General features: G+C 43.5%; 2 protein-coding genes and 1 long non-coding RNA gene across 8 annotated transcripts; 1 reads left to right on the top strand and 2 right to left on the bottom strand.

Annotated features, from left to right (window-relative positions):
* Window positions 1-3,602: 3,602 nt before the first annotated feature.
* LYSMD2 (LysM domain containing 2) lies at window positions 3,603-25,938 on the bottom strand. Of its 2 annotated transcripts, none has more exons than XM_066343354.1 (3): window positions 24,288-25,938; window positions 5,550-5,881; window positions 3,603-4,140 (listed from the first exon to the last, which is right to left on the bottom strand). In XM_066343354.1, exons 1-3 carry the CDS (start codon window positions 24,561-24,563, stop codon window positions 4,098-4,100), a joined length of 651 nt encoding a protein of 216 aa, XP_066199451.1. In that variant the 5' UTR covers window positions 24,564-25,938; the 3' UTR covers window positions 3,603-4,097. The 2 variants fall into 2 exon arrangements, with proteins under 2 accessions (XP_066199451.1, XP_066199453.1); XM_066343356.1 differs by lacking the exon at window positions 24,288-25,938 and adding an exon at window positions 24,044-24,172.
* A 6,414-nt stretch (window positions 25,939-32,352) lies between these two features.
* On the top strand, window positions 32,353-96,932 carry TMOD2 (tropomodulin 2). 5 transcript variants are annotated; one of them, XR_010746132.1, is made up of 11 exons: window positions 32,353-32,460; window positions 47,990-48,187; window positions 49,937-50,093; window positions 56,472-56,594; window positions 62,481-62,567; window positions 70,381-70,511; window positions 72,507-72,614; window positions 83,090-83,233; window positions 88,824-88,968; window positions 91,290-96,318; window positions 96,695-96,932. XR_010746132.1 is itself a non-coding variant. In XM_066341773.1 (10 exons), the coding sequence occupies exons 2-10, from the start codon at window positions 48,062-48,064 to the stop codon at window positions 91,322-91,324; spliced, it is 1,056 nt and encodes a 351-aa protein (XP_066197870.1). In that variant the 5' UTR covers window positions 32,353-32,460; window positions 47,993-48,061; the 3' UTR covers window positions 91,325-96,686. The 5 variants fall into 5 exon arrangements, 4 of the variants coding, with proteins under 4 accessions (XP_066197870.1, XP_066197869.1, XP_066197873.1 ...); XM_066341773.1 differs by lacking the exon at window positions 96,695-96,932 and having other exon boundaries at window positions 47,993-48,187; window positions 91,290-96,686; XM_066341772.1 differs by lacking the exon at window positions 96,695-96,932 and having other exon boundaries at window positions 91,290-96,686.
* A 766-nt stretch (window positions 96,933-97,698) lies between these two features.
* On the bottom strand, window positions 97,699-104,897 carry LOC136376010 (uncharacterized). The gene is made up of 3 exons (XR_010746133.1): window positions 104,653-104,897; window positions 104,296-104,372; window positions 97,699-97,815 (listed from the first exon to the last, which is right to left on the bottom strand). It is a non-coding gene; the product is annotated as an uncharacterized lncRNA (long non-coding RNA).
* Window positions 104,898-105,202: the final 305 nt, after the last annotated feature.

Genomic DNA, 105,202 nt, shown 5'->3' with positions numbered 1-105,202 from the left:
TGGACTTGATTCAAGCCAACATTTCTCAACAGTGAGCAAGAGGACCAGACAGCAGGGTAGAAACAGATAAAAACCACTCCCTTCCCTGTGAACTGACACTGGTAGAGAAGCTTCCCTGCAGGAAGAGGACAACCAGCTGGGTGTGCCTTCAAATCCTCTTCCTCAGCCACCACCACAAACAAGCCCTGGAAACACACAGTCACACAAGGTCCTTCTGAAACGTTAGCAGGGAATCTTCCCAAACCAAAGAACGCCTTGAAAATGTGTTATTTCATATAAATTAATTAGATATTTTTCTGACTATTTCAGTTGAAAAATTATAAAAATAATATAACGCTTTGTGTATTAGCTGCCACTACTTTAAATGACCTTCGAATACCTATTTTAAATGCCCCTACTTGGCATTCACTTTTCTGTAAGGACTGGGAACTTACAGGGAAAATGAAAGAGGCTGTTTTTCATGAGTAGGAGACCCCTGCTGCTCCTCACATCCTTCCTAGAGTTGCAAAAATAAATAAAGACCAAGGCCTTATGTGCAAAAAACCTACTCTTAATAAATTCCAGGGCCCTGGCTGGTTGGCTCAGTGGTAGAGCATCGGCCTAGCATATGGAAGTCCTAGGTTCGATTCCCAGCCAGGGCACACAGGAGAAGCGCCCATCTGCTTCACCCTTCCCCCTCTCCTTTCCCTCTATCTCTCTCTCTTCCCTTCCCACAGCCAAGGCTCCATTGGAGCAAAGTTGGCCCAGGTGCTAAGGATGGTAACATGGCCTCATTCCAGGTGCTAGAATGGCTCCAGTTGCAATAAAAAAAAATCCAGAGCAACGCCCCAGATGGGCAGAGCATCGCCCCCTAGTGGGCATGCCAGGTGGATCCTGGTCTGGTGCATGCGAGAGTCTGTCTCTGCCTCCCCACTTCTCACTTCAGAAAAATACTAGATAAATAAGTAAATTTCAGAGAAGCCAGCACTCATTGGTAAGTGGTGGGAAGTAGCTAAAAACACCTTTGCCCAAACTACACTTAGCCAAAACATGATGAATCAGACTTATTTTTGAGTCATCTTTTTTTTTTTTTTAAGATTTTATTAGTAGAGAGGAAAGAGAGAGGGAGGTGGAGCAAGAAGTATCAACTCATATGTAGTTCCTTCACTTTAGTTGTTCATTGATTGCTTGTTGTATGTGCCTTGACCAGGCAAGCCCAGGGTTTTGAACTGGCAACGTCGGCATTCTAGGGCAACACTTTATCCACTGCACCACCACAGGTCAGGCTTAATGAGTCACCTTTGGTAACGTCACTGACTTTACTTCACCTATGCCCTGTAGTCCATATAGGCTGCTTCTACATCAGAGATAAAACACTGGCTGTGACTAAAGCATCTTATCCATTTGTTTTTCTGTAATTTAGCTAAATATTTATGCAGTATTTTTAAAAATAAAAAATTCATTTAGTTAGTTTATTGTAGCTTTCCGAGCATAACATTCATTAGCTCCAACTGATAACCAAGACAAAGAAAGATCATCAGTCTTGTTTTATAAATATGAAAACTGATTCACAAAATAAATAAATAAACAAACATGGATACAGGATACACTCAAACTCATACAGCCAAGAGGTGGTAAAGGTAAAACTGTAACCCAGGTTTATCTCTCAATCCATTCTTCCACAGTGATTCCATGTGCAAGGCAAGGACCAGAGAACTAGTTCAGGACAGTTTCACTGTGGCCATAACAAATTCAAAGTTCTTAACAACTTAAAAAAGGGGAGAGATGTTTTGGCTAAAAATTGCTAAGAGAGACAGGCAAAAATAAAATATACTCAGAAAAATGTTTTTGAGGTTGTGGTCTTCATTTCACCTTCCAGCTTTTGTTATATCTTTTGGATAGTGGTTTTAGATTTATGCCTTTTGGATAACTCTCAAATTTCAGATAATTTTATGTTGAACAGCATGATAACTTTACAACTTTTAAAGTTCCTGAGCCTCTATAGAGGCCTGAGCGTTTTCTTACATACACAGCTGTTTTCCTTCCTTCATTTATTCATTTATTTTAGTTTTCTCCTCTTCCAATTAACTTTCTATCATTCAGGTAATAGGATACAAGAAAACAGCAAAGCATGATCAAGAGGTCACCCTCTATCAAAGATGATAACATGAAGGGAAAAAATGAGAAAAAAACCTCACAAGGCCCTGGCCAGTTGGCTCAGTGGTAGAGCATCAGCCTGGCGTATGGATGTCCCAGTTCCATTCTGGGTCAGGGCACACAGGTTAAGTGCCCATCTGCTTCTCCAATCCTCCCCTCCCCCTTTTCTCTCTCTCTCTCTCTCTCTTTTTCTCTCTCTCTCTTCTCCTCCCCTCCTACAGCCATGGCTCAATAAAACCAAGTTGGCCCTGGGTGCTGAGGATGGCTCCATGGCCTCAGCTTCAGGTGCTAAAAAAATGCCTTTGGTTGCAATGGAGCAAGGGCCCCAGATGGGCAGAGCATCACCCCCTAGTAGGTTTGTCAGGTGGATCCTTCTCAGGACACATGCAGGAGTCTATCTCTGCCTCCCCATCCTCTCACTAAAATCAAAACAAAAAACCCACAAGCAATCACGTACATTATGAACAAACAAGAAATTCAAGACAAGGAGAGACAGCTACTGTTTCCCATTCATGCATCAAGGGTTGGCTATGTGCTGTTCTGGTTCTACAAGCTCTGCTGCATTAACACCCGAGGGCACTTGTTTCCTGCTTAATGGAAGGAATAACTGGAGGATCGAGATGGGAAGAAAAAGATGAGCAAAGAGAAAGAGGGAAAGAAGACAGGAAACAAAGGTCTTCTTTGCCTCTCAGAAAGCAGGCCCCTTTGGAGATGTTGGGGAGGAATAAATATGAGGAATTTTTGTGGAAGCTTAAAGATTTATTTAATCCAGCATTTTAATAGAAATTGAGACCAAAAAATATTTACCGTATTTCCCCATGTATAAGATGCACTCTTTTAAAAAAAATTTGGGGTCTAAAAACTGGGTGCATATTACACAGTGGTTGTAGTATTTTTACTTGCATTTCCCGCTTTTTCGTGCTTGTTGAGTTGTATGAATTTTATGATGAATAAAACTTGAGTTCAATAACTTTATGTAATACATTTTACTTCAAATTTTAGGCCCCAAAATTAAGGTGCATCTTATACGTGGGAGCGTCTTATACATAGGGAAATACAGTAACTATAAATAATATATTGCTTAAGGTTTCCTGCTGTGACCCATACAGATAATAAAAGATGAAACTATGTGAATAAAAACCTAACCTTCAATTCAAATAAGCACAGTGACTTACAAAACACTCTATAAAGTGATTTATCAATGAACTCTAAACTAGGATTCCTCAATGTGTCAGCACATGGTATTGCTTTTTTCTTCTATTGATCGCATTCTATGTTTTCACTATTGCAGTTAACTGCAATTGATCTGCTTTTAGATTATTGAAACTTCTTTCAAAATTGCAATTAAAATAATAAAAACCATACAAGTGAAGGTAAATCTGTCACTTTCAAAAATATAACTTAAAATCAATTTTTTCTCATTTGTTAAAAAAATATTGGAGACTCCAAATATAAAAACATAGTTTATTTTTTCAGGCTTTGGTAGTTTATTTTTACAAAATAGCAGACAAAATTTGGTTCTTTATATTAATACACAATATGTAATACATATCGAAATATATATATCGCACTTAATTATAAACACATAGCAAAATCGGCATCACTTAAACAGCAACCATGTTTTTCACATAATTAGGAATTCTCAAGAGATAAACATTGTTTTTAGTTTGACTCTGTAGTCTTCGTTGCTTCATGTCAGTCAGCTAGTCTAAAAACTACCATCACCTACAAAAGTGATGAGCTTCAGGATACAGTTTTGTTATCATGCCATAATGCCAGAGGGAAAGAAAGCCAGAGGGAAAGAATCACTTCAATGCAACAGCAGTGGGTGGAACTACTTAATTGTGACTTAAAGATGCACACTCTGAGAATCCAAAGGGATGTTTTTGAACCTTCAGTTGTTGGTTTCGTTATGACCCAACCATCTCCTAATCTAGGTGAAGATGATGCCCCCTGATCATCTAACTGTGATAGAGTGAAGCTGCATAGGGATTGTCTTCATCTCTGGAAAGAAAAAAAATAAAAGAAATATAGCATAAACCACTGTTTAAAAACTGTATTCAGAAAACTAACACATATGCTTATACAACTTAATATCCACTTGCCAAAGAAGTGCAGGTATGTGTCAATTTATTGAGCAAAATACAAATAGTTGTTTAAGTCTACCTTACTGACTCCATTTTATTGGTGTCTCAGTTATAGGAAGAAAGAATGGTACTTGCTATATATTCATATTTATGTATATTACATTTAAATAAAACAATGAAATTTATATTAAATTATAAATTATATTATTTATACTGTTTATATTTTTAATATTTCACCTTTTTCTCAAAAGAATTTGAAATGTCTACAACAAAGGGGTACATATAGTAATTTAAATAAAATAGAAATTAAAAAATCAGGACTAAAAACAGCCTGACTGATGGTGGTGCAGTATATAGAACATCATCCTGGGACTCTGAGGTCCCAGGTTCGAGACCCCAAGGTCATTGCCTTAAGTGCAGGCTCACCAGCTTGAGCGTGGGATCATCAAAATGATCCCATGGTCACTAGCTTGAACCCAAAGGTTGCTGGCTTGAGCCCAAGGTCACTGTCTTGAGCAAGGGATCACTGGCTCGGCTGGAGCCCCCTGTCAAGGCACATATGAGAAAGCAATCAATGAACAACCCAAGTGACACAACTAGAAGCTGATGCTTCTCATCTCTTTCCCTTTCTGTCTCTCTCTCTTCCCTCTCACTAAAAAATCAAACAAATAAAAAAAATGAGACTAAGGAGAGAGAAGGATACAAATATATTAACCATAGAAATATTATTGTGGTTGAACCAAGCATCAATTTTAGTTACAACCTTTCTGGTAGTCAAGGCAAAAAAGTAAACACTGTGCCATTCTTGGGATCATAAAGGAAGAAGGAAACTAATTCTATACAAGAAAGGAAGGTTTAAAAAAAAAAAAAAAAGAAAGGAAGGTTTGCCCCAGTACCAAATTAAGTAACAAAGAAGAAAACTCACACTAGATCTTATGTAAGAAACATCTGGGAACAACCAATGGGCAATGTCCTTGACAAATATTATAAGGATCAGTATTTTACAAAGTATTCTCTAGGGCACTGCTTCCTTTGAAGGTGTCAACTAGATGTCTCTACTTGGCTGGTATCTAGAATTGCTAGCTAGGCAGTTACACTATTAAATCAAAGAAGAAAACTTTTTATAATAAATCACAGAGACAAAGCATTACAACATATAAAGCCTTATGCAGAATACAGTGGCTTTGAATAGACTTTATAAAAAATGCCTTTCTGGAAGTAAAATATAGTTTTTTATAGACAAAAAAGGAAAGAAAATTTGGCCAAGTGAAATACATCTTAAGAGTGATTTATTCAGCCTCTGACGTTTCACCAACATATTTTTACCTGGTCTCTTCTTTTAGTTTCTTGGCTGCCTGTGTTGATAACTTAATCTGCAAGTCGAGTCTCTGCAGGAAATCTCTGGCTGACACTTCTTCAGGTGGCACAGGCTGAACCTCAGATGTCTGAGGACTGGTAGGAGACAGGTCTTCTGCCGCCACTACCAGCTCTTCCTCATGAGAAAAATGGCCATCAACAGTTTCATTTTCTGGAGAATCAATTGAATTAAGTCCATTAAACAGCAAAGGCTTCTCTGAGATAACTGGGATGTTCAACGTTTTCTTCAGAAATATACAATCATTGGTAAACAGTTTATTTGCCCTTTTAATCTGCTCCATCTAAAATATAAAAGAGGAAACACAGCATTACATATAAATAAATCCGAAAGTAGGATTTGTTACGCAACACAGAACTAAAAATATTCAGGAGCAAAATGTGTGTGATGCTTTCTCTGGATTTGAGATACTTAATTCAGGTTTTGTCATCTCCCCAGAAACCCCCAGTTATTTCAAGAGATGTGAGGAAATTCTGACTCCCAATTTTAAAAAAAGAAAACTAGTTTTCCCCCTATTACCTTAGTTGCCCTACAAGGCAGCTTTTACCAAGCAGCCTTAAAAAATATAGAATTTTTAGCCCTGGCCGGTTGGCTCAGTGGTAGAGCGTCGGCCTGGCGTGTAGAAGTCCTGGGTTCGATTCCCGGCCAGGGCACATAGGAGAAGCGCCCATTTGCTTCTCCACCCCTCCCTCTCTCCTTCCTCTCTGTCTCTCTCTTCCCCTCCCGCAGCCAAGGCTCCATTGGAGCAAAGATGGCCCCGGGCGCTGGGGATGGCTCCTTGGCCTCTGCCCCAGGCGCTAGAGTGGCTCTGGTCGCGGCAGGGCGACGCCCCCGAGGGGCAGAGCATCGCCCCCTGGTGGGCAGAGCGTTGCCCCCTGGTGGGCGTGCCGGGTGGATCCCGGTCTGTCGGGCACATGCGGGAGTCTGTCTGACTGTCTCCTGGTTTCTAGCTTCAGAAAAGTGCAAAAAAAAAAGAATTTTTAGCACTTATTTAATAAATTCCATCCTTATTTTACCATTTCTATTATTTGATTTTTAAAAATCTTACTAGTGCTGTTATTTTGCTTAGGGAGTGTTTCCTGTGCCTCTTGAATTATATTTGGTAAACCTAATGGATGTAGGAGGTGGTACAGAGATAAGTACGAAGCGATTTTGGAAGAATGGTGTAGGCTGGGGCTGCAGTCATTAAGAAAGGACTCATACAGAAGATGCAGTTCTGATTTTGAGTCTCTTAACTTTAAATGGACCTTGAAGAACTGATAGAAATCAGACAGGCAAGGAAAGGAGGTGGGAAGCACTTCACATACAGTATCTCATTTTTTTTTACCCTGCGGATCCACTTCACAAATAAAAGAAACAAAGTTCATAGAGGTTATGTCCCATGGAGTCATGATACAACTGGCAGATGAAGAAGCTAGAATTTATTACAGGTTTCTATACCCTCAAACTCTTTAATATCCTGTGACTGCCTCCGCAAACCACAGAAATGGGGATAGAAGCTGAGGGGTGAAAGGGGAAATGGAATTTCCCTTTTATAAACACATGATTTAACCTTCATAAAAGCTCTGCAATCTAGATATTAGCCTGTCCTCTTTACAAATGAAACAGAGAGTCAAGAGAGTTAAGTGGCATGTCTAAGACCCCACTGCCAGTAAGTGAACACAGGATTCAAACTATGCTGGTACTGAGCACCTTGTAGAAGTGCCTACTCTTTTGTCCATCCCACCATACTATAAGGCAGTGGTCCCCAACCCCGGGCCATGGACCGGTACCGGTCCACAGAGAAAGAATAAATAACATTATTTCCGTTTTATTTATATTTAAGTCTGAATGATGTTTTATTTTTAAAAAATGACCAGATTCCCTCTGTTACATCCATCTAAGACTCACTCTTGACGCTTGTCTCGGTCATGTGATACATTTATCCATCCCACCCTAAAGGCCAGTCTGTGAAAATATTTTCTGACATTAAACCGGTCCATGGCCCAAAAAAGGTTGGGAACCACTGCTATAAGGTATCTGCAGACTTCTCCACCCAACTAGCCTGGGACTCACACCATGCTAGGCTGTTTACATTCACTTAACCATCTAATTTGTCACCACAACTCTTTCTTGTAAGGTAGGTAACTCAGACAGTTTGGTACAATAGTTACACACATAGACTTGGGAATCTGACAGACTTGGTTTCAACTCCCAGCTCCACCAACAAGAATATATGTGAACATGAGTTTGTCATTTCTTTCATTGAGCCTGTTTCCTCATGTAAAACAGATATCATCTACTCTTCACAGGGTATTTGAAGGATTAAATGAGAATTTATATACATACTTGCAGAGAGGAGATAGGTGATAGATAGATAGATAGATAGATAGATAGATGACAGATTTTAAAAATTTTATTTATTGATTGATTTCAGAGAGAGAGAGAGAGGAAGGGAGAAAGAGAAACATTGATTTGTTGTTCCACTTATTTATGCATCCACTGATTGACTCTTGCATGTGCCCTGATCAGGGATTGAACCGGCAACCTTGATGTATAAGGATGATGCTTTAACCAGCTGAGCTACCGAGCCAGGGAAGATAGTTGGATAAGTAGATAGATAGATAGATAGATAGATAGATAGATAGATAGATAGATAGATAGATAGATGATAGATAGACAGAGATAGAGACAGAATAGAGATAGAGACTCTTTAGCAGAGCGCCTGGCAGTGGATGGTACTTACTCCTCTCCATTCCCAGTGAAGAAATAAAGGCACACAAGAGATGATTGATTGGGCTGTTATGAAGTACCACACCCCAGATTCAGAAAGGCACTGTACCTCATTTCATCGAGTTCACATAGAGACACCCAGTCCAGATGAATTTTGAAGAGTTTTATCAGAGGAGATTTACCAAATATGCCACACGCATATGGCTGACACAGGGCATCAGACCCAAATCGTGCAGTCCCAAAAATAGCTCAGGAGCTGCTTATATACCCTTTGATCACACACGGGCGGGGAAGAGTATGATGTCACGGTACAAGCAGGCAACATTTGTTTAGGGGATACACAGAAACATTAAGACTTTCAAGGTAACACTATTAAGATGTTTACAAATCTTTCAGGGTTCATCTTCCCTCACTAGCCTAGAGGTATTTTACCCTCAAGATTCCAGGAAGAGGGAAGAAATACAATCAATGCAAGGTGGTATGTAAATTCTGCCTCCTACTGAAAGAGAAGAAGTTTCTAGGTTAACCTTTATTTTAGATTTAAAACTGAATGACCCATTCTTCTTGCAAGCCATAAACTTCTATATTCTTTTCCCTCCCCTCCCTAAAGGAGGGACAGGACAGGAAAGCCTAATAGGAAAGCCTTACTTTTCCTCCCAGAATATCAATATCAATTTCCAGCTTTTTGGTACCTTACAACAGGGCCAAGTGCATACGGCCCTTTAAATGCATGAGCCAGAATTTTCATCTGACTCTGAGGTCTATACAACACCAAGATTAAAGTGCATGACTAATGGAAACAAATTACAAAGTTCCTTTAATGCCAAACTGATTGAGTGAAAAAGACAGATTTCTACTTCAAAGAGCCTGAAAAAAAATTAGTTAAATAAATGGATTCTGTTCCTTCTGTTTTTTTACTATAAGCTGAATACACACAAATAGTACATTTATAGCTGCCTTTTTTTCTTTCTTTTTTTTTTTTTACAGAGACAGAGAGAGTAAGAGAGAGGGATAGACAGGGACAGGCAGACAGGAACGGAGAGGTGAGAAGCATCAATCATCAGTTTTTCGTTGCAACACCTTAGTTGTTCATTGAGTGCCTTCTCATATGTACCTTGACCGCGGGCCTTCAGCAGACCGAGTAACCTCTTGCTCAAGCCAGAGACCTTGGGTCCAAGCTGGTGAGCTTTTGCTCAAACCAGATGAGCCCACACTCAAGCTGGCGACGTTGGGGTCTCGAACCTGGGTCCTCGGCATCCCAGTCCAACGCTCTGTCCACTGCGCCACCGCCTGGTCAGGCTGCCTTTTTTTTCTTTTAAAGACATTACATTAAAGTATCTTTTGTAAAGGGTGGGTGGTCTTTTGTGTTCTAGTTTTTAGTTAAAAGTGAGAAGGCAAGAGTGAGAAAGAAAGAAGGAGAATGGGCTGGTGCATTTTAGAGATAAAATTAAAATCTAAAAATCCTAAGTATCTCTGGTCTAGTTTAGGCTTAGATTTGAGAGTTGAATAACTTGAATACTTGATCTACAGCAGGTTTCCGTATAGTCTAATCTGCTTTTAGTATCCCTTGTATTTACCACTTAGTATCCACTTCCTCCATCTCTCTAGCCAATGACACTGACTTCTCCCCTGGCTCCAGGGTGAGCACGTGACTCATTCCTGCCCTTTGGTGCGTCACAGTGCCTTGGCTTTCATGATAGGTCACAGTCCCATCTTCGAACAATTCACAGATGCTGGGTCTAGCAGGGGAAAGCTCCTTTATTTTTTCTGCTAGAAGGAGATGGTCCTAGGGCTGCTAGCAATCATCCTTCTCACCTCCTGGAACCTGACAAGGAGGCCATCTTGGAGGAGAGCAATCAGATCTCTGCATGAAAGCCTGAAGCTAGAATACCCAAGGATCTTTCGGCTCCATTAGCCAATAAATGCCATTTTGTTTTTTGTTTTTTGCTTAGGCCAATTTGAGTTAGGTTTTCTGTCGTTTGCCAATGAAAGAGCCCTCATTCATCCAGTGCCCTTTGAAATGTTTATTAGCAGGGACCTACAATTGCTAATAGTCTGGGAATCATGATGGAAGACAGAAATAGCCAGAAACACCAGGATCTGACCACTGAGGCAGAGCTGGGAATCCGTAAACTGAATTCCTAGGTGGATGGATGGATACAGGTCAGAGGAAAAGGCATAAAAGATGAACCCAGAGAACTAATCAGAAAGGGAGAGTAAGTTATCTGTTGTGTTGATTATTCTCTATACCCACTCTGACCTCCCAAATATCTCTTACTCTTCTTGAGCCTGTTCTGAACCCCAGAAGGCTGACCTTTTCACAGCACTACCCAAGCCCCCTTCTTCTTGGAATTCCAGTTGGTGTTCCAAAGGAAGGCCCCAGCAGAGCAGCCACAACCTGACTCTGGTAGCTGCATCCCTCTGTGGCAGAGTTCCTGCCAGGCAGCCCCTGGTCCATTGGTGTCTGGTACACTGTTCCTCCCTCTGGCCTTCGGACCTAGGGAGAGTATGTCCCTACTGTTGTCAGTCTCAGATGCTTCACCATTCTAAGGTTGGTTTCCTTAACCCTGCTCATGCTTCTGTAAATGTACCCTTATTAAACTCTCTTGGCCACACCCTCTGAGTCCACTATCTGTATTCTGCCTGATACATCCATCATTCACAGCCAAGCAAGGACACAATTACAGGGAGCATAAGAAGATGACCAAGTCAAAGGCTGGGGGGGGGGGGTATGGTCAAGGAGTCCACAGGGATCAAAGGGCAGGGCTCCTCTGGCTCTTGTGCGTGTTTTGTACAATTGATTCACAGATTGAATCGCCTTTTTTTTTTTAAAGAGTAGGGATTTATCCTTTTTTATTTGTGTGACAGAGACAGAGAGTCAGAGAGAGGGACAGATAGGGACAGACAGACAGGAAGGGAGAGAGATGAGAAACATCAATTTTTCATTGGCTCCTTAGTTGTTCATTGATTGCTTTCTCATATGTGACTTGACCTGGGGCTATAGCATAGTGAGTGACCCCTTGCTCAAGGCAGCAACCTTGGGCTCAAGCTGGTGAGCCTTGCTCAAACCAGATGAACCTGCGCTCAAGCTGGCGACCTCGGGGTCTTGAACCTGGGTCCTCCACATCCCAGTCCGATGCTCTATCCATTGCGCCACTGCCTGGTCAGGCAGAATCGCCTCTTTAATCCACAAGCTTCTTTACGTTGGGGACTGCACTGGCATTATCTCAACATTGTCAGCAAGCATTTAAAGTGCATATTGACCTTTATATCTAGATTCTAAAATGACACATGAGATGCCAACATCAAGTACATTAGAGTTATCCAACATAGTGAGCATCAAGGTGGGAACCAATCTAAGGAGGGGCAGTTTTGAGTCTGAAGATGAAAAGGGTAAATGAGTCTTAGAAACACAGGTGCTAGGAACACACGTCCTGGTTTTAAATCCTGGCTTTGCTACTTTCTAACCATTCTCTATGTCTGTTTTCCTTCCTGTAAAGTAAGGATAATAGTACCTCACACACAAAATGATCATTGTGAGGATTAAATAATTTAATTCATATAGGCATTTAGAGCAATGCATGCAGGCCACACAGGAAACACTCAAAAATGTTAGCAACTATTATCATTAAATTTGGTTAAAAGTGAGAAAGCAACAGGTAAGAGCAGATCCTAACATATATTCACCAAATGAGAAAAAAGAAAGTAATAATTTCTCCCAATAAAAAATATTTCTCCCACAAAGTAAAAAAAAAAAATTTTAATTTCATATAAACAAGCCTGGATGAATAAGTGTATGTTGTCACTGCCCTGAGGTGTGACCTTGTTTGTTTTCAAAGGTAATTAATTTGATCTTAACTTGTTCTCCTTTACAAGCAGGGACTTGAACCAACTACATAGGCTCTAAACTCTGTTACCTATAGGAATAAAACCAGCCCTACAAAATGCAGGGGGGGGGGGGGGGGTAATTCCAGCCAGAAAGAATAACTGCAAATGCCCCAGAGCAGGAAAAACTGGTGTGGCTGAAGTGCTGGTGAACAACACACTGCAGGCCATGCAGGGCCGTGGATGCTAAAGTAAGGAATTTGGATTTTATTTTAAAAGTGATGGAAAGCCATTGGATGGTGAAGGAAAGGAGTGACATGATCTGTTCCTAGGTAAGATCACTCCAGCAGCTTTGTGGAAAATGGATCAGCATCAGTGGAAACAAGGAGGCCCAGTTATGGAGGACACGGCAGTAGCACATTTTATACTTTTATCCGAGCTCAGATTGGTCTAATGTCCTGGGAATTTCACCTCACGTAAAACGATGAAAAGTCATTGCGGACGTCCTGGGTTCAATTCCCAGTGAGGGCACACATGAAAATCAACCATCTGCTGTCGGGAGCCGATCCACAACTGCTGGCTGACAAGGTCACAGCAGAAGAAGACCCACAACTGCTGGCTGACAAGGTCACAGCAGAAGAAGACCCACAACTGCTGGCTGACAAGGTCACAGCAGAAGAAGACCCACAACTGCTGGCTGACAAGGTCACAGCAGAAGAAGACCAAAAACTGCTGATTGACAAAGTCACAGCAGAGAAGACCAATGGCTGTGGGGTGACAAAGTCACCACAAAGGATAGGCACAACGATACTCCCCCCTTTTGACTTTTTGAATTAATCTGGCCTTATATCCCCCCTTTTCTGGGTGTGTGCTATTATTTGTGGCACAGGGATAATAGTACCGTGCTTTCCCTGTAGATTCGTAGTGATTTCTTTGGAAATGAGACAGAGGGTGTGAGTTCCACAGAAAAGCCTGCAAGCCCCTTGAACTGGGCTCATAGACATAAGAGGCTGGCTATGATATCCCTCGTAAAGGGTTAAGTTTGTAGGAGAATTCCTTCTTAATCATGTTAAAAAGAAGAGATTGTGACTTGTGAATGGTTAGGAGGCAGTGGCTGTGCACAGAGCACCCTTCGGCCTTCACTTAACATTTTTCTTCCCTAGCCTTTTCATGTGATAAGTAGAGAAACATTCCTTTCTTCTTTGATCTGCAAATAGTGGTATATTCTGAGAATAGAGTCAGAACTTAACTAGTGTTTAAATATAATAAATAAGTAATATTTGATTAGACAGTATCTTAGGTAAGGTATAGTAGGATGGCCCATTGTGTGGCCTAGAATGAGAGCGTAGTCAGCAAGAAAAGAATGTTTTACTAAGAGAATTGTCTTTTGACTAAAGGCAATTGCTAGGCTTTCTCAATGAGATGTTCTCATGAGATTTAAAAATGTAGGGAAATCCATGGAATGTCTTGTGTTGCTGCTGGGCTATCTTGCAAGTGCACTCTGCATATCTTTGGGTGAAAGCTATTCTTGATGTTATGTTAATTTCTTTAGAGGCAAGCCTTTTAGAACTAATACTCTAAAAGCTTTTACTGATGTTGTTATCTCTATTCAAGTTATTTTGTATTTTGAATGATTTGCTACCTGACTTGTGACTCATAGATGTAAATGAACTGTTATCCGGAAACATGAAAACATAGTGAAACAAAAGTAATAATTAACACCATGTGATTGTAACTCAGTGTGTGTGTATAAAAAGGGAGCTATACTAGCATTGAGCAGAGATGCCTGGCAGTAAATGCTAACCAGAGAATAAAGAGAAAGAAAAGAATTCAGCTCTCTCACTCCATTTTCGCCAACGCCGTCTCCTCCTGTGGGACCCCTGGATCCCCCCCGGGGCTGGACCCCGGCAATCTGCTTCTCTTCCCTTTCCTCTCTCCCTTCTCTCTCTCTTCACCACTCTCAGCCAGTGGCTCAGTTGGTCTGAGTGTTGGCCCCAGACGCTGAGGATTAGCTCAGTTGGTCCAAGCAGACTGAGCACTGGCACCAGACAGCAAGGGGGTGTGTGTGTGCCAGGTGGATCCCAGTGAGGGCGCATGCGGGGGAGTCTGTCTCACTATCTCCCCTCCTCTCACTTAAACAAAAATGAAGACAAATCATGACCCAATTCACGGAAAGACCTGGAAACCTCTATAGCTGTCTCACCTGCTCTCTGCTCAACATTCTCTAATACCCAATCAATGCTGAGAATAGAAAGTATGACCTTTTCAAGGTGACACAGAACTAGCCTCTGTTTTCTTGAGGGCAGATGAGTAGGGGTGAGGTCTAGCAATCAAATGCCTTCATTTCTTTCTTTTTTTTTTTTGTATCTTTCTGAAGCTGGAAGCGGGGCGAGACAGTCAGACAGACTCCCACATGCGCCTGACCGGGATCCACCCGGCACACCCACCAGGGGTGATGCTCTGCCCACCAGGGGGCGATGCTCTGCTCCTCCGGGGCATCGCTCTGCCGCGACCAGAGCCACTCCAGCGCCTGGGGCAGAGGCCAAGGAGCCATCCCCAGTGCCCGGGCCATCCCTGCTCCAATGGAGCCTCGGCTGTGGGAGGGGAAGAGAGAGACAGAGAGGAAGGGGGGGGTGGAGAAGCAAATGGGCGCTTCTCCTATGTGCCCTGGCCGGGAATCGAACCCGGGTCCCCCACACGCCAGGCCGACGCTCTACCGCTGAGCCAACTGGCCAGGGCCAAATGCCTTCATTTCAAAACACTTTTCTCATAAGGATTGAATAGCATGACTCAATAAAGTTTACTGTCTGGTCATCAAGAAACAGATTACGGGATAATTGAGAGCTAACAGGATGGTCACAAGATCGGCCATGATGAAATTAGGTAGAATGAGTGCTATCAACTGTCGGGAGCCGATCCACTAGTGCTGGCTAACAAGGTCACAGCAGAAGAAGATCCACAACTGCTGGTTGACAAAGTCACAGCAGAAGAAGACCAATGGCTGCTGGTTAATAAAGTCACCGCAGTGAAGACTAATAGCTGCGGGTTGACAAAGTCACCGCAAAGGAAAGGCACAACGATACTTCCCCCTTTTGACCTTTTTGAATTAATCTGGCCTTATATCCCCCCTTTTTCTGGGTGTGTGCTATCATTTATGGCACAGGGATAATAGTACCGTACTTTCCCTGTAGATTCGTAGTAATATCTTTGGAAATGAGACAGAGGGTGTGAGTTCCACAGAAAAGCCTGTAAGCCCCTTGAACTGGGCTCATAGACATAAGAGGCTGGCTATGATATCCCTCATAAAGGGTTAAGTTGGTAGGAGAACTTCTTATTAATCATGTTAGAAACAATAGATTGTGACTTATGAATAGGTAGGAAACAGTAACTATACACAGAGTACTTTTCAGCCTTCACTTAATTCATCACTTTACCTCCCTGAGCCTTTTCGTGTAGTAGAGTAAAGAAACTTTCCTTTCTTCTTGCATACCTGACCTGCAGGTGGTGGAACACTCTGAGAAAAATAGAGTTAGAACTTAACTAGAGTATGAATATAGTAATAAATAAAATTTGACTAGACAATAGCATCATAGGTAAGGTAGAGTTGTTATTCAGTACTGACCTTTTAGAAGTCTGTACCAACATTGTTATTGCTGTTCAAGTGATTGTATAACTGTACTTTGAATGACTTACCACCTGATTTATAGTTACCTAAAAAATGAAAGCACAGTGATACAAAAACAATGATTGATCAATGTATTCTGAATACCATGTGATTGTAACTTAGTGTGTGTGCATAAAAGAAAGCTAGACCAGCATTTGGCAGAGATGCCTGGCAGTAAATGCTAACCGGAGAATAAAGAGAAAGAAAAGAATTCGGCTCTCTCACTCGATTCATGCCGACGCCGTCTCTTCCTGTGGGACCCCTGGATTCCCCCCGGGGCTGGACCCCGGCAATCAACAACTTAACAACAATTTATTTAAAATGACTCTCCTGTGAATGCATTTGGTAAAGGTGAATTTACTATGGATTTCCCCCACAAAAGGTAGCTTATCAGCAGCTGCTGAGCGTAGCCAAGAACTCTCTCCCCAAAAGCAACTCTGGTAGGCGTCATCAGTCCACCTGCCTAGTGGTGAATGCAACATTCACAATTTCTTTTTCTTCCTGTTGTAAACAGTGATATACATAGGGCCACTTTAAAGTGGAGCTGGGGCTGCCATACCAGAGAAACTGCTGTGCATATCGTATGTCTCAAACCTTAGAATGTTCAAAACAGGGCCAAATAACCTTTGGACTGAGCCTAAAGCAATGTTGTTTCCTAAAACACTGTTTGCAAAGATAACAAGAAAGCAGTTATTATGATTATTATGACTACTGGACTGATGACCACTGGACTAAAAGTCTATAACTTTTTTAGACTAACATCACTATGTTAGATTTTCTGCATCAATAGAATACCTTCCTCCTACTGACATTAGTGTTCCTCTTCCGGTTCTCATAAATAAATACCCACTGCTTCTGTCTCCTAATTGAAACATTATTAGGGCCTAATGTTTCCCAAATAGATATTCTTATTGATCTCACATAAATACATGTCGCCTCTCATTTTGAATGGCCTTTTTGTTTTTAGATTAACACTCTCCATTTCTTAAAAACGACACACCCTTCCAGAGACATTTCAGGATACAGAATAACTAACATTTACATAGATAGCACTGTGTGGCTTGCAGATTATTTTCATTTACATACAACTCTCATTTGATTATCATTTTATAGAAAAGAAAGCAGAGTTAAATATTATAGGATTCTCTCAGGTCATTTTCTAGTAAGTGCTAGGTTCACCAACCCACTGTCTCTTGTTAAATTCTAGGTTTTGGTGGCAACCAGACTCATCCACTGACCTGTGCTAATGGGGAGAAGAATTTATATCTTCTCCATGCTACTGCAGAAGAATACATGGCATTCCATGTACAAGAAACATACAAAAAAGGCAAACCTATATGTTTATTTTTTTTAATTATTTTTATTTTATTTATTCATTTCAGAGAAGAGAGAGAAGGTGGGGAGGAGCAGGAAGCATCAACTCCTGTATGTGCCTTGACCAGGCAAGCCCAGGGTTTCAAACCGGTGACCTCAGCGTTCCAGGTCAAGGCTTTATCCACTGCACCACCACAGGTCAGGCAAACCTACATGTTTAGAAAGTAGATTCATGATTGCCTGGGCTGAAGAAGAAAACAGGGAGTAAGGCCAATAGGCACAGGGATCTTTTCAGGGTGATGGAACTGGTGTAAAAATGGATTCTGGTGATGGTTGCACAACTCTGTAAATTTACTAAAAGTCCTTGAATTGCACATGCAAGATGAGTGAATTTTGTGCTATGTAAATTATTCCTCAATAAGGCTGTTTTTTTTTTAAAAGAATACAAGAGAATCTATTAAAACCCCAAAGTCCCAAAAGCTGCTTTACCATGCCTTTCACTACAAGTGGCACTATTCATTTATGGTTCTCTTTCTTTTGACCAGCAAGGATCAACAATTTCTAACAGCAGCAGGGGCTAAAGTTATAAACAGGAAAGATTTACATACATTTACATTTCTAACTCCCAACACTGTTCCTTCTAAAATGACCATCATTTCACCTTTTCTCAGCGTGGTGATTTCTGTTAGAGGAAGTGTTAAGAAATGACTGGGCGTAGCAGCTCATTGGAGGAGAAAGAGAAGACTGCTAATAAAATGAGACAGGAAGTGACTGAGGGCATTGAAGTAATAAGGCCTCTGGAGAGGGCAAAGGACTGGCAACTTGCCAGGGGAAAGCCAAGAGACGAAGAAAATGTTTATGCAAATAATAGGTCCATCCCCTCACTACCTCCTACCCACTTTCAGTTTCTTTACTGTTCTGGGAATGTTTTTTCCAGAGTTTCCAAACAGTTCAGCGGCTGTATGAAGCTGGTTACTTCCCTCCAGAGGCTTGCCTCCAACTAAGAGTAGGATCACTGCAAAGCCATAGGTAAGCCCAGGTTAGGTAAGGGGACTTCATGTCTCAGTAGAGATAAGCACAGCCAGGGAAATTCCAGCCCAAGCAAGTTCATGTCTGAGGTCTGAACTTTAATAGTTTCTCAACTCAGTCCAAAGAGTTTCAGTTTCCCAGACCCACTTTCTCAAATGCCTCTTACTCTGATAAAGATGCTCAATTCTAAATCCACATATAATTCAAGATAAAGACCCAGTGCTCGGGGGCAGGGGAGGAAAGAGGCACCAAGTGCCTCCTGTCTGCAGGGTAGGGAGCTGGCCTCACATCAGACTTTACAGTTCAAGTCAAGCAGGCTGCACCCCTTCACGCAACATGCACTCTGGTCCCTATCTTTAAGCATTTGCTCAACTCCAGGGCCTAGTGACTTCATACCAGTCAGGCTTTCCTGTAAATTAAATCCACACGTACGAGGAAGGCCCACCATGTGCCAGACTTAGGCTAGACTGAATATAGAAATAAACCACACAAGCAACCTAGCTTCTCAAGTAGCTCTAGGCTGAGAGAAAGTAATCACTGATAAACTCACTATGATTGAAAAGAGGACAGCATGTATTATCTTGTAGCTTCAGCAGCTGGCACAAGGCCTCAGACAAACCAGGCCCCACAAAAACTGGTTAAAAAAATAATGAATGTCAGTCATTAGTAACTATGAATGACTTTAAGAGGGACGGTGGAAAGAAACGTAAAGATATTTTCTAAGTCACTGGCAGAAGAACTAGTGTCTATCAGGAGTCATACCTGGCCAGCTTATTAAACGTCCACAGTTTTCTTTCCTACAAAGAAGTCTCCTGGATCCCTTGGCCCATCTCTGAAGCAGAGATGCTCAAATGAAACAGTAAACAGAAAAGCAGAAAATGTATAGCAACAAATCACCTAGAATCCAACCATTTCCACCACTTCGTTCCCTACTGCTTTGGTCCACACTACTATGCTCTCACCCACATTACTGCAAAGCCTCCATCCTATCTGGTCTCCCTGCCTTGGCACTTACCGCCCCCACCTCTGCTACCCTCACCCCAACTGTTACCCCACATCCAGGCTATTCTCAAAGAAGCAGCCAGACTGATCCTCTTAATTAAGGTGACAAACTTTTTTGCAATGAAAAGGAAGACAAAAATAAATAGAAGAAAACGATATCGTAAATAAAAGAAACATTTTATTCATTGTAACAATAATACACTATAATATGATAAATGCATAATAAAAACATTTGTAATATTTTATATTGTAATTATGCTTACATGTCTATTAATTTTTAATAATAATTGTAAGAAAAAAGTACTCATTTAGATACAAATACATCACTTCACACGCAATGGGTCGACTCTGCATCTATCAAATACGGACATTCACAGATTAGTCTTCCAATATCAGAAAGGAGGACATGTAGGAGGACACTTTTCGAGGGAGGATGGAACTTACAAAAGAAGGACTGTCTTCCCTAAAGTAGGACGATTGGTCACCTTATTTTAATGCATAAGTTAGATCATGTCACTCTTCTGCTCAAACTTTTCTGATGCTTCTCAACACTTTCAGAGAAAAAGCCAAAGTTCTTACAATTGCCTTCAAGGTCCTAAGCGATCTGGTCCAAACATACCCTGTTGCATTCTGAGCACCAGCCATACTAATCCTGAAACTCATCAATTATATTCCCACCTCAGGGCCTTTGCACTACTCGCTGTTCCTTCTGCCTGGAGTGTTCTTCACAGATATCTGTGTGGCTTCCTCCTTCACCTCCTTCTCAAGTGAGGTCTGCCATGGCATTTTATTATTTTTATTTTATCTTATTTATTATTTTATTTTATATTTTATTTTGACAGGAGAGAGAGAAAGGAGGGAGAAGTGGAAAGCCTCAACTCATAATGGTTGCTTCTTGTAAGTGTCTCACAGGGCAAGACCTGGGCTTCGAACCAGTGACCCCAGCACTCCCAGTCAAAGCCCCATCCACTGCACCACCACAGGCTAGGCACGGCCATACTATTTTAAATTGCAGCCAGCAGCCACCTCCACCAGCCCTTCCAGTCTCCTTTCTCTGCTTAATATTTTTTTCTTTTCTTTTCTTTTCTTTTTTGCTTATTAATATCTGAAATATAACATATGTTGTTTACTTACTGTCTCCACTGACTAAAATATAAGCTCCATGAGGGCATGGGTTTTTATTTATTCACTAATGTATCCCCAGAAACATAGAAACTGGAAAAAAAAAGAAAAAGAAAAATTAGATAAGTGATAAATACTGTCAGGAAAATGGAGCAGGAAGGGATGGAGGGTTGCAATCTGACAGAGTAGTCAGAAAGATCTCATGGAGGAGCCATTTAAGCAAAGATTTGAAGGCAACGAGGGAGGAAGTTGCACAGCCAAGACCAGCTACAAGATTTATAGGGTCCAGTGAAAAGTGAAAGTATGGGGCTCTTGTTCATAAATTATTAAACATTTCAAGATGTTAACAGCAGAGCATTTAACCAAGTACAGGGCTCTTGGAAGCATGGGGCCTCTCTGACTGCACAGGTCACACGCCCATGAACGGGGCCCTGCATGCAGCTCTCAGAAAAAGAGTATTCTAGATAGATGGAACAGCAAATGCAAAGGCCCCAAAAAGGGACCGTCCTTCGCAAAAAAAAGCAAACAGGCCACGCATATAAAACATGATGCCTGGGTCCTTTTTCTGGATATTTTGACCCAGTATGTTCATGGTCAACTAGAAGCCTTTCTTTTTAGTCTGTCCCAGGGCATTTTCCTTCCCAGGCAAGTTTGAGGAACACACCTGTTTTCACATCTCGGATGTACATTGCTAGCCACTGAGTTCTACTTCAGAGAACCAGTTTCCAAGTTTTTTCCCTAATAACCCAGGATTGGCAACCACATCTCCATCTTCGCTTCATGTCAGAGGCTCTGTTCTGAGAACCTCTTTAAAAAAAAATTATTTATTGATTTTAGTGAGAGTGGAAGGGAGGGAGAGAACGAGAGAGAAGAACATCAATCTGTTCCTGTATGGGCCCTGACCAGGGATTGAACCGGCAACCTCTGCACTTTGGGACAATGCTCTAACCAACTGAACTATCCAGCCAGGGCAGGGAACCTTCTTATACTGAAAATACTAGGCTTTTACCAGTCTCCCCCATGGAGGGACTGAGGTCCTGCTTGGGCTCCCAGCTGGGTGGCTGGGGAGCTGTCATTGGCAGACAGGCTTCCCAGAGAGTTCTTGCTCTACTGAGTAAGATCGTGGAGCTGTGCTCTGCTCTTGCCAGACATGAAATGTTCAAATCAAATGTTTGCCTAGGATCACTATTTTGTATGTGTGTCGGGAGGGGGGGGGAGGGCTTACTCTTAAATTCCAGGAGCAATGCCTTGGGTCTCTAAATCTCCAACACCTTACCACCTACTTCTTTACAATAGTTTGAATATACAGTATTGATGATCTTGGTGGTCAATATTAGAAACTTACTCAAATTCTTTCTGCTCAGTGAAAGATGAAAACTTTACTGCTTTTTTAGCATCCACCTAAAATCTCAATTTACAATGAGTAAATCCATTTAATATCTACTGATATTAATTAAAGAATATCACTTTTTCACTATAAATTTTTTATTTAATTAATTGTGTTTACATAGATTCTAGGGTCACCCCGAATGCATCCCCCTCCCCCCTATTCCCTTCAACATCTCCTTGCCCTCCTCCCTACTGCGCCCTCCCCCCTTCCCTTCAGGTTTATCCCATCCTATCATCCCCTTTCCCTCTGTCCTCTTTTCCTCTGGTCCCTTTGATCCCTACTCTGTCTCAATTCCGTTCCTCAGTTCTCATTATTCCTTGGATTCCTCAAATGAGTGAGGTAATATGATATTTTTCTTTCTCTGCCTGGCTTATTTCACTCAACATAATAGTTTCCAGGTCCCTTCATATTGTTGCAAAAGGTAATATTTCCTTCTTTTTCATAGCCCCATAGTATTCCATTGTATATATGTACCACTGCTTTTTAGTCCAAAAGAATATCACTTTACTGTTACAGTATTATCCCTTTCGCTGGTTCTACATAATCAGTGGATGAGTCTCTAAAAATTTAATCAACTATATAGTTCAGGGCCCAACGTAAATGATATATATGTCATAAACCAGTAGTGTTCAAACAAGAGTGAGTTTCTTCCCAGAAAACATTTGGCAATGTGTGGATGGGGGTGGGGGACTACCAGCATCTATAGGCAGAGGTCAGAGATGCTGCTAAACATCCTACAATGCATGGAACAGCCCCTTACCCCCAACAACATAAAATAGTTATAAATACAGTCTGTAATATCAATAGTGCTGGAGTTGAGAAACCCTGTAACAGACTATTTGTGGCTATAGATTATAATCCTCAATTCATTATACTTGAGCTTAACATTTTAAAATCAAGTCTTTATAAAACTAATGAAAAATCTGATTTATACTTTAACAGAAAGGGGTAATAGGGTTATGAACAACAAGAAATATATTAACAAAAAGCATAAGTTAGAAAGCATTTGATCTAAGGTGGAGACCTGCAGTGAGCAGATGTTTAGAAGCTCTAAGTAACTCAAGTGAAACCATGGAGGAAGGTGGGTGGCAGAGAGATTGATGTGGGTAGTGACCAGAAAAATATCACTTTTCTGGATATCGTAAATTCCTAGGTGCAGTCATCCTGGCCTAATAGGTAAGACCGTAGGTACCAGACAGAAAAGACGATCCTTCTTCAGTCACTGAGATGTTAAGAGAGACCTTGATAAGACTAGGATAAAAATATGTATGGAAATCAGAAGTAATACCCAGAGAAAAGCAAATGCTTTAGCACTGTGCGGATTCAAGCTAGTCTCAGTGAATAAGCATACTTGGAACATCCTTACCTCTCATCCAGCATCTCATCTGTAAAGAGGAGATTAATTGCACCTATCTCAAGGCTTATTATGAAAATCAAATTGAGTAAGAACAAGATGGGACAGGACAAATGCAATGCCTGGCACACAGCAGGCATTCAGCAGAAGATAGTTACTCTTATTTGCCAACTCTGCTTTCCTCTGGCTTTGACCCAAACCAGGCCCCATTAATGCACATTAGAATAATAGTTTTAAGTTCACATTTAGAAACTCCCAAGAGGGTACAATGGGACTATGAAAATTTTAGTACACACAGGCAGAGCAGGATCCCTGCTCTCAAAATGTTTAAATGATGGAAGGACCTGCTAGGTAAACACATACCAGCTTGAATGTGCAAAAGCGAGTACTCAGTTTCTGTACTTCAGTGAAAGGCCAGAAAGAGTTTCACTTTAAGAGAAAGATATAGGTAAGATGTAAGATCACCTTTCTTCCCATCACTGACTAAAGTGCTTCAGGAAAGAACATTGAAAACTGATACAGAACTCAAATGCAAAAAGGCCATCACATAGCTCAGAGTTAATTATAAGTAATTTTAATGAAACAATATGTTCCCTCAGGTTTCCATGTTCTTCCCAGAAGTGTAATGGAATATGCCCAAGACACACACACTTATAAATTTATAATAAACACAGCTCTCCAGCTCACCTAGACCACAGGTCTTGGCTGCTGCTTAGCGACAGGTGTCACATTCACAGTTGCCGGGGGTGTAATTTCACTTCTAAATAAAGAAGTATAATCGATAAAACCAGGGCATCCTGCGGGAACAACTACCGTTCGTGACTCATCACAGTGCTTGTTTACACCAGAAAACAAAATTCTTTGCCCAAGTCCACAGGACAGTTCAGCTTTACGTAACTAACTATATAAGCGGTGGTATAAATGAAACTAGAAATCAGGTGACCCTGGTTGACGGTGATGCCAAAGCGCCGGTCCTCTTTGGCCCTCCTCACGCGACAGATCTGGTCCGAGTTTGAGAACCCGATGCACCTACCTGGGGAGGGAGCCTTGGCGGCCCGCCCCTCTGGCTACAGGGCCAGCTTTGGGAACCATTGCTGCTGCCGGCAGCGCGCACAGGGCCAGCGCTTGGGGCCGAGCCTTCGGGGGACAGATGGCAGCCTCCTCGACCCCCACTACTCGTATGCCCCGCCCCGAGCCTGTCTTCCTCCTCCTCTCCCTCACCCTCCCTCCTCCCGCGGCTCCCGCACCACCATCGCTGCAGCCGGCGCGGTGCTCACCGTGACTCCGTACTTGAGCGCGATGCCCTGCAGCGTGTCGCCCGCGCGGACCCGGTGCTCCACTAGGCGCTCCACGACGCCGGCGCCCAGCGGCGCCCGCACGCTGGCGGTGCTGCCGTACGAGCGGGTCTTGGTGCGGGCCAGACTCAGCGACAGCTCGGCCTCCTCCGGCTCGGAGCCCGTGCCCGATCGCGGCGGCGACAAGGGGGCCGAGGGTCGGGGCGCGCGGGGGCCGCCTTCCCGGAGCAGAGCCAGCGCGGGCGAGGAATCCGCCATGGGTCCTGCGGAGGCCGCCGGGTCGGGAAGCGGGCCAAGAGGGCGGTGCCTCCGCCTCTGCCGCGGCCGCCCCTGCTTCCTCTTCACTGAGGCTGCGGATGGCGGTGCTGTGGGGGCGGCGGGCTGGATGCGGCGGCGGGAAGATGCAGGCCTGGCATGGCGGGCACCCCCCCCCCCCCCGCGTCCCGCCTCCCCTCGGCGCACCTGCGGGGGGAAGGGTGAAACCAGCTCCCGCAGCGCCCTGCCGACTGCTGCGCTCCACCCTTCCCGCCGGGCCTCGGGAGGCCCTGCGGTGCGAAGAAACCGAGCTCAGAGCGGCCAATCCTTAGGTGTCCTCGGCCCCAGCTGGAACCTGCGCCAGGCCGCCTGAGCCTGGTTAGAGCCCTGCCCTGACCAGAGCAAAGAACCCAAGCTTTGCTCTGCCCCCTTCATTGATTCCCCAGCAGGCGCTAGCTTTCTCAGATCTCAGGCTCTCTCCATGCCAACGTTACTTCCCTCTCCCCACTCGATTACCTGGTGACCTCTAAGTATATTTCAGAAAACCTTAACACCATTAAACAAATATCCTCTCCATGCCCATGTCAACAACCTGGACGGTCCGGTCCTTTCAACATTACACCAGGAGGAGAGTGCTTCTAAGACCTCCAGTTGTTTGGGTTTCACCTGTCTTTGCACACCAGTACCAATTTTAGTCCTGGGCTGCCTTCAAGTCTGACTAGGTAGTGTCTATTTTACCGGCTCAGTGCTTAAAATTTACTATCTGCACACATTTTTTTTTCATCGGTTTGGTTTCCTCTTTAATACTGAAATCACAACTTCCCCAAAGTATTATCATCAAATCTACCAATGACCTCTTATCTGTATCCTTCATCTTAAACACACTCTCCTCAATATTCTGGCACGCGATAGTATTCCACACAGAGGCAGGTTAGGAGACTGGAAGTTTGTTTCATTGGCTGAAGTCTCCTTGTGTTCCAGTGCTGGACAGAGACAAATGCCCTAGAACTCAGGAGACAGAGTAAATGATGGGAAAGGAGCAAGTCGTCCCCACATCACCCTACCAAGCAAAAGTTCTTCAGTGGCTCCCTGTGGTCAGAATTAACATAATTCTCAGTGGCATTCAAGCTATTCTTTACATTTTTATTTTCCATGCTTTGGTTATCACCAACCTACAGGTCATCCTGTACACTCCATATGCTCCTGCCAAACACACATGGACTTGCCCCTCTTTCTATCTTCATGCCTTGCATTTGCTATACCCTCCACCTCTAATGCTATTATTCCAATGTTCTCTGTGTACATTTTTTTTTTTAATTAAGGCTTATCCCAAATGATACATTCGTCATGAAAGTTTCCGATCCATCTCACCTGTGCCCTTTCCCTACTACTCAATTATGGTTTTTCCATTGAATCCCAAGGTGGTTTGTACCTCTTGTTTAGCATTTAACTTGTGTTTTGTGTCATATACTTGTCTTATCGCCTCTATAATGCTCCTGGAAGGTGTAACTAGATCTTAGTCATCTTTTTAGCTCAGCAGTGTCTAGCTTAAAGTCTTGAATTAAGCTTCAAAACTAGTTGACTTGAGGTGTAGTAAAAAGATCATGAAAACTAAATTAGCAAGGATCTTCCATACAACTCTCGGGTGGTACTCAGGGAGCCCATCCCAGGACCTAAGAGAACCCCAGAGTTTCAATATATAGATTAGATAAGGTAATACTTCAAGAAAATAGAAGAAATTGCCTTAAGAGATTATAAATTAGTAGTGAGATAGCATATAACATGTCTTCCACTAAGGAAAAGTTTACTGAAGAACTTGGATTTTTTTTGTTTGTTTATTTGTTTGTTTTACAGAGACAGAGAGAGAGTCAGAGAGAGGGATAGACAGGGACAGACAGACAGGAACGGAGAGGTGAGAAGCATCAATCATCAGTTTTTCATTGTGACACCTTAGTTGTTCATTGATTGCTTTCTCATATGTGCCTTGACCACGAGCCTTCAGCAGACCGAGTAACCCCTTGCTTGAGCCAGCAACCTTGGGTCCAAGCTGGTGAGCTTTTGCTCAAACCAGATGAGCCCGTGCTCAAGCTGGCAACCTTGGGGTCTTGAACCTGGGTCCTCAGCATCCCAGTCCAACGCTCTATTCACTGCGCCACCGCCTGGTCAGGCGAACTTTGATGTTTTTATTTGAAGATTAATGAACTTATTTATATGCTGTGTCATTAGGTATTCTTTGGAAAGTGTTTCATGATCAATTAATTGGATAATGTCCAACAGTGGGGCAAAGGTATAATAGCCTTTGCAGCTATTATTATAAGGTATTTTCAGATTGAAGAACAATGCAGACAACTCCATAAAATATAATAGAATTTATTTGTACAATATATTTATTATATACAAGAATGTAGGGTTATAGCAGACAGACCCAGCATTTCTGTACAATTTATTCTCCTCTAACAGACCCCTATTACAGTACATTTTTTTAGAAAGGAAAAGAGAGGTGGGGAGAAAGAGAGAGAGAGAGAGAAAGAAAGAAAGAAAAGAAGGAAGGAAAAAAGGAAAGAGAAAGAAAAAAGAGAGAGGAGAAAGTGAGAAGCATCAACTCATAGTAGCTTCACTTTAGTTGTCTATTGATTGCTTTTCATACATGACTTACTTGACTTGACAGGGCACTCAAGATGAGCCAGCAACACCTTGCTCAAGCCAGCGACCCAGGGCTTCAGGACAGCAACCTTTGGGCTCAAGTCAGCGACTTCAGGATCATATTGATGATCCTGTGCCTCAAGCCAGTGACCTCAGGGTTTTGAACCAGAGACCTCAGCATCCCAGGTCAACACTCTATCTACTGTGCCACCAAACAGGCCATATATATAAATATATATATATATATATATATATATATATATATATATATATTTTTTTTTTTTTTTTTTTTTTTTTTTTTTAACAATATAACTCAAGTACTGATGATTGACAAGACAAAGGGACAGAGAATGCAGTATGCACCAGGGGCCATACCTCCTGGTGGTCTTATGATAGAGAATAATTTATAATCAATTCTATCACCAGTTTAATATAATATATTTAGGTTGGTTTTGATGCTATTCTGGCAATTACTAACAAACATATTTATGGCTACATTGTATGGAACACAGATAATCATCAACTAGAAGACTTTTTAGATATGCTTACATAGGACAGTAAGGGTGGTTAAAGATCACAGCATAAGCCAGAACACAAAGATCATAGTATGAGCCAGAACACAAAGACAGAGTTGGTTTTTGTACACAACTGCATCTATACAGTAAAACGTTGCAAGCTTTATTTTCCTTTTGGAGATTCACAATGCATATAAGAATACTGAAGGCTTTAGAAGTCCTACTGTAAAGTAAGCTATTAAATTTTGCTTGACACCTTAATTCCCAAATTCATTTGACCATGGAACCCCTTTTCCCCCCTCAGAATTAGTATAATTAAGGAAATGCTAAATTAAAAGGAAGGGGGAGACAGGCCTAAATAAGAGAACAGGAAAGTGATTTTTGAGAAGTCAGAGATTACCAAAAGACAGAACAGTATGTATCTAAATAAAGTTAAGGGGCAGAAAATGAGCCAAGTAGGAAAAAGTCCAGGTAATGGTCACTTAATTCCTTTAAAGAAATGACCAAGGCCTCTGTAAAAGTGCAGGAAGAAGTTACCACCAAACATGTATAGAGACTCAAAAGCCATCCCATTTCTTTATTAGGCTAATTTCTAAGCTGCCTCTAGTTATTTTCAATTTCTCTAGTCATAATAAATCCTGGGTCATAAAACATACCCAAAACAATTATAAAACATTCTGAAATAAATCCTACACAGTTCTCAGAATTTTCTCCGTAATTCCTTTTTGTGATCTTCACTGGAGTTTTCTCTAAATCTAAGAAAATAATCAGCTTGAACTAATACTTTGTTGATATTTTATAGTTAGAGTTCTTTGTGAGTTGTATCCCCCTAGATACCTAGGCTGTTTCCAAATATCTAGTCTTCCTGTGACTCTTATATTGATTTCTCCCTAATCCAAAAAATAAAAGTTACTATCTACATTTTGTGTCTTATATTGAATTTTTTGTATATTTATTTTTCCTTCTTCAATTTTGGTTTTATGCTGATTGCATTATTGTGACATCATTTAACATGATATAGTGATTCACTTTTAGATGCTTGCTGCCAATTACACTATAAATATGACTTAATTCATGGTTCATCAACATGGTCACCAATGCTGTAGTGCTTACCATATTCTTTGTAGCATACTTGACACAATTTATCTAACTGAATCTGTGTACTGACTCTATATGGTAAGTATAATATTATTATACCCAGTCTAGAGATGAAGAAAATGGGCATAGAGAGGTTAAAGAGACTTGGTCACAGTCAAGCAAGCAGTAAATGTCTGGATTCAAACCCAGGTCTGCCTAATGTTAAAACCCATATCTCCCTCTATTACATAATAATATCCCCATCTTTTGCCTGTGGGTTGTGGTTCTTATTTGTTTTTATCAACTCTGGGAAGCAGTCTTTCAGTCTACCCAAAGAACTTACTTTTACATTTCATCTGTAGCACTTAGGATGCTTTCAGTTTCAAGTAACAGAAAACTCCATCTCAAGTTGACTCAACAATAAGGATATTTATTATCTCACATAACAAGAAATCCAGAAGTAGGGCAGATCAGGGCTGATTGACTTACTGACTCAACAACAACATCACAGACCCAGGTTCATTCTATCTCTTTACTCTGCCATCACCAGTGTGTTGACTTTGTCCTAAGGCTAGATCCCTTGATGGTTCTAGGATGGCTATTACAGTATCAGATGAGACAGCTATATGCAAAAGCATCCAGTGGAGATGGTGGCATATTTCCCTGTATCTCTCTCTCTGCTTAAAAGCAAGAAAACCTTTCCTTGAAGGCCTTCAGCAGGCCTCTCCTCAGTCTCCCAGGCCAGAATGAGGTCACATTCCCACCTCTAATCTCTCACTAGCCAGTCCCCTTGCCCATGATTTAGGAGTATACCTCTGAGATGGTAATAGGGTCACCTTCCCTACTGGGTGAACACTTGTACTGGCTCCTGTGAAGAAGAAGAGGGTGGAATGAATGTTGAGTAGCCAAGCAACTGTATCTACTACATGTTTCTAATGAAGTATGCTACACTTACCATGGTGAAAACAAAAACACTTCTTTATAACTACCACACAGAATTTTTCACTTTCTACCAAGTGACTTTTACTATTGATGTATCAGCTTCCTTATCTGCATGAAGAAAAGACTAGACAAGATCATCTGCAAGGTCCCTTCCAACTCTAGGATGTCTGTTTCAATTTTAAATTTTCACCTTTTTTTAAAGATTTTTTATTTATTCAGAAGGGAAAAGGAAGCAGCTCCCTTATGTGCCTTGACCAGGCAAGCCCAGGTTTTGAACCCGTGACACTCTATCCCCTGCACCATCACCGGTCAGGCTCCATTAAGTTCCAACATTAAAAATACAAAGGTTAGCCCTGGCCGCTTGGCTCAGTGGTTGAACGTCAGCCTGGTGTGTGGAAGTCCCAGGTTCAATTCCCAGCCAGGGCACACAGGAGAAGTGTCCATCTGCTTCTCCACCCTCTCCCCTCTCCTTTCTCTCCATTTCTCTCTTCCCCTCTCACAGCCAAGGCTCCATTGGAGCAAAGTTGGCCCAGGTGCTGAGGATGGCTCCATAGCCTCCACCTCAGGCGCTAGAATGACTACAGTTATAACAGAGCAACGCCCCAGATGGGCAGAGCATCGCCCCCTGGTGGGCTTGCTAGGTGGATCCCGGTCGGGCACATGTGGGAGTCTGTCTCTGCTTCACTGCTTCTCACTTCAGAAAAATTCAAAAAATTTCAAAAAAAATACAAAGGTTAAGTTAAGTGCTCTACCTTCCTTACTCATCCATTAACACCTACTAGCTCTAGCCCTCCTGGTACAAACAGATTGATTAGAAGTTTCTTTTCACAACTTTTTTTCTTTAGTTTGGTATCAACATCCTCCTGGAGCTTACACATGGCTCAGGGACTGTCAGATAGCTCTTTTATCTCTGCTCTGGCTGCCAACTATGACTTTAACTTAAATCATTTTACCCCTGCTTTCTTTCAAAGTCTTTGTCAGAATAATGCTCCATTAATTTCATCACACACCGACATTTTACACTATTAAGTATCTTTGCTATATCAAACCTTTGCTGCTCTTTCTTATGAGGGTGCTTCTTTCAGGAAAACCCAGAGTATCCATGGTGGAAAGAGAAAAGATAGGTTTACTGACCAGCTGGATGACCTTAAATAAGTTATATCACTGCTCTATGCCTCTTAGAACTCTGACTGGAGAAAAATCTTCACTGCATCTCAAAGGTTGTTGCAAAAATTAAGTAAGAACATAAATAGGAAAGTATGTTCATGACTGCAAAGCAATGTTATTATTTTCAAACAAGGAATTTCCTCTGCAGCACTTTTTTTTTGGTCCCATGATTACTGCACAGGTCATGCCAGATTATGATGCTGATTCACCTCCATTTACCCTTTGCCTATTTCAGAGATTACACCAGCAATGCTGCATCCATCCTTTGGTTCATTGTTCTTCCACCACATCACTGAGATGCAAACCCCAATAAAGAGTGAAATGCTGCATTGTAGCTACTTACGAAACTCAACTACCTTAAACTGTCGAGGTAAGTGCTATAAACAAGAGTTACACTATAAGTATACACCAAGGGTTCTAAAAGGAGATCAGACCTAATCAGAAACAGCTTCTGGAAAGTAATCCCATCATCCCATGTATTTTATACTTTTGGTCTTTGTTCCTATGTCACTGCATCCACTTCCATGCTTTAGACAAGACAGTATTTTCTTTATTTTGTAGCTTCCAAGAACCTGGCAGAGAGGACATCTCAGTGCATGTTCAGAGATGAAGTGAACCAGCTAAACAGCTGACAGTCACAAACCCCGTGGGTTTTAACATTTATTTACCCAGCCCAACAAGGCCCAACTATTTTTAGTTTAGCTTTCCAAGTAAAAAGTGTGCCTGGGAAGGTCCTTGTAACTCCAAGGAAGGAATCTTTATGGAGCATGTGCTAAGTGCCAGACATAGGCGCTTTCTCTAATGCACCTAATCCGGGTTTGGTCCTCACAACTCATGCTTTAAGCCTACTTTACAGATGAGGATAATAAGGCTCTCAGAGGCTAAATTGTTCAGCCTCACTTCTAACGAAGCCACTGCATATACGTGGGCTCTCAAACACTGTCGCCCCCAAACTACATCTGCTTGCTTACCTCCCTACCCCCAAGCACACACTCCAGCATGTACTCCTTCCCACGTTTGCGCCCCAGGCACCTGTAAAGCCACTAAGACCTAGGGCAGGCCTGGTCAGTATCTGAGCCTGGTCTGTATATCTGAACTGGATCTTGACAAGACGTCCAGGTAAGGATGGATGCTCACTCACCCAACAGCTCCCCACTGGCTTGAAGAGTCCCTGCCACCCACCCTATTGGTAGCCCTTAGCTTCTCAAAGGAGCCTGCACAGCTTTGCCCCAAGGCTGAGGCTCTCCTCGCCCGCAGCGGTTACGGGGTCGGAAAGGAGATTCTCGGGGAAGACACTTGCAGAGATGGACAGGAGTGGCCGCGGGGACCAGACAGGGGGTCCCGCCTCCGCGCGACCGCGGCGTGCCGCCGGAACTACGCTTCCCAGGCTGCTCCGCTGCCGCCACGCGCCCGGGCGCCGCACCCGCCAGCCGGGAGCCGCCTGTTGATCGCCGTGCTCTCCCGGCCACGGCGCCGCCCCTGCTTGTGGCCCCGCCACCTCGGGGCTGACGGACTGACGGCTCGCACCGCGGGCTCCGGGATGGGTGCACGGACGGGTGAGCGCGCCGGGGGTAGGTGGGGGCCGGCCGGGGCCAGGCGCTGTCTGCAGTCCCGGTTCGCAGCGCGGGGGCGGCTGCGCCCTCCCTGCGGCAGGAGGACACTCCGCGGCGTTGGCGCTCGGCCGGCTGGGCGCGGAGAGCCTGGCGGTCTCGTTTCTCCCCGGTCCGATGGGCTGCGCGGGGCTGCGCGGTCGGGAGGCGCCTGCGGGGTGTGGGTCCCACGCCCTGCGCTGCAGCTCCGCAGCCTCTGCAGCCTCTGCAGCCCCTGCAGCCCCTGCAGCCCGCCCGGCTGCTGCAGTGAGGGTGCGGTCTTCTGTCCTCCCCGGGCTGCGGGGCTGGGTTTTTTCACCCTGGGCTTTGTTCCCCACTTTTCCTCTCTGGTGAACGTTTGACAGGCTCCTGGAGCCTAACTGATGCCTCTCGCTGCATCGATAAAACGAGGGATGGGGAAGGATGGGGAAGGGTAGACTCCAGCTGGCGTCTTTTTCTAAGATCCCCGGAGCTGTCACCCGCAGGGCGTTTATCCTCCCGGAAAGCAGCATTTTGAGAACGCCCTGATGCAGGGCCCTTCTATTTTTACTGGTTAAAGAAATGGTAGTATCTGTTCCCTTGAGTCTTCCTAAATTTTCCCTGTTGACCTGCAGAAATGATTGATTTTTAAGTGCTTTGGTAATATTATTAACAAAAGATTTCTAATGGGAATTTTTAAAGTTTTCAAAGGTGGGAAGACGATGCAGGCAAAATGCAAATTAGCAATGAAATGCCAGGCTTCATCTTGCCCATGAAACCTCGGAATCACGAGGCACTTGGAGTGGAAAGAACATTGGAGCAGGTATTTTTAAGAGAGGCTCCTGTCTGGCTCTACCAGTAAGAAGCTAGGGACTCTGGACAAGTCCCTTCACCTCTCTGAGCCTCTTCCTCCATGTATAATAGGACGTTTGGGTAAATGATTTCTAAATCTCTGTTCTTCTAAGATTCTCATATCAGGGGACTGAAGAGTGCTCTAACACCATTATGAAAAGCCTAATTGTGACCAAACGAGTGGCTTTACCCTAGTGAGGAGGAAAGATTTTTCAGGGTTTAGGCAATATAATTTTTTCCCCCTTCTCTATATACTCTCTTTAGTTTAACCCAATAAATATGTATTACCACTGTTTTAATTTTTGTAGATTACTGTAAATTTGTTGGCAACGTGTTGTGTTTGTTTTTAATTTGCCAAAAGTGAGGGATAAGATCAGCAGGTAAAGGGAGAAGCAAATGGCTCCCCAAGGCTGGGCTGTGGTCAGATTTGGTCAATAAGGGAGGCAGCCCCAGCAAGAAGTACCCAGAGAGTATATACAGAGGAAAAAGAGGGTGGGCACTAATGGGTTTATTTCAATAATAAGTACTACACAGTAGGAGGCATGAGAGAACCAGAAAACCAGTGCAGTGCAAACCCTAACATAACAGATTCAGACAAGGACTCATGCACAGGTACAAAACCTTTGAGTGAAAGATAGTTGGAAAACAGGATTTTTCACATTATTTCAAGAAGTATCTCGCCACAGATTACCTAGGAAAAATGTGTCCTTACAGTGTAGAGATGAGGGGGTTATCGCTTGAGCTTAGTGAGCAGGCTTACCAGTACCTAGAATCAGTCTCCTATCGGGATGCCATAAGGTCATAACTTCACCTATTGAGTGTTCCTGCCAAAAAGACTTGGGGGGGGGGGTATTGTAGATTAGAATACTCAACTGATGTAACAACCAGTTGGGGTGTGTGAACTTTGGATCCTAGATGGGGGGGGGGGGGAGCGATGACATGATTTGGAGACAATTGGGGAAAGTTGACCATGGACTTAATATCATGGAATTACTTTTAAAATCTTAAATGCAGTAGTGCTACTGTGGTTATGTAGGACACTGTCCTCATTCTTTTGAGATGTGGGCATTAGTGGCAAAGTGTCATGACATCTGCAACTTTCAGCTGGTTCAGGAAAAAAAAGTAAAAGAGTGGAGGACTAAGCTCAGAAATCCAGCAAAGTAATGACATTTGGTGAATCAAAGACTATGGCGTACAGGTGCTTATTGTGTTCCTCTTTTACCTTTTTATAGATTGAAACTTTTTAAATAAAAAAAAAAATCAGGGGATATCGATAAATACGGAAATAAAGAGAAAGCATTGTAGAGGACTGTGTGGTTGGAGACAGACAACTGTAATGAGTCTGTGGGGCACTCACAGTGAACCTGTGGCTTTGAGTTCCCAGCATTTAAATCCTACTGGAGGTATGAGTGGGATCACAGAAATTTCCCTTCTTTGATTCATTTTGGCTACTATTAGTTATTTTTTTTAGGACACCCCATCTCCTAACTCTAACTTCAAGTTATTAATAATTCCCAAACCTTAGAAATTCTAGCCCTACCCAAGAACCATCCTGGAAGCACTGTCTCTTTCCTCTCTATGTTCAAGATCTGTGTAAATGTAGGATGTTTCAGGTTGTGGCTCTTTTTTTTTTTTTTTTTTTTTTTTTGGTATTTTTCCAAAGTGAGAAGCAGGGGGACGCAGACAGACAGACTCCTGCATGCGCCCAACTGGGATGCACCCAACTGGGATCTACCCGGCATGCCTACCAGGGGGCGATGCTCGGCCCCTCTGGGGCATTGCCCTGCTGCAATCGGAGCCATTCTAGCGCCTGAGGCGGAAGCCATGGAGCCATCCTCAGAGCCTGGGCCAACTTTGCTCCAGTGGAGCCTTGGCTGCAGGAGGGGAAGAGAGCGAGAGAAAGGAGAAGGGAAGGGTGGAGAAGCAGATGGGCGCTGCTTCTGTGTGCCCTGACCGGGAATCGAACCTGGGACTTCCACATGCCGGGCCAACACTCTACCACTGAGCCAACAGGCCAGGGCAGGTTGTGGCTCTTTTTATTTTGAGGTAGGGAAGAGTTGGAGAAAGAACAGGTCCAGCTTTTTGATAGAACAGAAGTTGTAGGGTAAATCACATACAACCAAATGTTTCCTTATAGACTATAAGTAGTTTGAAAAGGCTCATAGAAAGCAGGTGCAAAAGAGACTTCCTATTTCCAGACCAAGAAAGCAGAAATAAGTCTTAAGAGATTTCACTTAATATTATACACAACGTTTTGCTACAAGGATATTTTTTCTATACGTTAAATATATATATTACTGCTTTCAAGTTTTGGCATCAAGACTACTCCCTGTCTTTCATGTGTGTCACCCGTATTCTGGATTCCCCTAGTGACAGCTGAATACTGTGGGAATGAGAAGATCAGCTTTAGGACCATAGCTAACAGGAGTTCATGAAGTGGGGCACAAGGCTAGCCATACTAAGCCTGAACACAAGAAGTAAGAAGCAATCTGAGGCCCCAGACCTAAGAAAGAAACAGGAGTCCTCTCATCACAGTGGTTGGAGGAATCTAGAGACTAGCAAGCTGGACTGCTGTTCAGCCACTACACACAACAACGACCATCTCTGTTGTGTATAGCTGACAGCCATTCTGTTTGGGCAGTGCCCATTCCATACCAGTTGCTAAATATCTTGCTTATCATCTTACTAATCAGTTGTGAGTCAAGGTGCACACAATACCCGTAAGTCATAACCAAGCATTGGTCAAAACCTGGGATACAGGTACCAGAAAAAGGGACAAGCTAGATGGGTCAAAAACTACATAAGCAGGCAGAACCCAGGAGGGTACGTGAGTCAACAGACAAAAAGTAGGGAGCCCATAGTGCCGGCCAGGAAGTGAAAAGCTCATGACTTCCTAAAGGCAAGATGAAAGGACATGGCTAGCACCTATAAGCAGTTAAAAACTGAAAAGATACAGATACCCAAGTGGAAGGCAAGGAGACAGAAACAGAGACTCCTCAGAAAACAGAGAATAGGCCAAGCAAAGGGATAAGGCAGCAGCAGGAAGTAGAATCTGACAAGAGAATTAGGAAACAGCGGCAGTCTGGGCAGACAGTTAGGCTTCCATGCTAAAGAGCTTCTGCCCCAGCCAGGAAGTTTCTTGGCTACTATTCTGCTCTGGTGGAAACCTATCTCACACTTTTGAAAGCCTACACATGGTGGCTTGCTACTACACCTGGCAACACTGACTCAGGGCACTTATAAGACACTGCCTCTGTATATTCAACAGATCCTGACAAAAAATAACAGAACAAATACCCCAAATAGAAGATTATCCCCAGATCAAGGACAAATGAGGAATGGCTTTGACTGAGGTTTGTATGTGGTAGGCACTTGACCTGTTATGCACGTTATCACATTTAGCATCACTTCTGCCTTCTAAGTACTGGTTTTTTCCCATAGAGGAAGGAAAAGAGGCTTGGAGAGGTTGTCATCAATCATCGATCTGTAGCCTCAGACCCAGGTTGACTCCAGGGCTCATACTTTTAGCTTTCTGTGTTCTGAACCTGGAGGAAGATGATCACTAGTGGGTACATTGTTTTAGAAAGAGACTATTTTCGCCTGACCAGGCGGTGGTGCAGTAGATAGAGCGTCGGACTGGGATCCGGAAGACCCAGGTTTAAGACCCTGAGGTCGCCAGCTTGAGTGCGAACTCATCTGGCTTGAGCAAAAAAAGCTCACCAGCTTGGACCCAAGGTCACTGGCTCCAGCAAGGGGTCACTCGGTCTGCTGAAGGCCCGCGGTCAAAGCACATATGAGAAAGCAATCAATGAACAACTAAGGTGTCGCAACGAGAAACTGATGATTGATGCTTCTCATCTCTCTCCGTTCCTGTCTGTCTGTCCCTATCTATCCCTCTCTCTGACTCTCTCTCTGTCCCTGTTAAAAAAAAAAAAATCAATGAATTCATAAATAAATGTAACAACAAATCCACAAAAAAAAGAGACTATTTTCAAGCACAGTTTGAGCTATGCCAATTTTTGCATTGTAAGATTGGCAAGTTAAAAACCAGCAGTCTCAGATACAGACTCTTCATGTGATAAGATCTATCCCTCATTCCCCTTTCAGTTTGTTCTCTCCAATTTCTTTGTCACATTTTTTTTTTGGTATGAAATTCCTCCTTATTTCAACCTATTTTCTGTCCTTCATCTCCTGCAAGGGCTTTCTAGACTATGGCAGGGGCCATTTGGTTGTCTAAAAAAAGGAAATAGACTTGACTATGCCATCTTCAAATAGGTAGATTCCAGAACACAGGCTGTATGTCTTGTGCATGTTTTTGTCTTTACCCACAGCTAGAAAGGAATTAAAGATATAAGATCAAGTTTTAATGAGGGATGTGTTAATATGCTGACTTAATTCTATTTGTTTGTTTTAGAAAATGTAGATTTGACTTCTGTACAAATTGGCTATTGTAGAAATGAAGATATGTGATAAAGAATAACAACTTCTTGCTCTGGCTAGGTAGCTCAGTTGGTTAGAGCATCATCCTGAAGCACAGAGGTTGCTAGTTCAATGCCCAGTCAAGGCACATACAAGAACAGATGTTTGTTCCTGTCTCTCTCTCCCTACCTTCCTCTCTCACTAAAATCAAACAATTAAAAAAAAAAAAAAACTTCTCATTTGCTGACTACCCTCACTCGAGATTGAATTGTCACCAGTACAGTTGAAGCCCAGATTCCCCTTCTTCAGTCAAAGGCCCTCCTCTCCCCCACTCTCCCCTCCTCTCCCTTCCTCTCCCCTTCTCTCCCCTCTTCTCTCCCCTCCTCTCCCCCACTCTCCCCTCCTCTCCCTTCCTCTCCCCTTCTCTCTCCCCTTCTCTCTCCTTCTCTCCACTTCTCTCCACTTCTCTCCCCTCTTCTCTCCCCTCCTCTCCCCCACTCTCCCCTCCTCTCCCTTCCTCTCCCCTTCTCTCTCCTTCTCTCCCCTTCTCTCCCCTTCTCTCCCCTCCTCTCCCCCACTCTCCCCTACTCTCCCTTCCTCTCCCCTTCTCTCCCCTTCTCTCCTCTTCTCTCCTTTCCCCCACTCTCCCCTCCTCTCCCCCAATCTCCCCTACTCTCCCTTCCTCTCCCCTTCTCTCCCCTTCTCTCCCCTTCTCTCCCCTCTTCTCTCTTCTCTTCTACTATCCCCTCCTCTCCCCCACTATCCCCTACTCTCCCTTCCTCTCCCCTTCTCTCCCCTCTTCTCTCTTCTTCTCCTCTCCTTTCCCCTCTTTTCCCCTCCTCTCCCCTCTTTCCCCCTCCTCTCCCCTCTTTCCCCCTCCTCTCCCCTCTTTTCCCCTCCTCTCCCTTCTTTTCCCCTCCTCTCCCCTCTTTTCCCCTCCTCTCCCCTCTTTTCCCCTCTCCCCTCTTTTCCCCTCCTCTCCCCTCTTTTCCCCTCCTCTCCTCTCTTTTCTTCTCCTCTCCTCTCCTCTCCTATCCTCTCCTCCACTCCCCTCCCTCCCCTCTTCTTCCCTCCTCTCCCCTCTTCCCAACTCACCCGCACTCTTCCCCATTCTCTCCTCCCCTCTCCCAGGGTAGTCTGTCCTTTCCATGAAGAGTCCTTTGTATCTTTCCAAGATAGTCTGTGCTCCAAAGCAATTTGTAGCACTGTTTTGCCCGTTTAAAAAACTTTTCACTGGGTTTTTCTGCATAGCTTTTATTTACTCTTTTGTGAATATTTCTCCCTTCAGCTCAAGCCCCTACCCCTATTTTCTGTGTTCCACCTGGCTAGGTCAGTGTGCGTGCCCACCCGGGCTCCCGACGCCTGACTGGGCCTTGCCTCCTTCCGGGGCTTGTTGAATGCTCCCCATGGGACAGACGCTCTTCCGGAGGTGAGGCTGTGGCAGTGCTTTGCAAACTTTCCACTGTGGCATCACTAACAGGAGGAAAGGACAAATGTGAACCCTTCTGGGGCCTGGGTGGGGCTAAAGCAGGCCAGCCATGAGCCGGAAGCCTGCCACTTGATTTTTAAAAGCTGTGTGAATACTGCATTCTTCTCCATAGTATATCTGTATTTGTTATTAAAAAATAATAATTACTAGTTTTTCCCCAAATCTTCAACTCAAGGTTGTGCTCCAGGAGGATGCACCTTCTATTTCTTTCTTTTTTTTATTATTCATTTTTGAGAGGAGAGAGAGAGAGAGAGAGAGAGAGAGAGAGAGAGAGAGAAAGAAGGAAGGAAGGAAGGAAGGAAGGAAGGAAGGAAGGAAGGAAGGAAGGAAGGAAGGAAAGAAAGAAAGGAAAGAAAGAAAGGAAAGAAAGAAAGAAAGAAAGAAAGAAAGAAAGAAGAAAGAAAGAAAGAAAGAAAGAAAGGAAAGAGAAAGAAAGAAAGAAAGAAAGAAAGAAAGGAAGGAAGAAAGAAAGAAAGAAAGAAAGAAAGAAAGAAAGAAAGAAAGAAAGAAAGAAAGAAAGAAAGAAAGAAAGAAAGAAAGAAAGAAAAGAAAGAAAGAAAGAAAGAAAGAAAGGAGGGAGGAGCAGGAAGCTTCAACTCCCATATGTGCCTTGACCAGGCCAGTGCAGGGTATTGAACCAGCGACCTCAGCATTCCAGGTCGATGCTTTATCCACTGCGGCACCACAGGTCAGGCCCACCTTCTATTTCTTTACCTCCGTCTTTGAGAGCCCCTAGTACATTGGCACGTGCAATTTTTTTTTACCAGGTACTGTTGTTGCATAGTATCATACTATTAACATGTTATTTTAACTGCTTAATTGATGTGTCTCTCACTGCTAAACCATAAGCTCAGTTAGGGCACAGGATGTCATCTGTTTTGTTTACTCCTGTTGTCCCAGCAGTGTCTAGAAAATGTGAGCTTTCAATAGGTATTTGGTGAATGAACATACAAACCTGAGCTAGAGGAGGAGTATAAAGAATTTCTACATTGTCCTTGTCTTCTGAGAGTTTGTGGTATAACTGGGGAGAGAACCATATACGTAACATACATGAAAATATAATGGAAGAGCAAGCAATGAACAGCAAGTTGTTACCATCATAGGCAATTTGAATTGAAGCAGAGCAACTTCTGTGGGCACAAGTGCTGTTAGAAAATTCTGTGACAGAGAGCAGAGGCAGAGGCAGTCAATATAGTACAATGAGCCCTGGACCAGTGGGTCACACTGCCTCTGAGCTCATTTCCTTCATCTGACATTTGTTGCACAATATTTGTTAGATGCCTGCTCTGGTTTAAGAGCCCTGCTGAAAGCCAGGATCATAACAGTAACTAAAATTGATACAGTCCCCACCCACTCTTGCTGAGATTAGCAAAGAAGACGAAGATAAAATAAGCAATTGCAATAAAGTCAAGGAAAGCTCTGTTGGGGGGATGTGTTACAGGGATACAGAGTGACTCAGACCTTGCTTGGGGGTCTAGAGAGCCAGGCCTCTCTGAGGAGCTGAAGCTTACATTGAAACTGGAAGATGAGGAGGAACAGCAGTGAGCAGGAAGAGGAGGGAGGGGTAACTGCTCTGAGCAGAGGGAACAACAGAAGGCATGATCCAGGAATTGGACGTGGTCCAGGAGGCTGCAGCCAGGAGAGGATGGGGGGGATGCAGTGCAGGGTGAGGCTGATGAGGATGACAGAGGCCAGACTGTGGATTTAAACCCGTATCCTCTAGGCAACAGGAAGCCTCTGGAGAATTTTAAGCAACCAGAGCAGAGTTGTTTAAAAAGATCACTTTGGTCATTTGTATGGGGAATGGATTGAAAAGGGGGGAAGAGGGATGAGGGAGTTCAGTAGAGGGAAGTAGGCGGGTTCATAATAGATTTAGGTAAAGGCAGGACTTGGTGGTTGATGGGTCGAGAAGAGATGGGAAGAGAAGGTGTCAAGAATGGCTCCCTGGTTTCTGGGCCAACTTCCTGAAATTGGCAATCCTAGCGGTAGAGAAGCTATTGGAAAGGAAGATGATGAGAGTACTTCTGACATCTGAGGAGCCTGAGGCAGCCAGTAGAGATGGAAGTTTGGCAATTGGAAATATATAAATCTAGCCCTCAGGAACAAAGTTTAGGACAGAGATATGGATCTGGGGATCTTTGGAGTATAGATAATAATTAAAACTTTGGAGGCAATGAGTTCCCCCCAGGGAAAATGTGTAGTGTGGGAAAAGAAGTTGTAAGACAGGACTGTGCCACCTGCCAGTAATTAAGGTGAAGGGAGAGGGATTGTCAAGAGACCAAGATGGAGTGATTAGAGAAGTAGGAGAAAAACTGTCTACGTTGCCGGACTGGCTGATGTTTAAGGCCTCAGTCAGCTCTGACAGTCTGGTCCCACACAGCTGGAATCGGAGTCAGGTCTTAAAAGCAGAGCCCACGGACAAGCCGTGTAAACAAAGGAGGGCATTCCAAGTAATATAACTGTATCAGCCAGGGTCCCAATAAGAAAACAGGACACGCTCAGACTGAATAATTGGAAGGAATTTTAATAAAGGGCTATTTACAAAGATGTAGGGAGGGTTTAAGGAATCCAATACGGCAGAAATCTGGCCCTAGCCACAGAGACCCTCACCACCCCAGGACTGAAGCCAGCATGGGGCGGGCAGCTGTGCAGAGAAGGCTGCCCAGAGAACTGGTGGCCTCTGCCCAGCCTCCCCCTCCTCTCCCCCGGCCCTCCAGTTTCCTGCTAGTTCCTCCTATTGGCCAAACAGAAGCCAGAGAGCAAGAGTAAAGCCATTGATGCAGAGTAACTACATCCTCTTCCTGGGGCACAGAGCAGGATGGGGGTGGGTGTGGAGGGGCAAACAAGATATCTGGAACAATTATGTTGGAAAGTGAAAGTGTATGGATAAGAGAATATACATATTGTTTTCTATTGCTGCTGATAAAAATTCGATGGCTTAATACAACAAAAAATTATTAACTTACAGTTTAGGGGGGTTAGAAGTACAAATCAGGTTTCATTGAGCTAAAATCAATGCATTCCTTTATTTAAAAAAATTTTTTTTTAATTTCCTCATTGATTTGAGAAAGAAAGAGAGAGAATTGTTTTCATTGATTGCTTCTTGCATGTGCCCTGACTGGGGGTTGAACCCGTGACCTCTGGTGCAGGGGTCCAGTGGTCAACACTTACCCACTGAACCACCCGGGCTGGGCCCAATGCACCCCTCTCTGGAGGCCCGCGAGGAGCAGCCACTCTCTGGCCCAGCCAGCACGTTTCTTGGCTTTCTGCCCCTTCATCTTCAGAGCACTTGCATCGCTCTTAACCTCTGCTTCTGTGGGCACATCTTGTTCTCTGACTTCCACTTTTCTCTTTCCTCTTGTAAGAGCCCTTGTGACTGGGTCCACCCAGATAATCCAGGATAATGTCCCTGTTTTAACATTTTTTATTTAGTAATCACACTGGTTACTTTCCATGTAAAGTAGCATTTCCAGGTTCTGGGGATTAGCATGTGGATTTCTTTGGGATGACATTATTCTGCCTACCACAAAGGGTAAATAAACCATTTTTAAAACTTAATTTTAATGGGGTGACGTTAATCAATCAGGGTACATAGGTTCAGAGAAAACATCTCCAGGTTATTTTGACATTTGATTATGTTGCATACCCCTCACCCAAAGTCATATAGTCTTCCGTCAACTTCCTCTGTGCCCCAGGAAGATAAACCATTTTAACTAGATTAGAAGGTCCCCTCGGAAAGTAATGAAAACAGTAAGTGAAGATCTTTGTCCAAATTATGGGAGCTTTGGACACTGGTCTGTCTGAATTTTATTCTATAAACAAAAGGGTGCCATTGGAAGTCTTTCACCTGGGTAGTGGCTTGTTAGCAGTGTTAAGAAAGATGATCTGGCTTGACCAGGTGGTGGCGCAATGGATGGAGCATCAGCCTGGGATGCTGAGGACTTAGGTTCGAGACCTTGAGGTCGCCAGCTGGAGAGAGGGCTCACCAGCTTGAGTGTGGGGTTGCCGGCTTGAGCATGGGATCATGGTCACTGGCTTGAGCCCAAAGGCCGCTGGTTTGAAGTCCAGGGTTGCTGGCTTGAGTCCAAGTTTGCTGGCTTGACTCCAGAGTCACTGGCTTGAGCAAGGGGTCACTCTCCTTGCTGGAGCCCCTCAGTCAAGGCACATATGAGAAAGTAATCAATGAACAAGTAAGGTGCCACAATGAATAATTGATGCTTTTTATATTCCTTCCTGTCAGTTCATTCCTCTCTCTCTTGCTAAAAAAAAAAAAAAGAAAAGAAAAGAAAGAAAAAGAAAAGGTGATCTGATCATGGTGTTCTGGGTGGGTTATAGGGAAGAACAGAAACCTTTCAGGATGCAATTAGAGTAGTCCTTGCCCAGAGGAACAAAAGTCTAAAACAAGAGTGACAGGAAGGGATGATCTGAAAAGTACTGTGCTGTAAGATTCTCCAAGAAGTACTAACCAAGTGGACATGGAACCAAGAGGAGGAGTCTAAGCTTTGGAAGGGACTGAATGGTAGAATAATGCTATGATCTAGAAAATCAGGAGAGCAAATCTGTTTCAAGGGAAGATGAGGAGTCAGGATATAGTGATAGAATCCTAGCATAGAAGTACAAATAGAATCTTGTCAACTCTAAGATACCATCGATTGTAAAACACACGATGTAAATATATATATAATTTTTACTTTATTGAAAGAGCTATTTTAGGCATGCAGATTTCTGAAATCTTTAATGGACAAACAATAAATTACACATATTTAAGGTGTGCAATCTGATAAGTTTTGACATACACACGCATTTGTGAAACTGTCACCACAATCAAGGTAGTGAATATATGCATAACCCTCCAGTTTCCTCATGCCCCTTTGGAGTCCCTCCCTCTGTCTCTCCCTATCTCTCTTCAATCTCTAAGCAACTATTGACTTACTTTCTGTCATATAGATCAGTTTACATTTTCTAGAATTTTAGATAAATGGAGTTATACCATCTACAGGGGGTCTTTGGGTTTGACAGTCTCAACATGCAACATTTCAAGTTTATGACCCTCACTCCCATAAAAACTTTAAAAAGTTGTGATGTGTTTCAGGTTATACAACTAGCATCATACTTATAGACTACGTGGACGAACTAGTTTGGTTGCACATGGTGGAAGAATATGCAGTAGCACGACATATGAGTAAAGGAGTTGGCGTCCCCCAGCACACTTACCTATGCCATTTTTGGCTGTTACTACAATACAGTATACAGTGCAGTATATTTATATCCTTTTCCTTTTTCTATGACTTTGCTGTGTTTTTATGTTCTAGATTATGATTTTACAACTGTGTTAGGATAGTTAAGTGACTTAGGCTAGGGCATGTTTCAACTTAGACCAAAATTTGGGTTACATCACTGTAGTAGGAACGGAACTGTGTCATAACCTGAGGACTCCCTATATATTCTTTTTGTTGTGGCTTCTTTCATTCAGTATAATAATTTTCATTTTTTTTCTTCTTTTCTAAGTGAGATGAGGGGAGATAGACAGATTTCTGCATGTGCCCTGATCAGGATCCACCCAGCAACCCATGTCTGGGGCAATGCTTTGCCCGTCTGGGCCATGCTCACAACTGAGGGCCGATGCGCTCGAACCAGTCGAGCCATGGCTGCGGGAGGAGAAGAGAGAAAGAGAAGTGGGGGGGGGGGGAGTGGAGAAACAGATGGTCGCTTCTCTTGTGTGCCCTGACTGGAAATCAAACCCAGGACATCCACATACCAGGCTGATGCTCTACCGCTGTGTCAACTGGCCAGGGCCAGTATAATTATTTTGGGTTAACCTATGCCATCGTTTGTATCAATAGCTCATTTGTTTTTATTTCTGAGTAGATTTCATTAGGTGGATATACCACAATTTGTTTATCTATCCACCTAATGATGATTCAGGTTGTTTACAGTTTTTGGCAATTAGAAATAAAGCTGCTATGAATACACATAGATTTTAAAAATAACATATCCATGTGCATACATTAAAAGGGAAAATGCAAGTGAAATGAATTGGTTGATATCTTTAAAACTTATTTATTTTCAGATTCCAACTTTTTGAACCATTTTTTGATTCACAGTCATCATGTCTGGTTTTTTTCCACATATTACCTCCTCTTTGCCATCAAGAATGGTAGTTATATAAAAGTCATTGATGTTGGTTCTTAAGCCATTCTGTAATTTATGGAACTGACCTAATCTAGACCTTCCTTTGGGAGTGTTGCTAAATACACCTGAGTCGCCATCTCTCCCACTCCCTCCCTGCTAGGTTTTAAAAGAATCCCTGGAAGTTTTTCCAAATCCATGACATTTATTCTGCTAGCTTTGAAGCTGATGCTTTTGATATTCCTGCATGTGTAGGCAGTGACAAGAACATCTTGACTGCTGCTGCTGCATCAGTGGTTATTGTTGGGCCATCAATTGTAAGACAGATCGCAATTTCAGAATGTTAAATGTGGGAGAATGTGCATCTTAGAATCTATTAGGTAGGGCAGTTTAGCCATTCGTTTTATGGCTAAGAGCCTGGAGATTGAGATCCTTGTCCAGAGTCACACAGGAAATTGGGGCAGCTGGGACCAGAACAAATATGGTCTAGTTGATTTCTCTGACTTTAGTGGGATGGGTCTTGTTTTGTTTTTACTGGAATATAGCAATTGAAGCTAAAAGGTGGACTGATGAAGGGGAAAGTGAGTTACATTATGTATGGAAATGACACAAATATAGAAAACCACAAACTTGACTATGCTGAGTGGTTGAATTAATAAGGACAGGCCCGTTTTTCATTCTTACTGTTTGAATTACCATATTAAAAAGAGGGCTTTCCCAGATCATTTCTCTACTTGAAAAATTTGTAGTGCTTTCTTTTCTCCCAACAGAATAAAACCCACATTCATTGGCAAGGCCTATAGGAAAGGCCCTTTACAGATGTCTTCCTTGTCTTTAGTTCCTTCCCCGCCCCTCTCTGCAAACCCATCTGGAAACCAAGCGTTCACCAACTTATCATGTGCTTTCTTATCTTTGTTCCTCTGTTTATGCTATTTCTTTTTCCCGAGAATGACCCTTCCCCACTCTTGTCTACCTTATGACCTCTCCCATCAAGTCTCAAACTCAGCCTCTTTTTCACAGTATCCCCTCAAACCCTAGACCCCCTTATCCAATAATTATTTCCTTGTGTGTTTTAAACCTACGTTATACATTATATCTGTTCTAACATGTAGCAAGTCCTATTCTATCTGTGTGCCTCACAGAGCTGTGATCTCCTCGGGGAAGAGGTCACACCTTGCTTCTCTTTGTATTCCTGTTTTCTAGAACTCTGCCTGGCAGTTAGTGGGTATACAGCAAATATTAATTGCCTGAATGCAGAATTATTTTTCTAGGGAATACCCATAAAATCCTCTGCGAAAAAGAAGGGATTCAGTAAAAATTTCATTGTGAGTGGAAGTTTGGGGTTGAGGTGGTATAAAAAGATGGGATTCTAAAGAGAATGGACTAGGGGTATAAAGAATTAAGCAAGATGGGCCCTGGCTGGTTGGCTCAGTAGTAGAGCGTCAGCCCAGCGTGTGAAGTCCTGGGTTCAATTCCCAGTCAGGGCTCACAGGAGAGGCGCCCATCTGCTTCTCCACCCCTCCCCTTCTCACTTTTCTCTCTCTCTCTCTCTTCTCCTCCCCTCCTATAGTGATGGCTCGATTAGAGCGAGTTGGCCCCAGGTGCAGAGGATGGCTCCATGGCCTCCACGTCAGGCACTAAAAAATGGCTCTGGTTGCAACGGAGCAAGGGCCCCAGATGAGCAGAGCATCACCTTCTAGTGAGCTTGCCAGGTGGATCCTGGTTAGGGTGCATGAGGGAGTCTGTTTCTGCCTCCCCTCCTCTCACTAAAAATAAAAAATAAAAGAATTAAGCAAGATGGCCCTGGCCAGATAACTCGGTTGGTTGGAGCACTGGCCCAAGGTTGCCGGTTCGATCCTTGATCGGGGCACATACAGGAATGGATCAATATTCCTGTCTCTCTCCCTTCTTCTCTGGCTAAAATAAATAAAAAAATAAAAAATAATAAAAAAAAGAACTAAGCAGGATGACCCAGGAAACAAAAAGAAAATGGGACTAAAAAGAGAATGGGAGAGGAAGAAAGAAGAAAAAAAGAGGAGAAAAGTAGAGAGGGTGATCATGCAGCTAGCATGGGTTACTAGCTAAAGGCGGGGAGTCACTGGACAATGCTTTCTCACATGGACGTTCCAAACTCTCTTTCCTGAATGAACCCAATTTTGTATTCTTCACATCACTCTTTCTCTGAAAAGACTCAAATGTGCTTCTCACAACTGCCTTACAATCAGTGCATTGTGCTGTGCTGTTTTCTGTGAAAAGCTAGAGGAGGCAGAGTAGTACGGTGGGCAGGAACTCACTGCTCTGGGAATCAGAGGGCTTGCACGTCTCAGTTCTGGAGCCTCCAGCAAGGCACTTAGGCACTTTTCATCTCAGCATCTTTATCTGTAAAACGGATTATTAATGTAAGCCCAGGCTTTCTGTCTAGGTTGTTGTAAAGATCTAAGTAAGTAAAATAATATAGATGGAAACACTATGTAAGTGGTCAGGTGGCTCTGCAAATGGAGATAATACTACTTTTTTTGTTGAATTATTCGTCCAGTAGAAAGACTCCACTGCCAGATAGCATAGCCCTGTCTCCTGTTAATAAGCCCTGTTGACAGAAAGGAAATAACAGTGTTTCTTTCTCATTAGTAGTATTCTGAAGACTCAGGAAGCTGGCCCATTGTGAGTGTTCATGCCCATGAGAAAGGCATATGAGAAACCATGGCGCTCCCTTTTCAAAAAGAGTTGGAGAAATACAAGAACATTGATGAAGATGAGCTTCTTGGCAAACTCTCAGAAGAGGAACTGAAACACTTGGAAAATGTTCTTGATGACCTAGATCCCGAGGTTAGTGACCTGGAAGGGAAGTGGCGTGGTTAATGATACTCTGGGATGGTGGCGTGGCGTGGCTCTTAAGCAACAGTACACAAATCCCTCAGCTCCAAATCCAGATTCTGTGTTCTTCCCTGATTGACTCGGAGCCACTTACTGTTACAAATTTATGGAGAACCTCAGTAACCACACCTATAACATGGTATTTCTCAAAAACCAGTTTGATATAAATGGGGAAAACTAGTTTCCATGGTTTGACTAGGGACTAATCTGACTTGGGGGAAAAGAAAGGAAAGAGAGAAAGAGAGCAAATCTTACCGAGTTTCTCTAGAGTCACATAGTCTGCCGGGCACAAAAGCTCCTTAGGTAAATAGTATTATCCCCATTCTATAAATGAGGGGAGGGGGCTGACCAGGAGAAGTAATTTACCTAAGATCTCATACGAGTAAATGTCAGAGATGGCGTTTAAACCAGATGTTTTTGTTTTTGTTTATTGGTTGTTTTTTTTAGTGAGAGACAGAGATAGACAGACAAACAAACAGGAAGGGAGAGAGATGAGAAGCATCAGCTTGTAGTTGTGACACTTTAGTTGTTCTTCGATTGCTTCTCTTATGTGCCTTGACCGGGAGTGGAGGGGCTCATGCCGCCAGTAACCCCTTGCTCAAGCCAGCAACCTTGGGTTTTAAGCCAGCAACCTTGGGCTTCAAGCCAGCGACCATGGGGTCATTTTGATAATGCTGTGCTCAAGCTAGCAACCCTGCTCTCAAGCTGGTGAGCCTTCGCTCAATCCGGCGACCTTGGGGATTTGAACCTGGGTCCTCAGTGTCCCAGGTTGAGGCTCTATCTACTGTGCCACTACCAGCCAGGCAAAACCAGGTTTTTAACTCCAAAGGCAGATCTTTTTATGTTTAGTTGTTTTTTTTAATGAATAAATAAGTTGAAATCTTTGGTGATCCCACAACAATAGGTAGATTAGGATAACTATAACCATAATAAGTACATTTAGATGGAGCTTCTAATATTTTTATGAGCTCTTGGAAAGCTAAGTAGCTTCTTATAGTGTTTGTTTTGCAAGCACTTTCTTCAGCCCTGCTGATGTTATCTTTAACTTAGAATCAGTGGTATCCAAAATAATGATTTTACTGTAAGTAGAAATATCACTAAAAAGTATTTATATGATATTATGATATGCCAGATACTTTGGATCTTGTATTTACTTTTAAAAATATAAGTATTCTGTTTGTATTTTTTAAAACTTAAGAAAGGAATCTCTAAGCTTAGTAAAGCTGGTATCAACATCTACCATAATATTCACTGACCTGCTTGGCTGTTTCCCCAGGAGAGGGGGTAGAAATGAGAGAGTGTAGCCACATCGGCTCCTTTGTAGGATCTCCACATGCCTGCCTGGGAGTACCTTGGGTGCAGATCTGGCCAAACCCAAGTGGGAACCCTGAGGCCGTGAAGGGAGGCTGGCTTTTTGCCATCACATTGTAGAAGGCATCTGCAGAAGACCCAGAGGCTGCTCCGGCCATCTGTATTCTGCCCACGCTCGTTGGGAGCCCTCCTCTCAGCACAGGATCTTAGAGCAAGCAGGGTCTCAGATATGCCAGAGAGCCCACCCTCAGCTCCCACCCACACCCCCACAGTTCTGCACGGGTGTCCTTCTCCATGCTTCTCCCATATACAGCAGGGGGTGGGCCGGAAGGGGAACAAAGTATCATTTGGGCTGACCCTTCCTTCCTGCTCACCCTTCTGTCTTCTCAGAGTGCCTTGCTGCCAGCTGGGTTCCGACAGAAAGACCAGACACAGAAAGCAGCCACCGGCCCGTTTGACCGTGAGCACCTCCTCATGTACCTGGAGAAGGAGGCTTTGGAGCAGAAAGACAGGGAAGACTTTGTGCCCTTCACTGGAGAAAAGAAAGGTAAGGCCCACAGGCAGCATGTCTTGAGACAAATGTATTGTCATGGAAGGTCGAGCAAGCGAACTGACCTGGAAATGGGAAATAACCCCATGAACAGGATTCAGTGTTAAAAAGAATAATGGCTGATGGACACATGTCAGTGTAGACGTAGGTCCAGACCCATAGAATGGACACCACTAAGAGTGAGCTCTAGCCTGACCTGCAGGGACGCAGTAGATAAAGTGTCAGCTTGGAACACTGAGGTCGCTGGTTCGAAACCCTGGGCTTGCCTGGTCAGGGCACATATAGGAGTTGATGCTTTCTGCTCCCCCTCTTCTCTCTCTCTCTCTCTCTCCTCTCTCTAAAAACTGAATAAATAAAATCTAAAAAAAAAAAAGTGAGCTCTAGTGTAAGCTATAAACTTTGGGTGTGATGATGTCAGTGTAGGTTCATTGAGTGTAACACATGTGCCACTCTGCTGGGGGATATCAGTAGAAGGGAAGGTTGTCAGTGTGGGGCCAGGGGGTGTGTGAGGATTCTTGGTACTTTCTTCTGTGAACCTAAAAAGTGCTCCCAAAAAATAAAGCTTATTAACTAAATAAAAAATCATCATAGAGGCAAATTAAATGAATGCTTAGAGTGTGATGGTACTCAAATTAGTTCTATAAGAAACAAACAAACTAAATAAGTAAATAAATAAAAACACACAAGGCCTTGTCTGGTGGCTCAGTGTATAGAGGTCCCAGGTTTGATTCCCAGTCAGGGCACACAAGAAAAACAACCATCTGCTTCTTTCACCCGCCCTCTCCCCCTTCTCTCCCTCTTGCCCTCCCATAGCCAGAGTGTGGCCCTGGGTGCTAAAGATAGCTCAGTTGGTCCGAGCGTATCAGCCTCAGGCACTAAAAATAGCTCAGTTGATTTGAGCATTGGCCCAAGATGGATCCTGGTTGGGGGCACATGTGGGAGTCTGCCTCACTATCTCCCCTCCTCTCACCTGAAAAAAAACACCAAAAACAAACTTTCACTTCCGAAGAAAAAGTTTTGGAAGTGTGAAGTAGAGTTGTACTTGAAAAAGGGTCCCATAGGCATGAGGGGTTTCTCTTAGCCAGGTGCTTTACCCCCTTACAGGAGTCTAAGCCTCGGCCAGACTGTGGCTCTGCTCCTTTAGGTGCTACCATTAGAGGTCAGTGCAGTCATTCATTTATTCATTCTCTGTGCAGAGCCACATGCTGGGTGCTAGGACCCCAGTGGGAATGACCCTGCCTTGCCCTCAAGGAGCTTGTGGTTTACTTAGAGAAACACTGTGATAGACCTGGAAAGGCTCTGAGGAGAAGCTCTGAGCTCTCTCCGTACCAGGAGCCAGCTCAGAAATAAGACAGGAGAACCCTCCTCCTCAGCTCTTGACCCTGAGCTCCTTTGGAGGAAAAAATGGATACCAATTGCCTGTTCAGGTTCTTCAGCTATAGACAGCCCATAAGTACTAATGAAACTATTGATAACCTCATCACAACCACAATCTTTTAAAACACAAGTCATATCTTGTCACTTCCCTGCTAAAAGCCCCAAATCCTTGCTGTGGTCCTCATAGTCCCGGGAGAGTCCCTGCTCGCCTCTCTGCCTGCCTTCCCTCACTGAGCCTCAACCCCAGGACCTTCATTCAGTTCCCCAACCTGCTGAGCTCTTTTCCCACCTCAGGGTCTTCTCGTGGACTCCTCCCTTAGATCCATAGCCCCATTTTTCACTTTCTGCGCCTCAGCTTAGCTCTCCGGGCTTCCAGCTGCCCCGGACCTTGCTGTCTGACACAGACCCCTTCCTTCCGGCATGGCGCTCGTTCCTACTGTCACAGCACTGCGGCGGTGTTTGTCCTTTTGTTTGTTTGCTTTGGGTTTTGTGTGTTTTCCACACTAGATTGAGATCTCCACAGTGGAACAGTGGGACTGTCTCTCTCTCTTTCTGAAGGGAGAGAGAGGGTGAGAGAGGATGAGAAACATCAACTCGTAGTTGCTTTCACTTTAGTTGTACATTGAGCTTCTCGTACGTGCCTTGACCAGGGCTGTGCCAGTGTCCCCTTACTCAAGCTAGTGACCTTGGACTTTTTGTGCCAGCGACCTTTGGGCTCAAGCTAGTGAGTTTTGAAATTGTTTGGACGATTCCCCCTGCTCAAGCTAGTGACCTCACGCTGAAGGGCTCACACTCAGAGCCAGTGACCTCAGGGTTTTTTTGTTTGTTTGTTTGTTTGTTTGTATTTTTCTGAAGCCAGAAATGGGGAGGCAGTCAGACAGACTCCCGCATGCGCCCAACCAGGATCCACCCAGCACGCCCACCAGGGGGCAATGCTCTGCCCATCTGGGGCATCGCTCTGTCACAACCAGAGCCATTCCAGTGCCTGAGGCAGAGGCCACAGAGCCATCCTCAGCGCCCGGGTCAACTTTGCTCCAATGGAGCCCTGGCTGCAGGAGGGGAAGAGAGAGACAGAGAGGAAGGAGAGGAGGAGGGGTGGAGAAGCAGATGGGCGCTTCTCCTGTGTGCCCTGGCCGGGAATCAAACCCGGGACTCCTGCACGCCAGGCCGACGCTTTACCACTGAGCCAACCGGCCAGGGCCGACCTCAGGGTTTTGAACTGATGACCTCAGCATTGCAGCATTGACGCTTTATCCACTGCACCACCACAGGTCAGGCTAAGGCTGTGTCTCTCTTGCATCTTGGCACAGAAACTGACACAGGGGAGGCACTTGACAAATACAAATTCAAATGAATGCCACCTCTGAGCTTCTGCATTATTGGCCATGGTGAGTAGGAACACGGCTCTCCCGCTGGCATGAGTCACTGCAGTGCGGCCTTCAGGCCCCCTCTGAACCATGCACATTCGATGCATCATGCACCAGTGGTAATGTCATTGTGTTAAGAAAGTAAAGTTGAACAGTGACAAGCTGAGCAAATAACTAAGGATTGCCCTAGAAATATAGAGCTCTTTCTATGGCAGCATAGTTGCTATTGGACAAATTTAATTGTGAAAGAAAAAATAAATTGTATCAAATTTTCAATAAAATTTCAGTTAACATCCAGTATTAGGGTAGTGAGAGCAATATAAGAGAAGAGCTGTGGTTTTCCATTCTCAGAGTAGAGGTCTGAGGAGAGGCTGCAGGAAATTCCCTCCCAATCCCGATTAATCTACAGATGGTTCGCGAGGGAGTTAGGAGTGTGGAAGCAGTCTGAGTAAGAGGTGGGGATATGAGAGGGGTGGACAGCATCACGGGTGACTTAGGAGAAGGTTGAGAAGCAACACAGTGGAGAAAAGTGAGCAGAGAGCAAGTTTTCCAAACAGAGCAGAGGGAGCGGGGTGGGCAGTCTGCAGGGCCCCAGGAAGGACCAGTGGGTGGTCTAGAAGTAGTGGGAGGCTATTGTGAGGGCCTCGGGAGAGGAGCCACACAGCTCAGTCCTGAATCCCGTGTGCCCTGGGCCCTCAGCTCCTGGACTGCCTTGAGTTCTCCACTATAGCTGTGTTCACTGGGAACTTGTGATTCAGTCAGACCCCCTCCCCCCCCCCCCCCCCCCGGAAATGAATGTGCAGCAGCAGTTGTCCTGAATGCTGATAGCCATAGGCCACCTCTGCAACTAGTGATTAGACGTGATTAGACGCAGGGGTCCCCAAACTACAGCCCGCTGGCTGCATGCGGCCCCCACCGCACTTCCGGAAGGGGCACCTCTTTCATTGGTGGTCAGTGAGAGGAACATAGTTCCCATTGAAATACTGGTCAGTTTGTTGATTTAAATTTACTTGTTCTTTATTTTAAATATTTTGGGTTTTTTACTTTAAAATAAGATATGTGCAGTGTGCATAGGGATTTGTTCATAGTTTTTTTTATAGTCCAGCCCTCCAACGGTCTGAGGGACAGTGAACTGGCCCCCTGTGTAAAAAGTTTGGGGGCCTCTGGTTTAGAGTAACCTTAAACAGTACCAGACACTAGGAATTTAGAAATCCTATTTTAACCCTGTACCCAAGATCATCCAAGCCAGAAAGAAGGTGCTCCAGGCTGCAGATTCTATGCAAGTTAAGTCTGCAGAGTCTCAGTGTCTGAGATGCTATTGGTTGGTTGATTTCTTTTTTCTTTTCTATCTTCTGGCCTTTCTCTTGTTTTGTTTCCTGGTGTGTTTTCTTTCTGTCTTGGAAATATGATAACTTATATGATGATCAAAGGTAGAGACCTGTGGCCAAGATACCCTAGCCCCTGCCGGGGTCCCCAAACTTTTTTCACAGGGGGCCAGTTCACTGTCCCTCAGACCGTTGGAGGGCCGGACTATAAAAAAACTATGAACAAATCCCTATGCACACTGCACATATCTTATTTTAAAGTAAAAAGAACAAAACGAGAACAAATACAATATTTAAAATAAAGAACAAGTAAATTTAAATCAACAAACTGACCAGTATTTCAATGGGAATTATGGGCCTGCTTTTGGCTAATGAGATGGTCAATGTGCTCCTCTCACTGACCACCAATGAAAGAGGTGCCCCTTCCGGAAGTGTGGCGGGGGCCAGATAAATGGCCTCTGGGGGCCACATGTGGCCCATGGGCCGTAGTTTGGGGACCCCTGCCCTAGCCTGTCCACAAGGAGTGCGGCCTCTTTGAGGTGCCCAGCCTTGCCTGGCCTGTATTTCCTTATCCAGCCATTTGAAGATCTGGTGAGCCATCAGGAAGTATGCAGCCCCTGTTACCAGGCACATCTCTTGGAGGGTTTTCACAAGGGAGAGGTACTGCCTTTGGGTTTGACCTTTCTTTTTCCTGTGGGAGTGGGGAAGGCCAGACTAGCCAAGGACACCTGGAAGGAACTTGGGTCCCAATTGGCTGAAGCTGGAGCCGGCTGTCTGTTCTACCCAAGGTGACAGAGAGGAAAAGGTTTGAAAGGGTGAATCTTGGAGAAACTCTAAAGATCAAAATGGATGAGACCAATTTCAGATATCCTGCCAAGAAGTAAGAGCAGCTCCAAAAAAGAGGGAAACCAAGAGTCAGAGCCAGGAGGAATTGAAAAGAATATGAGTAGGTCTGGGGTATTGCTATGGTGGCCCTGGAGTGTCTTGTGTCACCTTTATAAGCCCGTGTGGGATGGGGGTGTGCTGGCAGGCTGGAAGTTAGGATCAGGAAATGCACCGTCTCCCCAGCAGTGTGATTATTAGTCCTGAGGTTTGGGCGGGTTGGGGTGGGTGTGTTGTGGATATCGGCATATTCAGAAGTGAGTATGGGCAAAATGCGGTTCAACTGACAGGAGGAAGCGGGAGATGGTGGCAGAGAATATGTGTGTAGCACAGATGCCCTACTGCTCAGACCTCCACATCTCTAAGTGTGACAGCCTTGATTTTTTTCTTTTAAATCAGGCTTACTTTGGCATGCTCTAGAGAGGTAGCGGTGTCCCCAGGTCCCTACGAGTAGAGTGGTAGAGTGATCCTAGATATAGCATCTTGCTGGTCTCCAGTCGCAGTTGGTAAGAGGAAAACTGGATTATCACCAGTTTGTCCCTCAGGAATTCCCGGGGCCATTGGATGAATCTGGCCCAAATGTTTGCAGGGTCCAAGACAAGAACACAAATAGAAGCCCATGTACCATTTTTTAAAACAAATATTTGAAAGTTCACAAACTGAAAATATGTTATATGTCCTACAAATATGCCTTAGGCCAATATTCTTGGACTTCTAAGAGTCCACGCAGGGATGTCTATCCTTCACTGCTAGGACCTCAAGCACATATGATTAACGCCTCAGCCTACATATCCAAATTTCATTCGTATGCACCCACAAGCAGCCTCCCCTTGGCCTTGGGGGGTGTACCTCCCAGCAGTGTGGCCTGCTTTCGGGAGGGTGGGTGTGGAGAAGGGATTCCTACAGGCCCTGGAAGCAGGGCTCAAAGAGTCAGGGAATTCCAGGGTCCTAGGTACCTTGGGTGTGGTCTAGCAGGCAGCCTCTGTTCTGGATGGGAATGTCCCTTTGTCTCATGACTCCTCCCTTGGTAGGGCAGAAGCATGGTGTGGGGCGGTGCAGCCAGAAGAGACCAGAGTTGGACGCTTTAAAGTGTGGGGTCCATGGAGAGCCCTCCTTGCCCAGGTCTAAAGGCAGTGCTGCTGATGGATGAGAGGGAGGGAGGGAGAAGCCATTCCTCTCTGTGTTTAAGGACTATAGCCTCCTTAGCTCTGGGTGTTGGGGACTGCAATATTCCTCCTTTGACCTTCCTTCCCTCTGATTGTGGATTATTGATATTGACATCATCCCAGCAATTAAGGGATCCCAGTTGGATGTGTAATGGCTTAATGACTCAGCTCTGTAATAGCCAGAGCTAAGTAAGTGGGTCTGCTTACCTTACAATAAGGCAGCAGCACACAATGCTTTTTTTCTTTTCTGATTTAAAGGGAGAGTCTTTATCCCCAAAGAAAAGCCCATAGAAACTCGTAAGGAAGAGAAAGTGACCCTGGATCCAGAACTGGAAGAAGCTTTGGCCAGTGCCTCCGACACTGAACTCTACGACCTTGCAGGTTAGTAGTCCTCGGCTCTAGCTCATTTCCTCTTGGGCTCTGTGGCCTCCAGGCCATCATGCATGGCAGCAGCTACTGATCTTTATTGTAATTCCTGGTCAACTTCAGCCTTTATGTAGCTGTAGAACTTGATACTTGAATGTTGCTCTTTGAGCAAACATTCTGCTGTATTTCAGCTATAACATGCCCCAATAATGCACATCCTACCAAACTCAAGAGTTTCTGTGAGAAATCAAAGAGCATAAAGATGAAGAAGTGCTCAGAACTTACACGATAAAATAATAGCCCTGAGGCTTTCTAAAGAGCTTTCGCAGTTGGCACTTTATTACCACAGACTTTCCATGAAGTTCTTGCTCTTTCCCAGTTGATGTTCAATTTTGATCCCCACTAAGAGGTTTGTTAAAGCTAACCATGGAACCAAGTAATTTACTGTTCTGTTCACCCAGTGTGGTAAGTGCACGTTCAGCCCAATCTGCTTCCCTTTTCCCTAGTTTTCTTAACAATAGCAACAATGTAATAAATATTGGTATTATTATTTGAATTGGTTATACATGCAGATAGGAAAGCCCAAGCAGTACAAAAGAATGTGTAATGAAAGTAAGTCTCTCACCCTGGTTACCTAAGCCCCCTCCCATTTCTTGTGTGCCTTTGGGAAAGAGTCCATGCAATTACCAGCATATTTGTGTACTAATGGGATGCACTTTCTTCCAAATGGGATGAAAATGTGGATTATTAGGGCCTTTCGGTCATCATGGGAGAGAGCTACTTTAAAAAACAGCCCATGGCCCTGGCCTGTTGGCTCAGTGGTAGAGCATCGGCCTGGCGTGTCCCAGGTTCAATTCCCAGCCAGGGCCCACAGGAGAAGCAACCAGCTGCTTCTCCACTCCTCTACCTTCTTTCTCTCTTCTCCTCCCACAGCCATGGCTTGATTGGTTCAAGTGAGTTGGCCTACGGTTCTGAGGCCAATAGCTCCTTGACCTCTGCCTCAGGTGCTAAGAAATGGCTCATTGGCCTGACGAGGCAGTGGCGCAGTAGATACAGCATTGGACTACCACACAGAGGACCCAGGTTTGAAACCCTGTGGTTGCCGGCTTGAGTGCGGGTCCAAGCACGGGCTCATTCTGGCTTGAGCTCTGGCTCACCAGCTTGAGAGCAGGGTCGCTTGCTTGAAGCCCAACGTTGCTGGCTTGAGCAAGGGGTCACTTGCTTTGCTGTAGCACCCCCCCCACCCCCCGTCAAGGCTCATATGAAAAAGCAATCGATGAACAACCAAGGTGCCGCTACAAAGACTTGATGCTTCTCATCTCTCTCCCTTACCATCTATCTGTCCCTGCCTGTCCCTCTCTCTGTCTCTTTGTCACAAAAAATAAAAAAATGGCTCATTGCTGAGCAATGGAGCATCATCCTCTAGTGGGCTTGCTGGGTGGATCCTGGTCAGGGCGCATGAATGAGTCTGTCTCTCTGCCTCCCCTCCTCTCACTAAAAAATAATAAAATAATAAAAAATTTTTAAAAACAGCCCAAGGCTTTAGCAAGAATTCTCCCATTTTTATTCCATTGGAAGACATTGTTATAATATCCTTCCTCCCAGGAGAACTAGATATGCCATATTCTAACAGCATATTAACCATTCTAGCTACATTTTCATTCCTCTGTGATCCCAGTGGTCAATACTAAGTTTGTATAACTGAACCCCTCTCAGAAGGCACTGCAGCAGTCGAGGCACCTGTGCCACACAGTTAGGAAGGTGTTTAGCAGTGACCAGTTTTCTTAGTGCTGTGGTTGCTGTGGATGGATCATGTTATGGTTACGGTTCCTCTAGAGCAGTGGTCCCCAACCCCTGGGCCGCAGTCCGGTACCGGTCCGTGGGCCATTTGGTACCGGTTGGCAGAGAAAGAATAAGGAACTTACATTATTTCCGTTTTATTTATATTTAAGTCTGAACGATGTTTTATTTTTTTAAAATGACCAGATTTCTTCTGTTACATCTGTCTAAGACTCACTCTTGACGCTTGTCTCGGTCACGGGATACATTTATCCGTCCCACCCTAAAGGCCGGTCCGTGAAAATATTTTCTGACATTAAATCGGTCCGTGGCCTAAAAAAGATTGGGGACCTCTGCTCTAGAGGGTTGCCTCCTGATCTGTACTGACATTGCCCAAAGGGAGAATGCAGGGATGGGCTTTAATTCCCAGGAAGTACCTAAGAAGGAAGAAAGAGATAAATACCCATCGTTTGAAAGGTACTGAAAGGCAGAATCCATGGCTGAACTGAAAACATGAGGCTAGTGTGTTCCAAAAGGAAAATTTATTTTAAAAGCACCTGGGTGCAAGCGGGCTGAGACCAGCAAAGGGTGTCAGCCCCGAGGGAGGGATAGGGCAGGGTTTATATCGGGGTCCCCAAACTACGGCCCCCCGTGGGCCACATGCGGCCCCCTGAGGCCATCTATCCGGCCCCTGCCGCACTTCCAGAAGGAGCACCTCTTTCATTGGTGGTCAGTGAAAGGAGCATAGTTTCCATTGAAATACTGGTCAGTTTGTTGACTTAAATTTACTTGTTCTTTATTTTAAATATTGTATTTCTTCCCATTTTGTTTTTTTACTTTAAAATAAAATATGTGCAGTGTACATAGGGATTTGTTCATAGTTTTTTTTTATAGTCCAGCCCTCCAACAGTCTGAGGAACAGTGAACTGGCCCCCTGTGTAAAAAGTTAGGGGACCCCTGGTTTATATGGATTAGTTAAAGGGCCTTGGGCAAAGGCAGTTGATGTTGCTGCATCTGACTGAACAGTCCCTATCACATCCAGCTGCAAAGGTCTGAGCCAGATTACTGAATAAGAAGTCCTTCTTCCTCCTTCGGGCCTGCATTGTTCTTAAGATGGTGGCTGAGTAGCCATTTTATCTATCAGGTACTAGTTCCTGAAATTCATGCAGCAAAACCAGGGGGATAATCCTAAAAGAAAACTCTCATCCCTGGCCGGTTGGCTCAGCGGTAGAGCGTCGGCCTAGCGTGTGGAGGACCCGGGTTCAATTCCCGGCCAGGGCACACAGGAGAAGCGCCCATTTGCTTCTCCACCCCTCCACCGCGCTTTCCTCTCTGTCTCTCTCTTCCCCTCCCGCAGCCAAGGCTCCATTGGAGCAAAGATGGCCCGGGCCCTGGGGATGGCTCTGTGGCCTCTGCCTCAGGCGCTAGAGTGGCTCTGGTCGCAACATGGCGACGCCCAGGATGGGCAGAGCATCGCCCCCTGGTGGGCAGAGCGTCGCCCCATGGTGGGCGTGCCGGGTGGATCCCGGTCGGGCGCATGTGGGAGTCTGTCTGACTGTCTCTCCCTGTTTCCAGCTTCAGAAAAATGAAAAAAAAAAAAAAAGAAAACTCTCTTGTTCATTGTACATAGTCTCCCTCCTTCAGCAATGTTCCCTCAGCACTCAGAGCGAGCCCCGGTAGGGTGGGTGGAGCATCTTCTCTAGGATGGCTCTCTCTGGAAGATGTGGAGCAGCCCCCAGTGAATGGGCTGCCAGCCCATGTTTGTTTGTTGGAATTTTTTTTGTGTGTGTGACAGAGACAGAGAGAGGGACAGATAGGGACAGACAGGAAGGAGATGAGGAGCATCAATTCCTGTTGTTCATTGATTGTCTTCCAGTATGTGCCCTGACCAGGGGGCTACCGCAGACCAAGTGACCCCTTGCTCGAGCCAGCGACCTTGGGCTCAAGCTGGTGAGCCTTGCTCAAACCAGATGAGCCAGTGCTCAAGATGGCGACCTCGGGGTCTTGAACCCAGGTCCTCCACGTCCCAGTTTGACACTGTCCACTTTGCCACCACCTGGTCAGGCTGCCAGCCCACGTTATTCCAGGGACCAAGAGCAGGAAGACAGATGGTTCCTCAGGGGATCAGCAGTCGACCTCCAAGACAGCACCCTCACCATGGCCATATTTCATGGGGGTCACTGCCATTACACGTTTAGTGGTCAGCTCTGCTGTTCTAGAGATTTGATCCTGTTGGTGCACCTAGCAGCAGTCAGATTGGGGCCAGGCGGTGGGAACTGATCCACTAGCCAGGCTCACAGGAAACAGATAACACAAAAATTAAAACTTGACAATGAGAGCCAAATTTTATTTAGGAGTTATTAGTGAGTATGAGGCCAAAGCAAGATAGGCTTTTTAGATGGTCTCAGTGGTCTGTGCTTATCAAATACAGCATCTTCTCCCCAGACAGTACCAGGAACATAGTGACAACTTCTCATTTATGAGCAAGAATTTATAAAGCACTTAGAACAGTGCCTGATACATGGGAAGTCATTTAATCTTTCTAGTAAAGTATAATTATCCCTACTTTACAAATGGGGAAACTGAGGCTCAGAGGCATTTAGTAACTTCTCCAGTCACACAGGAAGTACATGACAGGGTTCAAACTCAAGCTGACTGCTCCTGGTTGCCCCTCTGAACCCCTAGTCTTGCTAGCTCTGAACATTTGCTCTTTCTTGTGGTGTGCTGGCTGCCTCCCTCCTCTAATGTGCAGATTACAGTACAGCTGACAAGGACCTCAGAGGTGCACCTTTACCACCTGTTAACAGATTAACTGTTCTGGGATAATGTCTCACCTGTATTTTTGTTAGTGAGGGAAGCAGGGTGTGCTGCTGCAGCTTTGGCCTACCTGGTGTTCATTCTGCCCGGTACTGTTTCTCACATTCTATGCTGCCCCCTGGTGCAAATGTCGTGTAATACAGGAGGCTCAAAATCTCAGCATGCTGGTATCTCTTCCATTGCTGGTATCTCTTTTATTTCCCACCCTGGGATGCACAAAGAAAGGACAACTTCTTTTGGTGAGGCTTACATTGAAAGAGATCCATGAGCCTGACCTGTGGTGGCGCAGTGGATAAAGCATCGACCTGGAGATGCTGAGGTCGCCGGTTCGAAACCCCGGGCTTGCCTGGTCAAGGCACATATGGGAGTTGATGCTTCCAGCTCCTCCCCCTTTCTCTCTCTCCCTCTCTCTCTCCTCTCTAAAAATTAATAAATAAAATTAAAAAAAAAAAAAAAGAGACCCATGATCTTTCTGCTCTCTCTTTTTTTTATTCATTTTTAGAGAAGAGAGAGAGAGGGAGAGAGAGGAGAGAGAGACAGAGAGAGAGAGAAGGGGGGAGGAGCTGGAAGCATCAACTCCCATATGTGCCTTGACCAGGCAAGCCCAGGGTTTCGAACCGGTGACCTCAGCATTTCCAGGTTGATGCTTTATCCACTGCGCCACCACAGGTCAGGCCCTCTTTCTGCTCTTTGTCTCTGGAAAAATACATGCCATGATGTTAGATCTTACAATATCCTTAGACTCCGTCCTACCCTCACATTTTACAGATGAGAAAGCTGAAAAGTTTAATCTACTTAACTAGGAGGTCTCAGCAGATTTTCAAGAATTTGGATCCATAACTAGACTATTGTCCTTCAAATCCTAAATGGTGTCACAGGTATAGATGTGGGGAAATCTATGAAGTTTGCTGGTGGTCTTGGAAGGAGGGTGTGTGTGTGTGTGTGTGTGTATGAGCTTATTAAACACAATACATGTACCACATACTGTGCAAGGGAATGGGGGTCTGGAAACTTATATATATATTTTTTATGTTTACTGTATTGATTTTAGAGAGAGAGGAAAGGGCAGGGGGTGGGGGAGAGGCAGGAACATTTATCAGTTCCTGTATGTGCCCTGACCAAGCATCCAACTGGCAGCCTCTGCACTTTGGAATGGTCCTCTAACCAAGTGAACTGTCCGGCCAGGGCTGGAGACTTATCTTTAGGATACAAAGAATTGTTTCTCAAAGAGCAAATTAACAATATGGATATCCTAACATGCCTCCCCAAACTTAATGTTTATTCACTGATTTTCTTTGCTTTCAGCTGTTCTTGGAGTACACAATTTGCTCAATAATCCAAAGTTTGATGAAGAAACACCGAACAGTAAAGGTGGCAAAGGGCCTGTGAGAAGTAAGTTGATGGGGAATCTATGGTTCTGTGAGACTTGGGAGCCTCCCGGTGTTGCTAGGAGGAGAGAGGCCTGGACAGCGCCTCTTAGTGAATCCAGACTTCTGTCTTGAAGGCTTTGAAGGTGGCTTTTGTCCGTTCTCCAAGAATCACTGGGGTAGGAGCAATCAAACTAGAATAGAATAGCTGATAATAGGAGCTCTGTCTGGCCATGTAACTAGTAACAATCAGTTATTTTGTCCAAAAAAAACACTCTCTTGGTAGGTCCCTTCAGTCAGAAGATAAAATTGTTGATAGAAAGGTTGCATGGTCAGCACAGAATGCAAACGGAGTGTCATGTTTCTAAGGAATTTTTGATCCACTGTAGTAACTTAGATAAGTTCCTTTCTCTATTTGAGTGTCTTTTTTTTTTATCTCAATAATGGTTGTATGTCATTAGAATTTGAATTCTCACTTCCCCCAGGCGGCGTGAAAGGCACACTGGACGGGTTTGCTGGCAGAGAGTGCCAGACCACTCTCTTCTAGTCAGCGTTTCCTGGAGAAGTGTCAGTCCATTAGACTTTCACTTACTCTCAGTCACCTTTCAAACACCTTCTATGTGTCGGGGGTGTTCTAGACTTAGGTGCAAAGGTAAAAAATGGTCAGCGACCAGAGGAACTTACTACCTACCTGTGATAGGGACAGACTAGTAATCAGGTGGTTTAGGTACAGTGTGATATAGGTACTGTGAAAATTCACCAAAGATCACAGCTTTTCTGAGATTAATTATATTTTATTCTCATTGATGAAAACTTGAGAGATGCTTTCTAGTCTCAACAGCAAATTTGTGAGTCATTATTTATTTTGCATAATTTACCCAGACAATAGGCAATATTCCTTTTATTTCCTTTCTAGTTTCTTATGCATACAGATGAAAGGCGTTCATCATTGCTAATTTCAATGTCAGAGGGTGACATTCTGACATGTTTGCTATTAAAAGTCTGTGTGCAGGGCCCTGGCCAGTTAGCTCAGTGGTAGAGCGTCGGCCCCGGCGTGTGGAAGTCCTGGGTTCCATTCCCGGCCAGGGCACAAAGGAGAAGTACCCATCTGCTTCTCTACCCTTCCCCCTCTCCTTTCGCTCTATGTCTCTCTTCCTCTACCCCAGCCAAGGCTCCATGGGAGCAAAGGTGACCTGGGTGCTAAGGATGGCTCCATGGCCTCTGCCTCAGGCGCTAGAATGGCTCAGATTGCAATGGAGCAATGCCCCAGATGGGCAGAGCATCGCCCCCTACCAGACTTGCCAGGTGGATCCCAATCAGGCACATGCAGGAGTCTGTCTCTCTGCCTCGCCGCTTCTCACTTCAGAAAAATACAAAAAAAAAAATGTCTGGGTGCATAACCTTCTTGACTTTTGTACATACATACACATACATATCATTAACTTAAAAAAACCCACATCATTTTTTAGAGCAGTTTTAGGTTCACAATAAAATGGAAAGGCATTTACAGGGCTATTTTATATACCCCTGCCTTTCCACATAGATGACCTCCCCCATTATCAATATCCTGCGACAGAGTGGTACATGTGTTACCTACATTGACAGATACATCATTATCACCCAAAGTTCATAGTTTATATTAGAGCTCATTATTTTTTAATTGATTTTTCAGAGAGAGAGAGGAAGGGAGAGAGACAGAGAAAGAAACATCAATTTTCTTTTTCTGCTGATTTATGCATTCATTGATTGATTCTTGTGTGTGCCCTGACCGGGGATCAAACCTGCACCCTCAGCATGTCAGGATGGCACTCTAACTAACAGCTACCCAGCCTGGCCCTAGGGTCCATTCTTGATGGTGTACATGCTGTGGGTTTGGACAGATGTATCATAACATATATCCTTTATTATAGTATCATACAGAGAAGTTGTAGTGCCCTAGAATTCCTCTGTGCTCTGCCTATTCATCTCTGCTCCCTGATAACCCCTGGCAGCCACTGATCTTGTTCTGTCTCCATAGTGTTGCCTTTCCTAGAGTGTCGTATAGTTAGAATCATACAATATATAGCATATTCAGACTTACTAATATGTATTTAAGGTTCCTCTGTGTCTTTTCTTGGCTTGATGGTTCATTTCTTTTTAATGCTTAATAGTATTCCATCATCTGACTGTACCACAGGTTGTTTATTTATTCACCCCGGAGTGCATCTTTGGCAATTATGAACAAGTCTGTTATAAACATTCATGTGCAGGTTTTTGTGTAGCTATAACTTTTCATCTCCTTTGAGTAAGTATCAAGGAGCATGATTGCTGGATCTTATGGTAAGAATATGTTTACTTTTGTAAGAAACCAAGAAACTGTCTTCCAAAGTGGCTGTCTCATTTTGCATTCCCTGAAAGTTGCTGTTGTTCCACATCCTCACCAGCATTTGGTTTTGTCATTGTTCCAGCTTTTGGCCATTCTAATAGGTATGTAGTAAGTAGTGTCTCATTTTAATTTTCATTTCCCTGATGACATCTAATGTGCATCATCTTTTAGTTTGCTTATTTGCCATTTGTATATCTTCTTTGATGAGGTGTCTGCTGAGGTCTTTGGCCTATTTTTTTTTTTTCTTTTCTGAAGCTGGAAACGGGGAGAGACAGTCAGACAGACTCCCGCATGCACCCGACCGGGATCCACCCGGCACGCCCACCAGGGGCGACGCTCTGCCCACCAGGGGGCGATGCTCTGCCCCTCCGGGGCGTCGCTCTGCCGCGACCAGAGCCACTCTAGCGCCTGGGGCAGAGGCCAAGGAGCCATCCCCAGCGCCCGGGCCATCTTTGCTCCAATGGAGCCTTGGCTGCAGGAGGGGAAGAGAGAGACAGAGAGGAAGGAGGGGGGGGTGGAGAAGCAAATGGGCGCTTCTCCTATGTGCCCTGGCTGGGAATCGAACCCGGGTCCCCCGCACGCCAGGCCGATGCTCTACCACTGAGCCAACCGGCCAGGGCCTTTGGCCTATTTTTTAATCAGGTTGTTTTCTTACTGAGTTTTAAGAGTTCTCTGTGTATTTTGGACAACAGTCCTTTAATCTGCTGTGACCTTTGCAAATATTTTCTCCCAGTGTGTAATTCATCTTCTCATTCTCTTGACAGTATCTTCCACAGAGTAGGAACTTTTCATTTTAATGAAGTCCAGCCTATCAGTTCTTTCTTTCATGGATCATACCTTTGGTGTTATACTTAAAAATTCATCAATAAGCCCTGGCCGGTTGGCTCAGTGGTAGAGTGTCGGCCTGGCATGTGGGAGTCCCGGGTTTGATTCCTGGCCAGGGCACACAGGAGACACCCACCTGCTTCTCCACCCCTCCCCCTCTCCTTCCTCTCTGTCTCTCTCTTCCTCTCCAGCAGCTAGGGCTCCACTGGAGCAGAGTTTGCCCGGGCGCTGAGGATGGCTCTGTGACCTCTGCCTCAGGCGCTAGAATGGCTCTGATTACGGCAGAGCAACGCCCCAGATGGGCAGAGCATCGCCCCCTGGTGGGCATGCCGGGTGGACCCCAGTGGGGCGCATGTGGGAGTCTGTCTGGCTGCCTCCCCGTTTCCAACTTCAAAAAGATACAAAAAAAAAATTCATCAACAAATCCAAGGTCGTCTTGGTTTTTGCTTATGTTATCTAAGAGTTTTATAGTTTCACATTTATTTAGTCAGTGATCCATTTTGAGTTTATTTTTGTAAAAGTGTAAGGTTTGCATTTAGATTCTTTTTTTTCTGCACGTGGAAGTCCAGTTCTATCTTTTTTCTATTGTATTGCCTTTACTTCTCTGTCAAAGCTCAGTTGATTATATTTATGTGGGTCTATTTCGGGGCTGTATTCTGTTCCACTGATCTATTTGTATATTCTGTTTTTTCTTTTTCTTTTTTTTTCTTTTTTGAGAGAGAGAAAGCGAGAGAGAAAGACAGGAACACTGAGCTGCTCCTGTATGTGCCCTGACCGGGGAATCAAACTGGCTACCTTTGTACTCTGTAATGACACTCCAACCAACCGAGCTATCCAGCCGGGGCTTATCTGTATATTGTTTCACCAATGCCACACTGTCTGGATTGTAGTAGCTTTATAATAAGTCTTAAAGTTGGGTAGTGTCAGTCCTCCAACTTTGTTCTTCTCTTACAGTATTGTATTGGCAATTCTGGGTATTTTGTTTCTCTATATAAACTTTAGAAGTAGTTTGTGAATATCTACAAAATAACTTGCTGGGATTTTGATTTGGATTACATTGAATCTAGAGGTCAAATTGGTCAAGAATTGACATCTTGACAATATTGTGTCTTTCTGCCTAACTGGTGGTGGCACAGTGGATGGAGCATCGACCTGGGACACTGAGGTCTCAGGTTCGAAACACTGAGGTCACCGGCTTGAATGCAGGGTCACCAGCTTGAATATGGGATCATGTCAATGTGGTTACTGGCTTGAGCCTAAAGGTCACTCGCTTGAGCAAGGGGTCACTGGCTCAACTGGAGCTCCCTGGTCAAGGCATATATGAGAAAGCAATCAATGAACAACTAAAGTGCTGCAACTATGAGTTGATGCTTCTCATCTCCCTCCCTCTCTTTCTCTCTCTCTCTTTTTCTCACTAAAATAATATATATATTTTATACATGTATTTATAACTGTATATGAAATATATGAAATATATAAAAAATATAAATATACATATATAAATATAGATAGATAGGTAGATAATGTCTTCCTATCTATGAACATGGACTATCTCTCTATTCTTCTTTAATTTTTTAAAAAGTTTTATTGTTTTGCCTGACCTGATAACTCAGTTGGTTAGAGCATTGTCCCAGAGCACAGAGGTTGCTGGTTCAATCCCTGGATCAGGGCACCTACAGGAACAGATCTGTCTCTGTCTCTCTCTCTTTCTCTCTTTCTTCCTTCCTCACTCACTGAAATCAGTAAGTAAACATTTTTTTAAAAGTTTTATAGTTTTGGCCCTGGCCGGTTGGCTCAGCGGTAGAGCGTCGGCCTGGCGTGCGGGGGACCCGGGTTCGATTCCCGGCCAGGGCACATAGGAGAAGCGCCCATTTTCTTCTCCACCCCCACCCCCTCCTTCCTCTCTGTCTCTCTCTTCCCCTCCCGCAGCCAAGGCTACACTGGAGCAAAGATGGCCCGGGCGCTGGGGATGGCTCCTTGGCCTCTGCCCCAGGCGCTAGAGTGGCTCTGGTCGCTGCAGAGCGACGCCCCGGAGGGGCAGAGCATCGCCCCCTGGTGGACAGAGCTTCGCCCCTGGTGGGCGTGCCAGGTGGATCCCGGTCGGGCGCATGCGGGAGTCTGTCTGTCTGTCTCTCCCCGTTTCCAGCTTCAGAAAAAGAAAAAAAAAGAAAAATAAAAGTTTTATAGTTTTCCTCATACTCATCTTGTACATATTTTGTCAGGTTTTTACTTAAGTATTTTATTTTTCATTAACATTTTTTTAGTTATGCTTCTCTCACATGTTGGTTTGCCTGATTCTTTTGGTGAATATATAACATCTTATTATGTGATGATGCTATAACTTATTTAACTACTTTTACATTGATGTACATTTTATCATGTTTTATTGTCACTAGTAATTCATCAGTGAACATTCCTGAATGTATATCTTTATGTATGAATGCTGTTTTTTCTGTAAATTAGACTTCTAGATATAGAATTGCTGAGTCATCGAGTTTCCACATTTTTTTTTTTGAGTTTCCACATTTTAAATGTTGATAGGTAATGACAAATTACTCTTCCAAAAAAGCATGCTCTAGTTTACATTTTCAGCAACAATATATGAGGATGCCTTTTCTTCCACATGATTGCCAACTCTGAATGTTATGTTCTTTCATTTTTTTCTATTTTTTGCTAATCAAATGGTATCTCATTTTTTAAAATTTCAGTTTAATTTTTTTTTTTTTTCGTTTTTTTTTTCATTTTTCTGAAGCTGGAAACAGGGAGAGACAGTCAGACAGACTCCCGCATGCGCCTGACCGGGATCCACCCGGCACGCCCACCAGGGGTGATGCTCTGCCCACTAGGGGGCGATGCTCTGCCCATCCTGGGCGTCGCCATGTTGCGACCAGAGCCACTCTAGCGCCTGGGGCAGAGGCCACAGAGCCATCCCCAGCGCCCGGGCCATCTTTGCTCCAATGGAGCCTTGGCTGCGGGAGGGGAAGAGAGAGACAGAGAGGGAAAGCGCGGCGGAGGGGTGGAGAAGCAAATGGGCGCTTCTCCTGTGTGCCCTGGCCGGGAATCGAACCCGGGTCCTCCGCACGCTAGGCCGACGCTCTACCGCTGAGCCAACCGGCCAGGGCCAGTTTAATTATTTTTTACATTGGTTGGGTGACAGAAATTCTTCTGGTAATATTACTTGTTCTCTTTTTTTTACTGCCTTTTTTTTTTTTTTTTTTACAGAGACAGAGAGAGAGTCAGAGAGAGGGATAGACAGGGACAGACAGACAGGAACGGAGAGATGAGAAGCATCAATCATTAGTTTTTCGTTGCGCATTGCAACACCTTAGTTGTTCCTTGATTACTTTCTCATATGTGCCTGGACCGTGGGTCTTCAGCAGACTGAGTAACCCCTTGCTCGAGCCAGCGACCTTGGGTTGAAGCCAGTGAGCTTTTGCTCAAACCAGATGAGCCCGCGCTCAAGCTGGCGAACCTCAGGGTCTCGAACCTGAGTCCTCTGCTTCCCAGTCAGACGTTCTATCCACTGCACCACTGCCTGGTCAGTCTGTTTTTTTTTTTTTTTAATTCAGTGAGATGAGGGGAGGCAGAGACAGACTCCTGCATGCTTCCCGACCGGGATCCACCTGGCAAGCCCACCAGGGGGCGATGCTCTGCCCATCTGGAGCCATTCCTCCATTGCTCCAATTGAGCTTCTCTTTGTACGTGAAGCAGAGGCCATGGTGCCATCCTTAGTACCCATGGCCAACTCGCTCCAGTTGAGCCATAGCTGCAGGAGTGAGGGAGAGAGAGAGAGAGAAAGAAGGAAGGAAGGAAGGAAGGAAGGAAGGAAGGAAGGAAGGAAGGAAGGAAGGAAGGAAGGAAGGAAGGAAAGAAGGAAGGAAGGAAGGAAGGAAGGAAAGAAAGAAGGAAAGAAGGAAAGAAGGAAAGAAGGAAGGAAAGAAAAGAAAGGAAGAAGAGGGAAGAGGCAGAGGGGTGGAGAAGCAGAAGGGTGCTTCTCCTGTGTGCCCTGACTGGTAGTCAAACCTAGGACATCCACACGCCAGGTCGACGCTCTACCACTGAGCCAGCTGGCCAGGGCCTACTTGTTTATTTTTAATTGGGTTGTTTTATTGATTTTTATGAGCTCTGCATATATTGGAATGTTAATTCCTTGTATGTTATATATATGTATATATATATCTTGCAAACATTTTCTGTTAAATGTTTTTGAAAATTCTTTCATTAAAAGATTTCCATTCCTTTGTCTTCCCATGCCTTCCTCAGACCTAAACAACCCACAGTGCAAATCAGAGGAGGGTGGGGTATGGCCAAAAAGCCAGAAAGGTATTAAGGTTTAGGAAATGAAGAGATTCTTCCTTTTTTTTTTTTTAGGTTTGAATTTGCTCTAAGATCTGAAATTTGGGCTTCATGCAGTCAGCCACTGAGACTTCTTCTCATTGTGGTTGAAAACCATCAACCTTTGAAACTGTAACTCAGAGCCATACTGTTCCAATGCTTGCTCAGTTAAGAATAAACTTACTGTTGTTGATAATAGAATACTATTAGAATCAGAACATAAGAAAGAAAGGTGATTTGGGGGGAAATCCTTGCTGATTTTGACAGGAGAGGCCTTACATTTTTTTTTTTTAAATTAATTCTTGTGTCTCAGATGTGGTCAAAGGTGAAAAGGTCAAGCCTATCTTTGAGGAACCACCCAACCCCACGAATGTGGAAGTAAGTCTGCAGCAGATGAAAGCCAATGATCCCGGCCTCCAAGAAGTCAATCTCAACAACATTAAGGTATTTGTTATGATTGTTGCCAGTCACTTGATTTATCATGAGTTTAGAAACTTAATGAAGATGACTGATTACCTCTCTGAAATCTTTTGAGTCACTGATTTTGAGGCAAGATATCCTATTCAAAAGACGTCAGTTTAAATAAAAAAGTAATTTCACCTGACCAGGTAGTGACGCAGTGGGTAGACTGTTGACCTGGGACACTGAGGACCCAGGTTCAAAACCCCAAGGTTGCCGGCTTGAGCATAGGCTCATCTGGCTTGAGTATGGGGTCACTAGCTTGAGTGTGCGATCATAGATGTGACCAGTGGTTGCTGGCTTGAGCCCAAAGGTCACTGGCTTGAAGCCCAAGGTCGCTTGCTTAAAAAAAAAGAGTGATTTCCAGAATTCTTTGAAAACAATAACAGTAGGTATATTAAACACAGAGTACTGGTTTAAATAGCAAATTATTTAAAAACTTATAGGATTAAGAGATGAACAATTATTATTTCACCTAGTTTCTATTTATTTATTTATTTATTTATTTATTATTTTTTTTAGAGAGAGAGGGAGAGATAGGGACAGACAGAGACAGGAAGGGAGAGAGATGAGAAGCATCAACTCATAGTCACAGCACCTTATTTGTTCATTGATTGCTTCTCATATTCCCTGACCGGACCAGGGGGCCTCCAGCTGAGCCAATGACCCTTGCTCAAGCCAGCGACATTGAGCTCAAGCCAGCAACATTGGGCTTCAAACCAGCGACCTTTGGGCTCAAGCCAGCGACCATGGGATCATGTCTATGATCCCACGCTCAAGCCAGCAACCCCATTCAAGCCAGAGCCTTTGGGGTTTCGAACCTGGGTCCTCAGAGTCCCAGGCCAATACCCTTATCTACTGCACCACTACATGGTCAGGTGGAAGCCTCAATTTCTTACTACAAGGTCCTTTTCATAAGGCTGCCTTCGTGTCCTCATATCATGACAGCTGGCATCCCACAAAGTGAGGGATCCAAGAAAAGAAGAACAGGCAGGAAGCCACACTGCGTTTTATGACTTATTCTCTGACGTCACACATTATCATTTCCACTTTGTTTTATTTGGCAATAGGTCATATCTCTTGCAAATTGAGAAGTGTGTGCATGTAGTGTGTGTGTGGGTGTGTGTGTGTGTGTGTGTGTGTGTGTGTAAGAGAGAGAGAGAGAGAGAGAGAAAGCATTGCCTGATATCTGTTTTGTTCATTCTTGTTGGGCCAATTTCTAGTATTTACTACTAACTGACTTTTTAGCAAACAGTATACCAGACTGTTTGCTAAATACTTGAAATTTATGATCTCATTTAATCCTTAGTGGCTCTTAAAGTCTATAGTACTTGTAGGACTCACGTCAACCGCTAGCCGCACCCCATATTGTCTCTCTCCCCAGTGGTCAGTACTGTGCTAAGTACTGTGGAGTAGGGAGTAGATTCATTTTGTCTATTCTGAGGAACTTATAATTAGGAGAAAACCACTAAACAAATAATTAAAACACAATGTGGTAAGCCCCCATTTTTACAGAAATGCAAGTAAGGAAAACGCTGATACTGCCTATGAAAGCCAATAAACAGAGGAAATAATATATAGCTGGGTCTTAAAAGAAGAGTAGGAATTAATTAGAGATAGGATAAAGGAATTTCCAAGGAAAGGCAAAAAGCAAATCCAAAGGTATGGAGGTAAGACCATAATATATTAAAAGAATAGCAAGGCGATGAGTCCAATTAGAATATAGAGAATGAAAGAGAAAAGGGGAATGTGGTATGTGCATCATTTCTTGGTTGGGGTGCATTCCTTTATCAGACACTAACTGTTGCTGTTGGCTAGGGGTGGCTGGGTTGCTGGAGGATGGGGGATAACTGTTTTAGAGGGAATAGCATACAACTAGTCACCTAGATATATACAGTATTTAAAAGCTATGGATCCTTAGCTTGGGGTAAGGGTGCTACTGATTGTCTTGTCAACTTGTCTGTATCTTCCCCATCTTAGAACATTCCAATTCCAACCCTGAAGGAATTTGCAAAGGCTCTGGAGACCAACACCCATGTCAAGAAGTTCAGTCTGGCTGCAACCCGCAGCAATGACCCTGTGGCAATTGTAAGTAGAATTCTTAGAATTATAACATGAAAAGATTAAATTCATGATTAAATTGTTTTATTAATAATTTTTAGATCTGGTAAATTTATTTTCTAGGGGTAATAAAATTAGTTATAAAGAGGCAATGAAACAGAATCCAGTCGCCAAGCACTTTGAATTAGGTAGAATTGTGTTAGCAATACACTTTTAGTAGAAAGAAACAGGATAAGGTTAGGCATTTAGCCAAATAAATTTTGGATTTTTGTTCTGGGTTTAGTACAAATTTTCTGAAACTTTTGCATCTACATTAACATTCTGTCACAATCAGTGGATATTATAAAACCCCAAATCCTACAGGAACTTGGCACATATAAATATATTAAAGTATATTTTATTTTAATCTTGAAAATGGATTAATGTGTTTCAAAAATATTTTAACATCCAAATCTTGAAATGTTTTTTGTTTGACATTATTAACTAGAATATGGAAACAAATTAAAAATCAAAGGTCTGTTCCTTCTATGCATTATTTTCCTGTTCCTATCTATGAATTAGATAATTCAGCTAGATAAGGAAGCCCCTTAACCCAATGAAATACTACTACCATCACCATCATCAGCGTTATTCCTCCTATTAGTAGCTAACATTTCTTGAGCAATTAGTAAATTCCAGCACTGATCTCTCTGCTTTTCACACGTCATCTCACCTAATCCTCACTGTACTACTATGAGGTATGTATTATTATTAGTTCCTACTTTAACAAATGGGCAATCTGAGGCTCAGAGAGGTCAATTAACTTTTCCAAGGTGGCACAGCCAGTAGGCAATAGAGTCAGGATTCACCACCAGGTCTTTCTGGTTCCATAGCCAGCATGCTTAACCAACAAGCTATGCTGTGTTTACACTCAATGCCTCACTATCAGACTTTTGCTAAAATGTATTAGTATTCAAGGATCTGAGAATCATCACCCTGTGGTTCTACAGCATCTAATGCTCAGCCCTTGAATCTAGCTAGAAAAACAAAAGTTTGTATTACTTGGTGTGATTTAAAGTAGCATAGTCTTTTGGAATTTATAAAATACCATTAAAAACAGACAATAAGGCCCTGGCCAGTTGGCTCAGTGGTAGAGCATCGGCCTGGCGTGCAGGAGTCCCGGGTTCGATTCCTGGCCAGGGCACATAGGAGAAGCGCACATCTGCTTCTCCACCCTTCCCCCTCTCCTTCCTCTCTGTCTCTCTTTTCCCCTCCTGCAGCCAAGGCTCCATTGGAGCAGAGTTGGCCCGGGCACTGAGGATGGCTCCATGGCCTCTGCCTCAGGCGCTAGAATGGCTCTGGTTGCAACAGAGCAACGCCCCAGATGGGCAGAGCATCGCCTCCTGGTGGACATGCTGGGTGGATCCTGATCGGGCGCATGTGGGAGTCTGTCTGACTGCCTCCCCGTTTCCAACTACAGAAAATACAAAAAACAAAACAAAACAAAAAACAGACAATAGGAGCCTAACCAGGCAGTGGCATAGTAGATAGAGTGTCCACCTAGAGTGCTGAGGACTCAGGTTCAAAACCCTGAGGTTGCCAGCTTGAGCACAGAGTCTCCTGATTAAGCGTGGGATCATAGACATGACCCTACAGTTGCTTGCTTAAGCCCAAGGTCACTGGCTTGAGTAAGGGGTCACTGGTTTGGCTGGAGTACCTCCCTAGTCTCTGGTCAAAGCACATAGGAGAAAGCAATCAATGAATAGCTACGGTGCTGCAATGAAGAATTGATGCTTCTTATCTCTCTCCCTTCTTCTCTGTCTCTGTCTGTCCCCCACCCTCTATCTCACTAAAAAAAAAAAAATCCCAGACAATATAAAAGTTATGTTGCCCTGGCCGGTTGGCTCAGTGGTAGAGCGTTGACTTGGCATGCAGAAGTCCCGGGTTCAATTCCCGGCCAGGGCACACAGGAGAAGCGCCCATCTGCTTCTCCACCCCTCCCCCTCTCCTTCCTCTCTGTCTCTCTCTTCCCCTCCCGCAGCCGAGACTCCATTGGAGCAAAGATGGCCCGGGCGCTGGGGATGGCTCCTTGGCCTCTGCCCCAGGCGCTAGAGTGTCGCAACAGAGCGACGCCCCAGAGGGGCAGAGCATCGCCCCCTGGTGGGCAGAGCGTTGCCCCTGGTGGGCGTGCCAGGTGGATCCTGGTCGGGCGCATGCAGGAGTCTGTCTGACTGTCTCTCCCCATTTCTAGCTTCAGAAAAATACAAAAAAAAAAAAAAAAGTTATGTTGCTGGTACAGGGCAGATGTTTGAAAGCACTTGTTAGGGATACAAAGCTGAGACTCGGACACAGATAAGTGTGCAATGGTTAGCAGAGGGAGGAGATGTAAGGGAGAGGGGGTTGGGAGAAGGATGTAAAGAGGGACAAATATCAGGTGATGGAAAATGACTTGACTTTAGGTGATGGATATACAACATAACTGACTATTCAAATGATTGAGTGATGTTTGCCTGAAATCTATGTACATTTATTGATCAATGTTACCCTGTTAAAATTAATTTTCTAAATAAAAAAAAGAAAAACTCTTGTTAAATGAATGAATGAATGAGTATACCCTCCAACCTTTCAGCAATAGAGACTATTTCCATGATCACATAAGTACTCATGTAAAAGAGGGACTAAGCTACAGAATTGATGTTTTCACCAGCAATGGTTACATATCTGAATTTGTAAGTTGAAAGCAGTTTTGAATTTGAAACATATCACTAAATTAGAAAAAGAGCACAACTAGATGATTGGTAAGGTAACAATTAAAGGATTCTTATCTGTGTATGATTTTGTATAATATTTGCCTTTTAGTAGAATTGTTTTCAATTAAGCAAAAATATGCACAATGCATTTTGTTTTGTTTTGTTTTGATTTTTCATTTTTCTGAAGCTGGAAACAGGGAGAGACAGTCAGACAGACTCCCGCATGCGCCCGACCGGGATCCACCCGGCACGCCCACCATGGGGCGACGCTCTGCCCACCAGGGGGCGATGCTCTGCCCATCCTGGGCGTCGCCATGTTGCGACCAGAGCCACTCTAGCGCCTGAGGCAGAGGCCACAGAGCCATCCCCAGGGCCCGGGCCATCTTTGCTCCAATGGAGCCTTGGCTGCGGGAGGGGAAGAGAGAGACAGAGAGGAAAGCGCGGTGGAGGGGTGGAGAAGCAAAGGGGCGCTTCTCCTGTGTGCCCTGGCCGGGAATTGAACCCAGGACTCCCGCACGCTAGGCCGACGCTCTACTGCTGAGCCAACCGGCCAGGGTGCACAATGCATTTTGTATGTAAGTGACTAAAAGGATGACTAAAGAAATGATTTGGCCCTGGCCAGTTGGCTCAGTGGTAGAGTGTTGGCCTGGCGTGCGGGAGTCCTGGGTTCGATTCCCGGCCAGGGCACACAGGAGAAGTACCCATCTGCTTCTCCACCCCTCCCCCTCTCCTTCCTCTCTGTCTCTCTCTTCCCCTCCTGCAGCCAGGGCTCCATTGGAGCAGAGTTTGCCCAGGCGCTGAGGATGGCTCTGTGGCTTCTGCCTCAGGCGCTAGAATGGCTCTGATTGCAGCAGAGCGACACCCCAGATGGGCAGAGCATTGCCCCCTGGTGGGCATGCCGGGTGGATCCCGGTTAGGCGCATGCGGGAGTCTGTCTGACTGCCTTCCCATTTCCAACTTCAGAAAAATACAAAAACAACAACAACAACAAAAAATAAATGATTTGTCACTCTCATATATTATTTAGAGTAAGATGGCAGGGATGGGAATAGTTTATAATCTATTGTCAACACTACTAGAAAATAATTTAACCTACTCTAAGTCAAATAGATAACTTTCTAAGTGAAGTAAATAAATTCCAAATATAATAATCTCTTGGATACTCTTTTCAATACAACAACTATGTGTTGAATCAATGTTGCATACTGTGTTGCATACTGTGCAGCAAGCCTACCATCCATTTGTGAGGAAGAATTGCTGTCCCTCATGGTGTGAAGAGAAAAGCCTCTTTTGGCTGTATGCCAGGATGGCCCAGCTCTCACCCGGATGCCCCCAGATGATTCCCCTTTCAGTTATGCCATGGTCAGGAAAAGACTTTTCTGTAAGTTGAAAATTGATTCATTATCCCACAGGCAACAGAGAGCTTCAGACTGTGTTTATGGTTGAATACCTCACTGTTAAGAAGTAAAAATCAGCATTAAAGCAAAAGACCTTCAAGCCACTTTTCTATGTAAACATTCATTGTGAATGTACACAAATTATATGTATGTGAGATTGCTTTAGCCCCATTTTACAGATGAGGCAACTGAGGCTCAGGCAGTTGAGTAACTTACCTAAGATTACACGGCATGTGCTCAAGGCACAAAGTGAATTTAAGTGCTCTATAATCAAGTTTTCTTCACCATGTGCCAAGTACTTACATATAACCACATATATGGAAGTGAATATTAATAGCCTGACCAGGTGATGGTGCAGTGGATAGAGCATTGGACTGAGACACAGAGGACCCAGGTTCGAAACCCCAAGGTCGCTGGCTTGAGCGTGGGCTCATCTGGCTTGAGTGTGGACTCACCAGCTTGAACATAGGGTTGCAGGCTTGTGTGTAGGATCACAGACATGACCCCATGGTTGCTGGCTTGAGTGCAAGGTCGCTGGCTTGAGCAAGGAGTCACTTGCTCTGTTGTAGCCCCCTGCTCAAGGCACATATGAGAAAGCAATCAATGAACAATGAAGGTGCCACAATGAAGACTTGATGATTCTCATCTCTCTCCCTTCCTATCTGTCTGCCCCCATCTCTGTCTCTCTGTCTCTGTCTCTGTCTCTCTCTCTCTCTCTCTCTCTGTCGCTGTCACACACACACAAAAAAACTTGCCATCACTGTAAAGGCCCAAATGCATGTAAAAAAAATGCTTTATTATTAACAACAATGCTCCAGAAAAATCAAGAGTTTAGTATAGCATTGTCCAATAGAAATAAAATGACTGCCATAAGTGTAAGCTACATGTATAATTTAAAATTTTCTAGTAGCCACATTAAAAACAATAAAAAGAAAAAAGAAAAAGCCCTGGCCAGATAGCTCAGTTGGTTGGAGCATCGGCCCAAAGCACAGAGGTTGATGTTTGATCCCTGGTCAGGGCACACACAGGAACAGATCTATGTTCCTGTCTCTCTCTCTCTCTCTCTCTCTCTCTCTCTCTCTCTCTCTCTCCCCTCCTTTCTCTCTCACTAAAATCAATAAATAAAAATATATATTAAAAAAAAACAATAAAAAAATAGATAAACATTTCTTTTTTCTTTTTTTCTTTTTTCTTTTTTTTTTTTTTTTTTTACAGAGACAGAGAGAGAGAGAGGGATAGACAGGGATAGACAGACAGGAATGGAAAGAGATGAGAAGCATCAATCATTAGTTTTTCGATGCGATACCTTAGTTGTTCATTGATTGCTTTCTCATATGTGCCTTGACTGTGGGCCTTCAGCAGACCGAGTAACCCCTTGCTCGAGCCCGCGACCTTGGGTCCAAGCTGGTGAGCTTTGCTCAAACCAGATGAGCCCGCGCTCAAGCTGGCGACCTTGGGGTCTCAAACCTGGGTCCTCTGCATCCCAGTCCGATGCTCTATCCACTGTGCCACCGCCTGGTCAGGCCAACATTTTTTTCTTAAGTGAGAAGCAAGGAGGCAGAGAGACAGACTGTCACATGTGCCCTACCAGGATCCACCTGGCAAGCCCCCTACCGAGCATGCTGTGCCCATGTGGGGCCTTCGCTCTGTTGCTGGGCAACTGAGCTATTTTAGCACCTGAGACAAGGCCTTGGAGCCATCCTCAGCACCCAGGGCCAATTTGCTCCAATGGAACTATGGCTGCAGGAAAAGAAGAGAGAGATAAAGAGAGAAAGGAGAGGGGGAAGGGTCGAGAAGCAGATGGTCGCATCTTCTGTGTGCCCTGACTGGAGTCAAACCTGGGACTTCCACACACTGGGCCGACGTTCTACCGCTGAGCCAAACACCAGGGCCAGAAATAGGTGAACTTAATTTTAATATTACTAATGTATTTTCTGTAAACCAACATATTCAAAATATCATCATTGAAAATATAACGACGTACTTTTACCTTATTGTTTTCCTGTATATCTCTGAAATCCAGCGTGTGTTTTTCATTTACAGCATGTCTCAGGTCTCAGTTCAGATCAGCCATTTTTCAAGGGCTCCATAGCCGCATGTGTCTGGTGGCTACAGACTTAGTGCAGAAAACTGCATTTTCATACAGCACTGGGAAGTACAAAAAGCAAAACCTTCTCTTTAAAAGTGTACTTTTACTCTACGTATGTCTATAACATTGAAGAAATGCAGTCTTTGTTTTACCAATGTTATCATCCCCAGCACATATAATAAATTGCTCAAATATTTGCTGAACTGAAATGAACCTGGGCCTACAGCCCAGGGTTATGTTTGGCTGGGACTCCCCTGTTTTGCTCAGTCTGAGGAAAGTGTTTTCTCAAGTTTAAAAGAAATTGGCAGGGTCTGGCTGCTTGCCAGGAGGTCCTGCAGCTTTCTATAAGGGTGTAATTGCTCTGACATTTTGTTATTCTAATAATGAAAGTAAATCCCAAAGCTGGAAGCCTCCATAAGGTAAGGCCTGATGCATCCCCTTCTGGTGTTCTAATTAAAATGTGTACGTTTAATTCTAATTAAAGACCTAACGCTGAATAAAGGCCTTTAATTTACATGGTATACAATAATGTCAGTACAAATCTTTGAACTTTATTTGTAGTTCAAGCAACTACTTGACTAATACACAGGATTATTCTAGTCTAGTGGTTCTCAACTCAGGGCAGTGTCTGGAGGTATTTTTGGTTGTCATTACCAGGAGGGGTACTGTTGGCCTTTAGTGGGTCTCAGAGACTGCTAAACCTACTACAATACACAAGACAACCCCCCACAATAAAGAGTTCCCTGCCTCAAATGTCAGCAGTGCGGAGCCGGAAAAACCCCAGGTTGGAGGCCTTCTCCTCTTCCTTCTTCCTGCTTTTTCCTCCATAAAAACAATTTAAATAGTATACAGGCATCCCCAAACTATGGCCCGCGGGCCGCATGTGGCCCCCTGAGGCCATTTATCCAGCCCCCCGCCGCACTTCCAGAAGGGGCACCTCTTTCATTGGTGGTCAGTGAGAGGAGCACTGTATGTGGCGGCCCTCCAACCGTCTGAGGGACAGTGAACTGGCCCCTTGTGTAAAAAGTTTGGGGACCCCTGATTCCTTGTTCTATTCCCCAGACCCCAGAGCAATCACTATTACTTTTTCATTCTTCTAGTTGTCTTTATGACTTTAATTAAAGTGTCTGTCAATCCTGGCTGAATATTAGTCACCTGGAGAGCTTTTCAACAATGCAGCTGTCCAGGTCACCGGATTCTGATTTAATTCATCTGGGTGGGGCCCAAGCATTGGTATGGCTTTTAAGGCTTCTGGGTCATTCTAATATGCAAAGTAGAAACACAATAATATACATACACTTTTATTTTTTTATATTTTATTTATTTGTTTGTTTGTTTGTCTTAGGTAAGAGGAGGGGAGATAGTGAGGCAGATTCCAGCATGTGCCTGGACCAGGATCCACAGGGCAACCCCATCTGCCAATGCTAGAGTACCGAGCTACAGTATTTTTAGTGCCTGAGGCTGATGCACTCCAACAGGAGCTATCTTCAGTGCCCATGGCCATGCTGGAATCAAACGAGCCACTGGCTGTGAGAGCGGAAGAGGGAGAGAAGGGGGAGAGGGAGAGGGGGAGAAGCAGATGGTCGCTTCTCCTGTGTGCCCTATCCAGGAATTGAACCTGGAACATCCATATGCTGGGCCAACACTCAATCCAGTGAGCCACTGTCTAGGCCCACATTTTTATTTTTTAATATTTATTTTATTGATTTTAGAGAGAGAAAGGGAGAGAGCAGAAGAGAGACAGGAACATCTGTTCCTGTTTGTACCTTGACTGGAGGTTGAACTGGCAACCTCTGTGCTTCGGGACAATGCTAACCAACCAAGCTATCCAGCCAGGGCACATTTTTATTTTTAAATGGAGATAATTTTTGATCCTCCATTATAATAGATGAGAGCATTTCTGAACTTACTCTGCCTTCCATCCTTCCTTCCTCTTCTGTCACCAAACTGTAGTTATTCTATTATTTTCACATGTTTGAACTTTATACATTCTGTGTCCTTATGTTTTATGTTATGTATATAAATTGACTCCAAAAGTTAAAACTTAGCACTAGCATTTACAATTATCAGGATATATAAATACATGTCTGTTCCCAAGGGCCTTGAAATTGAGTGACTAATGTTTATCTGATTCTTCTTTCCATGTAACTTATTTTTTCGTGCTGGAAAGTTTGAGGACTCTCTTCTCTTGGAGTTCTGAAGTTTCACTTGTACATATGTGCCCACTTATGATCCTTTTCATTCATTCCTCTGAGCCTCAGTGGGTTATTTCCCATAAAGACTTATAGCTTTCTTCAACTCCAGGAAATTTTTTCTTATTATTTTACAGTTTCTTCCTTTTTCTTTTTTGTTGTTGTCCTTATCCAACTGAATGAATGCTGACCTCTTAACATTTCTTTTTACAGAGAGAGAGACAGAAAGAGGGACAGATAGGGACAGACAGACAGGAAAGGAGAGAGATGAGAAGCATCATGTCTTTGTTGTGGCACCTTAGTTGTTCATTGATTACTTTCTCATCTGTGCCTTGACCAGGGAACTACAGCAGAGCGAGTGACTCCTTGCTCAAGCCAGCAACCTTTAGGCTCAAGCCAGTGATCGTGGGGTCATGTCTGTGATCCTACACTCAAGCCAGCGACCCCGCACTCAAGCTGGTGAGCCTGCGCTCAAGCTAGTGACCTAGGGGTTTCAAACCTGGGTCCTCTGCATCGTAGGCCGACATTCCATCCACTGCACCACCACATGGTCAGGCTTAACATTTCTCAACATTAATATCTCATGACACTTCTCTCTTTCATGATGTCGGTTTTCCTAACATGTCTGGTAATTGCTGATTGCCCACTGATATTTCTTAGTGGAGAACAAGCTTGATTTATTTGTATAAACCAGGATCATTTTCTCTGACATTGTGTAGTTCTGATCCATCACAGTTCAGGCTATGTATTTTATTTATTATTGCTTCTGCCCTTCTGCTCAAATATAAGCTCCCTAGGATAGGAATTTTTGTTTCCTTTACTACTGGAACATAGTAGAAGACCAATAAATAGTCTTTTTTTAAATGAGTGAATGAATGAATGAATGAATGAATGAATGCTTTTGTAAGCAGGAAGGTGAATTGACTAGCAACCTTCTCTGTCGTGAGTGTGTGAGGAGCTGACAGGCAGCTGGGGTCACCCCCAACTGCTGCAGTTAGGAGGGCCGCACTCTGCGAGAGTAGATTTTACTATATTTCGTTCCTGGGCAATGGCTGCTTCTCCCCTCCTTTCACCGCACTGTGTCTGGTGGTGGTCTGCACTGCCTCAGTTTCCACACTGCTTCTCTGAGGTCCTTGCGTCCTCACTGGAGCCTCTTCCTGGGAGATTTTTCACTGATAGTTGTGCTGGCAGGTGCTCTTTTTCGGGAAGCCACAGGAAGTGGCGGTGTGCTCTCCACCTGCTCTCCACCTGCCCTTCACCTGCTCTGGTTGTTCCATCTGTTCCTGAGGCAGTTCTTGCATGACCTGACCCAGGCGGGACTTTCCTCTGGCATCTCAGGCAGCTCTGTGCTGATTTCTCCCCAAGTCTCTCTGCTTTTATGTATTTTAGCAATTCTTTAGGATAATGGCCATATTTTTGGTTTTCTTGCACTATGAGAGTTCCAGTTGCTTAAAAATGATACCTTTTCTTCATGAAGTGAAAAATTTTGGGAGCAAAGGGAGCAAGCAGATACCTGTGTGCTGTCTGCAGGCTTGAGTTAGGAGTCTCCAGCACCGGGTGTGCCACTCTGAGTGATGACTTTGTTCCCAGGTTATGTGTAGAATTCAGATTTCTGGACGACCTGAAATAATATGACTAAATCAGTAGTACCTCCGAGGTAGTCAGTGGTAAAGATTTTTTTCTTTTGTTTTTTTTTAATCCATTCATACTAGAAGGGACAGAATAAAACAATTCTGAAATTATATCCTTTGTTCATATTTCTTAATGTTAAAAAAATCTTTTCACAAAAAAATTGATAATGATAACAGATGGCAGTGTTGTTGTTTTAATGTCCTTACTTAACAAAGTTAGTAATCTTACATCAATATCCTTCTTTTTTTTCTTTGGTTTTGCAGATATGTGAAATTCATAAGTCTGGGCTGCTGAACTAAACGATTATTTTGAGTTTTAAATTACTATCTTTGTTACTTGGAGGTGAAAGTATGATTTAACTAAAATTTTAAGTACTGTAAAAATATGTATTTAATTTGGGTGTGGGGAGTTCAGGAAATAAATTTTTAGAAATCCTAACTGTTATTTCTTTTTTGCAAATAAGGCTTTTGCAGATATGCTGAAAGTAAACAAGACCTTGAAAAGTCTAAACATAGAATCCAATTTTATAACTGGAACTGGGATCCTGGCCCTGGTGGAGGCACTGAGAGAAAATGACACTTTGACGGAAATCAAGATCGACAACCAGGTGAGCTGACTCACAGGGTACAGTGACAGGAATGGCACAATGAGTGAGTGAAACGACAAAGCTCTGTCACTCATCTTTCGATTTGATGCTCTGGCTTTTCTGTAAGTATAACAGCTGCTGGCCTGGGGGGTGATGGGAGAGAGCGTGCTAATAACTAAGCAGCACAGAGTGGGGCAGGCCGAGACATGAAGAGCCAGCGACCCCCGCCGTGGGCTAGCCAGGCCCTAGAGGAGAAGGAGAGGCAGTAGGGGCGTGACAACTGCTTTGTTCAGCCATCATCACTGTTGCCTATTAGCAGGAATCTCAACCCATTCCTGTCCCAACCTTGCTGTTGCCTGTTACTGGGGCCATGGCTACACAGAGAAAGCAGAGTGGCCACTCCTAGAGACAGACTTCCTGTCCCTGAACGTACATTGCCAGAGCTGAAAAAAGGAGCAGACTGGGCCCCTCCAGTCTGGTGTTGGCCACAGAGCCCTTCTGAAGGAGTCAGGTTATGGAAGATGGTCTGGCTTAGCCTCACCCATAGTGTGTGCTCACTGTCTCAGCTCTGTGGCTAAAGCAAGCTGCCTTTCCCTGGAGCTGCTACATCCTGTCCCCGGAAGACCGCTCTTCCTAGCGTCAGCCTGCAGTGCTTCCGGAGCTGCTCTGCTGGCTTCTGCAGGCCCCTGCCACAGGCAGCACGGCTCAGTTCCCAGCATGACACTGTGCCCTGCCCCTTTGGCTACAGGGAAGTTTCTACAGTGGGATTTGGTGAATCTGAGGGGTCTAGTCACTGTATAATAAAAAAGAAAGGGCCCTGGAATGGAACAGAAAGAGGGGAGGGGGAGGGGACTAGCACTGTAAGCATTCCCCTGTGGGGTGGTGGAAGGAACAGGGGGACAGTGCCTGTTGAGAGGGTCCCCTACCTGTCTGGAGAATTTCCTGGTCTAGACCCTCCTAAGATTTGATAAAGCCCCAGGGTCCTACCCAGGACTTTTATCTAAGCCTGGAGACCCACAAGCCTGGAGACCCACAACAATTTCCATGAACAACTCTACTCCATTTTTACTAACCAGGACAAGAGGACTGTGCAGTCCCGGTACTCTGATGCTTTTGGCCAGGGAAGCAGGGAACCCCAGCAGGAGACAGGGCCTTCCTCATCCTCCTCAGGAGGGATGCATGACCACATGCAGAGGTGTGGACGGGAGTACAGGCGATGACCATACATGTTCAGGAGAAGCTTGATGCTGGTATTGTGGTATGTGTCCAGGTGCTAGTAAACTGAGAAGGAGTCATCAGACAGTGGGAGAGCAGGAAAACCATCTAGAGAAAAATCCGAAAGAGAAGAGAAATGATGGTTCAGGGATATTTATTGAATATATTAGTATCAGGAAGTTGAGGGCTCTTAGTAAATATTCCCAAAAGATCTAAGTGTCTAATTTTTTGCATTGGTTTAGGCCATAGTGAAACCCCATATGAGAAATAATGTTCCAGATATTCTGTACCTAGTTCCTTGTAAAATACCATCTAGTTAGGGCTGCCAGCTAAAATACAGTTAAATCTGAATTTCAGATAAGCAACAATTAAATTACAGATAATCAATAATTAAAATTATTTTGTTTATTTGAAATTCAAATTTAATTGGTTGTCCTGTATTTTTAGTTGCCAAATCTGACAACCTTAGACCTAGTGAATGAGCTGAAATCCTGAAAATTTAGAATAGAGCAGCTTTTTACAATGCATGTGAAGAAGACCCTGAAATACAAAGTGTCTCTTAAATCCCCTCTAAAGCATCAACCTCGTCACCCTTCTTTAGTCATTTAGGACTGGTTTTGTGTAATTTTTCAACTTTAGTCATCCAGTATGCCTTTGAAATGACTTCTGTTTACTCATGACAAGAAAAAGGGTTAAGTTCTAGAACTGGAAAAAATTTGCTTTATTCTAAGAATGAGGACATTCAGAGTCAAAACTTGATTTCCATCCACAATTTAGTTCATTGACTCGTACACTATTAGAAGTAAATCTCAGTTTCTTCATCTCTCTAATGAAGGGTTTGAAATAAACTCATAAAGTCAGTCTCCTTAGGCAGGGCCAGCAGCTAAGACCCACTTAGTATCATTGCAGCAGGCAGCTGCCCCAGAATGAAGGCCACTGAGAACCCGCCACTGTGTGGACTCCGGGTAAACATGTCATGCCTTAATCAGGTGCCTTGTGAGAACAACTGGAGCTGCATATTCATGAATAAGTAAATTTGAGTAAAGAGGTTACTGAAAAACAGAAGGCGAGCTGAAGAAATGTATGCTTAAACTTTAGTTTCTTTTTTTCTTTGTATTTAGTAACTTAAAAAAGAGAAACATGTTATCTCGATTATAAGAAATTCTGGTGCCCATTTGGTGCCCTGGGTTTACACAACACAAAAGACCTCAAAGAAAAGGGAAAAAAAAGTTTGAAAAAGAAGATGCCCTACGTTATATTACTTCCTCCCGTTCTGTTATATGCCCCCCTCTCAGTACCATTTTCTTGAGCTCCTATAGTCTTTATATCACCTTTTATCATCTTTATATCACCATCATCACACCATCCTCCAAGTTACCCAAGTGCAGGACTCCAAATGCTTGAGATTTGTGAGGAGAAGCAAAAGGACTCTTATATTATCCCTCTCAGTCAGCCATATGCACCATGAGCTGCTGCAGCCCTTGGATAGTACTACTTCGGCCCATTCCAAGGCCATAAGCCATACCTATGGCAGAGCCCACTTTAGCTTGGGTCTCAATCCTTAATACAGTCCCATTGTTCTAACGTATGTCATGAGCTAAGGTTGCTCATGAAACTATGGGCTCGGTGACTCTATTTTGCTGCTTCTCCCTCCCATGGACCCACATTAAGTAGAATGCTAATCTCTACCCTGTGGATTCCCCAAAATGTTGTGCTACTGGAAGTACCACATTTTGTTAATATCTTTAAGAGACTCATTTGACAGCTTGTTGGATGAAAAGAAAGATGACAAAGACGAAGCCTTAGAACTTGCCTAGGACACAAAACTCTGTCCATAAACCCTTCTTCATCTGCAACATACTGAAAATTTCCAAATTTTAAAGGTATATATATTTTAATCTATTGTAAAACAATCCAATTGCATGATACTGGCACAGAAATAAACTGGCAGAGTAATACTGTCCAGAAAGACTCAAGTATGCCTGAGAATTTTGCAGCTAAGTGGTATTTTAAATCATGGAAGGGAAAATGAAGTAAAAGATGAGGACAATTTACTAGCATTTTGAAACAATATTAAGATGGTGCTCTGTTTTGATCCTTATACTAACATTCATTTCAGAAGAAATCAAGATTTAAATATTGCAATATACAAAATCATGAAAGAGATGGAAGAAGTCAGGAGTTGAGACTTTCTAAACATGACATAAAATCTAGATTGATAAATTTGACTGTATGAAAGCAGAAAAGTCTTTATAGTAATCAAAAAGAAAGACAAACTGAGCAAAGTATTTTCAGCAATTTTGACAAAGGGCTGTTTCCTAATATAAAAAATTTACAAATCAATAATAATACTTTAAAATAAACCTAGGAATTATAACATGGGAGAAAAAAATGGGCAAATGACATAGATTGGTAGTTTCAAAATACAATGCTTTAGAAAATTAATTGTTCTTATTCATAATTTCAGAAAGGTAAATTAAAGTGTTTAAATGTATACAAGGGAAATATAACTTTTACCAGTTGGATTGATAAAGATAAAAAGATTGGTAATATCCCATGTTGGTAAGAGTAGGGAAAACAGTAACTCTCATACACTGTTAGCGGGAGTAAAGATTGTCATTACCTTCAAGGGTAAATCAGTAATATATCAAAAATGAAACCATGCTTACGCTTGGACCCAGCTAAGGTTTGCCTTTCAGGCATACTTGCAGAAATGCCCCAGGATATACTGTGTGCGCAAGGGAAGTTCCTGTAGCATTGTGTGAACTAGCAGAAGTGGAAAGCAATGTAGCAATCAGTCATTAGGACGGACACCTGCTTAACATTTGTTTCATTACTACAGTGGAATGCTGTGCAGCTATTGGATGAGGTAAGCATATATTTACCTACAGGAGAAGCTGTTAGTAATGTGAAATGAAAAATGAAAACATCTCAGAACAATACACTTGTAGAGTCCATTTCTGTGAAAAAGCGTAGATGTACATGAAATTACATAGATATGCGAATGCATAGAAAATGTTTAAAAGACTAGATTATGTGCCAAACTGGCTTTCTCTGTGGAAAATGGGAATATTAGAGGAAGGGAACTTTTCCATTTTATATACTTTTTTGTTTGCTTTTTCTAAACAAGCTTAAACATTTTACTTTAAAATATTTAAAAATTTAAAATTAAAAAAAAAAAACCCAAAACGATAGGTATACAACATAATCAACTGGCCAAATGATGTGGAGATGTTTGCCTAAAATCTATGTACTCTAATTGACCAATGTCACCCTGTTAAATTTAATCATCTAAATAAAAAAATTTTTTTAAAAATTTGATGAGGCCCTGGCTGGTTGACTCACTGGTAGAGCGTTGGCCCGGCATTTGGCTGTCCCAGGTTTCATTCCTGGCCAGGGAACACAGGAGAAGTGTCCACCTGCTTCTTTACTCCTCCCCCCTCACCTCTTTCTCAGTCTCTCTTCTCCTCCCCTTCTGCAGCAGCCATGGCTCGAGTTGGCCCAGGTGCTGAGGATGGCTCCATGGCTTCCACCTCAGGCACTAAAAAATGACTCTGGTTGCAACCGAGCAAGGGCACCATATGGGCAGATCTTCGCCTTCTTATGGGCTTGCCAGGTGGATCCCTGTCGGGGCATATGCAGGAGTCTGTCTCTACCTCCCCTTCTTTCATTAAATAATTTTTTAAATGTAATGAAATATTAAATATGAAAAAATGTACTGTGTTTCTTAAATGTAATTTTAAATTCTTATTTAAATTTATATTACCTGCTGCCATTTTTTAGATCTATTTTTAATGTCTTTATTATTCTGTTTCAACTTAAAAGACAGAGTATCTCTTTACAAACATAAAAAACTTGGGGATTTTTCTGTGGTCCAGTAACTCCTTTAGTGTTTGAGAATTCACCTGGCTAGGGTTCAAGCCACAATAAAGCTTCTTGGCAATCTCTTAGACTCTGCTGAGAAAGAATGGCCCATTGACTGATGATCTTTAATTATTTTTAGATATGGAGTAGAAAATTCAGTAATTGGATTGATTGCTATAATACAGTTTCACTATTAAAAAACACCATTTGTTTAAACCACAGATACTGGGGTAAATTGGAAACATGAAATATTAAGAGTTGCCTTAATTTACATCTGGAGTCATCTCTTCCTTCATAAATAATTGGCTTAGTCTTCTCAGGTTAGCTTGCCAGCACATTTGGTTTTTGCTTCTAGACAAGGAACAAATGACTGCATGAGAGAAAATATCTCAAGCAAATTTGTCCCATTTAATTGGAGACTTTTGCCTCTTTGGATCTTTTGTCCAACATGTAGCCATGTATCTTTCCCACACAAGTAACTGTTTCCTCTTTCTTCTTCCTCATCCGGGGTATGTGTCTCACCTGCCACCAGAGACAGCAGTTGGGAACGGCTGTAGAGATGGAAATTGCCCAGATGCTCGAGGAGAATTCAAGGATCCTCAAATTTGGATATCAGTTTACGAAGCAAGGGCCACGAACAAGAGTGGCAGCTGCCATCACAAAGAATAATGACCTGGGTAATGCAGTCATAATACATATTGTTAGCTGTTAGAAAAGCCAGATGATCATTCATTTCTGCACATCACATATTGCATCTCAGCATTCCGCTGGCCTTTAGTGCCAGCCCTTCATCAAAGGCACAGTAGTACCTGGTCCTAGGAATCCTCATCATCTTCACAGTGTTTACGTTTTATTGTAGCATTCCCTCAAGAACTGTTTGTTTATTTTCCAGATAGCCTGTGCTTTTTTCTTGATTTGCTTTATGTATTTGCTTCTTTTTCACTTACTTATTACATGTAATCACCCTATGTTGTTATCTACACCAAAAGATAGATGGACACATGACATGGAAATTCCCAGTTTACTTACATTTGAGTCATGACTGTGCTTCTGTACTTGGGTTTAAATATGGTTGTGTCTGATACTTTGATAATTTACATGTGACATGAACTAATAGAACTATGATATGAAGGTAAACTCAGAAGTAGCCTTTTCCCTTAGCCTCTCGTTAATCTTTCCTGCTGTCCACTCTTTGCTGAGGACCTGTGGCATTTTTTCTGTTAGACTGAGATGGGGCATGTCCTAGTTAACCATGTACAGAAGAATGGGACAGATTGGGAAGACTTGGTCTGGGGACATCTCAGCCACCTGAAACAACATGACAAAAGGACATTCAGGTGCAGACAGTACACTTGGCAAGCAGTCAGCCTCAGTCCTCAGTTTGAGGTTCAGGATCAGAATGCCAGACCTTGGACAGGGGAACTGGGCATGGTGTCCCACCAACTATAGTGCTGGCCGTGGGGAGGGATTCAGATGGTGGGCAAGATCGAAGGAGGGCAGGTAATGGCTAGTGTCCAGTTCCCTGCCCACACACGCTCAGTAGCGAAGACCCTGAGGCCCAGCCAGGGTGCAGTGTGTGGCATCTAGAGGTTGGCCAGGCATATGGCAGCGCTTGCCTTTGGGGTGCACTGGGTGAGGCTGAGGAGGCATCCCAGCAAACAGGGCTTTGGGGAAGGAAAAATGGAGGCAACAGTTGGAAGGTATCTAGGAAAAGCAGAGGGGTCCACAGCTGAACAACATGGAGGCCAGAGAAAAACAGGCACAACAAGAGGTTTGAAGTAAATGGAGAGGCTGTCCTGAGCCCAGGAGCAGTAGCTGTGGGCTACACCTTTGGTTAAAGTTTTTGCAGCCTAGGCCTGACCAGGCGGTGGTGCAGTGGATAGAGCATTGTACTGGGACGCAGAGAACCCAAGTTCGAAACCCTGAGGTTGCTGGCTTGAGCGCGGGCTCACCAGTTTGAGCGTGGGGTCACTGACTTGAGTGTGGGATCATAGACATAACCCTATGGTCACTGGCTTGAGCCCAAAGGTCGGTGCTTGAGCCCAAGTTCACTGGCTCTGCTGTAGCCCCCCCCCCCCCAGGTCAAGGCACATATGAGAAAGCAATCAATAAACAACTAAGATGCCTCAACTAAGAATTGATGCTTCTCATCTCTCCCTTCCTGTTTGTCCCTGTCTGTCCCTCTCTCTGATTCTCTCACTGTCTCTGTTAAAAAAACAAACAGTTTTTGCAGCCTCGGCAGGAGTAGGCTGGGCTACTTAATGAAGTGGAGAGTTGGGGCAGGACCACAGTCAGGGCACCATTTTCCCAGATCCAGGAAGGTTAGAGTAGCCCTCCTCCTACCCGCCAGAAGAGCCTGCAGGTGGGGAGATGAAAGGGGGAAGAAGCTGGCTGCAGAACCTGGGAGCGGGCAGCTGGGCAACTTCTTTGATACTAAGAACCAGTTTAAAGGAACCTTAATCTCTGAGTTTGCCTGCTGTCTGAATCACACCTTCAGGTAGATATTTAGGAGGTTCTATTTAAAACTGGTTTAGAAACTTTGAAATTCTGATAGCAGATCCTCCTGGTCTTCAAGCCATAATCAGAAGAAATAGATTGTGAATGTGTCATCCTGGGACTTCAGTTTAAGCCAGTTGGTGATTGAGTTGCACAGAAACTGAGAAGATGGGCTGTGGATAAGTGACCAAGAAAATATTTAGAAATTCACTATGCTGTGGATCTATTCTCCATAGAAATGAGAAAGTTCTAACATTTAAATTCTCAACTATCAGACATAGCTTTATTTACATGTAAATCCCCACAAGACACTAGATTATTCTATCATTATTGGGAATATAATGTATGAATTATATTACTGGGTAATTGAATGTTGAAATTTATAGTAACAGTACCCTCAAGTGTGTGGGATTGCTATTCTGTGTGATTAATGTTGTTTATCTGAAATTTAAGAAATATTCCTTCACTTCGTCTTTTCAACCTTTATTTCTTTCTTACCTAGTTCGTAAAAAGCGAGTTGAAGGAGACCGAAGATAAATTTCTACAAGAGGTGAAGTTTCACCACGGCAGCCGTTTAAAAACCAACTAAAGCTCTTCTCCTTCCCCATCAGGACTATTTTATCAAAGGTTGTTCATTTCTATTAGCCACAGAACTAATAATTTAATTGTTATTCTTTCTTAGCATTACTTATTTATCTTGGATTTTTAAATATATACAATTGGTTTATTTGTTCATGGGCACCTCTGGCAACCTACACCAGTGGATATATGCAGATGTTAGTGGGTGACAGCGGTCGAAAATGATTTAACCACTTTCATATAGGGTTGTCTTGCTTTTCTTACAAAAACTATTTTTTTTAGCCACTGAAAGAAATTTATTATATAAGTGTGTTTGTAACTGTGATTATGATAGAGGCCTATCTCTGTTTACATGCATAGCTTTGAGTTAGGCTAAATACATCAGAAGTGTTCTGCTGACCACATAAGAAGTTAGTATTGCCAATCTTTGACTGGGTGAGAAAGTGTGACCCAGCTTAGCACAAATTCTCTCTTAGTTTCAGAAATATCACTAAATGCACATGCCCCCACTGATCAAAGATCAGTGGTGTCATCTTCCTAAAAACTAGACAGCATTATGATATTTTAACACAGCCTGAGTAAACAAATATACAATGTTTATTAACCCACAAATATAGCTTCAAGCCAGATTCACAGGTAACAACATGTGATTCAAAGGCACACCTACCTTTACTGATTTTTCAACATAAATTCAATCTTTAACATGACTCTCTGATGGATAACTTTTTACAAAATTGCTTTAAAGTTTTCCAGACATGATGTGATATTTTTAAATTTTAATAAGAGGGAGGCTTTTAAAACAGTAAAATGCTTAAATAAAATAATAATAATGCACCTTAATCAAGGTTGTCTGATACACATGACTGCGTAACTTTGGCAAATTTTAGAAGCATTTATTGCTTTTTGTTTACTGTAACAAGGAAATGTGAACTTTCAGGTTAATTATACAGATTTTTGTCTATATGGCATGATCCATCCAGACATTTGCAAACATCAGGAAAAAATGTGAATTATCATTTACCCAGATGTAAGTCATCCCAAGCTCGAAAGCTGTGGGAGTGTAACTGAGATGATTGTGTGGTAGTGTGCTTTAATCTTTCAATTCAGCAGTGCAACAGTGCAGGGCTAAAACAGGGAACTGGGGCTCCAGCCTCTAGCTCAATCCAGTTCACAGGCCTGTGCTGTCAGTGCCCAAGGCTGTAATTGGTGGCACTGGGACATAATGCTTTTCCATCTCCACAAAGCTTTTCCGTCTCCCTCCCTTATCCCTTCTCCTTTCCCTTCCTTCCCGCTCATTCTGTTTTTTCTTCTCTCTGTAAGTCTGAGCCTTTTAAAAGTGGCCTCCCCTGTGCTGGTAACACCTGGAGCTAAAGAGGCTGCTGGCCCTGGCCAAGGGCAGCCCCAGTCCAAGAGGGTTTCTGAGTGGCTTTATAGCGGTAAAGCAAGTTAATGGTAAAATAATTCATATGTTATTCTAGTCGGCTTCTAGAGCTCCTGGAAACTGTTCAGGATAGATAGCCTTTATAAAACTGGACATTTACCTATATTTTAAGTATTCACATTTATAGCTCTAAAATCCTTTGAAACATCTCATTTTCTTGAGAATATTTTATATTCTTGAGGAATTAATGAACAGAACATACTGACGTTTTGAGAACCATAGAAATTCTTTTATTTTCTACTATGTCTCCCTATCTATACAAAAAAAAGTAAATAGCCCTGGCCGGTTGGCTCAGTGGTAGAGTGTTGGCCTGGCGTGCAGGAGTCCCAGGTTCGATTCCTGGCCAGGGCACACAGGAGAAGCGCCCATCTGCTTCTCCACCCCTCTCCCTCTCCTTCCTCTCTGTCTCTCTCTTCCCCTCCCGCAGCCGAGGCTCCATTGGAGCAAAGTTTGCCCGGGCGCTGAGGATGGCTCTGTGGCCCCTGCCTCAGGCGCTAGAATAGCTCTGATTGCGGCAGAGCGACACCCCAAGATGGGCAGAGCATCGCCCCCTGGTGGGCATGCCGGGTGGATCTCTGTCGGGAGCATGCAGGAGTCTGTCTGACTGCCTCCCTGTTTCCAGCTTCGGAAAAATACAAAAAAAAAAAAAAAGTAAATAGTATTCAATGATTTTTCAGCCTGACTTTTCCTCCCACTTTAGGTATGGTATGTTGGAGCCAACTCATACAGGCTTACTGATTATTAAATTTTCAAGAATTTTGCAAAATGGTTGTTAAACACAGCCATTATTAAAAATTAAATGACATGCACTTACAATTAACTGTTATATTAAAAACAAAAGTAATACTCAAAAATACATTTTGCTATTTCCAATGTCCTTGAGACTTTGCATCTGGTGTGTCTGTATGGCAGATGTACTATAATGGTGTGCTAGTTACATCTCTTCTCAATTCAAATGTTCAGTACTTTTTGTTGGTAGCTTGAAATTGGCCATGGTGGGAGTATTTATACCAAGGAAATTAGCAAATATTACAAATCAAGGCTTCCCCCCCCCCCAGGTTGCTGGTTTATAAACATTCATTAGCTTGTATTCAACTCTTATTTTTTTCTTTTGTATACACGTGTTTTGGTTACTGTGTTGCCAAAGGGAAAAACATTTCTCTTCTGTGGCTTTCTCCTATCACTTTAGATTTGTTGCAGATATAAGTGCTGAGTCCCTGGTACTCCTCCAAGTAAGCTTTCTCCTTTCTTTTCTCACTCTCCTTCTTACCTTCACCTTTAAGAAGTCTGGGATTCTACAGAGTGCTTTCTGCAGCCCCGAGGTGCTGTGACTGGGGGCCAGGGCAGTTTCTGCCAAACCCTGTCAGAAAGCAAGAAAAAAGTCAGGATCTGATGGTGACTGTGCTGCAGTGGTTGATAGTATTAAAGCAAGGCCATGGGATGTTATCAAAATTTAGCACTGTGTTAGCTTATAAAATAGTTGAGTCACATGCAGTAGAGGCTATGGAATCAAATAAACTGCTTACAAAAATAAGGGGATATTTCAAAATGAATATGAAGCTATAAAATATCCCCTAATTTTTGTGAGCAATATAGTTATTGCTAATCATCTGATCTTACTCTATTACCTGTGTTTTAAAAGTAGATTGAGAGGTGACATTTTCATGAGTATTCACATATTAAAAAAATAACTACTAGAGGATAAATTTACATTTTCGGAAGCCTGTAAATCATTTAATTAGCCTAGGACTTCATCTCTCCATCTGCCCAAAGTGTGCAAGTAGAAGCTTTTTCATGATCATGAGTGAGATTAATTCCTTACCATCCATCATGATGGTACATAATATATATAAAATATTTTTATATGTATACATTTTGCCAAATATAATGTTGAGCTATTTGGCAACATCTGGACAACTGACTAAAGGGAGATAATCTCTCCCCCACCACCTCCTTCCCTCTTTTAGACTTGTGCAGGCCCACATTAAGTGCAAAATCATTTGCCTGGACCTGCAGGCTCATCTCACAGCATGACTCCTAAAAGATGACTTTGAGGAGACAGACTCTGCAAGTCCGGAGATCACGCCATTAGTCGGGCACTACATCTCCCCTACGGGAGTGTGTAATGGAAGTTGTTTCATCATTAGCATGATTAAATCTCTTCCTTTCATCTTTGTAGGGCCTAATGTAAATAAATAAATGTGTGTGTGTGTGTGTGTGTGTGTGTATTGCCAAATATCTCAATATCTAACTAGTATTTGGCTACATCTGGACAACTGATTGAAGGGAGATGCTCTCTCCCCAGCCCCATGTCCCTTGTCCTTGGATTTGCTGCAGGCCCAGGTTAGTGTGAAATTACTGCCTGGTGTTTGCATTTTAGGTCACCAACCACCACATCTCACAGCATGTATGGATAATGACCTTAGGGAATGAGTATTAGAAACCTCCAAACCATTTCATTGTTTCAGCACATGCCTAAAGTGTGTAAGTAGAAGTGCGTTCATCTTCATCAACACAGCTGAGCCCCTTCCATCTGTGTAGGTTATACTATATATAAATATTTTGTACATAAATACTGAATACTGTAAAGAGCTATTTGGCTAAAGCTGCACAGCTGATTTGGCTAAAGGGAGTTGCTGTCTCCAAGCTCCTCCTCTCTTCCGTTAGTCCTCTGAGTCGCTGCAGGTGTAGGTTAGATAGAGCATCGCTAACTTGGAGGGGCACACACAGCTCACCCATGCGAGAGCACGCACTTCCTTGTACAGCAAAAGCCCATCTCCGTTTCAGAATTCTATATGCCTATACTCCTCAAAGCAATTCCCCTATGGGGAGCCTGGCATTCCAGATCAAAACAACAGCAGCTTCTCTCCCAGACAGAACCGTGGCACTGACATTAGGGAAACCAGTGTGCTCTGAATAACTACGGTGAGAACATGAGAACGTTTCAGATGCTCAAACTTGAAACCAGCATTAAGCATTAGCCTGTTTTAAATGTAAGCTAGATCTTGAAATTCACGAAAGAGTTTGCACACATTTCCTCTTTTTGTGGATACAGAGTACTTAGCCCTCCCTTAGGCACTGTAAAGGAGACAGAGGAAGTATATATAAGAACTATGGACTGATATAATTTGATATGTGTTTCTTGGGTTTTGAGGGTGGAGTGCCTTTTTGCAAAGTGGATACCATCTTTAGTGCAAGTTTTTATAGCATCAGCAATAGCAGGCAGGGGCACTAAATTGTGAATCCTGGGTTCTGTGGTATATGTTAACCTGTACTCAGTGGAACTGTTTCTGGAATTGGGTTTTAAGTCATGATCCTGAAGCTTCCTTCCTCTCCCACACTAATGATTCAGTAATAGCTACTTTCATTTTAATGAGCAGAGAACTGATATGAAATGTTTTAGCTCTGTCTTCCAGGAGCAGTTTTTCCTTATTGCTCTGCATCTCAAATCTCCCCACCACATACAGTGCCATCCTCAAAGCTAAAGGATTGAGACATTTGTAAAGAAAAGGTGTAGGAGGCCCTGGCCGGTTGGCTCAGTGGTAGAGCATCGGCCTGGCGTGCAGGAGTCCCGGGTTCAATTCCCTGCCAGGGCACACAGGAGAAGCGCCCATCTACTTCTCCACCCCTCCCCCTCTCCTTCCTCTCTGTCTCTCTCTTCCCCTCCCACAGCCGAGGCTCCATTGGAGCAAAGATGGCCCGGGCACTGGGGATGGCTCCGTGGCCTCTGCCCCAGGCGCTAGAGTGGCTCTGGTCGCGGCAGAGCGACGCCCCCTGGTGGGCGTGCCGGGTAGATCCCGGTCGGGTGCATGCGGGAGTCTGTCTGACTGCCTCCCCGTTTCCAGCTTCAGAAAAATACAAAAAAAAAAAAAAAGAAAAAAGAAAAGGTGTAGGAATGATCGCAAGCATCGGGCGAGTCCTCTGAATGAAAAGCACATGACGAGACCCTCCGTTCAACAAGCTAGAGGAAGGAAAGAACCCAGAACCCAGGACGGATTCATTGTTTTCTTGCTACCAGTTCTGGATTAAATTGGTTTTTGTCTTGTGGTTCAGGAGTTTGGTAAAGTGGAGAGGCTGAATGAGGTAGAGAAGGGAGATAGAAATTAAAGGTTCAGAGTTGTGTAATGGCAAAAGTAAGCTCTGCTCAGCTTACCTGTTTCCCATTTGCCCATAACATCGATGATTGAACTTCAGTATGGGTGGAGGCGAAGTTCTAAGATTTAAATTTGTAGTCTGCCTCTGGCATTGTTCGAGAAGGACTATACCTGTTCCAGAGGTTATCCCAGTTTTGTGATGCATCATTGACTTGGGGGAGGGTGACGGAGACCAGACATTTCTCTAGATCTTCCATGGTAGTCATTCTGAGCACACTGGCTTTGCTAGTTGGTATGGTGGAAGGGCACCCTACTAACAGGTTTAGAGACAGACTCCTAATCCCATCACCAACACTTAGCAGGGGTATGATCATGGGCAATTCATTTAATTGCCTGCCAATTATAGACTATATAGGGGGAAGGGCACTGGATTTGGAGTCAAGAAGCCTGGACACTTGACTCTACACTTTCTTAGCTGGGTGACTTTGGAGCAAGCCACTTAGTCTCATGCCTAAGGTTCTTCAGCTATGTTACAATGGGAATAATATCTTCACTAACTACCTCAGAGTTGCAGTGAGAATTTAATCAGGTAGTGGTATGAAAATATTGTACTGGAAAAGACATACAAAATGGGAGATCATTTTTATTATCTATCCACTGTTTTCCAATGCCTCTTGAATTTACTTCTGACCAACAAGTACATCTTCCATATTGTTGTGAGTGTAGGGAGTTGAAGCAGGAGTATGACAGGGGGGCAGGGGGTGGAATTACCTTATTTTCCACATAGACGCAGGAGAGGTGGTTGATGGTGGCAGTGGGTGTTATATTCCAGTGATGTTTGTGCTAGGGCATTCTCCTGGGTCACTTTGGCAGTTCCTTGGGAAATGGGCAGGATCCTCGCAGAGAGCCTAAGGCTGGACACAGGGGGAAGCACACAGTGATTTGAGGGGTGGGTCTGGGGTACCGCTGCCCTCCTGTCAGCTCTGTCACCGCTCAGGGTGGGACAGGCTGTGACCTGCAGGGTGACTAGAGGGCTGGGAGAAAAGACTGTCCTAGGGCCCCAGTGGCTGTGTGACAGGCTGGAGCTCTGACAGGGAAGGAAGAAAGTGTCACATGAGAGAGCAGCCCTCCTGGGCAGCAACTACTTTGTTATCACCAGCAACCTTAGCCTTGGTCAGTATTACGTTCTTCTAAGAAAGATCTTGAAACATGGCCTCACAGGACTTTCATAAGCACTTGGAGGCAGGGACTGTCATCCATCTTTGTACCTTCAGTAGCATCTAGTAAGGTGCCTTGTACAAAATAGGTGCTTAATAAATGTTGCTTGAATTGAGTTGTCCTCCAGCTCCAAAGAAATGAATACTCATTTGTCCCCATGTGATATTTTTGGAAAACAGCACTGACTTAGCTATCAACTGTGCGTAACTTTGGACAAGACTTGCCATCTATCTTGTCTTCAAGTGATGTGAGTGGATTAGATGCTTCCTGGGGTCCCTTCCAGCTTCTGCACATCACAATCTTGTGGTTATAAAGTGTGTACTAACATTTCTTCAGAAGGCTTTGTTCAGAGCAAGAGGTCTGAACTGTCTACAGACAGTTGTCTGTTCCTCTTCAGCAGTTTTTACTGTCTTCAGAATCATTATTGAAGAACAGCCTTTACTGAAAGGATATTTGAAAAGATACAATATTTTCTCTTCAAAATGGTAGAGAAAGAGGGAAAATGCAAAGAAGGAGAGTGAGCACAGTAAACAGCATGTTTCTCATAGGCTTTTACTTAAGCGTGAATGTGAATGTGTGTGTGTGTGTGTGTGTGTGTTTGCACGCTTTGCAAAGAAGGAGAGTGAGCACAGTAAACAGCATGTTTCTCATAGGCTTTTATTTAAGTGTGAGTGTGAATGTGTGTGTGTGTGTGTGTGTGTGTGTGTGTGTGTGTATGCACGCTTCCAAGCACACGCTGACTGGAGAGCAGCGGAACCAATCAGAAATGCACACTGCTCAGTTGAGAGAAGCCGGCCCGGGATTAAAAATTTCCCATGGATAATCTAAATGGATAGATAGCAATTGGCCATATCATGAAATAAAATGGGTGGAAAATGTCCATCTTAAGAAATTTTATTTTAGTAGCAAACTTTGCCAGTGAAAATCTTTAGTTAAGAAAGATATTTTTCTGACCCTAAATTTTCATCTCTGCCACTTTTCTTTTTTTAAAAAAAGAAATAGGCCTCCACATGTATTAATATTTATATTTTAATTAAACCTTTATCTTAATTCTGTTTCATCTAGTCAAGGGAAACAAGCATTTTTCATTGCATTTAAAAATGTAAAATACCTGCATGCTACCAATCTGTAATATTTTACCAGTTTACCTGCCTGTAATGTGTGACCTTATGTGTAGCTGTATTATTTTGAAGAGTATGGGGAATTGAAGCAGGAGTATGACCTGAGAACAAAGGAAATAATACTTTGTAAACTTTTTTTCCCCAAGTGAGAGGAGAGGAGATAAAGAGACAGACTCCAACATGTGCCCAACTGGTATCTACCTGGCCACCCCCGTCTGGGGCTGATGCTCTGCTCATCTGGGCCCATGCTCGCAAGAGGCAGAGGCTCCACGGAGCCATCCTCAGCACCTGGAGCCATTGTGCTTGAACTAATGGAGCCATGGGGGAGGGGAGGGGAAGAGAGTGAGAGAAGGGGAATGGGGAGGGGTGAAAAAGCAGATGGTTGCTCCTCCTGTGTGCCCTGACTGGCAATCGAACCCAGGACATCCACACGCCAGGCCAATGCTCCACCACTGAGCCAACTGTCCAGGGCACCTTTTTAAACTTATATTGGCAATATTTATTTAGCTAAGCAGTTACTGAAAGATCTACATTGTTTTATTTTTTTATTTTGAAACTTTCCAGTCAGAGGTAGACGTTTATTCATTAGGTAATTAATGATTAATTTGCTTTTTAAATGTGAAATTGAACATTGTGAGGGAATTAAATGTGTGATAAAGAAAAATGTATAAAGCATGAAATACTTTTACCCTGATCCCACTTGGCACAAGTGGGTGCAATGTTTGACCCTTTGAAATTAGCCAGCCAGACTTAATACTAAAGTAAATATGTACTGTTTTACTTAATCAAGCTCTTTTTGCTTTGAAAGATGTAATCTATTCATTTGTGTCTGAAATGAAATTTTCAAGTGAAAATATGTACAGAACATTAGGAATGAATAAACTTTCCTTTTAAAATGAAAGTAAAGACTGATTTAATCTGGTTAATTTTTAGACACATCGTGTGTTTAAATGGTTGGTACCATGTTAGATGAACCCTTTTGCAGAAGGAACTATAAAGTGCCCTTCTTATGAAGATAAGTAGTAGATAGACAACCAGAAGTAGCCAGAGGGAGAAATGAGAACTCGTTATTATAACAAAAATGCACACATTCAGCTAAACAGTTAAAATGTATTAAAATAATGGGAGCAAGAATTATAGGTAACCCAGATGGGTTAAGTGTTTCACCTTGAATTTTTATATTAACTTTGGATTCACTTTTTCTAAAGCTATGCGGAGATAAAAATCATAAAGTTACACTATAAAGGTTTGCCCTGGATAAACAAGAATACCTGTTCTTCCTGCCCTCTTGCTGAACTCTGCTTAGCTCTTTGTCACTTAAACTTGTGACAAGGTCCTCAAAGGAGCGTATAAGGCCTATTCTAATTTCTGTTTGCTGTTTCACACCTTATCATGGACAAGGGAGTATAGTAATTATTTAAAGGATTCTCTTTCAGTCTATAGGCTATAATGAATAGGAGTTAAGTATGAACTTTGGGGTTATACTTGCCTAGTTCAAATCTCACTTCTGTTAGTTGCGTGGATTTCTGCAAATTACCTAGCTCTAGTTTCTTCATCTGTAAAATAGGACTCATAATCACAGTTGTACTGTAATGAGGATTAATGTATAAACATTTAGAACAGCGCTTGGCATACAGAAGGTACTTAGGTATTACTATCCTGAATTCTAACCTAAATAAATACCCATGGATCTTAATGCCAACAAAGTTCTCCATTCTGTGCTTTAGGAATTTAAATTAATTAATCTACAACATCAGGAATGTAAGCAGGACTGAATCTTTACTCATGTTTGTGCTTCCTTTCGGCAGGCGGGCCCTCCCCTGTCACTCCGAGAATTGAATATAAACAAGAGAGAGCTGACTCAGGAGTTCCTCCTGACCCACCCTCTCTCTCAGCTCTGCTCCTCCTGGCTTTCCTGCTGTTCCAGCTTGTTTGTACTTGCTCTGCTTTCTGTGTGCCCTCCTTTAGGTTTGGGAGTCTGGCTTGGGTCTGCTGTGGATTACACTTCACTCTGCTATGGACCACCCCCTCTCAGTTTAATCATTCAGCCTTTCTCTGCTGTATGAAATGGCGCCCCATACCCTCTCTGCCCCAGCCTCCAACCCACCTCCCTGTCCTACCACTCAGGGAACGTGATCCGATGCTCACAGCCTCTATCAGGTGTCCCACATGTCACAGGACCTCAGCAGGAACTAGACCAGGGGTCGGGAACCTTTTTGGCTGAGAGAGCCATGAACACCACATATTTTAAAATGTAATTCCATGAGAGCCATACAATGACATGTGTGCATTACACATTATCCAATAAAAATTTGGTGTTGTCCCAGAGGACAGCTGTGATTGGCTCCAGCCACCTGCAACCATGAACATAAGCGGTAGGAAATGAATGGATTGTAATACATGAGAATGTTTTATATTTTTAACATTATTTTTTTTATTAAAGATTTATCTGCGAGCCAGATGCAGCCATCAAAAGAGCCGCATCTGGCTCGCGAGCCATAGGTTCCCGACCCCTGAACTATTAATAGATGTATGTGTGCTTGAATGAGTTTGGGTTATGCTTCAGGTGCAACCAACCTAGGGAAGATGATGGAGGAAAATTAGGCAGGTGCATAGCTCAAAGCGTGAGTGTTTGAGAGTGTCCTTAAAGCCTAGACCACTGACTTGATCAATCATGAGCAACATTTTAGAAAAGCATATTACCCACTTTAGTGGTTTATAAACACTTAGAAGTGAAGCAGTGATCTCTAAGAGGCAGCACAGATTCACTTAGAATAAGTGATAGGAAATCATGAGAATTTGGTCAAAAGAACACACTGTATTTGGGTTTAGCGAGACGTTTGACAGACTTAGAATATCCTTGAGAAATGTGAGCTACATAACAGTGCAGCTAAATAGTTAAATGACTCGTTTAAACAGTCTTTTTGACTCTTGATCATAAGTAAATACTTATGAACAGAAGCAATTCAAGCAGAAGGGCTTAGTAGCCACCGTGGTTGAACTCTTTCCATGATAGGTTGAATGCTGACTTCAATAGTATTTCCAAGATCCTTGAACTTTGGCATGGTTAAGTACCTATAAAGGTTACTCATATCTCATCAGCAATAGTGTGTCATTTAGACTTGTTATTATTATACAAATATTCATGTTCAGATACAGGCAGGCTTTCTAGATGTAACCTGAGTGAAAAATTGAATGTATTTTTTTTGAAATTCTATCAAAGTGTAAATGTATAGCAATTATTGGATTAAAAAAATGCTGTAATAATTGCTGATAAAGGTTTATGTTCAAATTCAATTCAAAATAATTAAAAATTATTAAGAACAGGCCCTGGCCAGCTGGCTCAGCGGTAGAGCTCGGCCTGGCGTGCGGGGGACCAGGGTTCGATTCCCGGCCAGGGCACATAGGAGAAGCGCCCATTTGCTTCTCCACCCCCGCCCCCCCCCTTCCTCTCTGTCTCTCTCTTCCTCTCCCGCAGCCAAGGCTCCATTGGAGCAAAGATGGCCCGGGCGCTGGGGATGGCCCCTTGGCCTCTGCCCCAGGCGCTGGAGTGGCTCTGGTCGCGGCAGAGCGACGCCCCGGAAGGGCAGAGCATCGACTCCTGGTGGGCAGAGCGTCGCCCCTGGTGGGTATGCCGGGTGGATCCCGGTCGGGCGCATGCGGGAGTCTGTCTGACTGTCTCTCCCCGTTTCCAGCTTCAGAAAAATACAAAAATACAAAAAAAAAAAATTATTAAGAACATTCAGGTAGATAAATAGGGAACTAGATTGACTGTATTAGATAACTTAGGAGAACATTATGTATTTTTTTAGTCAATAAATATTTACAAAAATTTACATAATAATACAAAGAACAATAAGCAGAGGTTACCTCGTAACTCTGGTCTTGTTGAAACATTGTATACCTAGCATTTACAATTTGAAACCAGAATTTAATTCTTATTTAATTCCTGATCTTGTTCATCCACCCACCTCAGTTAAAATATGACTCAGTAGTGACTGCAGGAGAGAGTCTAACAGCAAACAGTGTTGGGGAATTATTGTTTCTATACTTGTATGTATTGGTCAACTTAATAACTTTAGCACTAACACTTTTAATAAGGATATTAAAATAATAATTTAAATTTTGACCTAATACTTTAGGTTTATTTGTGTATCCTAGAAGTTAATTACTCAGTCCCTTGGAATTTGGCTGAGATGTATATTTAGTGCACCTCCAGTGGAGGCGTAATAAGTTATGAAAATTGAGGCATGTCAAAATTAATTCCACCTGATGGCATTAGGGAGGTTGGAGTGAGAAATGGGCATTTGAGATGGACACAGAAACATGAAGCTTCTAACAGGCACAGATGGAGTGACAGGGAAGGGTATTTCAAGCCAGAGTTTGCTTGAAGTCGTTTGTAAAAAATGGTATGCCCCAGCCATTGTGTTTGTCTTCTGATTCCTACCTCCTGCTGCTTTAACTCCAATCTCCCGGAATGAAATCCTTACCTTTTAGTTTCAAGTTTATACCTTTTGCTTAACTTTTCTCAGCACTTTTATAAAATATGTTGGAAAAAAAAATACTCAAGTGTATCAAGAAAAAACTATTTCCTAAAGGAACGCTTTGATAACAAGAAAGTTACTGCTGGCATTAATTTGCATATGATGATTCAGTGTGACATTGCTTTATATGTTCCTCCGGCAGCGAGTTTAAAGATAATACCAATTAGGGCTTATAATACATTAAGTAGAATTCCAGTGTCATTTTATCACTTTCATTCTAAGCCAACCTTGAAAACTAACAGAACTGTATGCACTCTGTCCCTCACTCAGAAATTTTACCTAACAGTCTCAGATTTGTTTTCTTTAGAATGTTGAATTTAAACCGGTTTTCATTACTTGAAGTGGGATAAATGCACGGCGGAGTGGTGCCGTTCCACTTCTATTTCAGAGGATCGCCTTTCATGGAATAGGCAATGCAGTATTCAGCTTTTGCCGGGTCAGTCTATAGTCAAAACAGACCTAAATCCCAGTTTACTTCTTGCTCACATTACATGTCAGCACCTGTGTTTACCTGAGGTTCTGATCCAGTGACTTCTCATTTTGGGGCCCAGGAAGAAGGACCATCCTCTATTTGGGACATGGCATTCTCTAGGTGGAAGAAGAGAGTAAACACACACTTGAGAAACACAATGACTCTTAAAAGCTTCTACTCATAGCTGTCATATTGTCACTTCCATTCACATTTCATTAGCCTGAGCAAGATTCCTGTTTGAAGGCTTTGTAATTACAATATGACATTTGTGTGAAAACGTCAACAGGGAGGCACTGCAGGTCGGTCACATGGCAGTGGGAAGGGCTCTTTACCTTTAAAGGACAGCAAATATTTTTAACAATTTTTTAATCCACCACAGGCATTAAGGGAATTTACCTTTTCACTTATTTATGTAACTATAATGTTCAGGGTTTTCCTTTTATTTTCCTCTTCAAGAATTGTGTTTTTCACTTGATCGATGGTGGCGCAGTGGATAGAGCATTAACCTGGGATGCTGAGGTCCCAGGTTTGAAACCCTAATGTTGTGAGCTCGAATGCAGGTTCATCTGGCTTGAGCACAGGCTCACCATCTTGAGTGCAGGGTCGCTGGTTTGAGCAAGGGGTCACTGGCTCGACTGGAGTCCTCCTTCCCCATCAAGGCACATATAAGAAGCAATCAATGAACAACTAAAGTCCTGCAACTATGAGTTGATGCTTCTCATCTCTGTCTCTCTCGCTTAAAAAGAATTAATTGCATGTTTCAAAGTAAAAGCTAATAAGTACAACCCATAAAGAATAGTCCTTTTAAAGAGAACTCTGTCTCCATTTCAGGATGAGTTTCACTGGGTCTTGTCCTGTGGAGCCAGTTCTCTCATAGCTGGTGTTTATATCTGCATCAGGTCACTGGCAGGCATCTACCCGGGAACCTGGTTCTGTGTCCTAAGAT

Source organism: Saccopteryx leptura, chromosome 6 (assembly GCF_036850995.1).
Source record: "Saccopteryx leptura isolate mSacLep1 chromosome 6, mSacLep1_pri_phased_curated, whole genome shotgun sequence".
In the NCBI taxonomy this organism is placed as follows: Eukaryota; Metazoa; Chordata; class Mammalia; order Chiroptera; family Emballonuridae; genus Saccopteryx; species Saccopteryx leptura.
This window is presented reverse-complemented; position numbering and strand designations above follow the sequence as displayed.

What these genes read in the sequence shown, in the direction of transcription:
- LYSMD2 (XM_066343354.1), bottom strand. Translation starts at nt 24,563, where the DNA reads ATGGCGGATTCCTCGCCCGCGCTGGCTCTGCTCCGGGAAGGCGGCCCC. An exon ending in CGCTCAAGTACGGAGTCACG is followed by an intron (nt 5,882 to 24,287) that starts GTGAGCACCGCG and finishes TTTATATTTTAG; the next exon opens with ATGGAGCAGATTAAAAGGGC. An exon ending in AAACTAAAAGAAGAGACCAG is followed by an intron (nt 4,141 to 5,549) that starts GTAAAAATATGT and finishes TTTTCTTTCCAG; the next exon opens with AGATGAAGACAATCCCTATG.
- TMOD2 (XM_066341773.1), top strand. Translation starts at nt 48,062, where the DNA reads ATGGCGCTCCCTTTTCAAAAAGAGTTGGAGAAATACAAGAACATTGAT. An exon ending in CTTCACTGGAGAAAAGAAAG is followed by an intron (nt 50,094 to 56,471) that starts GTAAGGCCCACA and finishes TCTGATTTAAAG; the next exon opens with GGAGAGTCTTTATCCCCAAA. An exon ending in GCAATGACCCTGTGGCAATT is followed by an intron (nt 72,615 to 83,089) that starts GTAAGTAGAATT and finishes TTTGCAAATAAG; the next exon opens with GCTTTTGCAGATATGCTGAA.